The sequence below is a fragment of the Nesoenas mayeri genome, assembly GCF_963082525.1.
Source record: "Nesoenas mayeri genome assembly, chromosome: 13".
Classification (NCBI taxonomy): Eukaryota; Metazoa; Chordata; class Aves; order Columbiformes; family Columbidae; genus Nesoenas; species Nesoenas mayeri.
The window spans coordinates 4,510,562-4,654,740 of NC_137550.1; the positions used below are offsets into that span (position 1 = coordinate 4,510,562).

Below are 144,179 nucleotides of genomic sequence, written 5' to 3' on the forward strand. Positions count from 1 at the left end.
AGTGTATCAAATTGAGAACTTGCCCAAGATATTGCAAATGGATCTCTGTGGGCAGATCTCCGAATGCACCAGGAGCCCAGATGGGACCTCCATACAAGAATCGGGCTGCAAGACTGAGCCACAAGGGAATCAGCAGCTCTTTTATGGATTTTATTTTTTTTTTAATGCAACTTTTCCATCTTTTCTCTTCATATGGGAGAACAGATGCCACATCTGATTTCTGCTTAGTCTGGTTGCAATGACACCCCTAGTTCATGTGTTAAGTTATGTCAAAAACATAAGTAGTTTATGCTGTAATACACAGTATTACTGAAACTAACAGTATTATTTGCATATTTATAACAAGGTATAATGAAATCACTATAATAAAACCAAAAGTTATGCTATAGATTTATTTACAAACAGTCCAGCAAAGAAGTATAAATACTTCTACATTTAAGGTTTAGGAAAACATAATTTACAAAATATTCAAATATATACAGTCATCTGAAAAACTGCCAATATTAAACTTTGATGCAGGCAAAGAATTGGCTGAGTCTCTTCATTCTGTATTGAAAGAAGCAGCGGCTTTTGTGGGTTGTCTGCTGCTTTTCGGAAGTCGCACGTATGTTTTTTACAATGAGACTGCTTCTCTCTGAGCTAAACATGCCCAGAGCTTTGAGCGTGCTGTCCCAAAATGTCATCTATCATTGTCAGATTGTTCAACCACTCCTCGTCGTTGCTGCTGCTGTTCTTCATGAGAGAGTCGAGGAAGTCGGTGTCGCTGCAGTTGGTGGGCATGACGGAGCCGCTGTGCTGGGACACAAAGTCATACTGCGGCAGCTCGGCCGCCGCGCTCATCCTGGGGAAGGCATCGGGCGGCTGGCCGGCGGCCGGGTAGCTGGGCGGGCCAAGGCCTGAGGCAGGATTGAGCTGGTTAAAACTGGACACTCCTTGTGGCATTGATTTCATAACATTCATAGCTGGCAACGGTCCTCTGGTTAAACTGTGTCTCAAGTTCTGATTACTCATTGAGCTCAAGCCCTGGCCAGACTGCCCCATGCTCAGTTTTTGCATCTGTCTGACCTGGACGCCGGGAGCGATCTGATTAGGCGGCACGACAGGCTGCTGGGAGAACTGCTGACCCGGTGCGCTTGGCCTCACGCTCTGCTTGGAGAAGAGAGCGTTACCGGAGAACTGCTGCATGCTGGCATCCATTTGGCTTTGATTTGGCATTCTTGGCACAGCGGTCGGCGTCCACATCTGGGCAGATGAGCTGGGGTAGACATTGGGGATTCTTGGCATACTCGGCTGCCTGAAGTGCTGCTGAGTTGCAGAGTGATTTGCTAAGGAACCAGAACTGAAGCCTGCCATCGGCATCCCCGGCCGTACAGCAGAGTGGCTGTGTACTGTTTGGCACCCTGAGTTCATGCCCAGTGAGTTCTGGCTTGGCCGCAGTGGGATGTTAAAGTCAGAATTAGGTGGAAAAATCTCCTGCTGCTTGCCAGGGTTGTGTGGAATCATCACCACGGTCCCGCTGCTCTGGCTGGCGGTGGCCGGGGCCATGCCAGAGCCCAAGGAGCTCTGGAGCATGGCTGGGTTCGACGGCAGCATGCGGTGGTTGGGCGGAGGAGCCGGCATCACCTGGCTGCAGTCAGCGGCAAGGGGCTGCGGCACAGCTGCGTACAAAGAGACACGTTAACCCGTCAGCACACGTACAACCCTGGAAACACGGCAGAGCCTTAAAAGGCTGCTGCTCCATCTTTCTCTTTCATTACATGGGCCTCTCCTCTGTGTTCTTTGTAATAGTTATTACTGGAGCGAAAAGCAAATGGGTGAATCTCATGATATATGAGAAAGTGTTATATGCTTTTATTTCAGGGCAGAGAGCCATTAAGCAGCCTCTTTTAATCAGAACGCAGGCCCTGGCTCCTCGAGGCTTTTCATAGCATGCCACTTCCCTCCTTACCTTGGAACTGATTTAATTGCTGAGCTGCAAACAAACTCCTCTGCTCAGATGTTACTCCCAGCATGTTTTGTTTCTGCTTTTCCTGGAAAACAAGAGGCATAACAGTCAAGCTGCAGTCTCTTGCAGACACTTGAAGTGTAGCCACTGTCACCATTAACAATTTCTCCTGTAACACACACACCTCTGACAAGACTCAGCCCAGACAGTTCATTTCAGACCGGATCTTAATTGTTCCCATGCCCCTTCTTGCAGAGGTGTCCTGACAACAGCCCAGCACAAGAAAGTGCAGCCTTCAGCAGATGCTGTGCAGGCAGCCTAAGGCCCAAGGGAGCTGGATGAACATGGAGACCCTTGTGTTCACCAGCTTACAAGTGAAGTGCAGCACAGCCAGAAGCTGCAGGAATCCTGATGTCTCCACAGTGCTTCTCGTGCTGACTACTTGGACGTGTTCTCTGAAGTACCAGATCCGGGGACAAAAGGTGCCCAAAAGTGTATTAGTGAACAGAATCTGCGGCAGCATTGCAGGGACACATTGCCAAACAGGAGACTGCTGGTGACCATTACCCTGTCTGAAGGATGGCTCTGCTCATTTGTACCATCACCTTTTGTGCTGGTTGCCACGTCTAACCAGAACAAAGCAGTGAGCCAGAGCGAGTCAGGGATCCTCAGCAGATGCTCCCTGAGCAAGGCATTCCTGGCTTTCTCCAAGTGACATGATTTGCATCTCCCACCATTTAACCCCAGAACTCGCCACCACACTCTCATCCTTGCTGTGGACAGCAGCTGTGATCTGGGGAACTCTCCCCAAATGGTAGAAGCTGAGGCCTGGCTGAAGTCCTGCTGTATTAGAGCAGCACAGAGAAGCTTGAAGCCAATTTGTGACAAGGAGGCAGAGTTGATTTTGAAAGGGAATCTGATCAATGAGCAGGACAGTACTTGGTTGAAGGTTTTCCTGAGCTACTTCTCGTCTCATTTCCCATCCAAAGAAATGAGTCTCCTTGACCAGAATCCAGCAGCACACTCAGAAAGTCAGGGGCACATGTTCAATGCTGCGTCACCCAAGTCATCTGTGGGATTCCTCCATCCCTGCTCCTTTGTACAGCATGTTACAAACCTCATACATGGACTTCTGTTGCTAGAGAGACCAGCATATTCCAGGACAAACTGGAGTCTAACATGTGATCTGGTAAATCCCCAGGGAACCAGAGAGAAAGGCAAGCATGGAAACATCTCTCCTTAGAGCTGACTCAGTCTCCAAGCCTCCTTTCTCTGCATTTTCCCTCCCAGCACTGTAGCTGACCAAGGATGACAGCAGTGATATGGAGGTGACTGAATCCTTCCCTTGCATACAAGTGGGCAGATCTGCACTTGGACATGCTGAGCAGCACTTGACCACAGCCTGTCTTGGGTATGACATCCTGGACTCACCACCTCAGCCCCAGTCTGACTCAACCCAGCAACTCCAGGGTGACTCCTTAGTGTTTGCTGACTGGTGATTTCCCCATTCCAGTTAGTCCTGTCCTTCCCAGTGAGGCGGACAGCACAGGAACCCAGAGAGGCAGTCGGCATCCTACCTGCATCAGCTGTCGTTTCATTATTTGTTGCTTCAGTAAATGGTTCCTCATCGTGTATCCATTCACCGTGGCTGGTGCCGTCACAGAGCCTCCGCTTGGGATGGAGCCCGGCTCCTGAAGTCTGGCAACCATTCCAGTGTTTTGATCCTGCCAAGAAAGATGAAAAAAGAAAATTTATCTCATCAGGGAGATAACAACACAAGCCCTTATCCTCTTGATGTCCTCTCTCCAGTCTTTGGCTGTCCCCAAGGCCAAAACACCTTGTGCATTCACATGGACCCACACATCACAGTGAGGACAGCGAGGGGCAGGGGACTACTCTGATTTCTGAGGATCAGCACAAGAAGAAGTGAGAGAAGCAAAAGGTTAATTCAAAATTATTTGTGACTAGCCCAAGGCTACAGGACTGATTCACCACCATTACTGGAGTCACATGGCTGCCTGGGTGGCAGAAGGGATGTGAGTAAAGTGTCACATTTCCCACCAGTTCTCCAACTGCTACACTGAAAGACATAAGGAAAGAAAAGTTGCGCCAGAGTAGGATTTGGCAATTTGATATAAAGGAGAAACCTACAGTAAAAGAAAACAGCTATCTAAAGGCAGAAGTTGGAAAAGGTGCCATCGGACTAGGGACCTGGAAAGACGGGGAAGATGTGGGCCTGGGATTGAAGTGGCTCTTGTGGTTTCCATGATTGGACAAATGAGAAGAGCTAATTGTGAAAGGAGAGGAGAACATATAAAAATGCCGGTCAGGTCACGGCTGGGCACAAGTCAGCAATGCCGTGGGGCTGATTCCTGGCTGGTGCAAACTGGCCTTGCTGTAAGTCCTCAGTGCAAGATCTGAGTTGACTTTCACCAGCTGAAGATTTGACTTCAAAAAAAGAGCATTGTGGGGAGAAGAGAAAAAAAAAAAATCACAAGAACATGATGAAGACACAACGCAAAAGGGAAAAAGAATTTTAAAAATACTGAAGGCTAAACATCTTAGGAGCTGGCAGGTAGTCAGGGAAATACAAGAGAAAAACGAAGTGGAAGTCAGGGCCTCACTGAGGACAAGTGCGTGCCGCACCCAGGACCAGCAGTACCAGTGTATTCCCCTTTCTCCATTTTCACATCCAGCTTCTACATTATTTATGATGCTTTGTTATTATTGGCAGGGAGAAGTATGTATATTATATCCAGCATCCTTAGCTGGGCCATGCTTCCTTTGTTTTCAGAATGGAAGCCCACATCCTTTGTTTGAGAATCAATGTTATCAGGAGATAAGCAAGAAGAAAATGGTTGTTGCCTTTTGACATCTGACAATTAGAAGCATGCTCAGAAGGAGAAAACAGGATACGAGCCATGTTTCAGAGTTGCCAGAAGAAAGCCTTGGAAGGCATTTGTCACCAGGCAAGCTTCTCGGGCCTGGGGCACCTTTCCACAGCCGTTTCACCATGAGGAATCACCCAACTCCTTCCAAGATATTCTTTGTAAGAGCGATTACCAAGAAGGTCACTGAAATGACTAATTTTTATGGTGCCTCCTTTTGTTGTAGCACTTTGGTCTATTATGCAGAAGCACAATTGATGAAATGTAAATGCCTGCTAGATAATTTACTAAAAGACACAAACCTGCAGCTCATCACTGCTCTCATTATCATTCCTATTCATGGGCAGTCTCATATGACTAGACTTTATTACTGGTGCTTTGCTTACAATTCTGCTGGACATGTCTCCTCCTCCTCCTTCCCTCCTACCCATTTTACTCCTTGTCTGCCACAGAAAAAGAGGGAGGGTAGGAAAAAAGTAAATATGATTTACTGCAGATGTAAATATGAAAGTTCATGTAAAGCTAGCACTCTGCTTTCATGTCAGACATGATTCTGCAGCTACAGTTAAGCTTTGAATAATGCAGATTGCCTCTAGGGGAATATTTGAAAGTGCAGAGATTCAGTTTGTGTACTCTGCACATGAAAGACACTGAAATGTTCATACCACCAAAATCCCTGCCATCTATCCAATTTCCTCCAAACTTGTCTTGTTGCGTGCAGAGGGTCTGTGCTTACTGAAGCAAATGAGTTTAGTGCAAGGACAATCATTCTGATGTCTTGCTCAGGGCTATTGCATTAACAAGTCATAACATTAAAGTCTCTTTTCCTAATCATGTCCACCTCATTCTAATTTCTCCTAAGCATCATCAAGAAGATAATGTTGATTTTTCCATATTATTAATGTTACAGAAGTGTAAATCACATTATTAATTGCAGTTCTTGTGCTGTGGCAGTACAACAGCTTAATTATATGGGACTTTCTGCAGGCACCCTATAGCAATAATGACAATCAGCGAAATTCATTTGCAAATACACAGAATAGGTTGCTGAGTTTTTCAGAGCAAAGTTGTATAACACTTAATTAGCCAGTAAAGAAACAATCTACAGATATAAATTTTGCTTTTGGGGAAATTAGGACAAAGTAGTGTAGATGGGAAGACAAGAAATGAATTAAAAAATTTGCGTTCTACAGTTCACATTTAGGTTAAGCAAAAAAAAAAAGAAAAAAAAAGAAAAAGGAAAAAGTTCTCTCTTTTCACCACTAGTGGGAACTACTGTATTTCCTTACAATAAAAAATAACCACCTAAACGTCAGGACTAAGAATAGCTCTGGTGTAGTCGAAAGGACACTGCTATCTGTACCAAAGGTTAATGAACTTTAAACATTTTTCCTTTTCATCACTCCCCAAGAAAAATCACTTTCCTTCCCATAGTAAGGGCATGCCAAACAAGCCATAATCTTAACTTGTCTATAGTTCAGACTATCGCATTTTAAAATCCAGGAAGACAGCAAAGGGAGAAGGATTCTCGTCTCAAAGTCGGGAACGATGGAAGTGGATATTCACAGCCAAAGTGCCGTGCAGCTGAGCCAGCTGCCAGCTACACTGAAGGATACAGATGGCTACAGGGGATTCTTATTCTTCATGTTTTTTAAGAGAAAAAAAGTGTACGTAGGTATGAGGGTTTTTTTGCCATTCACCCAGCAAATTCAGATTGCAGTATCAAATGGGCTGAATTTCTAGCCAAATGGCATGCTGTGCGGACCTAGAACTGGAGAGCATGTATTTCTGTTGCTAGGCAAACTGTGGCACAGCAGATCTGGAGCTCCTGCAGCTCTCCCTGGGCTTTCCAGTATGGCAATTTCTGTTCAAAAGGCACTGGGGCAAGCTTCACTGCTCTGACTTGGAGAGAAGAATCAGGTTCCAGGTTTGCAGGAATGTATCCTGTTTGTGTCAGTATTCTACCACTGGCTGTAATTGTAAAAGCCACTGGACAGCCCAGTGAAACCAGTCCCTCCCAGCCACCCAGCCTGTGCACAGGCTGCCCAGGGTGGGCAAACGCATCTGCAGATCCCTGCGTCCAGCTGCAGTGAGTCTGGGTCTGGGCCAACACAACATTCGAGCACACGCTTAATGCAAAGAGTGCAAACAGTGCCATTAAGATCTACCACGTATATTTATGAATCTACATCCTTCTAAAAACCCGCTGATAAGCTCGACCTGTCCAGCTCCATCATGTGATTATGTACAAGATGCACAACGGCAGTAAATAAGCACAAAGATACACGGTTCTGTGTGAACGCGGCTGATAAACTCCAGTCCTCGGCACTTATTTATATATCCAGTAATCACTTTGTGGCTTCACTTAAGCGAGAATGAAGAAATTTATGGCCCCTAATTCCTCTGAATCCTCATTAACAAACAGTCCAAAAAGAATTTAAAAGCAAGACTTTCTAAGGATCTGAGTTAGAGCTTTAATCACTCTTTCGCAAATATGTTAAAATCCCTCTAATCTTTAATAAAGAACATTCATTGTTTTTTCAGGACTATGTGAAAACACTAAACTCATTTATCATTATTAAACTTTCCCATCTGCTCTTACAGTGTAACTCCAAAGAATATAACAAAGAAATGTACATGTTAAATTGTATTGACTTAAGCCCAGAGCTATTGGAGATGTACAATTTATTTCAGTGAGGGCATGAAGGGGACTGCAGGCTGCTAGACAGAGTCATTTGTCCAATGCTGAAAAGACAGTTATCTGCACCAAAATGGCTCTTGGAAAGGCACATTTGCTTTACAAGAAATAAGCTGCCAGGTGAGACCATTCAGCATTATGTTACAGACCCAGACAATAAAACTAAGCCATGAATTTCAATAGTTAACAGATGGACTAATTAGGGACAGAATTCTTTGCGGTTCTAACAGATAACCAGGTCACAGCAAGGTTACTGAGAGAGAGACAGGCAGCTCTGCGAATTTCGCTAGATATTTGCAGAATCAGGGAAGAACTGCACTTCCTGACTGAAAGCATTAGCAGCTAGTGGAAGAATAGAAACACGCCTAATTAAAAATGCCTGTAGTACCTGCATTTAAAAAGTTTCTTCCATTTCAAAAGACATTGCTGATTTGAAAAATATTCCCTCTGCTTTCAATGGGGCATCCAGCTGAATCCAGTAATTATAGAGCTTAAAACCAAATAGTTGTTGACACGAGCCACAGCACCTCAGCATAAAAGACCAAACTGGGTTGCTCGGGGTAGATTTAGCTGTAAATATGAGAAAGGGACAAACTGCCTTTTCCATCAGTTAGTTTTGTTTGTTTGCTTGTTTGTTTCATTTTTAACCAAAGATAACTCAGCTTGAAGTATTTACTGAGACATCACACAGAAAAAAACAGACCAAACAAACAAAAAAAAGCCAAACAAACAAACAAAAACAAAGGAAAACCATGGCTACAGGACTTGACAGGAGCCTGTGCTGATCCGCTCCGAGGCCTCGGCTGCTTGGCCAGGGACTTCAGGTGGATCCGTATTCACGGCAGGGACAGCTGTTCTCTAGGGGCGAGGTGAAGCTTCATTAATCAAGTTTTGTTCTGTACTTTAAGAACATCTGTTATGTATGGGGAGTTCTGTGCTCAGCTGAGGAAATGCAAATACTAGTTTCAAACTAATGCCCCTGCGCTTCCTTGTCTCCCGCCTGCCCGCCAGTGCCTCGTCCCTGACTAGTAGGTGTGCTGCATCGCCATGGTGGGACTTTCATGCCTGGGCAGCACTTCAATCTGACGTCCAGGACTAAGACTTGCAGTCACAAACACTCTATACATCCTACAGACTAAGCAATTAAAACACTAATACTATTAAAGTTGGCTCAACCATAGAACTGCATGTAAAATCTCTGGTGTTTAGATCTACAGAAAAGCCACATGTAGATTCTTGGTGTGTAATAACCTTGTGCAACCCCATAGAAAATCTTGACACCACCTTGACAAAGGAGGATCATTTCCTCCACATCTGTCAATCCAAGTAGAGACTAAGATGGTCAGCCTGCTTGGTCAATGCATGCAAATGAAGCAAACAAAATCCAGGGTCATGGTTAGGCAGAATGATCGTGTCAGCCCACTAAAGAGTGCGGTGGCTGTGAGATGCCATCTTCATTTGCTTCATGCTGAAGTCAGGGGTTACATGTGCTACTTGCCTTTAACAAAACTCTCCATTTGCTCTTTGGAAGGTTTCTGTCTTTTTTCTCTCCTCAATTCTGCTCACAATTCAGAGATGCTCTTCAAGATAAAACAGCCTTTCAGTTCAGAAACGCTCCAAAGCTTTTTGTTTGTTTGCTTGTTTGTTTTAACAGAATGTATGAACATTGATGAAACAAACTGTGCAGGTCAGTGGATCCTTTTTTACCTGTCTTTCACCCATTTACTTGACATACAAGCATATGAAATACTAACAGACTCAAGTTTCTAAGCTTATCTTGGTGGCTGTCAGTCAGGAAAAGGCTTTGTTTGAACACTGTAAGTGATCCACGAACACATGGTTTTGTTTTTAAAAACCACTCTCTTTCTTTTCCTACGGTACAAGCATGCACAGCTTCCTTCAAAGGTAGTCCCCCTTCTTTGCTAGGAGCAATGACAAGATCAGCACACCTGGCTAGCAATTTTGTCAGAGTCTCCTCCCTTCAAGCAAACCAGATGAAACACTCATTTCCCTATAGCTGCTTTTATATTACCTGCCATTCTAAACAAAACAAAATCCTATCAAAGTATCGAAAGTGCTTTTAAAAATCCACCCATGATTTTAATAAGATGGAAACTGAGCCTATTTCCGCTCTTAAAAAAAAATCATATTAGTTAAAGCTTTTGTGCAAAAACACTACCAATATTTTCAGAGCTGGTTTCATCCATGAAAACATGCTGTTGAAGAGCAGGAATAATCAGAGAAACAGAAAGACAGAAAATCCAGAGTGAATTATTTCAACAGTGACTTTTTCTCTCTTAGATGAAAATGCATCCCTTAGCAGGCAAGTTGAAATCAAGCTGTGATGCTGTTACCGGCACCATGTTGTTAGAGCATGGGAAACTGCTTTGGGAGCAGCCAAGACCCCGAGGCAGAACATGGACAGAAGAGCTGGTGTATCACAGACACACACACCTGCCCAGGGACTGCCGTGCTTGTAAGGGAGGCACGATCAAGACTCCAGCAACAGCAGGTCCCATGCAAATAGATCCTTTGGCCCCAATGAACTGCCAGGCCATAGGTGCAGGCAGCCCACGCAACAGCTTTGCTCCACCATCCTGAGTGAAAGACAAACCTTTCAGCAGGACTGGAAACCCACAGAGGGTCTGACAGACCCTGAAGGCAATGGGACCATGGTACCCACAGCATTAACACACTTCTCTTCCACCTGAGAGCAATGCTATGGGGCTGGACTCATCCCCAGAAGTCTTTGTACCACTGCACTGCATAAACTGGGTCTGGTATTGTTTCTATGTGTATACACCCAAAGATACAGAGGTGGGTGTTTTGTACCTGTCTATATAACATATTGTCAAGACCCAAAATTGAATTCTCTGCAAAGAACAAAATATTTATATTTGGCTTGTACAGCTATCATGATTCTCCAACCCTTGACACCATGCTCTTGTTCCCATGGAGGGCAGCTTGCCTATAAATTCAATGAGATAATCTAAAACTGTATTTATCTCACCCAATTTTGGCCGGTAGTCCTTCTGCTCGTCTCTACAAGGTTGCGTTAGCTGTGATGACAAACTACAACATCTCATATCTATAAAGTGGTTTGACTCAAGTAATCCTTGTGTTATGTCAAGGCGTGCTCTCAGAGGTGTCAATGAGATTCAAAAGGAGCTGGGTTAGCTCAGCACACAGCAAAAGCTTCTACAGAGAAATGCAATAACTGCCTAGTGGATTTATGTATTAGGGAGAACAGAAAAGATCTGATCAAAAAAAGGTGAAGATTTCACTTTAATAAAGTGGAAGTCAGGAAAACTTGAGCTAATGGGAGAAATCAGTTCTCTACCTGCCCATTTCCAAAAAGCTCTGTGAACAGCAGTGAGGTGGTCTGGATCACAGAGGCTTGCAAATCCCTTGATTTCTCTAAGTTAATATTTCCATGAATTTCTTTTTCCTTTCCATGCAAAGGTTCAATCTGCAGAGGCAGATGCCCAAGTCTTGTTGACTTCCAATAGCAGTTGGCTGCCGAACCGCTTCTGAGAAGCCCTTTGCATGAAAACCTGCCCACATGCAAAACCCACCAGTATATACTCCTGTAAGCGCACAAACAAAGCGTGCTCTGGCACAAAGTATCACATCACTTTTTCAGTATTAAACCTCTCACAATCTTACTCTTTCCTAACAGATGAAACTATTCAAACACCTAAAATGGTTGTAGCAGGTCAACTACCCAGATGCCAAAAATTACCACCATGACATACAAAACAAAATGCAGTGATAAATAATATGCTAAAATAATGAATACAAAGTAGGCTGTGACTAGGTAGCCCTCATGATCAAATTTTTAAAACCAAGATATTGACATGTTAAAAAAGCAAAACGTATTAAGGTGACCTTGAGCATGTGGAACAAGGAGCAATTCCATTATTTTTTTAAATGGAAATTATTATTAAAACACCCGGAGCTGAACTGCTGTAACCAAGTCAACTCAATCTCCCCTTAAAAATTCCTTTTCCCCCCTTCCATTCAGATTGTATTTACAAACTGTAGATGTCTCATTTTTTTTCCTGTGTCATTTCATTATTACAGAGTGGAGATCACTAGCCATCTGCAGCTTCATTTCATCAAGCTCTGATTTGTCCTTGGAGCAAGGTCATCCGGGACAAGAACATAAAATGCTGCTTTCCTCAACTGACAGTTCTTTATGCCTTCCTGTAAATATTACCCACTAATTTTAAATAATTTAACCACTTCATACTCCCCCTCACACACACTGAAAAGGCTGATATATATGCATATTAATAAGGATCTTGTCATTTAACCACTACATGACATATTAGAAGCAATTAATGGTGTTTATTTGCTGATAACATAGGCATTTCGAACTCCAGCTCAAGAATCCTTGGTAGCTTCATGTGACTTGCAGGATATTAGCTATGGGTCAGAAGTTGGGACCCCCCCATTCAGCATTAGCATATGCTTGCAGCGACTCTGTCTTCCATCAAGCAGAAAAAAAAATTCAGTCAATGCACAAAAATTACCAGCTGCTACATACCCTATGGTGGGTGAGTGATAATAAAACATCACTAGGTATATGTGGGTTCATTCATCGAAATCAATAGACTGGCAAGGAAATATTTTCAGGCGCATCACACAACATTCCAAGCTAAAAACTAAGAAAATGGAACATGGAAATTCTACTCAGATCACATGTGACTTGCCATAAATTTCAGAGCATCTTCTCTGAAGCAGAGACTGCTGCTCTGGATTATGGCAAAGCCAAACTAACCAACCAACAACAACGACAAAAAAGCACAGGGTAAATTAATATGACAGTCTTCATTAGCACACCGATAAAACAACAGGGAATAAGTGAGTGATAAAGAATAATCAGCACTAGCTCTGGGAGTCACTTTTTCTCCCAGTATCTGGCTGCAGATGCTGGCAACAGCAGACTGAGGGTCCAAGCTCTCATCTCCAGCTCAAGGTGTGTATCTTTTGGCACCTGGAAAACTCACTCCTGGGCTGATATGGTGCATTCTGGGACATGCTCTGCTGTACACAGCCGTCTGCCTCACAAATAATCATGTGAGAGTTCTTACCTGTGTGCCTTTAATAGGCCAAATAGTCCTAGACACGAAGATGGGCACATCATAGAGATGTGCTTGCAAGCACACCTGGACACACACCGTGCAGACTGGCACACGAGCCTCTGATAAGTTTACTTGCACAAGCGAGTGTCCCGTTGCACACACAGTGGAACATCAGCTCATAAGACTGTGAGCACACAATTTGTCAGAAGGAGATGTAGCAAATGGGATTGTTAAAGGTGAACTCCCAAGCTACCTCTAAAGGAGACGATCCTGAATGTTAAGTTTGCTTCATGACTGAGTCACAGGATAAAAGCTGGCCATATGGACTGGGGCTTGAATGACCAGGTTCAGTTTCCAGTTCCATCATACATAGTTTCTTCAGGTGACTATGGACAGGTCGCTTAATTTCTCCCTCGTCTCAGTTTCACCATAAAAAGAATTAAAGTTACTCCCTGAACAGGAGGCTGAGGTTCAGTTCCCAGGCAGCATGGGGTTATTTCTTCAGCCTCCTAAAACGGTGCATCTCCCATGTCCTTGGGTGATGACCCCACAGACCTGCAGCAGAACTGCGCTCCATGCTGCCCACCGGCAAGAGGTGGAAGGGCTTTTTCTGCTTCATTCCACGTATGAGATTTTGTCGTGTCCTCTCTGCATCTCTCCTCCGGGTCCGGCCACAGCTGGTTGCATCTCAGAGGAGCACTAAACTACACCAAGTTGTAATGGTCCCCTGGGGCCTCTAACCTGGCTGCACGGACCAGCGGAGCGCAGCATGTCACAGCCACACGCCCCGTGATCCCATGACTTGCTCCTTCTGTGCTAGCGAAAGAAGCTGCTGCAACAACTACGGACATCGCTGCACCAGGGAAATCCCTCGGTGCCCAGCTGGGAGCTGTGTGAAGAGGGCTGTGTGCTGGTACAAAAAGAAGAGATTGTCTGAGGTATTTATGGGTGAGAATCCTACAATCTTCCTGCAAGTCCTGCTTGATATTTTATTGTGAGACCTTTTACTGCAGTGAGAACAGCCCTGCTTCCCTCGACAACTTTTCCCACATCCCTGGCTTCTGCCTCCATCCATCCCCATTATATGTCCTTCTCTGTCATTGGCATGGCAGGAGATACTTTTCATTCAAAATTTATCCACGCTGAAAAAAACGCCCAAGTGCCTCCAGATACCATCTTCTCAAATCAGCCAACAATCCCCTGAAGTTCTATGGGATTTTGGGGCCTCTGCCACTTAAGATAATGGAAGTTGAAGAAACGTGTGCCTTTGAACATTTGCCCAGCCACACTTCTGCTGTAAGGAGAGAGGGAATCATGTAAAAGAAGCGAGGAGGCTGGAGCTAGTCCATGTTCCCAGTGAGGCAGAGATGTTGCAGAGCACTTTTAAGTGTTTCTTCTACAGAGACATTGCATGTCAACAGTTAACTTCCCTTTGTTCCCATCCAAATGATTAAGGTTAGAAGCCTGGCTGGTGACATCACCAGAGTTTAAACATGCTGGATACGGTCCAGGGAGCCAAAGTTATTGCTGACCCCATGGTTACTGATCCGCTCCGCAAGTAGCTGATGTCTGCTCTCACTTTATGAATTATTTAATGGGTTAAAGATTGGTCAGATCTTCTTTATGCAACATACAGCTATACAGTGGGCAGGAGGACATAAACATGCATTAACAAGGTTAAAGTCATATACTGTAACTACACTGTCTGTTTTCAGCTTGCAGCTTTATTGACTTAATCACGCCGGCACCGCAGCCAACAAATCATTAAATCCATTCCATTCTTTTGCTGGTTACCAACCACAAAAACAGAGGCAGGCAAACACGGAGCAAATCTCGGAGGGGGTGGGGAGCGGTGGCGGGGTGTGGAGCAGAGGGAGAACAGTGGGATCACTATGGAGCGCTGCACTGCCCTGTCACTGCCAGCACAAAGACGCCAAATCTGTCTTTACGGACTAAGTGGTTTCATGGTTTAAAGTGACACACTCATTTGTGCCTGTTTTGCAATAATTATACAAAAGAAGAAGAGGGGAGGGGGGAGTAAAAAGCAAACTGAGCTTCTTCATACCGTAACTGTGTGTGTGTGTGTGTGTGTGTGTGTGCATCCTCCCAGCGCCGCAGACCCGTCTGTGAGCACAGCCCAGGGCCAGGGCAGAGATCTGGGCACTCGCTCTGCCCCGGGGGTCTCGGGCTCTGCGCTGCACTCCCTGCTAATCTGCAGTAAAATGCAGGCAGAATTAAGAGTTCAGTGTAAAAGAAAAGGAGCACAAAAAAGACAAGGAGCGTAAAAGAAAAAAGACAAGGCAGACCAGGAGCCCTCTGTTGCCCTTCAGGAGCAACTCTGACCATAGCGAGCAATAGAAGTCCCGATTTTCAGACTGAAGTAACAACTTCACTTTCAGAGGAAGGCTTTAATTTTTGAGCTGGCACTTTTTTGTAACTTTTCATATCCACGTCCAGACAACTTCCTAGAAGCGCCCTGATTGTCAGCAGTGCTGAGAACACAAGTGCCCACCACAGTCAGCAGATTGACCTAAGTACTGTTTCTAGGTGGTTAGTTCAAGACATCCAAGCTTGAAAAGAAAGCAGTCAGCTTATCAGTTTTGAACCCGTAAGATCTTTATTTGTCACTGCTGTCGTCCCCATTCATTTCTTGACGGAAAACATCTTCTCTATCACCATAAAATATAAGTGGCTCGTTCTGCGCTATGGGAGCACCATGTTGGGACGCAGCTCCTCTGTGTTATGATCAGGTTACAGAGGAAGAATTCAGTATGAACTCTTAGAAACCTTCAGATACCAAGGTGTTTTGATTCTTTTAGAGATGCTAGACACAGCCTATTTGCAAGCTTTCCTCCGCTGAGAGAACACAAAATAAGCTCTGCCTTTCTGGGGAAGACTCAGCTATACCAAGAAAGCTTCTTGGCCCATTTCTCTCTATTGTGAAAAGGAGGAGTGGCCAACAAGCTCCTTTTTCTTCACCTTCTGGGTACAGGCTGCTTAGAGATCCCTTTAAGAATAACCCAGATTTTGGCATCCTACCCGTGTAGGGGCTTGGCAGAAACATTTGCACCTTGTCCTGAGATAGACTGCTGCAGACCTTTCTGAACACCATAATTATTTGGTTTTTATAGTTGTTTTCTTTAGACCCAAACAAGCCTTCTTAGTTGGAGTTCCAACATTGCCTTCTTTTGTTTACTAGTCTCCAGATCCCTATCACCCAAAGACGTCTCCTGGCTCCATATAATGCAAATAAATGTATCATTACTTGGTGCAGGAGTCAGCCAGAATTCTTCTTGGAAACAGCCACCAGAGAACAGTTTGTCCCACAGCCCCTTGCCCATGGTAGTGAGGTGACAGAACACCAGCAAAGGTACTTCTTTCCAGCCACTGCACTGGAAAACCAGACAGAAACAAAAAATGCTTTCTGAGGCAGAAGTCAGCTATTTGAGGTACCTAAATGATTTTCAACTTCACAGACTTTTGTATATCGGATCACCAGAGCTGCTGCTCCTTCTAAAGACGGAGAATAAAGGTACCCCCAGCAGACAAGTGTCAAGCCTAAGCGTGTTGTCCAGGCTTCCCTCACTGCAGACCATCCATCACATCTCAGAGGTGCAATTTAGGGTGAGGTGAAATTATCCTCCAAAGACCTTTTCTTCATGGGCCACAGGAGGAGCCTAAATGATGGGAGCAGGAGGATGAATCCCAAGTGGTTGCAGAGGAAGGCTGACAATGGAGAGCACTAAACTCACATCTCACAAGTTCCAAGCCAGTGCTTAATTAAGGAACTATTTTGCCTTTTGTCCAGGGTTCAGCAGCCCTGGCTCCACGGCTTGTGCTCAGCAGAGCGAGCTCCGCGTCACCCTGCTGACACTACTTCCCACCACCCAGCCCCAGCGTTCCCTGCCAGCGTGCACGCACCTTTCCATTCACGTGTGCTCACTGGCCCGAGTCGGCAAAGCAAGGGCTTGTGTGATGGCCACATCAGCCTGGAAAGCATCTTATCATTGACCTGTGCTTATTGAGAGAACGTGGAAATGCAGGGGAGGCTCCGCTGCCACGGCCATTAGCCAACAAACTGCTTCAAAGGGAAGTGACAGTTGTGGTGATGTTTTAGGACCGACACACCCAGCTAGGAGTAACACACCACTTGGGCTATTTATAATCACTGATTCTACAGTCTTAAAATAGCACTGCTTTTATTTTTACATTTTTAGGCATGCTTGTATATTTAAGCAACTCCATTAGCAGGCTCCGCATCAAACACGTCACAGCCAGTCTTGGAAATGAGAAGCTGCGCACTGTGCCTCCCGACTGAAAGCAGCGACGAATTCCTCTCTCCCCACAGCCCCTGTCTCCTTGGACAGTGTGACTAGAGTCCCCAGGCCTATTTCCACCTGTTTTTACATACAGACTGGCTCTTCCAAATTCCCAAAGCAAGGGACATGCAGCATCCGCCTGCAAACATCCGAATGCAGCAGAGCGCAGAAGTGTTTCACAGGCTGCGGTACATGGCCACACGTGTGTGGCTCTTATCAACAGACACCACAAAGACCCTGAAGGAGTTAATGGATTCTACAATAAAGCAATTCTGATTGTTTGTGTTTTTCTTAAAAAACAAAGGTCAATACACAAAAGTAGTCAAACAAACCATCACTGCGCCTTTGAAAGGAGAGCTCTCTATGGCCTCAGCACAGGCATAGCTATATGTTCTCTGCTCTCTGGTGCCACAATATACCTTGCTTGGCATTTCTTAATGACTGGAGCATCCATGTACTCTTCAAACAATTATAAAATATTCAGGGCAGGAAAAAAAATACCTTGTGCAGGCAAGACTCCGGCAGACTGCATAGGTGTCAAATGGTAAATCGTTAGGTGTCTTGTTTTAATTGCAGAGTTATTTATACCCTGGAACTTGTTATTAACATAGGAAAAAAAAACCCAGAACCTACTGTTACCCATAATTATAGAGACTATTATGGGACTGCAAAAGCTCGGATGGCCCCAGCCAGACCACCCCTCCTTTGGCAGCAGTGGTTGGCGTGGGGAGGAACATTAAACAGAGGCCTTGTCTTAAGATACTTCAGCCAAGAGTTTCAAAGGTCCCAACATGTGAACCCCAATTTCTGCACTGAGCCTCACCCCCCTGCACCCCTCCCTCCTGCATCTGGCCACTGACCTGGCATAAATCAGGGGTGCTTTTGGGAGATGGTACTGCAGGGGTGCAATCTCACCTTCCCTGTCAGCAAATCCTTTCTGACCAAGTGGCACCCAGATAGGACACAACCTGGATTTGGCCTGGAGTTGCATAACCATCTTTGTTAAAATTCAGGATTAACAGGTTATATTTTCATTTGTGAGATTGCTATCTGCGCCGAGAAAGGTTTCCGATTTCACCAGCACTAATCAGGACGCCACAATGGATTTCCGGTTCCAGCAATGAGGCTCGAGAGTCTTTGTACCTTGTGGAGCTGGTTTTAATTCAAATCTAACTGGCACAGCTATTGTAGACTGCATGTTGAACAGATTAGATAAAAAAAAATATTCACTTAGATGCTACTGTACCTCATTTCTAAATCCATTCCTTACAGACACAAATCCCTCTGACCACCAAAGCATCTGGTAGCTGTGCTACCTTTCCAGGAATGACACCCTCCATCTCTCCAGTGGCCCTGAGCAAAGATCCTCATTACAGCTCTGTGCCTTAAAAGAAACCTGTCAAAAACCTGTATTGGTGCCCACCTCAAGCTCTGGTTTATGCTGTTATAAGGATATCATAAAAAATAAGGAGCAAATATGTCCTATATAAAGAGATTAGCGTGCCATGACAGCCCATGCTCCCGAACAACACGGGGATACATGCCCTGCCTTGTATGTCGGCTCATTGGGCATTTCACATTTTAATGCTACCACCCAGACACGACACCCTGGCAGAGGACCTAGGAGGACAGTCAAGTACAAAACTACAGATGCCATAATTATAACTGGGAGGCCAAATAGGCTCTCGAGAGGGACTATCTCTGTGGACAGAGAGGGGCAAGGCTCACTGATGACTGGCTTTACCAGATGAGTAAATTAGACCTGGGTTATAGCCTTCTTGTTCTCCCTCTGCCTCCTCCCCCAAGTACTGTGTGAGTCAGTAGAACTGGAGGGAAAATATATACTAAATTCTACAAGTGCAGGAATTAAAGAGACATCTACAGAGCTTGCCTCTGGCACTTGATACCAGCTGCAAAATTGGGTTAGCTTGACATTGCTGCTGGAGGTGAACAGAGCCAGGCAGGCTGGCCGAGCAGCAGACGAGCAAAGCTCCTCTCTGCAAAGCAGGTGAGCTGAAAGCCGACTGCAGGCTCATTGCTACAGCACGGAAACACGTTTTTAAATTTTTAAATCCGGGAGTGGAGTGAGAACAATTAAGAAAACAAGCTCTGTTTCCTGAACAAACATGAGGTTCAGACAGTTTGGGATGATGAGACACATGCAAATCGGCAAGTCTGGCCTGAGCCAGTTTTTGAGGGCTGCAGACCCTTGCAAGTTCTCCAAGGTTCAAAAAAGCTTTTCCTTTAATAGTCAGATCAATAACATCTCAGTGCTGAGGCTCTTATGCAGGTGAGAGCACCACCAAATCAACCCCAGTGACATTCACACTGTCTGGCAGCAGCCTGGGAGATCTCTGTAACGAGCACTGCAGCTCCGGAGAGGAAATCTCAAATGTCTGGTACATCCTGCTGCGGGGAGTGCCACATCGCAGGGGGCTGGCTCAAAGCTCTCCGGGTTTGTCCACCGGGACAGGATGCCAGGACCCGCCACCGATGACACCCAGCTGCCCCTCCCAAAAGGATGCCACCCGAAGCGTCTGCCTGTCGCTGCCCTGTCCCCTGTCCCAGCCTACCCCTGGCCACCAGCAGCCTTCAGAATCCGGTGTACAAACTAACCCAGAAAAAAAGCAACAAATTACTAGGTTACAGCTGAAGAGGCTTTTTTTCCTTAACACTTTCCTTTCTCTGCCCATTTGCTGCTGGATTTGAGATAAAGGCTGATAAAGTCCAGAAGCCTTTGATACCTCTCCCCAAGTTAGGGAGGTTTCCTTGGGGCTGCGGCTGCTGCTGGGGTCAGCTGGGAGGAGGGCGAGGAGGGCAGGGGAGGGAGAAGGGGAAAAAATGAACAGCTGCAAAGCAATTAAGCCTGCCTCTCTGCCTTACTGTCCAAAGCAGGAGGCAATCTAATTCAGCCTGGTGCCTCTCTTCCTTCAGCCGTCTGGTGCCTGCCTGGGATTCAGGAAAGGGGCTGTCTGACTGCCCACTTTGTCTGCTGAGCCAAAGGGGCCCTTCCCAGCCACAATTTCCAAAGGAAAGAGATCTTGGCTGGCGCTGTCTCTTCTTTTCTGAGAAAAACATGCACTGAATGTAGTGGCAGCAGCTTTATAACCCTCTCCTGCCCTTCCTCAGCAAACAACCAAAGTGGAGTGGGAGCATGAAAATGACCCCACTGGCTCCTCGGCTCAGCACTTGTCTCCCAGCACAATGAATCAATTAGCGTCCGATCATTATTGTGGTAACTGTATCTTTCACAAGCAAGATTTTATATAGAGATAGAATAGGATGTTTTCTGCTCATTTCCTTCCTGTCATTCCAATCACGAACTACTGTTAAAAATACAATGCATTTAAACTCTGTAATATTTGCAAGCATGTGTTCCAGTTTCCCAGCTGAATGGCTGGTCTTTTGTTTTCTGCACAGTAAAGGTATGGAGAAACAGCTATACAGGAGAGCCTATAGTGCAACTGGGCTAGAAACTCACATAGGGCACATACAGAAGGTCATCTCATTTTCATGTTCCTAATATCAGGGATTATTTTAATTCCTTATTCTGGCCAACTGTTTCAGTTTATAATCCATGGCACAGGACTCCTTCCAGCACGTCTAAGGTGGTACTTGTTCTGCTTTTTATTTGGAAAACGTTAGTGCAGCAGTAAAAGCCTTTTAGTGCCCAGTTGGAAGGAGAAAACAGGCTCTGTTAAAGGAATAGAGTACAATTCAATGGTACTTTTGGTTAAGATTGACAGTAATCGAGTCAGCCGGTAGAGCCCCTCCCTGTATCTTAATCAAGACAGAAATAGGTAAACATGTGTATTTTAAATGCAGAGAGACAGCATTTCATCTTATTAAAAGCCTCGACACTATTATCATAAGCAGCAAAAATAAGAAATCACAGAGAGAGCAAGGTTTTAGCTCACCATACTGGGAAATGCTTTATAAACTATGAAATTTGAGGAAACCTCTGTAAACAGTTGGTTTTGCATATTGTGTCAATCTAGAATGGAGCAGCACACCCAAGGCAGAAGTTCCTTTCTGACCTTATTCCAGATAGGGTCCCTGATACAAGGTCAAAGTTATTTTTAAAATTAAAATTTAAAGACATAGACATATGCCACCTATATAGCAAAAAGCTCATACTCTGAACTGGCCACAAAATGGATTTGTCCATTACCACCCCCACTGCCAATATTTTTTCATAATAAAAAAAAAGTTCTTATTAAATGGTCACTTAAAAAAAAAAAAGTAAAATACAACATAAATGAATGTTGGGGATTTTAGACAATGTCTTAAACTACGGGAAAATACTAATATGTCTAACAAAACTTTTTTTCAGTTTAAGATTTACTCACATTTCAGGACCATCACACAGTCTATGGTGATGTTATCAGCATTTCTCTGTTCCTGCTGACCTTAAGCACTCTCAAGCCACTAAATACATAATATTTTCTGATAATAAAATGCCGTTTCCATTTCAGTAACAATAATTCACTTTGATGAGATAGGAACTTACACATCAAATGAGTTTACCTCTGTTTGAGAAATATTAGCGCACTTCGGGGAATTGTAGAATCACAAATAATGACATCAAGAGTCCAACATATTCCTGGAGAACTTGTAACTCCCAGTTACATCAACAGGAATTTGAGATGTGTAAGGATTGCAAAATCAGATGTTAATCTGCAGCCAACAACACAGGTATGGGCAGTCTGCATTTGTGCCTTAAGCAAACCAGGACTAACAAAACTATTAATGAGGGAAAACAGCAACAGTTTCTAACTGCATGTATAAATAGACATTAAAAACAACTGTATTCCTTAAGTGAGTCATTACACGGTAAAGAAAACTTTTACAAAAAACTGCATGTTGTTTGCAAATTTCTCCTTTTTTTTGCAATTCTTCCCTTCCCACTCGTAACACACACACACACACACCAACCTCGGCAAAGAGAGCCGCAAGAGACGGAAACCTGATGCTTAAATTAAAAAACACAGAATCATCAAGATTTACTCCAGCACCTTCAGTTAGCAGGTTCTCCACTTTTTCTGCAGTCGAATAACCAATGCAATCTAACCATAGCCCTTCTTATCAAACTAAGACAAGATTACTCAGCTTTCTCCTGGCACGGGGAGGTGCAGCTCTTTAGCTCCCGGCGGCTGCTCTTGGTGCAGGGTCTGGGCTGCGCAACTGCCTCAGCGCTCCCCATCGCTGAGCCAAGGACAAAAGATACAGCAGGAATAGCTTAATTCCAGCTCTAAATGAGCTCAGCGGGGAATCTAAACAGTCAAGTCAATTGCCAGAATCTGCACTTTTCAACCTCGTTCTGCTCCTTCGATCAGGCTGAATTTTGAGTTATGGCGATTAATGGACTAATAGAGGAAGACACAGGGTATCTCTTGGGAGAAGAGGGAAAGGAGAAAAAAGTATCTCATCCTCATTATGCGTCTATTCTGCTAAACGCCACATTTCCACGTAGAAAAATATAATGCCGCTGCAGAAAGTGTGCTGACTGAGCTGGAAAGGAGGAGAAAAAGGGGGCTGTACGAAAGCAAAAAAATAAATGCCCATACGATCGTTCATTCATTGCTTAAACACGCCCTTCAGAGCAACGGTAAAAGAAAACAGACTATCCAAATACAAGTGCCCTGTAAACTACCCTTCAATCCAGTACAGTAATAGTTGGTACTTAATAATGCCAGAGAGCAAAGGAAATATTAAACGCTTTAATTATGCAAAGAGAAGCTTTCAAAAGCCCTAAGTATTTAAGCACTGAGAGAAACGGATTTGTTTGTGACAGGGGTACATACTACTGATATCCCAGGACAGTACGTCCTCATCCTTCTGGAAAGGGAAGAAACACATTAACAATAGCAGCCTGCAATGACCAAGAAAAAAAAAAAAGAGGGAGAAAGTTGTGGTTTTTTTTCCTCATTGGCTTTTGTTATTGCTGTGCGCAAGAAGAGGGGGCAGCTTTTCTTCCTGCAAGGGGCGAATTTTGCTTCTGCAGTTCATGACTGGAAAAAAACAAACACCAGAGGACTGCAAATAATCACTGGACTGATTAAAACAGAAACTTATTCAAAGTTTGGCACGTTTACAAAATGCTGGTGCTAACCTCCATGAAAACAAACAAACAAACACAAAACAGCAACAGAAAAGCCAAAATAATTCAAACATAAGCTTGAGCTAAGGTAGGAACAAGTGCATCAAAGCTTCCACTTCTCTCTTTTTTTGTCATAGCACTAATATGCCATTGCCAATGATTACTGTGCCCTTTGCTGGATCCTCCTCCTCCACCTTTGCTCTTTCTTGAGCATACAAAGACTATATACATACATGATTCACTCTGCATCAGAAATAATCCTCTAGTTGTCCTGGAATGACCTCCCACTGTATAAATTTAGGTGTGTGTGCATCTTTACAAAATCAAGCTGTTAATGCAATGTCTTGAACAGGGATATGATACTATTTTGTCTACATTACAAGGTTTACCCGGCTTGTGGGTCTCTTATCAATTCTGTAATGGGGAAAAATAGCTTGGCACAGCTTGTCCACATCTGCATCTGTCTGGCACTGATCTGAGGTATCATGTTTTCACTGCTTAAATGAGAAATATTAAATAATTTTTCTGGTTATATAGAGAATATAACTTAAGCTAAAGTAATGTATTTCTTATCTTCTTATTTTAACATTCTCATATGCAAAGGGTTAAATTGTAATATAGGATTACATTTTGTTAGCAGTAGTGATTTAAGAATTACATACCGATAATTATAATATTTGCCTTTAAATATGCTATAAAATTTTAACTTTAAAGCGTGCATGTAGTAGAGTGATGAGCCTTCAAAGTCCTAAGAAGAGCTGCTACATTCTGATTGTGGATTTTTATCAATTATTAATGCTGGCTGTTTGAAATAGTCCAAAGTGCTCGAGACAGGAATATTACAGAGCCAACACAGCAGACTGATACGCTTCCTAAATGTACAGTTTTTGAAGACAGCTCGTAATAGCGTTTGGCTTTCAAAGCTTAATGTTAACAGCTTTGATGGGACTGCTTCTAATTTGTATTTAAGACCCATTACCTCTCCCTCTAAGCAATCTTCGTGAAACATCATTTGTTCCAGGGGGATATTTGCCATCCAGTGCAGCGCTGTAATGGCCGTTAATTCACACCATTTTGCTTGCTCCTGTATTAATCAGCAAACTGTGAATCATCCCAGTGTTTCCAGACTTGCAGATGTACGAGAGAACCACTGAGGCCAGTTCAGTTTCTCTCCCCATTCAGGCGCAGAGACAATATCAGTTCCTGTTTACAGCCACGGCTTTGTTTTCCCCCACCCACACACTGAAATTTCTCCAAAATGCCCAGAGAAAAAGAAAAAAAAAGACACTGAGTTCATTTTACCAGGAAAGTTATTTCTAGGTATTGCATCTGAAACAAAACATGTTTGTACTTTTATTTTGTGTGCAGCATTTACTGCAGTGAGGCAGAAATGACAGGGGAGCAGAAGGACAAAGTCGGCTGCTCCGGCACCCCACCCTGCTGAACCACCGGCCGGCGCCAGGCACAGCGTTTAACAGCATCTGAGGGGCTCTCTTATTTATTTGGTTGCTTTTTTATTCTAATTGTTAAATTAAACTTTGGTTCTGTAAGTATTTCTGCCTTGTGGAATACAGATGTCATTTTAGACTACTGCAAGGTAGAAACCGCCCCAAAAATCAAGGGTACAAACCATGCTCTCACAGTATCACTGCAAAAAGTACTAAAATTAATTATTAATCTAGGCATCAAATTTGAGGTAGTAAGAAGGGTAAGGTTTTAGGGAAATGAGCACATTTTCTGAAAGCCAGGCTGCTTTTAGTTCAAAATAAGCGCCTCAAACTGCTATTTACTAAGAAAGATACAGAAAATACAGGCAACAAACAAACCTATCTTCCACACATGTGGGAAGAAATGGAATTGAGAAGTTCTGATATTCATGGGAATTTACAACAACTGAAACAAGTTGGCTGTACAACAGGGCCATGGAAACCATTTCCTCATTGCTGTTCATCAGCATGAACACACCTTCTCAGTATAAGAATTATAGGTGCAATGACTGGTAAGTGAGGATGCAAGTAGCGTGTCTTACCCATCGCTAACCACTATTCACATTGTTATTTGCAAGAATGATACATAGAAGGAAGTTGTGGCATTTGTTATGAAGCCAAATCGTGAGAAGGTCCCTGAGTCTTTCCCTGGATTCCTAGGATGTTTATATCTCCTTATCATCTAAGTGCACAGTTGAGAAAAAAAATATGTTCCAAATCTTTTGCTCAACTGCTCATAATTTTAAATTTCAGTATATGGATTTTAGGGCCTGATTGAGCTGATGTTTAGCCTAGGAAAGCTTGTGAATACTGCTACCAAGCTGCCTAGAAAAACCAAGAGAAACTGCCCGCTCAGTCTGGCCAGATCAGAGTGGTTTTGGTACAAATGGGTGTCAGAATATGGTTTGACATCCAACAAATCAGGCACTGTTTAGCGTTACACCACCACTCTCCTTACGCCTGTGACAGAAGAGGTTCTCTACCACCCCTGACTGCAAAGCAGAAGGAAACAACTGTCTGTTGCTTAAAGCTCAAAACCACAAAAGCGAGGGGGTTTTTGGAGCTGATGCAGACGCTTGGTGCGATGGCAGATTCTGCTTCGCTCGCCCTGGGGGACACAGCCCGTGTCCTGGGCACCAGGAGCCTCGCAACAGCAGCCTGTCGGGCTGAAATCCAGCACCTTGTCCTGAATTTCTCTGCGACAAGTCACATTTCCATCTAGGTGTTCACAGCACATGAATACTGCTTCCTCTTGTCTTTCTCCACCAAAATCCTGGACAGCACCACATCAACCCACACACACACTTCGCTTCACTCTCCAGCAGGTAATGGAGCCAAAGCCTTTCTTGAACCCTCCCAGCAGCCCTTGCTGGTGTTTGTATTCTAGTACCTCCCGTGTCTCTTTTTTCTTTCCAAGTGGATTTTAATTGTCCAGCGTGAGGTTCCCATAGAGTTGTCTATATCCTAAGGGCTAAATTGCTGGTAGAACACCTTCCACTTTATCAAACAGGTCATAACTAAAGGAAAGACCCAGCTGGGCCCAGGAAAGTGGTGCAGCTTTGGTGTAGTGTCCATATTAATTTCAGATTCAAAAGGATGGTGATGGTGAGGGTGGGGAAGGATGCTTCCTACATGCTTTTCAGAAGGATTTGGTCTATTTACAATCATCTCCTCTGCAGATGGCTTCCCCTAATGGTGTGCTCTGTGGTGTCCAAAAGTGCTTGCAGCACAACAGAAAGCTAAACTGGAAGGAATGATGCATTAGGCAGAGCTGCTAGAAATATCGATGCCTGTAAACATCTTAAAATACATGCCAAAGAACTGGGAAGGTTAAGACATGGTTACCAGGGCTCCACTACAACAGGGAAATGCTTTGAAATACCTGTAATCTAACAGAAGAAGACAATACGTGCAGTTTAAAAAACACTTTGAAAGAGCAATGGGCTAAGAAGATCAGATGTGAACCAAGTTTTTTATCTCGATCACTGCATTTCTGAAAATGTTGTATTGCTTCTGGCATGTTGAGGGCAAACATCTCGTTTCTTTTCACAAACTTACTCCTTACTTTCCAAAACTTATATTATTTATTTCCAGGGGAGGGAGAGGAAGGGAAAAGATGGCAATCCGGAAAGTTCAGTGCTAGAAGTCAAGTTCCTTTCAGACTCTCTTGAAAGAAGAGAGGGGAGAATATCCGAGTTTGGGGAAAAAAAGAATCAACTCAGTTGCAAGTGCACGGGTAAATATAAATTCAGAAATGACCACTCAGGAAGATGTTTTTATATCTGTGGAGAGGTCAAACTCCAAGCTCAGCCTTATTGTCCTCTGTAATCCAGATGCATCACCAGCTTCCTTCTTTAACCTATTCAAAGGCACTTAATTACTGGAAGGGTTTGTAGCTTTGCCTTCAAAAGCTCTCTACTCCTTCAAAAGCTTTGCTTTGGTATAGTGCTGCCATTGCCCTGTGAAATCAAATCTTGTTTCGCTTCTCCACAGCATCAGTACAAGAAAAAAAGAAAAAAAAGAGTAGTATTTTTAAAACTTTTTCCAGAGAAAAGGAAAGAAAGGAAAATAAGGAGGGGAAAGAAAAATAAAGGAAAAAGGAAAGGAAAGGAGAAAGAAGAAAGAAAAGAGAAAGAGAAAGAAAAGGAGAAAGAGAGAGAAAGAGAAACAAAAGGAGAAAGAGAAAAAGTGAAAGAAAAGAGAAAGAAAAGAGAAAGAAAAGAGAAAGAAAAGAGAAAGAAAAGAGAAAGAAATAAGAGAGGAAAGGAAAGGGAAAAGGAAAAAAAGAAGAAAATGAGGGGGGAAATACCACTGGAACTTCATTGAAAATGGCTTTAAAGGTAAGTTTGACACTTAATAAAAAGAAAAGGGGTGTGGGGGTGTGAAACTGCAGATGAAATCTGGCGAGTACCTTTGGTCTTATATATTATACATGATACTGTAGTTTTTTAATGTCTTAGGAAGACTCCTTGTGACATCCTGGAGATCCCAGATAAAACATGTTTTTTCCCTGTACGTACAAGAGGACTGTATGTACTCAGGTGCTGCATTCTCTGCTTTTCCAAACTCTTCATCAACCTGCATCAGAGCTTATAAACATCAAGTGCTGCTCAGTCAGAACAGCCTCACCTAACAGTCCGGGTGCGCTGACTTGTCACAGGCAGAAGTAACTTCACATAACGTAGAACACCGAGGAATCGATCCATGGTATTAACATTTCTGTTTATATTAATAAAAGCTGTATTTTGTATCCCATTATATTTATTTAACCTTTGGCATCTAAGCTCTGGGTCAGTTTGCTCTTTATAACTATATATATAGTGCATTTTATATATATATATAACTATAACTATATATATAGTGCATTTCCTCTTCAGTTTTCTTTCTAAATTTAGAGAACTCATGCTCAGAAACAAGATTTTTTGTTTAATTTCACCCCCCTAGTGTATTTAATCTAGCTCAGGGGTTTTGGTGTTTCTCTGCAACCTATAATTTACGCTGCCAACTCAGATACTGTATTGCTGCTTTTACCACAGTTAAAGAAAAACTGCTAAGTCTTTTTCAAAGGTTTTTTTAGTCTTCAGCATGTTCTTCACTATCTCATATGCAGGCCATACTTAGTAAAATATGGCTGTCTTTACTGCAAATAAAATTATTTTTCTCTCTGTCTCTTCTCCTATCATTTTTCCTCTACCATCATTTTTGGCAATGGAGCTGAAACAAATATATCCTTCACTGACAATCCAGTACACAACTATCTGGATGTCAGCAGGAATGCAGGGAGCTCTAAGAATAGCACATTTGGTTCCTACAGCGCAAGCGGAGCTCAGAAATGCACAGTGTGTCCCACCCAAACAATGGCTATTTATTAGCTGCACCCCCCCAACAAAACAACCTTTTAAGTTGTGTTTTGGTTTTCAACACTTTACACCCAGAGCAGGGGGCAATACTGCCCTCTGCCCCGAGACTCAGGCACACTTGGGCTTGGAAAAGCAATGGCCACCCAAGGGGTTTCTTTTATTCCAGCCTGACTTAACCTGCAAAGATCACCGTCTCCTTTTCCTGCCTTTTGGGGAACCCTCCTTTCTGTTCACAAAGACTTGTGTTTGTTCTTGTATTGGCGAGAGTACAAGCAGAGCTCTTCTGGAGGCGGTGATGTTGTAGCAGTATTGCTGAAGGCAGAATTTGGCCCAATATATCTGATGTGCCAGAATAGGAGATCTGCAAGTATGAACTGTATTTAGACAGGAAAATCAGGGAGATGCCCAACTATTCAACCTGCCTGGGCAAATGCAGCTTTTCATGCACCCAAGAACAGCCGGTAAAGTCAAGTGGCTAAACTTCAGCCCAGAAAATAACAAGTGATAGTTTTGGAGACTATCTTTGACTCTCTGGCATTTACTACCAATTTTATATCGTGGATTTATGAGCTCAGACCTTTGAGTATAATATCACTCAGCAAGTATCAGTCCTACATGAGTAAAATGAAAATCTGCACATATCCACAAGAGCGATGTTAGCACCACCAGGCTTTGCAATAGCGCACAATGCAAACTGTCAGTGCCTCAATCAATATCCCTCAATGCTCAACAATAAAGACATAGTGCTTCAGATGGGAAAAGATTAGCCCTTATCAGATTTACCAGTTGTCCAGGCAATACAGGATCTGGGATGCAGACTGATTACACTTAAGAGATATTATCATTAAGTACAAAACCAGTAGAGCTGTGAGGCACCACCAGTAACCCAGCTTTTGGAATGCGGAGTCTTTGCTTTAATACGCATTTAAACAACAGCAAAAAGCTCACTCTGGGTCCATGTCCCAGCCACTGCTGTCTTGCCCATGTTGCTCTGCCTGCTACAAGGATCAAATTTCATGGTTTATTGTTCTCTCTCCAACTGGCCACCATCCACATTCTTTTTCTGTACAAAGCTGCACCTCTTGCTCAAAAGAAGAGAGTACTATGCCTTCTTTTTATAAATTTTAGTCACATTTAAAAACACACACACAGAGTAAGGGGATGACTTTTAGACACTAAACAACATTCCAGGGAATGCTGGGTTTGTTTAGGTTGTTTTTTTTGAGCAAATTTCTGTGGGCGATGCTAAAACATGCAATTTTCCACTAGAAGGTTACTAATTTTTGAAGATGCAGAAGTCATCTCCCCTGTCTTCTGAATCTTTAACATTTTGTCTTTTAATGAAACAACTGCTCTATGCTTGAAAAGTCCTATTCATCACTTGCCTCAGGAGGGAATTGGCACTGAGATTCTGCAAAGCTCAAATTCAGCTCCAAGTACACTGCTGGAAATCAAAACTAACAGTCACTGGAGCTACTTCACTATAATGGAGTAAAATTGATACACAACAGGTTGGGTCCAAAATTTCAGTATCAATGTCTCAATGTAAATAAGAAATCTATTGCAGAATACCTAAAATATTTTTTCCATGTGATTTTTCTTCCAATTCAGCACTCAGGATCCATTTTCTTCTATGGGATTTGCAGTTAAGTTATCAAAACCTAACAAAACATTCCGCTCCTGAACATCCACCATCTTTGGCAGCTCAACAGACTGTAAAACTGAAGCACTGTCATCTGGTGTGTAATTATTGTAATAAGTCTTACTTGTAAAATGAGGGAGGCACCATAAGCTTACCTAACTAGTCTGAAAATGTAAAATGCTCATCACCTGTAATCATTGTTTTAACTGTCCTTGATCTTTACTGATAGCTGCCAAATTATAATAACTCTCTCTCTGATGGTGAGAATCAGCTAAAAATGCAGCACAGGGCACTAGGAAAGCTGCTGGAGGGGGGGTTATTTTGGCCAGTTAAAGAGACTCACTGCAGGATTTTTTCTAACCCCTGCACCCCCCACCCCCCCCCCCCCCTTTTTTTTTGGCTAATCAATGAAGTAGGGGGTTCAAGGGAGTGAGACAAACATGCAAAGCAGGGAAAACTAGGGCACAGGAAACCTCAGGAATCCAATAGGGATGAGGCAACTCCACACACCCTGCAAGGGAGCCAGAAAAAAAAATATGCTCAAAGGTTATGGACATACGATCAAAAGTAATTATGTTACTGCAGTTAACTTACCAGCCATCATCCGAGATGCAGTAAAACACCATGAATGTATTCTTCACCCACACTGCCTCCAGAGTAAAACAGCTGATGGGCACTAATTCATGAAGCTGCAGCAACCTACTCACTTTCAATCATATGTCCATCCATACCCCTAGCTCCCAAGCCAGCAGGACCCTCTACTTTGTGTTTTAATTTGGGTCTGACTGAACACAAACAGGGTCCTCATGTGCTTATAGCAACATAATTGCTTCAGGTCTTTGTTGAATTAGGGGTCTTATACTGATAACCCTTTAAGATGAACTATATATGCCATATCATTACGTCACATGTTTGGATAAGCGAATTAAGCAAGGCACCGGTCCTTCCCAGCTGTCTGCTTTAAGCTGCTGTGTTGAAGCAAGGGAGTACTGAATATGCACAAGTTGGAAAAGAATTGATCCTGAAGTGGCACAGTGGAAACACACCTCATTGATTTACCGCAAGAAGCTGACATTTAGTAACTATCCCTTATTTCTCGTTGCTATCATAGGACAAGGTTACACCAAGTCATCTACATGGAGGAAATCCACCTCTAGGAGAACCAGTCACTTAGCAGGGAAGAAGAGCAAAGAAACGCAGGTTGTGGAGCGTGTTCCCCAGCTGAGCACCATGCTCCCGAGCAGATCCTAGCGGAGCTCCAGAGATCAGCTGGGTGAGAAGTGCTCAGTCCCTTCACGGGAGCTGATGGAGTGCCTGTGTGCACAGCTCCGCAGCTGGAAGGATTCTCCTAAAGTGTTGGTTCAGCCTAATGAGGTACTTGGCTTTGGTGGTGGAGCTCAGTGTTTGCCACTATTTTTCTTAATAAGAAATAGTTATTCCTCACACCCAGGCTGCTCTCAGACCGAGTCCACAAGCCCTTCCTTGCTCTGAAGTCCCCGTTCACAGTAAATCTCTCCTCTCTGGGGTGGTAGCAAATAGTGCTTCACACCTCTCCTTCAGTCTCAAGGAGGGTTGCTGGAGAGAAATCAGGGTTGTGTCTCACTCCTGCCAGCTGCATTTTTGCATTTACCAGCTCGGCTGGTATCACAGATCAGCAAAGGGTGGGGAATGGCTCTCATCCAAAGCAGGGCATTGCTCCTGGCAAATACTGGTAACAGGTATTTCAAGTCTGCCTCTTTGCTATTCGGCAGCTGTACTGTTTGACCTGCTGTCCATGAAGGAGTCATACTTTAACTTCACTTCTCCCCCGCCCCCACCCTGATCTTTCCTACCCTCAGAAGTGTAACACACACACGAATTTTTAAGAAAAAAAGTATTTTCCCACTAAAAAGATGATGGGAACATCTCTACAGATTACAATAGAAGCTAAATAAGAATACCACCTATACACATAAAAAGAATTTCTTTTAGTGGTATGAGACATGCTTTGTGTAATAGCATAAAGTTCTCCACAGGGCTAGAAGAGACAATGGATGATGGAATTAAAGTACATTTCAGGTGAAGAAATAAATAAAGTTACTTCTGCTAACACCAGGATGTTGTTACTGCCTTGTCCGTGTACACACTGTGCACACCCCAGAACTTCAGCAACGTTGCAATTGAAACACAAAGAAAGTCAAAATAAGAAAATAAACGACTCAATATTTTCACATAAGCCTTATAAGACAGAAGAGACGTTCTCACCTGTCTGCTTTGAGACGGCAAGGCGGCAGGCTGCACGTGTCTCTGCATCCGATGGGGCTGCATCAGCTGCCGAAACTGCTGCTGGAGAAACTGGCTGTTGCTGGGCTGCTGGGCCGGCTGCGGGGCTGGGGACTGCTGCTGCTGGAGATAGTGCATGAGGGACTGCTGCCCCTGGCCTGCTGACAGGGGTGACATCTTTTGAGTAGCTGACTCTGAGGCAAAGTGAGACAGTGGTTTGGTGTTATTGAAAGAAAACTGGTCTTGGCTAACAGGGCTCTCATTCACCAGACCTGGCTGTAAGCTACTGGATGGCTGTTGCATAATTATGTTCATATTTTTGGACTGGTTTGTAGTCATTGATTTAAAAAGCGAGCTCTGCATACTTGTGGGGTTGCTGTTTGGAGTGATGTTGGAGATTAATGTACCTTGAGGACTGAAGGGCTGCTGATGCAGAGCTGGGCTAGACAGCTTTTCTGGTCTGTATGGTGGAGAAGGTCCAGTATTTGTGGAGGCCATGCTGCCAACCAAGTTGTTTTGTGGACTTTTAATGTTGTTGGCTGGTAAGCTGGCTGCTGTCAGGGTGGGCAGCATGGAGCTCTGTGGGCTGAAGGGCTGCTGGTTCAGAGCTGGACTGGAAAGCTTCTCAGACCCATAAGGAGGAGAGGGGCCATTGGATGGGGTGCTGCTGGAAGTCATGCTTGAAAGCAGAGTGTTTTGAGGACTTTGAATGTTGTTTCCTGGTAAATTATTAGCAGGCATGCCAGACACCATAACATTTTGAGGACTGAAAGGTTGATGGTGTGGGGATGATCCTGTCCTGTAAGGCGGAGAGAGACCAGGAGGAGACATAGCTGGCCAGCTGGAAGCCTGCACTGGTTGCTTAGTAGTAGACACCTGCTTGCTAGCTGCCAGCTGCTTTAGCTGCTGAGCATGCCAGTTGGAGCCGGGTATGTTGGGTAAGGGGACTGGAAGCATAGGTGGTGGCTGGTTCTTGCCCTGAGCGGCTGTAGAGATGGGTGATGCAGCAGGTTTGTTTGAGGGAGGAACTTGGAAGTTAGCTCCAGCAGATGATGGCCTCATCTGAGGAGATCCTCCACTGGCTGGATTGCAGCCTGGAGAAAAATCCTTGTTAGCAACATGGTTCTCCAAGTGGGAAGTCTGTGGAGAGGACTTTGGAGGAGTGCTTATGCTTGGTTGAGAATGACTCAGCCCAAGTGGCTCTTCAGCCTTGCTGCACAAAATCTTCTCCAGATCCAGGTCACTGGGTGAAGGATCAGGCATTTTTGTCAGCTCTTCCAACAGATCTTGCAGCTCCTGGTCCACAGACTGTAAGCTGTTTCCTTTCTCATCATAGTGGATGATGTTATTGTTTTGCCCTCCTATTGATGCCTTCTGATTTATTTCCGTGTTGGGTGGCACTGAAAATGGGGAAGCAATGCCACCACCATTCATGTGATTATTTTCAAGGAGCACTGAATGACCTGTGACACCCAGAGAAGAAGAGCTGTGACTGGTGGAGAATGGAGAACTTTGTATTTCTGGACATGCCACATTGGGATTGGCACCTTGGCCCATGGCAAGGTTCACATCATCAAGACAAAGTCTTTTACTGTCATTCGGGAAAATGACATCAGGCACGCCACCGGAGGCAGGAGAGCTATCATCTTCCAGTTTTCTTTTAATGGATCCCTGTAACTGGGAAAATAAAAAAGAAGAAAAGATCCATTATCGACCTTATTCTAACACGCTCTGAAGCTCCATAGTGTAACACTGGATTGCAGATAAAGAGAATTAAATCGTACAATTAAAAAACAAATCATGTGAGACAAATTCAATCAGGATTTAAGTGTGTGCAACTTCACTGAAATCAAAAGAGTTACAGTCAAAGGCTAAATCTCACATGCTGGCCTTAAAACAGATGTAAAATACGGTCTGTCATGTGAACTGTAATAGAAGTTTTTTAAATAGTTTCTGGTACCATTTCAATTAAGACATTATACTCCCTGAATGACACACATGCCAACATTTTTATGGTAACATTTTTTAGGTCTAAAAAATGCCAGATCTGAATGAAACCCTGGACTGAATTTAGTGACTTTCTACCAGTGACTCAGATTAAATTCAGACCTGAGACAAATAAATTGTTTTACATTCTTTATAGGCAGAACATCTGAAATAACTGGCATACTTTCTAAACAAACCAGAACAAAACAAATTCTCAACTATCTATCTAAACAGACTTCCAAGCTTCCTAATCACAGATGTTTTAGATTTCAGAAACCAGCAAATAACAGCTAAACCTCTTAATTCTTGTTTATTCTTCCAAGTCTAGGGCAGTATGGGGTTTATTCTTTTGAAGGATTGCAAATCATTCATAAAAACATAAATGTTTTCAAAATCCAATTATATAAATATCTTGATCTACAAGAAATGGTAAAGTTGTAAATCCACAAATCTTAGGGGAAAAGACCTGCCTTATACATATAAAGAAAGTGAAATCGAAAACAACACTTCTAACACTAATTGAGCATGATATGGCAATCTCTTCAAAATATAATCATCTGTGGCTTTCAGTTTTAACAAGCATGACCTGTATGTCATAGGATTAATCAGACATTAACATTACTGCTTCAAGTTAAGGAAAATAAGCAGTATGTCCTTGTTTATCAATAGAGGGAGGCAGCATTTAGAGAAGTATCTAGGCAGCAATGGCAAAACCATAAGAAGTCACTGTTCCTCTAGGGTGACTCACAGTAAAGCCTCTCCCAGCCCTGGCCTACACTTGCAAATGCTGCCAGTCATCTAGTACCATGAAAAAAATAACATCTAATAACTGCTAATATCAACAGAAAAGCCCCACCACCCAACCCCCGTGTAACTAGATCCACTCTAGGGCTCTGCTAGGTATGACTAACTTCTAAACTTTACACTAATTATTAAGCACATCACAGTTTTGCCTGAGAGTCACTATGCAACAGCCAGCAACTTTGGTGCTCTCAGACAGCAGTGTCAGAGGACGATTGCTGTAGGGTGTGCAGAAGGTGCAGAGCTCAAGATGGAAACACCTCCTGCAGCTTCTTCTGCAATGGGCATGTGAAGGCCACTGTGCTAACGGCCCATGTCCACCCCTAAATTCAGCCTGTCTTCAGGCAATCGACCCCAAACGTGCATTGTTCTGACCCAGGAACACAGGAGAGCTGCCCAGTGGCTCACTCAGCTGGCTCACTGAGTGCTTACTCATCACTTATTTCTAAATTGGTGGGCAGAGGGAAGATTGCAGATTTGTGCCTACAGTTGCTTAGGCTAGAGATGCAGTTTAGGATTAGTATCAGGCATTGCCATGCGAGTATCCAGCTTGCACAGACATTTGGAAAAGTGAGAGGATACAAGTTAATTGTACATGATCAGCATGATGGATGGAAAATCAGGTGTGCGTACTACAGAGACCTGCTGATCAGGTTTTAGGAGGAGTTCACCTACCCTCTGTCAACAGGCACAGCAGTTTTCAGTGGCATTATGGCAGAGAGACCTTTTTACATGGGTGCCTTCCCCTTTCCCTCTAAGAGTTACCCCTTCCTAGAGCAATCAGTGCTTCTCTCCCGTGACCCCCAGTTGCATTGCTTTAACACGGGTTGCACTCAAAAACCACTGGCAAGTGAGAACTGGTGCCAAACAGGGACAGTCGCTCTGAGTCGCACCATGCACGGGTTACTCGGCAGTCCCCGGGTCAGCGGTGCGATGTGTGGTTTGAAGCATTGCTCTGTGAGAGAACGACTCCACATCACAGCTAAGGCAGCTGAAGCACCAGGGATTTGATTATTCCTCTGGACTGATAAGGCCAACATTTGCATAGCTTTAAGGAACGGAACAAGGCCTAAAGCTTCTCCCAAGTATTGGTCTAATGATGGACGAAATTGTTTTCCTTCATTTTCTTTGCTAAAACGAAGCCAGAGTTGCGTGTTCCAACAGATGTTGCCCTGTGTAGGCTGAAACATGTTGGTAGAGCATAACTACGTATATTTAAACTCAGGCATGTATAGAGAAGCTTTACAGGGGCTTCACACATCCAAAATAAACACAGTGTGTTCCCAACTGTACCCTGGGAACCTTCAGGCAGGAAGTGGTGGGGGATCTCCCACACTTGGCCAGCTGACATGCTGGCACGCGTGTCCTTGCCAGGGCTTCTTTTGCCATAGGACATTCCTATGCTCTGAGTTACTGGGGAAAAATTTGGGCTTTTGAATACTTTGAAAAATAGTTTTTTTAACTGTTGTGCTGGGGAGTAAATGTGATGGGAAAACAAAACTCCATTTCCCCAAGACTGTTACCAGATATAAACAGATAAAATAAGGCCATAACTTTCAGATGGCATAGGCATTCCAAAACTGGGACAGGATTTTTAAATAGGATGCTGTTGCTTAGCCCTTGTGAGAAGCCTGGCTGTAAGAGAGGCAATGAAATTAGCTGGGTGTCACGTTCTCTTGAAAAGCAAGACTCCTGTTTCCCAGGTGAATATTTGCACAAGAACCATAAAATCCAGAAGACCAATTTCCCCCAGTGCAGGCAGGTATAACTCCACACAATTTAGTAGCATTGCTTTTGCTTAAGACAGATTTGACTACAGCCCCAGATTTGAAAGATACTGTCCTTAAAGCAGCTAAACAAATCATAGAATAATTTCGGTTAGAAGGGATGCCTGGGTATCATCAGACCTCTGCTTCAAGCACATCACAAATGAAAACATACGCTACAGTATTTCACCAGGCTCTTAAGTATGAACTACATGCAGAAATCCCTTTTCGGGTTGGATGGGCTAGCTGAGAAGTTTGCTTCAGTGTTCCCCACTGATGCACACGTGGTTGTTACTCCCACGCAGGACACTCTGTGCTGGTCTGTCTGTGAGGAGCCAGTGTTTTTTCCTCCGGCTCCCAGCGACTGCTCTCCATGAATGTGCCACTGGGGCAAACCTGACCAGTGCAGGGGACAGTAAGGCAGTGTCATATCATCGGGACACTGGCTGGCTCAGATGTGCTAACAACAATGGTGGCAGGAGATCATCACCAAGGCACTATAACTTTTAGGACCAGGAGCTTCTGACCTTCCTAATTCAAGAAGCTGCTTGTTGCAGATCATTCATCCGGTACTCTCAGATGTCTCAAGACTAACTCTTTAAAGCCTATCTATCCTTTTCTAGACCCTACCCTTACTAAAAACATTTTTACTGCCCACTTCCTTCATCTGGCCCTGGATTCCCCAGGAAGGACCCGATTTATTCCAACTCTTTCTCCTCTTTGAGAGGGCTTATGCTATTTGACAAAATCAACAAAATATGTTCTTCCTCTGCTGATTACTATATTGGGTAGCCCTGTTTCAAATGGATAACTGAGAAGCAAATCGAAAGATTTTAGTAAGTAATAAACACACACACACACTTAAACTGGCTGGAACTGTCTATGGCTAAGGATGGGAAAGCTTCATTCATATGTGCAAGCAAGGACAAAGCAGACAAGCAACAATCTTGCGACCTTGTCAAAATTCATTAAAATGCATTAGCATGCACAGGCTAACTTCTGTTTGGGAATACCTGGGAAACAAAGGCAGGCACTCTGAATATCTGATTATGAGTTCTCCATTACCTCAGGTTTGCTTTTAGAAGTGAGAGTGCCATGACCCCAGCACTACTACCCTCTCAAAACCAACAAGCTGTCTTCCTGGGAAAGACCCAGGTTACAAATGAGTAGTGCTGCTAGCTCGCAATGGCAGCATAACAAGAATAAATAATAACTGTTTACCCAGCTCTGTCCAAGGAAGCTATACAGTTGTGGTCACAAACATCTAATTTGTCACACGCTACCTCTTTGCACAGAACTTATTCCCTATGTGTGGGCAGAGCGCTCTGCAGGCTTCTCTTGTGCAAGAAAGAAAAGGCAGATTCGGTGAGTGAAACTAGTCCTCAGTTGCACCTTCTCCTAGACGGAGCTCTCAGAAAGCGCCCGCTTGGGTGACTTTTGGCGTCAGGCACTTTCCAAACTCAGGAGGTGGTGCTGACCTTGAGTGACTTACTGTTTCTCAACAAAGGGAAGGCTAGAAGTGGTAAAAGCTGGAGTGATCAAATTGTTAATAAATATACACTGTGGCGGTTCCATTGGATTTTAATAATTAACCAAACAGGCACCTCTGGACTGGCTCCCTGCCTCGCTGACACTCAGCCTCCCTCCTGTCTTTAGGACATCAGCTGTCCTCAGTCGCCACTCCATCCCTCCACGTGAGCCGGGCTGCCCCACAGCCCTGCTGCCAGTCCCTGTTAACTCTCCACCCGTCACTTGCTCCTTCGCCCGCGTGGTCTCTGGAAGGAAAGAGCCAGCGCACTCGCCTCATTTTTCCAGCCTTACAATGATCCCCCTTCTGCCAGAAATAAGCCAGCTCTAACCATAGATTCCTATTTAGGTCAACGCAATGCAGAAATGAGAGAGAGAGAGAAAAACGTTACACGAGGTATTTCTGTGCCTCTTCCTGGCTTCTGCAGCCTGTCAGAGATTCAAGCCTTGATTTACAGCAACCGCAGGGAGCTGATCATTGATCTGCAACCACCCCACCCCGCTCACTGCCATTGAGAGATCCAACCTACAGCAGCGATTCCCACACCTACGCAGCTTCTTCAAGCAAGAACTGAGCCCGATGGGCCGATGCCATTTTGAACCAATGTCTGTAGCGTCTGTGCCGCATTTTCTTTTGCCAGCAGGCACCACCATTGCTGGAGTCCCTCTTGATTTAACAGCCTGAAATCTACAGATTCATGACTGGGATATCCAGAATAGGAGTCAGATAACCTTCTTTCACCGGGAACCTCAAGAGCCTTGTAACTTTTGGGATATCCCAACTGTTGGCTTGCTTGATTGAAGAGAGAAATTATGGTAAAAAGGAGATGGGGTGGGTGGGAAAAATTTCAGTCCCACCACGGATACCAGGATTTGCTAGTGTTGTGGCAGCTTTGCATAAAGCATTTCAGAGGAAGACACGGGTGCCTCAAAAACCTGGGATCCAGGTCACTAACAGGCTGCTAAGATCTGATATATGTGAATTATTTTGTCAGAGACAGCATGTTTAATTTTTGGTGGAGGGGTGAGCAACACAGCAGCCTGAGATAAGTAGACATCTTTTTTTCCAGTATATTTTCAAGGTATATTGCAAACCATTTTTTTTCCCTCTGCAACATATAAAACCTGAGTCTTAAGATTTGCTCAACTGAGCTGACCAGAGAAACTCTCACTCCCTGTCTCTTCCAAACACTAGACACTGCCAAAACTGGAAGTATGTATTTGCCAGAGGCAAACTGTTCACAGCATTCAATGATCAAGACTTCAGTCTCTGTGGCTTCAACAAGCTTCAGTGAGAGCTATCTGCCCATCAGCCCAAAATGTTTCTATCTGTTCTGACAAAAACAGTCATGTACTGAGAAAATGAAACTGGCAATTTTCCATATAAAACAAGAAAACTTCACGATTTTTTTTTTCCTATGCCTTAAATACACAATGTGGAAAGGTTTCTGCTCCACACTCCAGATAGATTTTAATGACCTACTAATCTTTGAGGATAGGTAATGAAAAAAAGTTCAGAATTCAACTATGTGTTTGAAGGCTGGAAAGTGTATGTGATATAAAATTACCTTTTAAATGGCAGCATTTACTTGCAGCCCTGCTTAAGCTATCAGACGTGCTGCTTTCAGTAGCAGACTGGCTTGCACATGAGCAACAAAACCCAAATGCTCATGGGCAAAGATCCCATTTAGCTACAGCAGGACCTGGCACTGCATGAAGTGCATTTAGCACATCTGCAAGTTTCCATTTGTGCAGGCTGGCTGCAGTTTGGTAACAGAAACTTACATGATATATCTGAATCCAAGAAAAAATGCCTCCTGCTGACCAGTACCAGTGAGTAGCCAAAGCACTCCATGACTACAAGGAACATAAACTATGCTTTATCGTTGTCACATCTCAGGCTACAAGGAGAACTCGAGGAGACTGAAGCAATTAAAACTACCATTCACTTTCTCCATACTAAGATTAAACATAAGCTAAAATCACATTCTTCCTACTGCTTTAGGCTGTTTGACCCTTCTGATTTCAAGCAATATTAGCATGGGCGGACATAAAGTTGTCATGTCACATTGTCAGGAAAGAGATCCCATGTTTCACTATGCTTAAAAATAGCAATACTCAAACTCCTCCGCCAAGGAGCACCAGAGTAAAGTCTGCTTTGGGGTCTGTTGGGTATTTGCAGGCTGGAAAGCTGACAGATCTGTTCGTCATGAGGTGTGGTAGTGGAGAAAGGATTATGACCAGGGAAAATTCACGGGGTGGATTTCCTTCTATTCATCACGCTCATGGAAACAGGCAACTGGAAGGGAGGATGTAGGAAGAGAAATCGGGGATGTCAGCAGTCATTTTGGCCACGAAAGGACAGTGGTTATTAGCTAGCTTGCATGCATTATGTGGATTATTTTTACGTGGAACTACAGCTTCTCCCAATTTATAAACTACAGTGGCAATACGAAATCTGCCACCCTTAAAACAAGCATATTAACATAGACTGGAAGTTGCTAATTAGGCTACGCACATGTAAAACGCCTCCTAAACACCGCTGCTACGTGTGTAGGATCTGATCTCCCATCAGTACAGCACACACCAGTTCACTTGATGGGAGTGTGCTCTGATACTTTGCCCCATGACTGTCACCACTCATTGTGATCTCCAGTTATTCCCTCAGTAAACCAGGAACCTCAAGCTGCCTTACAAGTGAAAGAAGAAAGCAAGGTGTGTGCTTTCCCTTAAAATGGTGGCAATGCTCCCTGTTGTGAGGAACTAACAGGGCAGGTGTGCCCATGCCTGTATGTGTCACCTGGACCTGGGCTGACCTGCTTTGATGGCTGAATATATGTGAACTTTTTAAATGCTGATGGCCAACCTGGCACTTTCTTTTTTCTACGTGGCCTTCTTCCCCGAGTCACCGTGCAGCACAGGAAGCAATCCTGGCTGCAGATACTCAGAACTGCATCGTCCTGCTGGCAAGCACAAAAATCCAAACCATCATGACTAAACCAAACCAGAAAGATGCGATGTTACAATAAGCTTAAACCACAGAAACTAACAGGAAGTTCAACCTAGAATACCAAGAGCCTAAGGTATTAGTTTTTTTTCTGAAATCTTAACCAAAAATTAAAGGGAAGGAAATACTACAGTTATTATTTCCTTATACCGATTTGTGTGAATGCAGTTACATTTATAATGACAGAAATATATCTGATGTGCATCCTGCTTTAAACTGGAACCCATTCAGGCTACAGAGCAGCAAGTGTGCGAACAAGGCTTTTCTGATTCCCTTTGTGTAAAATTACAAGCAACATCACTAATGTCCGTGTGAAGATATCAATGTAGGATCACTTCCAAGGAGAAAAAAAAAAAACATAGCCAAGAATATACCTATTTTGCCATCTTGCACAAGCCAGCCATATGCAAGAGACCAAGTAACATTCATTGTAGAGAAAAGAAAATAATAAAATAATTGAACCAGTAGCTTTGCTCCTTTTCAGGTCACACAGAATTACCAATCTCATTTAAAAGGCACCTACAGAGATCTGTCCTATCAAAACAAATGCTCAGAGCCTTCCCATCTTGTCTTTCCTTAGTAATTCATCTGCCTTCAGTATTAACAGCACTGTTAAAATGGAAATCTTTCCAGGGCAAAAATTGCTGTTGACAAACGGCTCTGGAGGAACAGGACTACTGCTTGCTCCTGTGTTGTACTGCTAGCAGGAGATCTCTGTACAGATGCCTCTTAATTAGTCATCTGAAGACTTACAGCAATCACGTCAGGCATATTGTTTGGCTGTAACTTCCACATTCCATTTAATGACAAGTGATATTAACTAGACAGCTGAAAACAGAACAAGTTCTCTGCCTCTTGGTTTTTAAGCTGTAGTACAAGAGCTGTTCTTTCATATCTGGCTTTAAATCAAGATCAATCTTAGACTCAACACCTTTCCATCAGTATTACCTCATCTTACCTCGGTTTTAATACCAGCAGTATTGTTTTATATCGTTTTTTATAGTCCATTAATTTCAAAGTCCTATGGAACACTTCACAGTAATTTTGTAGACTACATTAATTTCTCACGGCAATAGCTAGGCTGGAGAACCGCAGATCCTCTCCACTGAGCAAAAAGTGATGTTTTTGCTACTTGGGTCTACCGGGATTTGAAAGATACTTTTCTCTCTTCTTTTTCAGCCCCTAACACCAGCACAGTTATGCAATGACCAAAAGTTAAAAGGAACTAAGAATAAGAAACAGGCTGTATATGTTCCTAAATTATGAGGTAGATTTACCATTTGCTAGATAACCAGATAAAACCCTGTCTGACACGTTTTTGCTGCTACATATTGCATTATTTTTTAAAACCCCAGAAGACTTATTCCTGCGGTTTTATCAAAATACAGGTTCCATTTTGTCAAAAGGTACGGTTGGGGAATTAACAGCCCGGAAGCAAAGCCTTCAATTAGGTCAAACCCGAGGCCAGAAAGCTCTCAGATTCTCAGAGCAGTAAGAAACAATGGGATTTCAGTATGAAAAAAAGGCATTTATCTTTCAACAGCTGAATTACTTACGCTTACTCCCCTAAAGAACAACAGCTCCAACCTCAGTGGTGTGGTCGCCCCAAACACAAATGCCATGGGACTTTATATCTGACTGTGGAGCGGCCTTCTGCTCACCTTCAGCATGGAAAGCAACGCTTTAGTGCACCCAGAGCTCTTCAATAGGCTTAGTGGGGGACAAAACATTTAAAAGAGCAGTCTGAAATTTGTCCTAAGCGGCAGCAGAAACTGGAGCACAGCTCTAAGGTATGAAGCAAATGGGCAAGGGGAGGAAATGTCCCGAACGGCTCCTCGCCTGCACATTCAGCCTTTGTTAGCCTCCCGGATGTTCCTCTGCCTTTCAAAAAATGAAACAATAAAAGGGATATTGATTAATACAGAACCATAAAAACAACCTGTACTTAGAGTAAAAAGATCACGAATCCAGTGGGTCTCTCACTGAACCTGGGTGTAGAGAGAAGTCTTTATACAGCCAGAGCAGATATGTAAAGCAGAAGAGTCTGGCAGTGAATATTTAATTTGTTTCTGACTACTTCATTTTATCCTGCCACTTTCATCTTTACCCTCACAGCAACTCCGCTATTCTCAGCATGCATTAACTGGAAGAGGAACACGGTTCATTGGCAACACATTATTTGTAGGCTTCCTTCCTCCTGGACCAGCAAGATGAGTGGACCAGCGTGCAGCTCTGGTTCCTATGACACAGTCCCTTTGAACAGTATCTGTTACTGTCCCAGGGACCTTTAAAGGCATTCTGCAAAACAATGGTACTAAAAACCCCAAACCAAACACAGACTATCGCCCCACCCCTGAAGCCCTCATCCCATATAAAGCTGTTGAAATCCTGGCCTCAATGAAATAAATATTTTGGGACACTGACTTCAGCAGGGATGAGATTTCACTCTTTGCTCTTTCTTTATTATTAACTAAAGGAGTGAATTAAAAATACATAGGACTTGCAGAAATTATCTCCAGCAGAAAATGCAATGCTTAAGTTACTCAGTTTTTAACTGGAGAACCTCTCAACTTGCTACAGATACCCGTTCCCCTCTGTCCCAGAAGCAATGTTAATCACACATTCATCACTGCAAACTGACATCATAAATGCTGACTTGGGCAAACAATGTTGTAGAAAATGGTGTTCTTGCTGCAGGAGTGAGTTACACAGCCTTTCAAGCTTTCTACACTTCCCAGCTTTATGTAAACTCTAATTTCTAAGCCTTTGTTCTGCCTTTAAAGGTCACACAGTTGAAATCTATGAAGCATAGCATGTGTTCCCACTGATATTAAAATACTGTTTACTAAATCATGCATATAAATGTAAAGAAGAAACTGTTTGCAACCTACTGTGTTAATAAGAAGTGATTTATCAGTCAACACAGTTCCAAGTATCAACATGTGGAACGTAAAAAATCTGATCTTAATCACACAACATGATTTTTTTTTGTTCTTTTTTGAAGTAAAGTCTCCACATTGCCATGCAATCACACTAACTTCTGATGACACTGTATTTGACTGATTAAACTCTTAATCTTGCCAATGCCTAACTTCAGGAATACAAGTGGTCTTTTTAGATTTGAGCAGATGATTGCGCATTTGCAAGATCAGGATTTCATTTGCATATTCAAATTGCAAAACTGCATCTTCCCTTTGTCTGTGTAAGGCCAACTATAGCTCTCCAAATGCTAAACAACCACCGTAGAGTTGGACAGTATTTTTAGCATCTCTGTGGTGCGCTTCTATCTTTAGCTGCTGTGTTCACAAACAATCCCACAGGACACTGCATAGCTAACATAGCTCGGGCTCTTCACCACATTCAATTTTTCTCCCAAAAACATGGTAAAAGCAGATTGTACAACAGGCCAGTTCAGGACCCACTGAACTTTCCTTAGTGCAGTGTCTTGAGCAGAGCAGAACTACAGCAAAGTATTAAGACATTAGAACATTCTGCTCTGGAGTGGGGATGGAGGTTGTCGTGGCTTCCTCCGGGGAAAATACAGCTTTACACTCTGAGTTTGCACAGTGCAGATAAATCAAGGAGAACAGTGAAGGATTTCTGCATGTTGCTTCCAAGCAGGATGTGCCCATGAGTTCATGGCAAATTTCTGGTCAAAGCTTAACCCTGCAAGAGAAGTTAATAATTGAACTTGCCAAATCATCACAATTTCTAAATCCAACCGTGTCTTGTTTTTACAAAGGGGCATCTTAAACCAGTGAGCCATTTTATTAGACTCATGCTCATGTAACAAAAACATGTGTTAGCTCTTGAGTGCCAAGTATCATCCTGGAGGGTTACCAATCCCTGTTACAGATTTTGTAGCCAGACTGCAGTTATCTGTCATAACAGAGGAGGTAGTTTTGAGTACACAGAATGAAGCACGCTGCTCGCTTTGGGAATACTTTACGTGGTCAGGGTCTCTTTGTAAAACTCTAGGAAGGAGTTTTATGTACTATAGAGGGGAAAAAAAGAGCTTGAAACTTTCTGCTGACTGTAGTGAGACTATCTCACAGCAGCTCCCTGGACGGCTGGGACATGGCCCCAGGCTTGCTCCTTCATTCCCTAGAGGAACTTTTGAAAATGGCTGCAGTTCCAACACACCACCCTGGCAGCTGGGTCAAGTCTGAGTGCACAGGAAATGATTTTAGAGTCACCTGTGTAAGGTGTTTCACAACTACAGGTTTACCACAGAGAGAGAAAAAACTCATTGTGGGAATGGCAGTATTAATCAGGTGATTGACCTTTGAAGCTTCAAATCTGAAATGCTTTCCACACTGAGCTAGAGCTGCATTGGGAGACAAAAGCCTCTGATATCTTGATTTACAGAGGAAGTACTGATGGAATCCCATATATCCTGTTAATGGTGAGAGGAACAGAGCTATCTAAAGGAATATTTTTTTTCATTAAGCAACTTAGCTAAGGTTTGCAGATGAGCCTAGACACTTGGCTCCAACTTAATTTCAAGGGGACAAGACAACCTGAAAACCCTTAGAAAACCTTAGACCTTGTGGGCGCTTCACAAATGGGTGCCTCATTTCCCCATTTACACTAATCTTATCTTCCATTACTACATGCTATCAAACACTCTGTTATTAAAATTCTTTAAATGATAATGTGACTTTCCAAAGCTTACTTCCATTAGTTCATACCCCACCACAGGTATGGCCATACATCTGGGAGGTGTGAGAAGTGGGGACACAGCACCAGAGCCGGGAGGGTGTCCCTTGGCCCCATGGCAGCACCAGGGCAAGGCTGAGGTGCACAGGAGGCAGCAGCCAGGCAGCAGCCCATGGCGTGCTCTAGGTCTACAATGCACATCTGCGGGTTTTCTTAGTCAGAGTTATTTTTTCCTTTTAAGCATAGCACGTGTTCAATCGAGAATATCACAGTCATTCATTCAAAGTGTTCGCATTATGTAACATGAGCATTAGGTTAAGGAGAAAAGAAGGGAAAAAAAAAAGAAACACAGGTACTTTGTTTTTTTCTGAGCCCTTTCTCACAGGACTTAATTTTTAAACGAATATAGGCTTCCCCTTCACCCAGCATGAGAGGCTGACATCCTGGGGTATGATATTCATCCTACTAAGGGTTCCTCAACTGAAAACTGTGGGTTGTAAGACTTGGCCTTTACTAAGTAACAATGATATTACAGGAAAACTCACTGCATACTTGCAAACATCAACTGTAAATTACCCTTCCATTTTCTAATACAGACACGATGTCTGGAGTTGAGCAAACACATTCTTGAAAGGTCAGAACACTTAAACTGTATGTACCTAGTTTAGGGTGAAAAAAACCTGTTGTTGCCTTTTAGTTATGACATTTCAGTTTACCCACAAGAATTACACTACTTCCCCTAAAAGTTTTCAAGACCAAGAACATGCCTATCTCCCAGTCTTGGAAAGTGAAGGTTAAAGTTGTTTTCTGTATTAGCTTATGACAGCTGTCACTGAATCCAGTGATTTCCAAGAATATGGGCATTCCTCCTCAGAGAGCTGCAGCCGTCAGCAGGTGTGTGTGTAGGGAAGCCCTGTCCACCTGTGAGGAGAAGAAGCTGGAGGAACTCAACAGCAGCCGATGGTGAGTCACTGCCCAGGCGAGTCACACGCGACCATTCGCACCAAGCTTTGCAAACCTGAAAGAACTACGACATCTCCTAAAACAGAGCTGGAGGGTGGGTAACTCTTCATTTTTTTCTGAAAGAATGGGAGGAACTTCTGCTTTCAGTTATGGTTACATGGTCTAGTGAGGATATAACTGCTGTAACGATCAGGAAACGACTGTCATGTTGAATGGCACTACGGAGTGTTACTGGGGAGCTGCAAGGACCTTGCAAACTGGGGACGAAAGTTTGGATTTGGTGGAAGTGCTCTGATCTGTCACTAAACACAGTGTTGTGTCCACCTTCAAGTTTCAGGGTGTTGAGGGAACTGAAGGAGCACCAGTGTAAGCCTAGCCCAAAGAGGTGAGGTTCACTTCATTTCAACGGAGCTGCTGGAGGTCACTTCATCACTTAAGACTATATTCCTTCCCTGGGGCTCAGATATCCCAAAGCCAAGGCTGCCACTGAGTTAGCTCGGGGACTAATTAGCACAGCTGAGCACGGTGTTAATGCAACCCACCATGCTGGGCCATGCAAGGACCTCAGCAGGACATTGTGTGCATTATGCCCAATCTCAAGCTGAATTGCACCAAGAGAAACTCCCTTTAGTTTATTCAGTGCTGGTGAACAGGGACAGCTTGGACACAGGAGAGATGACTGTCCACTGTATTATGAACTGGCAGCCCCTCAGGTGGAAGTTGCTGAATGCCAGCTGAGAAGCACTGACTGACTGCAAATGCAATGGAGATTGAGACAGGTTAGCCACTAAAAAGTGGTTGAGGGTAACCATTTTATTTCATATTGGCACAGGGGCTGTCAGATGCTGCTCTGTAGAAGGGAATGCAACTTCTTCAAATGGACTAACTTGAGCACCACCAAGTGCTTGCCATGGCTGCAACCCCTCACCTCCATCCTTACCACAATGCAAAGCTGCTGCCAGCCCAGCTTGGCCCTTGACAGTGTCTCCAGCATGCATCACAAGCATCGATATGCATTTCATAAGCCTCCCATTCCCAAGTTCCTAATAGAGAGCCAAAATCTCTTCTGAACCAAATTTTCGGTACAGTCCTTCGTAGCACCCACCAGCACCATTGGTACCACACCATGGCATGACACATACCCAGACCAGTACACCTCATCCCACCACTGCGGTTGCTTTGGAAGAAGAGAGCTCCAGTTCTTCAGAACAAACCTATTTCCTATTCAAGTAGCTTGTGGGGACTGCAAAGAAACTCTACCTGGTTTCCTGTGCTACAGTCACTAGATTTGTCAGACATGACATAGGAAATGGGCAGGAAACGTCAACTTTGCGTATCACAGCAATTCTTCCCCTTCCCTCCTTGCCCACAACTGAGCAGCACATCAAGACCTGACCTTGCACTTTTTAATGCAGCTTTTCTTACACAAACATTTGAGTCAGATATGGAGCCAAAACCAAATAAAAAGCCAAACAAATTGCCTATTTTTTTAATTTTAATGAAAAAGGCTGACACCCTGTTTCATACCTATTTGTACTCAAATCTAAACCAAACCATGCATTTTTAACTGCATGAATTTTGTAAGATCAACAAACATTTAAAAACTCAACCTATTTTTTTACTCCTTGTACCAGTGTAAAAAACTATTAAAGAACTGTTATTCCTGGAGCTCTGTACAGACACGAGGTGATGAAGCCCAAAAAGGGTGTATTATGATTAAGCACTTGAGTTAGGAAATTTCAGCTGTTATATTTCTCCCTCTCTTTTCTACAGTCATCTTAATTTTGCTTCCATTAAAAAATCCAAGGCAGAAAACCGATGGAAACCTAGTCTTTCACCCTCCTTCTTTGTGTAATCATTTGGACAATGGATGTAAAATAGCACTTTTCTAACCTAACAGCATTTTATATTCACTTTATCCAGGAGTAAATGACAGCATAAGGAATAAGAAAGTAGAATCAAGTACAGCACGTATTTCTCTAATAAAACTACCCATTTTCCTCTTGAGTACCTTGAACTGAAATATAATTTTCTTGTTCTGTTTCCCCATTTATTATATATAAACAGGAAAATATAAATTTAAAGTGTATCTTTAAAGGAAAAATGCACTACAATTTATCAGTTCTCCAATTAAAAAAACCCTCCTTCTTCCTGGATTAGTCTCTTCCTTTTACAAGTTGTCTTACCTTTTTGTAGTTTTCATTTACTGCCAAGAAAACAAGCCTTAGCATATTATAGGAGAATCTACAGGTCTTAACTAATCATCTAGTATCTTCCAGATCATGCTTGTACTGCTGATCATTTTTGAAAAATGAAGTCTATATTATATTTGGTCATGATCAGTTAAGAATTAACTCACAATACTGAACCCAATTGGAAGTACTTTGTGTTAGTACACAACAAGACACCCAAAATACTAACGACACATGGGAGAAATGGGGTAACATTGGGGCAGACTTTAGATTTAAGGAAGTTTCTTCTCCAGCAGCACACTGTGTGTTCCTTTACACAGCGTTTCCTGATTTTTGCAAGACGAATTTGTTCTGTAACTAGAGAGACACTAAGTCAGAAGTGTCAATATGAGTAACTCCCTGAAAATAAACTTTGCTCGTTTACAATACAGCGTTTCTACTGTGGGACATGAAGCCCAACTGCAGGGAAGGAGCTTACGGTGCTGCCTGCAAGCGATCTGCACCGGTGGCAAAGTGCACCGTCTGATTCCTTAGCCCAGTGAAGAAAATGCATGAGCTGCAGCATGAGCCCATCAGCTGCTGTGTCACCATGTTCGTCCACCAAGGGGTTGCGCATGAGGAGATGTTGCCCATGGGTGGGTACCTCCTGCAGCTCCTTCTCAGCCCCTCTGAAAACTACCAGCTCATCAGGACTGCCCATCTGATGATGCCTAAAGGGGACTCCTAGACAGCTCTCACACTGCCATGGTCTGAATCCCTCATTGCCACATTCTAGTTTTGGGTTTCTGAAAGAGGCTGAAAATGTTGAAAATGTGTAGAAGCTCATGGATTGAATGGGAGAGAAGGAATATTAACCTCGAGCGCATTTCCTTTACTTGCTCATGGTGTGTGCTTAACTCTAAGGGTAACCCAAGAACAAGGAGGAATTTTCGTTACCCCTTAAAAATGTGTTTATGTTTATCTCCATATGAGAAAGCAGTCTTTACCAGCACATAATTTGTTCCTGGTTTCTGAAGCACATGGCTGTCAAACAACTAAAGACTTTTAATGGAAATCTGGTCCATTAACAAGCTGAGCCATGAAATAGTCACGTGAGAACAGCAAACAACCCCAGGAAGAACTGCTGTCTTCCCATGCTGAACAAAAAGCTCTTCACAGTAAGAGAAATCATGTAATCTCTCATGCTTCTTTGCCTCCCTAACACATTTGCACACAGCTTTTCCTTGGTTCCTGATACAAGTTTAAAGAAGCAAAACTTGCCTGTTTCTATGCTCACTTGTTTCTGGGTGCTCCTTTGTGCAGATGTTCTCCCAGGACCCATTTTGCCACATTCCAGTGCCAAGAGCAGATCTCACCAGGTCCACTGTCTCATGCATCAAACACATTTCTGTTTGGTTATCTCAGTAATGTTTTTTAAAATAAAAGTAAACTTGGTCTTTTCCTCTCTGAAATCTATCTTTGCAATATTCTATACGCAGAATAATATTTATTGTGTTTTATAACTGGACCTGGACTGCTGAAATGACTGGAAACTTTTCAGCTGATTTCAGTGGGCGTTTCTCTGTGTATCTACTCACAGCTGCTCTTTTGAGAATGAAATGATCACCACATCTTTTACAACAATTCTAGCACATATTTATTTTCACATTCTGTATACCTCTGCGTATAAAGAGATTTTATTATTTCTGCACTCACCACATTTGACTTGTTTCAAAACCCGTGTGCAATACAAAGAACTGCACTAGACAGAAGAGAAAGTGTGTCTAACACAAACATTTGTAATTCCAAAGCTTTATACAACAATCGAGATAGACCTCGCATCAACTGCAGTGCCAAGCTGTGCTGTGCGATTCAAAAGGAGCCCTGAAGGTGCAATTTGCATTTAATGTTTTTGCCATTAGCTCGAGCTTTAGGTGAAACAAACAAACAAAAAATCTCATTAGACAGGTGGAATTAACTGAAGGTGAAGTCTGTGGCAACCCTACTCAGTGGGGAAAGAACCACGCTCACTTGGCAGGTAAGGTGATGCTACATCTCGTGGTGAATATTTAATTTCTGTAATTTTTATTTCTGAAGAAGCATCAATCCCCCCCATTTTAAGTGTGTTCATCAAGGAACTCCTAACAACAGTAAATCTGCACACAGTGCTTTCCTCAAATCTCTTGCCTTCCACATCTAGGACAGCTGCTTTTCAGCCAAAGCACTGGGCTATAGAAATGGGCTGTTCTGATTTATAACTGAGGTGTTTAAAATCAGGCAATCTAATTATCGAGTTGATAGTCCACAACATCTTCAGTCAGCAAAATTTAAAAAAATGCAAAATATTGACAAGATCAGACAAATACATAATGAGGGAGTTATTAAAATGCAAATTGCCTGCCTTCTGGTACTGCTGTGGTGTACGGCACAGGAGCCCTGAGCCTGCATCTAGCCCAGCCTCCCTCTAACTCTGTGCTGGGTATGAGGGGGGGAGAGATGGAGATGGGGAAAAGGAATGGGCAGAGCTACCGCAGGCCAGCCGAGGGGTCCCCACATCACGGGGGCCCCCAAGGAGAGACAGCGACTGTATGGGAATGGGAGGCATTGCATTTTGTAAGGAAAAGGCAGGCTGGCACACACTGGACCCCAGACCCTCACGAGACCCTGGCCACAGAGGGAAGCCCAACAATAGCAGTTCGAGGCCACATCTTCGAGGGAGAAGAGCCAGAAGTGGAAACATTTTGCAAGTTGGTGAAATTTGACATCAAAATTCTTGAAAGGCGCTGCATTAAGATTTAGTAAAAAAAGCTTTAAGAAGAGAAAGCCCAGTGCCCTGATCTGGTTCAAGAAGTCCTAGCTGGAAGGTCAAAGAAGGTATCATTACAAGCCATGTAATTCCCTCCTTTCTCATGTCTGTCCTCAACTTTTTCTTCTCATTTAAATAGCCTTATAATCCTGTGGACTGTCTAGTATATGCTTATTATTTCACTTTGCAGACACATTCTTGTAAGTCTGAGGGCTGCGTATGTGTCTGGATGTCTATAATAGAACAAGTAAAATAATACCATTCTCAGCTGTGGGCTGGATGATTTAAGCCCCCAGCAGCAGGAGAAAACTTTGATAGATATGATAATTTTATACAATGTATTTCAATCATGTTAATATTGCTGTAACAATCTCTAAGAACTATGCCAATACAGACAGTGGCACCCAATTAACAGGCAAATACTAACAGGGAGGTTAAATGCTAATGTTACATTGGCATTTAGCCTAAGAACTTCATTATGCCATCTTCTATTTTAAACTGTAGCCATCCCACCTTGTGCTGTTGCTGCCGTCCATTCTTAGTCAGTATTACGTGAATCACAGTAATTCCTTGCCAGACATATGGGGTCACAACTGTTGGTGTGAGATACCTGCCCAAAAACAGAAGAAAAGATGCTCCCTGCCCCCAAGAGCTTAACAGTAACTCTGAAGCTAAGCTTTATCGACGCTTGGAAGGGAGATCTGGTGCAGGGTGTTAAAGTGGTGGTTCAGACAGACAGACGTAGCTACTTGTTGCTCCTGAAAACACGGTGAGAGGAAAAGGACAGTGCAGCGATACAATCTCCACTGAATACTGGCCCTTTTCAGTATCTGGAGGAGCGCAACATGGGCAGCGTGGAGTCAGGCAGCCAAAAGGCTGCTGAGTCTCCCTGGCCGTTATCAAGCAGCACTGATACAAAGCCAGCTCTTTATCTCATCTTTCAGATAAATAATATCCAAAATAGATGGAGCTTAACACACACAGATAGCAGCAAAGGTACAGAAACAAATTGAAAAATATTACAGCATATTTGAAGCTACAGGCAGGACTGTGTTAAAGCTGTATTGAATTTGCTGAGAAATTAGATGCCTCGTTAACTGTGGATAGATGCACAACTGCCCAAATTTAAACTTCCTCCTTTCCCCAGCTCACCACAGTCATTACAAATCATGCAGCTCAATGAAAGCTGAAAAAGCACTTGGAGTTCTGCAATTTTGCTGTGGAGAGTCCAATAATAGATGAGGGAAGAGGGGTGGCAGCACTGATAATCTTTATATCAAACACATTTTCTGCAAAGCAACCTACTATTGTTCATTTGTAAAATACATCATGCTGCTAGTAGGGAACAAACTGTCCTGCATTTTACAGATAGTCATTTCATTACAGATTCCCCCTTATTGTGACTCAGAAAATAAACGTTTCATGCACCCTTTCTTTTTAATAAATGCACAAGATACACAACATGGCTGGATTATGTTATACTGTTTTAGCCAGTGGTTTAAAATGAAGTGTTGGAGGGATATTTCTATGGTGCAGCATCACACGTAAATTATTTTTAAAAACTAAGGAATGAAAGCAGAGCAAAGCTTTATCTGTCCAACGAAAGTTGGCTCCTGAAACATACCGAGCATCCTCCCCCTGTTCCCAAGTCAAATTGGCTGGAGGCAGCACGGTACCCAGGAGCCCCGATCCCTACGGAATCTCTTCCTGATCTTCCCATCTTTCTCCCTAAAGCAATTAAAAAATCCTGAAGGCTTCCTGGCAAACAATTCTTTTTCTCTTCTCTCACCCTGAAGCAACAATAGGTGGGGTTTAGTTTTGTAAGTGCTAGGTCTTTCTCCTAAAGCTAAAAATGTTTAGATGGATGTGAGCAGCCTTGACCACATGCAGGAAAACCTAGTCCATTGCTTATCAGTTGATTTGGCTTCACACCAAGAGTAACACACTGCTATAAAGGGCCAACACAGTGTGAAAAAGGAGCTGTTCTACTAGAATACACTCCGTTAATTCTGGTTGAACTGACATTCTCCTAGGACAACAGCTCAAAATGCATTTAGATTATTGTACTAAGCGTGGCAGGGAACAGAGCAGCAGGCTGGTTTCTCTCTGATGTCACAAAACAAGATACAGACAAAAAAAAAAAGAAAAGAAAAAAGCAAACCTCTTGAAAAACAAATGTGGGACAAACTCTCACAGCATCAGCTTTCATCAAAATAACATGTCAGGTTTTAAAAAGAAATCCTCACCACTGTAGCAAGAAAAGAAATACTGAAAAGTCAAAAATTCCAGACTCGCTACACTTACTGTAATTGTCCTTTATAAGAAGAGCCCTCTAGTTATGTGAAATGACATTACCTCACGGCCCCAGGCTCCCCGCGCTCGGCACAGGAAGGAAGCAGACACACATCTCTTTAAGAGCCGTTTCCTCTCTGCTCTATTAATTTCGGAGATTAAGCAAGCCACTCCTTTGTGGCATAACAGAGCAAGATAGAGCCATTGTGTTTACGGAGAGTCCTGCTCACTGTTTTTCTACCTTTGAGCATGGGGGATGCCTTAGTGCTTTGTTTTGAGATGAAAAGCCAGAAAACTTCTAGCAGCCCTATAGCCTCCCTTCTTCTTCAAGTCCGATTCCAGCACATCAGAAGCCAGCAGCTTCATTCCTCTCCCCCACCGCTGATGAGGATTTCAGTGTCTCACTGATACAGTTCAGGATGGGGGAAAAACCCAGTCACATCAGATGAGGAATTCTCTTTTCAAGGGGCCTAAATCAACAAGACTCATTAAATCAGGATTTTTTTGTTGTTGTCTGGACACACACATCCCACCTTTCTGTCCCTTCCTGCAGCATTGAAGCTGAGGCACTACATTTACCATAATCTTTTCCTTTTTAAAAAATTTTATGCATTCCTTTTGCTTTCACAGCACAAAATGCCTGATGACCTTTAACAATACAGAGGCCACCATCTCACTGTTTCAAAGACTATCAACACAGCTCATGTTGGAGCCTGGGATTAGACAGGCTACCAAAATGACCACCAGCTGACCAGAGCTTCAGCTACTCCTAAAGCTTTTCTAAAGGAAGAAGAAAAGCAAGAGAAGATTGACCCAATGCCAGAGCAAGTTGGGATCACACTCCTGGGCTTTCAAATTTCCTTGTAAACCTCATGCAGATGATTTATCCTCAACTTTGCAGTTTTCTTTCCAGACTGTTAAGCAAACGAGGTTGGAAACACAGGACCTTTTTGGAGTCAGACGCCACAGGACATACCACTTTGCGGGGGCGCGCAAAGCTGCAGAATCCTTGAGACTAGTTCATATTTTTTACAGTGTGTAAACATGGCCATTACTAAATAGAGATGCCATCAGCGGAGAATGGATTTCTTAAGGGGGAGGAGGAAAAAGATAACACACGCTCAGAGCTTTTGAGCATCAGAAGCAGCAGGAGAAAGGGCGATCTCATGGCTGGGGCAGGAGCACATGAGCCAGAACACTGTTTCTACTGTACCTTCCCTGCAACACAGAGTCAGTAACACAAAACCCATCCAGATAAAACAATTTGCCTATTCAGCAGCTTTCTTTTCATGAGCTGCTTCATCTTTGCAGGCTGCACCCCTCCCACCCCCCGCCTTCCTAAGTCGCTAACTGAAAACTTCAGAAAGAAAAGGAGAAAGGAGTTGTTCAGACAAAGGCCTGATTCTCTGCAAGAGGAGGGCACACACACCAGAAAACACCGTCACGGTGCTTTGGGCATGGTGCTGCCAAGTTACTCCGCTGGTAGTTGTGGGAGTTTGCTCACTCCCCAGGCTCTGCTGCAGGTTTTGGGACCAGGCAGTAATGAAAATCGAGCGAGCTGCAGCTCCTGCACCTCCAGCGCCGGCCTCCTGCATGTGTCCCTGCCAGTGCCGCCAGCCGCGGATTTGCCATCTCCGTACCTTCTCCAAGCAGCTACATGGGGCAGGTTCCTCGCAAAGTTTTCCTTGCTTGTTGTCAATGGAAATCTTAACCCTTTCTAGAGATACTTCTTCTGGGGCAGTGTCTTTTTTGGTTAGCTGGTTGGTTTTGTTCTGTTTTAAATGTTGTTTTTTAAGTTATTGAATGAATAAACTTTTCTGATGCATGAATGTAAATCACCAGTTCATACTGCAAAGGTGACTCAACAGCATTTAGATGCCAACATGCAGTTACTTCTGGACAGAGCAGGATGTGATTCAGCAGCTACAGGCAAGTAGCAGTGTATCCCTTGCATCCTCTACACTTCTTTTCTCTTAATAAATTAAACTAAAATCCAGTTTAGTCATATTTACTTTGATTTTTTTCTTTATTACAGTTGCTATTGATCTAACATAATATATACCTCTTATCCTTCGCCTCCAGTATTCAGAAGACCTATGAGGAATCATAGTATTGGCACACATCAATAACACTAAATAAATCTTGCACTGAGCATCACATCAGTCTTACCATCTGAAGAGTTTTCCTCCCCACATTATCAAAATTCCACCCAAAATGCAGCCCCCAGCAGGGCTGTCTTACACCAACAGCTGGAGCAGCTTCTCTGCTGCTCTGTGCTGCTGTGACCGTGCCGGAGCAGCACACATCAGCTGCCGGTGGACACTGCTCCATGGGCAGAGCCTGGAAGAACACCATCATCGTCCACCCACACACACGGGCCGCTGGGGAAGAGCAGAGATAAGGTGATTGCAAAACGCAGGTGAAACGTTTATTTTTGACTGTGTTCCCTGTGAGGAACAGAAGGTAACTGACTGAACTTGACAATATCAACCTATAAAGTTGAGCAAGCAGAAGCCCTGGCAGGGAGTGCTGATGCAGACGCTGCACAAGGATGCTGGTGGGGACATGCCCGGTGCCTGGATGACCCCCTTAGCATCTTCTCTAGAGCAGTTCTGAGTGTCTACATGGAAGAAAGCGTTTATCTTTACACAGCACTTTTCATAAAGGCAGAGCTGGGGGGGAAGTAAACTACTTGAACTCTCTTGGAGGATCTAACAGGCAGGATTTATTAGTTTTAATATTAAAATATTAAAAAACTACCTTGATCATAAACTTAGGGGGTTTGAGTCACTAGAGAAAAAAACACAGATTTTTTGGAAAATGTAATTTTAGAGTTTAGAAGCCGGGAATAAATGGCGATATTAAAACCATCAGTCAAAGCCACCCTGTCTCCAACATACAAACCTATTCACATATCTTCTGTAAGGGCAAATGGTATTCTCATATTGCCTTTATGCCAAACCTGACAAAGGAAACAAGTATGTTCCTTGCCACCCACTTTACCAAGGGACTGCCTGAGGTGTCACTCCACAAGGTTATCCTCGTGTCTGGGTGTAGTTCCCGGTACTGAAGAGACTCTGCACCATTTCCAGGGATTAAGTGGAATTTGGTGACAGGGAAGGTCTAGACCAGGACTTTGTATTAGAGAAAATACCATGCTTATTGGAATGCATTTTAGCTCCCAGCTCCACAAAACAGCTACCCATCTATTTACACCTTCCCTGCACAACAAATCCGCATGTGTTTAAAGTGTGAATTTAGGCTGTTTATATAAGAACACTTTTTCTAAAGTATAATAATCGCCTATTATAGCTTTCATTTAAATTGGTTCCTAATGGAGGTAAATAAAATGAAAAGGAGTGGTTTTACCCAGGCTGTCTAAACCACCCACAGCATACACCAGCTGATAATCAGTCTAACTACCTTGTTCAGGCAAGATCCGAGTCCTGCTGATTTAAATTCTGTCCTGAACATAAACAGTTTACCTTTTGGATGGGTTACATCTCAGCTCTGCTGTGCAATATTTACCTTCAAATAGGGTAAAAGCAAAACACAATAGAAAGAAGCTGCATAAACAGTGCTCAGCACTCTATAGGCACTTTGAGGAAAAAAAAGTAAATTCAATTAATCAGAGCATAATTTCTTCAAAATTTGGTAGTTCAGAAAAACAACCAGCCTTTCTTTGCGCAGAGAAATAGCCACCTAATGTTTTGCAAGAAACAAAAGCATGCACAAGGAATTACAGTGATAAGCTAAAAATTGTTCTACTCTAAAAATAGATTGTAAAACGAAGGGGAAAAATCCTAGAAAAAGCTGAGAATAAGGTTTTAAATCTTACACTGAAGAGTTGTAAACATGCAAGCTCAATACCTCACAACTCTTTTTGAGTAAATAAAGGTTTAAAAATGTTCTTTCTTTAGCGTGACTGAATTCCTTTCCAATGTGACCTCAACATGCCATTCCTCTATCTTTATCTGCCGACGCAGCAGAGCTGTTGACCTTTCACCAATGACCTGCGCAATCAATAAACAGCCGACAAACTCTCTCCACAGAAATGCTCCACGGACGAGTTTCTCCCTCACTCTCCACACCATCAGGCTCTGCTGTTACTGAACTTTTCCTCGGGCCCTTGGTTGTGACTTAACAAACAACACGGGGCTCAGAAATACATTTTCTTGGGCATTCCCTATCCAAACATATTAAACCTCTAAGTGATTTTGCTGTTGTTTGCAGTCCCATGAACTGCTCTCCTGTTACGTGTAGGATCTACAAGATCTCTACCTCATGCTGAGCACTTCATGTTGACTGCCAAGGGCAGAATCCAAACTCGCATAACTCAAATATGCACAAACTGCTGGAGAGTAAGATAACAGCTTTAGAAAATAAAAGATCATATTAAAGACTTGCCCAAAAAACAATCGGCACAGTCTCACCTTAAAGAACTTCTCTAAAGAAAAAAATGACACAGTCAATTACAGATGTCTGGAATAGGAAATGAAATCAAGGCAGGTCAGAAAATACAAGCGGTATTATGGATGTCTTTCAGATGGCTTCCAATGATACAAGTTCTGTTGTACTGTTACACTACATAAAAAACATTTCTATCACCATGATTTAAGAAAGCACTGTAAGCGTTTTAACACAAACTGACCCGTATATTGAAGGTGTTGCAAAATGGGGAACCAGTAAAGTGCTGCAATGTGTTTTGCTGGGGTACAGAAAAGAGAACAATCATTCCCTGCGGTGGTTAGAGCGAACATACTGAAGCATTGGTCAAGATCTGTGAAGCCAAAAGAATGAACACTATTAGAGACCAGCCATAAGCAGAAATGAAACTAATTAGTCCACAGAGTCTTTTATCAAACAGTGAACACAAAGGTAAAACAGAGGTGGAAGTACTGAAAAGGAACTTAAGATTATTAAAACTGAAAGAATAACAGTTTAAAGAGTTTAGTCCCATGTCATCTAAAATGCTTAAGAGATGGAGTTTCTCTCTGTATATATATATATACATATACATATATATACACATATTAACTTTTCTTAGTGTATATATATATTTTTATATATATCTATAGTCTAAGGAACAATTGCAATGGGTCTTAAAATGTTAATAATATTTGCTGATGTCAGGAAGCTGTAATTTCAAAACCTAATAAGTCTGCTAAAATTTGTTCAAAATACTACTTTCTCATATGCTTCACATACTCCAAGAGACTGATATATTGCCTCTCTCCCTATCATTTGAAAAAAAATGGTAGCATGATTACAATGGTGTTTTGAATTGTTCTGTTAAATTAATAATGTAAATCAGTTCTAAGTAGAGCATAACATGACATTCCTTTACACACAATTTTTTTCCAGTCTAACTTGAAAGTATGTTCACTGCGCATTTTTAGGACCCACTAATGATAAAGATGAGCTCTTTAAAGGGCAGTGGCAGCAAAATTTAGTAAAAGTGATCGAGTGATTAACCTGCTCATTACAGAAACAAGAGTGTTTGCATTATTATTTGCACAGCAGAGAGCTGAAATGCCTGTATCAGCTCTGATTTATTTATTTATTCTTAACATAAGCAAGTAAGCATGGTTCAAATTGCAGTATTTAACAGATTACACTGATGGATCGATACAATATTCCAGCGAATTTAAACTTCAAGCAGACAAGAGCTATCAAAGCTTTTGATTAAAAAAAACCCTTTGTATTTCTCATTTGAGTCCTGATCTCACAGCCTGACCCTCCAAGCAGGGTTTCATAGGCAGGAGCCCTGCATGGCGCCGGCACTCAGGCAGCTTTCCTCTATGGTCAGGGTGCCCGCGGAGCCGCCGGGGCTCTGCAAGGACAACAGTCACCTGCACCAAGCCCCAGGTGTTTCTGAGGCATCTGTTAACAACTTGGTGAAGTGAAAGAACACACACTTCAGATTTCTACACGTTACAGGTATTTCTTAGTGTGAGAGCGGGACCGAAACCTCCTGTTTGGGATTGCTTAAATAAACTGGCGCAGATTTCCAACCATGGGCATCGGCAGCCCGAGACCAACAAACACAACTTCAGAAGAGCCGGGCATCCCTCTGGTCTGGTTTGTCAGGGCAGGACACAGGTGCCAAGCAGGATGCTGGCCAGGGAAGGCAGTGAGGGGCTCCGCCGGATGAGGTGGAGGTGCAGCCAGGAGCCCTTGGCCACCAGCCATGGTCCTCACCTGACTCACACTGTGACCAAAGCCCCGTCACCCCACACTGCGTGGGCACAGTGCTCTGATGAGGGGGATGAGCTGTAGCTAATATAGGTGGCAGAAAATTCAAGTCCGAGTTCCCTTCTTTTTAATCTACCAGAACCTGCAGAAAGCCCTTGAGATCCCAGCACTCTCCAGGTCAAAGCTACGTGGGAATATTTGGCCTGTGCTGGGTTTTGGGGTTTGGTGATTTTTGTTTGTTTGTCTTCTTTTTTTTTCTTTTAACCTAGATGAAATGAACTGAAAGTGCTGCTTAAGGAGAAAAAAAGAATGCAAAACTGAAGAAGCTCCATAAGTAGGTATATTAATAAACAGGCTCCTAATTTTTTATCTTTGATGGTATTCAGTACTATTTTAAATATTCTCAACAGAATCACAAATATACAGAAGGTCATACATAAAATCCCCAATGAAGCAATTTAACGCTAAATTAAAGCTGAAACTAGGTAAGCCCAACTCTTGGGATCTTGGGTATTTTCAAAGACTAGAATAGAATCAACACTACCCAAGAACACCGTGTGTTTTTCAGATTTTTAAATATTTATTTCTTAAATTAAATAGAATAGGTTTAGCTGGTTCTTACAGCTTAGCAGGAAACAATTTAATTTCCAAGCCAATTGTATATTGACAGTTGGCAACAATGGTTTTACTTTATAAAAAGAGAATGGGAAAAGAGTTGTGCATTTCTGAAACGCTTCCAGAAAATTTCCTTTGAGAACACATCCAGTGAAAAGTATACAAACAGGCATTAAACATGAATGTAATTTAATAAACATCCACTCAGCTATACGATGTGATAAATAGGTAATAAGAATGTAATACAGGCATTTAGCTTTCACCTTCCAAAGGAGCTGGAAGCTAAAACAATAATACTTTCATTAGACTCTCCTGTCTGGCATCGAGAGCCAATTTCCACCTATTAATATGGATTTCTATTACCTGCCTTGTGAATACTGTTAACCCATTTATCAAGCAAGAAGCCGTACTTTTGTCACTTATTACAAGCAGAAGGAGAGCAGAAGGATTGCTAAACCATGTAACATTAGAGCATCAGATTAAATCATTTGACCTAGAAGAAAAAACATTCCACTTACATTTAAAAAGGAAAAAAAAAAAAAAATCGACAACAAAACAAAACAAAACAAGACCCAAAAGGCAAACACCAGCTCTGCTCATATTACAGCTAATAAGAGCTCTTGCAGGATCAAATCTTTCCTTGCTGTGTCAGAAGGAAAAAAAAAATCTGTGCACAGACTAATTGTAAACTCTGTGCATGTGTAATTAAACATGCCTCATTGGTTCTCTTGATATGTCAATAGTGGGTAGGAGGAGGTTGATTTAAGTTAAACGACTCAAGTCTTACCGAACATTTGCCCCTTTCTGTGTCCTCTAAGCAAAGCATCATTTAACAGAACAACCTCAGCCAAACACGAGGAGCTCGGAATTAAGTGTTTATTATTCAGATTACAGCGGTGCCTAAAACACGCCAGGCACTTTTGGGAACGCACAGGGAGACGCCGGGACTGATCCCTGCTTTACACCCAGAGCACATGTGCCCTCCCAGCACGGAGCTGCTGTCCCGCTCCCCTCCCCCAGCAGCCGGGGAGATGAATGGAGGGACTGTGGTGCAATCGCAGAGATGACAGGCATGCATCTATTAATCACATGTTTGTTGCTAAACACACTAAATTCCCACTTACCCACAGCGCCAAAGTCTCCTCGTCCTCGCAGCCGGTCCCCAGCTGCAGCGAGCTGCACTCAGCAGCTAACGGGGGCAAATGAGCATCTGGCTTTAGCCTCCCCAATACCTCACTGCTCCCCCACTCACCTTCCTGCTAGGGTATTAAGACCATAACATTTTTCTTGTTATTCATGCTGAATCAGATTATAAAACATGTCAGCTTCCATGCCCATGATAAAAGCTCCACAATATCCACCTCACCCACTTTTTCTGAAGCCATGACCCAAGAGAAGCAGTTGTATTCCTCCCACCCTACACTTATCAGCTGCAGACGCCAAAAATACTGAAAACCTCAATCCACAAAGGAGAGACAGGATCCAGTAAAGCAGCAGAATGTGAGCCTAATTTCTGAAGTTATAATACTTCCATTTTTCTGGTCTCCATTCAGTGGAGTCATTGAAGATATGTGAATTCTTCAACTGGGATGTCTCAGCTTTCCTTGCCTCACTCCCCACTGCTGTAACTCAGCAAACCTAGTTCACTTGGCTTCAACAGCTTAGTGCTTGTTTACCCCACTCACCTGGCAATTCTTGTTTTGGTTCAATTTTGCCAAACCACTGAAGTCTCCCAATGTGTTTCTTTTGGTAAGACTTCCACACGATTTCCACCCCTGGCATTCCACAGGGCTTCCTGCCCCATGTACTCCAACACCTCCAACATTACTACTAATAAAGAATATTTCTCTTTTCTGTCTTTGAAATCTCACAGTGATCAGTAAGTTAGTGAGTTGCTTAGAAGTCATTGAGCAATCAGGCCACTCATTATTCTCCTCAATGAAATTATTACCTTGAGTAATTTTTAGTGCAGTACTACAGGTTGGCCAATTTTGTATCGTTTTCAAAGGACTAGAAGAAGTACTGCGGCCTCATGAAACAGATTTTGAATTCCTCTTATACTCTCAGGTAGTCATTTTATCTTGAATTTTACCTTTTGCACACTGCAAGTTCATCCATACCCTTTTCTTTCTCAGTGGTCCTTTAAGCCTTTTCTATTCATGCTGCAGCTCAGCACAAGGACAAGTATATTTCTATAAGCCATGTACTCAGAAGGCTCTGTCAATATGCATGCATGGTGCAAGGAAGAAACATATTTCTGTTGAAGAATCAGAAGCTGGGGTCAGATGTTTTATATTTTAGCCAGATTTTGATAAGACGTATTAGGAATTCATAGGGCTTTTATCATTTTCAACAGCAAGAGGATTAGACCCTATGCTGACAAGAGCAAGCACATCAATTGTTAAAAGAAATATGCACCACACTGAAATACAGTAAAGCACCTGAAAGACATAACATACTGTCTGATAAAAACACTATAAGCACTTTCAAATTCAACCCAGTGATGACTTGTAGTGTCAGTGCTTCATTTGTCTGGCAGATCCAAAATTACAACTTCTCTTCTAATGCTCAAAAATACAACAGAAGTGCAAAGGGAAGCCATGATTTAAACCATGGCCTCACACAATAGCAGAGATCCAAACTATGGATAATATACTGATGCTTAGGCCACAGGGCAGAAAGAAACAGTAAGAATCTTTATTGGGATTCAAAAATTTTATCCAGCAAGCTTGCAATACTGATGAAAAGACTCAAGTCTTAATTTTAAATAATATATATTTTTTTTTTCTCAAATTCAAGGAAAGGTAAAGATATTGACTCAATAAGTCCCTCCCCCCATCTGAAGAAAGACTCCAAAACCAAAGAGCATCTCAAATTCATCCTTCAATCCCCTAAAATATTCAGAGCACAGCAAATGTGTTACAAACTAAATGACTTTTTGTACTGAACTTCTAAACCCCTTGACTTCTAATAAGGTTGTGCATCATTTGATTTTAATTACAGATTTTTTTTTATCCCTTAAATTTGACTAAAAATGATGTGATTTACAAAGCAAACAAGCCAGTTAAACAAAGCTAATTAAATTCACTAGAGACAGCCTTGCTTTTCCCCTCAGTGAGTGTTTATTTCAGCTCCCAGTGCTCTGATAGCTCCTGACAGCTTGCTGGGACACAAGAAAGAAGTAGGTCAGGGTAAGCTGGAATCAGCAACAGAGGATCCCATTAGACAGGCTTGTAGGGTAATACAGAGATCGAGGAAGTGTGTGATGTAGTGACAGTGTTAGAGACACATAACAAACAGCCTGAGGACAGCCTCCAGCAGAACCGGTACATTTATCTTCTCTGTGTTATAATGACCTCTCATACAGCTTATCCAGTTGGTGATTTCGCGTACAAGAGGTGTTGTATAAACCTAACGACAAAAAAATGCGCTCGTGGTTTGCAAGATGAGGCCGTGCCGGAGGCAGGGCTGGCAGAGGCTCTTCCACAGGGACAGGGGCTCCAGGGGGTGCGGAGCCTGGAGCTTCCTGGGGCAGCTACTCACGGGAGCAGGATACGTCCCCCTTTGCTCCAGCTGGGAATGCAGCGAAGAACCTCACTGTGCACAGACATCAAAGGGGAATACGACTGGTTTCTCCTAACCAGCTTCTAAAACATTACACTGATGATTACGGTCAAGGTGCCTACCTGGATCTGAAAATATCAGGTATCCTGTAGCAAGAAAAGCCACGGTGGCAGCTAGAGAGCCCAGCAAACCGCATTATGGGGCACAAAGACACCCACTTCTGACTGCGCTGTTGGCTGGGGGCTCCCGATGTGCGGCTCCCCAGGTCCCTGTGTGCCACTTGAACTGATGGGAGGGCTGGGGTATGTCTGCCTGTGCCATAGCACCTCTGCCTTTGGGAACAGCGGCTGGCAGACAAAAGAGGCTGAAAAATCTGTGGTTTCTGCTGGCTTTCCCAGCTGGGATTGCTGTGTAATGAAGAAACATTAGCGGAAGCAGGCAGGAGAACCAAAACAAAAAGACCAAAGAGATTGATGTAAAATATAAAATGTTTTATGTTTCTACCACTGTACAAGTTTTTTAATGAAAAGTGTATTTTTTACTGGATATGTGGATATACCTGGACACTTGCTAAGGCAACTTTTCCCTCCCTAAGAAAAGGATAAGAATATATTTTTCTTTTCTTCTCTTTTCTTTTCTTTTCTTTATTATTATTTTTATTTATTTTTTTTAAGTGCCTTGGCAATGAGAGCAGAAAACACAGTGTCATAAACTCTGTAGTGTAATACTAAGTCAGAGGCAAGTGGAAAAGCAGAGCCCTAACCCTCCTTGTTCTCTTGACTACTGCTCACACCATGAAAAGTTCAAAGTGTCTCCCGCCATCTCTGGCAGTGCTGTACATACCCCAAACATTTCAGTTACAAGAACCAATTTCTCAGGCTTACACACACAGCAAGAAAGATTTTCCTCAACTCCAAACTGCGCAGCTTACATTAAAAAGCGAGCGTGAGAGTGCGCTATCTCAGAAAATAGGTAAGTTTGACAAGAACAATTTAAACCGCCATGGGCATAAACAAACACAAATGGAGAATGTTGTTTTATTTTGTTCCGAGCTCAATACATTCACTTTGTTTAGTGATGTCTCCAGCATCCACTTTACTTGAAGTGCCTGAGTGACATGTTTTTTAGAAATGATGGAGCCTGCACCGATTAAACAGCTTGCATTATTTCAGGAGTTTAATTTTTGCCACCCCAACTTCGTTTTCATGTTTATTCAATGAGTCTGTCATGTTCAGCACTTGTCCCTTTCTTTGTTTCTAGTTACAATCTTTCTGCAACACAATCTGTCTCCTGCGCTAGCAGCGCTTCCTGCTCTTCAGGGGGCCACACTACATGGCCACTCGCACCCACCCCTTTTATGACACAACACATCCCTTTCCTGCATTTTTTACTTTAAGCAGACAGTTCCACTGTGCTCTCAGAGGTTTTGTTCGAGTGACGCCTGTTTACTCCAACCCTGAGCATCCAGGTAAAATCCCCACCCGCTTAAATGTCCTGAAGAAAAGCATGCATGTCCTAACAAAAATATACATTAGGATAAAAGCATTAAAATAAAGGAAGACAATGAGAATGATCAGAGCAGCACTGCCTGTGAGGAAGGACGGAAGCTTTTAACAGCACTAAAATATAAAATTGATTTGTACACATATTTGATAAAAATCAATACAATTAGCAAGTAACTGAATACTAGAAAGGGAAATTGATTGCTCGAGGGCCCAGAGGACTCAGGGCAATCAGTCCATTCTTCTAGCTCCTCCACTCTTAATAAAAATTTACTTTTTCATAATCCTGCCTGAACTCTTTGCCCATTAATAATGCTGCTAAATAGCTCTTCTTTTAGCAGTATTATTGCAGACCTGCTTGAATTACATTTAGAGGCAGTTTCGAGTGGCATGTCCTGGCCATTTTGCTATCTGCAGCACAAACCTCCAAGAGATAGCATAAAAGAATACTGGCTAATGAACAGGAGCACGGGAACACTTGAGAAGAGCTTATAAAATTAAGTACCAAAGTTTAAATAAACGGATTACCATAGAATTGATTTGCTACATCAATTTGGTCAGCTTTTGCTGATACATCATTCCTTCCTCAAAGGAGAAGAGCCACCGTTTCGAAACAACTAATTAAACATTTTGAACTGTGGCCTTACAAGGAGAGCAGGGCTGCATTGCTCTGCTCTCCTGTCTCCCTTCTCTGGCTGAGTGATTCTTCACTGCAGCATAAAAATCGTTACTCCACATGAAACAGGAGTCTGAATTTACAGTCAAATCTAGACAAAATGAAGTGTCTTCTACAGCTGCCGTCTCTGAGCAGATTCCAGTTTCAGGCAAAAGCATCTCCTCCTCCTTCACTATGGTGGGACTGGAGGAACTAAAACACGATTGTTATGCCACCCTAGGTGAGGATTTCCATTACAGTCAACCAGCTGTACCATCTGATAGAGGGTGCACAAAACTCACACGCGCCCACAAAGGAGGTTTCTCTTTCAAAATGTCAGATGCGTTCTCAGATAAGAACTTTCTCAGATGTTAAGCTTTGTCCACTGACTCATCTTGATAGGAAGCTCTTTAAACCAAAACCTGCCTTTGGGCCCTCAACAACTTGTGTGCCAGTCTGCAGTTCAGGGCAACACAACCTTTGCTGTTCACTGGCGCCCCGACTCAGCAATGCACTTGAGCATAAGCTTAAATCAAGCTCTATGAGTTGCCCTATGCAAGCCAAAGGTAAACAAATAATTTTTCCATATTAATGAGACCACTTGCATGCTCAAAATTCAACAATATAATTTAAGCACTTTCTAGGGCATCTCCAAGGGAACATCTCAAGAATCGCTGAATTGAATAAGATCACGTATGCACCTCGTCACATTGATTCCAGCAGAAACTCCTTTAACTCCAGAAATCTCTACACATACTCATGTCTCCAGTGGTCCAGCAGACCATTGATTAAACTGAGCCATTATATCAGTCTAAGAAAAGACCCATGGATGCTTTGCAACTCAAGCAGCCATCTGTGGTGATGCCTCCATAAGGGTGGATGGGAGACTACAGTGCTGAGGGAGAACAGTACATCGCTCTGCAGGTCATCAGCATAAGTGCCACAGGTGTAGCTGCAACATCTGCTGTTGCCTCACTAAATTCTTATGATGTTCTTACTCAAAATTTTGTCCTACTGCTTCTTCTTACAAAGAAGAGACATTGGTCTGGACACAGAAACAGAAACCAGAAATTATACCATTTCAGTGCTGGCTTTCTTTGTAACCATAAGAAAATTACTTTAATCTCTTCGCTTCAGTTTCCCTGCCTTTATTAATAAAGCAGAGACAGTAAAACTTATTTGACCTAACTCATACATCTTTTGTGAAGATGAAATGCTTGTTCTGTGTAAAGTACTTGAAAGATGAGAGACATCAAGTAAGTATTAATCGTAGTCACCACACCTAACAATAGGATCTCCAGTATGCTGATTTGGATCTGTGTTTGAAGAGTCTTTCTTTGTGCAATTCAAGAATGATGCCTTTCTGGAGTAGTAGGGGTGAATTAAAGCTAATCAAAAATTCCTATGTTAATTGGCCTTCTAGACTTCAGAAGATCATAGGAAGGACGATGCTTCCATTTCAAAAGACAGCACAGTGCCACAGAATGAATTACATCAAACTGGCTGCAGCCATTTACAGCATGGTCATGGAGGGAGCTACAGGAGTTCACCCACCAACATCCATCTCAGGGCATACACACTTGTAAATCAGCTCCTATTCAATAACGAAATGCTGAGTGACTCATTCTTTGTATGCGTGAAGAAGCTCTCAGAGAGAACCAAAGAATCTTTTACTTTCTCATCTGCCTTTATAAACACTGAATTATATCTTCTTACTTTTGAGAAACTACAATGCTTCCCAGACGGCTGTAAAAGAGAACATTACCGTCTGAGGTTTACAGAATCCAAGGCCACCCTAAGATCCAAAATTTCTGTTAAAGGGGATTTGGGAAGATGGCTCTTTAGCAGCTTAGCTGATTTTCTGCACCAGCTTCCCGGGCATGGCGAGGCACACTGACCTCACGCAGATGTGCCCACAGGGCTGGCCCGGGGAAGGCGAGAGACAGCGCTCCGGGCACTGCTGCTGTTCCGTGTGGGTCAAGTGCCAGGTTATTTACTTAATGTCTAAAGTACCTCCTGCAGCTCAAACTTAGCTCATGCAACCACAGCTGTCCTGCTGGCAGTAACCAGCAGGCTAGCCAGGTGAAAGTAGTTTTCACTATTTCTGCCCGAACCAGGGCATTTACACAACAAGAACAGTGGTGCAGACATACCTTCACTTCTGTCCCAGTCTCAGCACCAGCTCAAAGCCAACCGGCAGGTCCTGCAGCCACACATCGAACAGCAGTTTTAAGCTTGGTCAGCTGTTCCGCAGCCGGACTGCCCAAGCACTGCGCTCACCCAAAGAAAAGTGCTTCAAACAAACAAAATAGACCAAACCAACATGTGCCTGTGATCACAGGACAACGAAAGGTGTGCAGCCCCAGCACTGTGCCTGCTCCCTGCCACAGCTCTGCATGCCTCCAGAGGTGACACCAGGTTGGGTCCCTGGAGCATCTCTTCACTGCTGCTAAGAGAGTCCAATTCCTCCAGCAGAGCCATCACAACAGAACTATGAAAGCAGGAGCACAAGGAAAAGAAACCCCAAGAGTTGCAAACTTAAAAAAGACAACGAGATAAAGAAAAGCACTGTCTGTGAGTCAGTGTTGAAGGAACACAGACTGAGTCTGCACAGAGGAAACACTTACTGCTTGAGTGGAAGCAATAGGAGATTCCGGACCTGGTGGACCAGGCACATGAGGGATCCCAGCCCTGCCGAGGTGGACCTGGACCTGCTGTGCCTCCACCCTCCTCCCAGATACCTGCCTGGCTTCCTCAGCTCTCCCTCTGTCTCCTTGGCTTTGCCCTCCCTTTGGTCCCAGCCCATCCCGCTCTCTCTCCCCTACCATCGCCTCCTCATACTTTGGACTGCTTCATCTCTACACCCGAGGTCTCTGTCTCTCCATCAGTGGCTCAGGCAGGACCAGCCGGCGCAGCCAGGGCAGCCAGTGCCACAGAGCAGCTCAGCTCACGCCGGCAGAGCTGGTCCACCTCCTCTCCAGGATTCAGCGGTATGCATAAACAAACAAATTACACTACAGAGACAGAGCTAGGCTCCAAAAGGAAATGACCACTGGATGTTATTGCTTAACCTTCTTAATAATGAACGTGTATTTCTTGAAAATATATGCTGCCTAATTCCCTCGGCATCGCAAACATGTACAACAGGAGGGTAATTTAAGTTAATCAAGCCCTAAGCTCCACACAAAGTGTAACAGTTTGCTTCACTACGTTTTGGGTAGCAGATGGCAAACCATTCGATGGTAAGTTTTCCACAGCCCTTTTACGAAGGCCTATTCTGCTCCCAGTGCAAATGCCAAAGAAGGGATGTTCGCTGGACTAGATGAAGGCTGCAAAGTGGGTCACCATTCTAACTCCTGAAATAAGACATGTAGATACCAATATAGATGCTCCAAAGGGAGAACTCATGGAGAGTGAGAATCAGTTATTTGTCTGGTAGTTCACCATTGCTGCTATTCTTAGATATGATAAAATTAAAGCTAGAGGCTGGCATAAGACTTCAAGTAATTAACTCACACCTTATCCGCATGAGCACAAACATCCAAAATCAGTTCCATGCAGGCAAGAAGAAGGGGTTTTCTTACACAACAGAATACCACACTGCTGCTCTATCTCGCACCACTTTTATGTGTGTTGTCCTTACAAATTACTCCAGACTATACGTAGCCTGGCACGTGGGCTTCAGAAAATAGTCCAAGTGTCTAATTTGGGTTTCAAACTGCCTCAGTGATCAGTCACTCAAATGCTCTATATCTGGCCAGATTTTTGGGGGCTTGGGTGCGGGGAGAGAAGAGCTGTCAAGAGGGAAAAAAAAAGAATTTGTAGAAGATGTGTAGAGCCAGATTGATTTTAAAGAAAGGACAATCATGTCTACCCAAGTCAAGCTTTTTCCAGATATGTTAGAGTGAGCAGGAAGCAAGGAGGTGAGCAACAAACAGTTCATCCCGCGACACTCAAGACTTCCATAATTTAGAACCAACAGAGACACACACTTCTTCAAAACACAGAGTGCACCCCCCAGCATCCAATTAGGGATGGTGTGTACAGTGAACATTCTTACACTAATTGACTGGTCCACTAATGCCCCCAAGCATTTCTGGAAGTAGCACTTCTGGAGCAGCACCATGCAGAAATGCTTCACATTTATTAACTTGTTTGGGTTTGATTGTTGCATTGGTTCCCCATTCCCAAGGCACTTAGATTTATTCTTTTAGCTTAACACTACAAAGCAATCAAATCACTCGATTACAGCTGACAGGCAGTAGGAGCCCTGAAGGGGAGGGAGGCATCAGAAGAAACATCTACATTTTATCTTACATCCTTCACACTTGCCCTAAACTTTAGATTTCATTCATCTATATTTCTGGAATTCAAGAATATTGAACTTTAACTGACACGGGAAGTTATTTGAAGATGCAGCACTTTCACTTGAAATTAAGGCTGATCTACCTTCTGGGATCAGGGACCAAGATTCACTTCTCATAAAGACTGAAAAGCCCGAACACACTTTCCTTCTGCTTCAAGTCAAATACAAGTGCTGCTGCGAACAAGAAAACATCCTTCCAACACTATGTAAAGTTCAAACCAACCAATCCATAAACAGGGAGAGGAGATGAGATGGAGGATTCAAACACACCTTTGTGCCCTTCCATCAAATGCGTAGAATAGGTAAGAACAAGAAAACAAAGGAGATGGCTCGAAGAGTCAAGATTAATATGGAAATTGAGAAAAGGGGCATGCCTTTGGTTGGATCTTGACTGTGTCTCTTCAGTACAATTTTCAGCTTTATGCAATGCCACATTAGAAAATGCTTACACACAACCCTTGATGTGGAAGACAAAGAGAATTTTTTTTATTTAGACAAATTCCAATCTCCTTGTCTAATGTTACCCAATGCACAATTATAAACAAATTAGTGCTTGCATGCTACTGTGTGCTTAAAAGTACATTGAATGATCCACTGCTTAAAGTATGGAAAGGTTATTAAAATCCAAACATGTTTCATTTTAGACTATACTCAAACAGGCAGGGTAAAGCTTGAAGAAAATCACCCAACTTTTTTGTTTGTTTGCTTTTATAGAGAAAAACAACAAAATAAAACCTCATGGAGCCTGTAATCAAATGATCTCACAGAGTTTGGACTTAATACACCGACAATGTCAGGCATTTCAATGCAGTAGCATCAAAACTAGATATTTACTGCATGGTAGTAAGTAACTCTTTGAAAAGGGAGGAACAAAATTTCTTTTTAATGAGTCACCATTTGGCAGTCAGAGATCAAAACCTTTTGCCTGTACTTCTGACTGCAGGATTGTATATACTTGGGGTTTTTTTCAGTTTGTGTGACTTTAAATCAACGCAGTTAATTAAGAAAAATAAGTTAAAGGAACAGGAAAAGTGAAGTCCTTAGAAGTACCTGCTCATCAGCATGATCTACTGGGTTACTGAGACACTGGATGAATTCAGAAATTATTTCTGTATATAGATTTAAAACGGTGAGAATCCTAGTAAGATTTAAAGTAACTAGTCAAAACAAAATGAAATTATACTCAGTATCCATTCCAATAACCACAAGAAATGAGTGTTGCCTAATTATCCTTAAACTAATGAAAATGTTTACACACTAAGTGTTACATACTAATGTATGGGGGGAAAAGCTTCTTGTGTGTGAGTGAAACTGTGTGCAACAAATGTCTTTATATAATATCCATTTGTTTGCCCTTGCCCAGAACTTAACCTGTGAAGATCTGTAGCTGAGAATGAAATGTTAAAATACATCCCTGAGAGTATATGCCATTTTTTTTTCTTTAAATATTTTCTTTTCCCCTATATCAAATTCTGAAGTCCCAGCAAAAGCAAGATACTATGATGTGATGTCAGGAGAGAAAATATCCACTTGCATTGGCATTACAGTCAGAGCAAAGAAAACAACTATTATTCACACTGAGATGCTGTTAGAGTAAGATGTACCTGACTTTATTTTTAATATAATTTCCAACTATGTGAATAGTCCCTAAAGACATCAGCTAGTAACAAGCACTTATGATTTCCGAAATATTTAACTAGCTAACTTTCACACTAAACATCCCTTAAGGTAAAGCACTACTATTCCCATTTTACAATGGACAAGTAAGAATCTGGGAACTATTTACTCCAAAAATTGCCTCCATGTCTGGAGGCCTGTGGGGTACAGGTATTCAAACCCCCTGAAAAAAAAAGTCTGACAGTTTTAAAATTAGAGCAGGCATTATGTGGGGTTGGATTCTACCTTAGGAAATCTCCAATTTGTTATGTGAAAACTCATATCCACAAAAAAAAGAGCAGGGGCTTCCAGCCCCCTCCACACAGACAGAGAACAACCACCCTGTGTAAAGACTGATCAGCAGAAGTGTCTCCATACCTTATTGTCAGCTCAGTGAACCATCCCATCCTTTACATCAGTTGATCTTAATTTATGTTCAATTTACTTGTAGATTGGAAGTTATTAGAGTAAATAATCACAATAACTGGTTGCAGTTTGGGAATTGAGAGAAATGAAGAAAGAATTCAGAGGAGTAACCTGATCCACTACTATAAAGAGAATCAATCATCCATCTCCTTCCATTAGTCATTTTGGCAATCCTGTGTCACTGTTGTCACAAGCCTGGATAACGATGCTACATTAATTCTCCTTTTGCGAAAGAGGCTACAAGATTTGACTCTGTAACTGTGTCCTATCTGACCTTGGGGAATCTTTGGGGAAAGTTTCCCATCAAATGCAGTTACAGTTTCTACTGGAGGAGAATTACTGAGCTTGGCCCATGCTTTATAACTTGAAGGCATGACACAAAAATATTCAATCAACCTTCTGTTTCCACTAGAAATAAATCGTCAGTATCATAACCAATAATTCTGCAGACCAAACTCTATGTGAGAAATTACATTTTCAAAGTCATTTCAACAAGCCTGCTCAGAGGTGACGGATGCAGGGCAGGACGCAGAGGCGGCTACTGCAAATTTATCATGTAACAACAGCAGTGCTTTTAACTGCATTTACCTAAACTGGAGATAGGCTGCATTTCCCAATCCAAAACTTCTCAGAAGAAAAAACAAAACAAAACACACCTTTGTTGTAAATATTACAGAGCACAGAAATGTAAAAGAAGAAAGCGACCCTATGTCTCATAACAGAAACAGACTCACTCCCTTCCTTCAAGACTACCCACTACTCTCAATGAACTGCTGCATCACTGATGTCAGTGTGAGCAGGCAGAAGAGGACATATGGCCTTTTGTACTGTTCCCAAGATGCTGCATGTTTGTTTTTTTTTAAAAAAAAAACAACCAAAAAACCAACCAACCAACCAACCAAATAAAAACATATTATCCAGGCTGGAAGAAACCCAAGACATTGAAAATGTTTGTTTATTGCAATTTGGAAGACCCTTTTAGAAAAAACAACAAACAACTCTTAGACATCTAATCCTAAAACCAAATGGTGGATGGGAATCAAGCAGAAACCATGCACTCTTTTGGGGAAACCATTAATTATTTTGGGGAAACCTTTGCCGCCATTCTTATTTGAATATTTCTAGGTATCATTCCTATTACTGTGGCAATGACTAACGAGTTAACAACACTATTTACACTAGTACTGTTGTATCATTAGAAACAACAAGATTATGTACTTTAATTCTAACGCCAGTACAATTATTTTAACACCAAGTGTGTCAGATCTGACTCTATACCCCCTAAATTAATTTCAGAGTAGTGGCTAAATAAAATGACATTCTTCTTTGTGCTTTTGTTATAACACGCTCATGTGCAGCAAACTGTGAAGAAAATGTAGTAATTAGAGGTTAAATTAATCCCTGACAGACAGGCAGCTTCGTAAAGCTGAGCCCTCTTCAGAAAACATAGCATAAAGCTTGCCAGTCTTTCAGAATCAGGCACAAAGAACAGGAAAGATTGGCAAGTCCCCCACCACTGCAATCCAACCAAAGGGTAACTCTGAAAAGTTGGAGTAAGTCTTCAAGCAGCCAGTACTACCGGGCAGATCTTGTGACAAATGTGATTTCGAGCTCCAAGCAATTGTTGCTGCAGCCGCTCTAACTGCCTGATCAGGATCAACCACTTGAAATTAAAGACAGGCTTTCGCACAGCAGAACAGGCTTCTTACCACCGTATAATCAACCTCGAGATGTTAATAAAAGCGAACAATGGCATTATATTTCACAACATAACTAGAAAGTTACCTTGCTGCTTCTGATTTTAATGCAGGTAATGGGTTTCAGTGCCCACAACAGAGTAAATGTGCTGTGTTATTCTGAAAACAATAAATAGGTATGTCTGAGGTAGATATAACTCCTGGACCTGCTCAGAGTACTGAGGTACTAAATTCTAGAGAAAAAGAAACTTCCACAGAAATGCAAAAGAAAAACAACGCAATACAAAAGAGGCAGCCAGATCATAGTGATGATATCAAGTAAGTGTTTCTTTTTTGTGTATGTCAACAGACGTAAATATTTTTTCCGATCGCTCTAGCTGTGGCACGACAAAAGTAGCCGGTAGCTGCAAATACAACCTGTTATGAGAAGGGAAAAAACGGAAGAGTGCTTGCTCTGTGCTGTGCAAAAAGCGCCCTGGCTTCTCTGTACTGACAAATCCTGGTGCAGGAATTGCAGAGGCACCACCGCATCCATCCCACGGGACTTACACTTTACCGCCAAAGGTGGAAGGTGCAAAAAACTGGCTTCCCCCTGGGCTCAAACTGATGCCACTCGGTAGATCGCCTGACACGGGGTGAAACAATAACGTAGTTAACACCCTCCCCTGCAGAGGTAATCTATATCATGTCTGCGCCAGGCTGAGCCCCCAGCTGTCCCTGCCTGAACAGGGAAGCACAACAGGCAGCTGTGGTTGAATCACCAGGTAAATTCAAAAGGAAAATAAAAGGAAGAATGCTTATGTTCCAATTAAATTCAAAGCAAAACATGGGGCTTGCAGAGATTGCAGGTTAGTGTGGGAGTGCATTAACACCACCGGTATTTCTGTGCTACCCAGATCACCAATTATTAACAAATTAGGACATGCCTGATGGGGTACTTATGTAACACTTCGTTATCAATAAAACTGCCAAGTACTTTGCAGGAGAAAGCAGAGCAGATTTCAACAAGTCACAATACGATGTCTCTCTTTGCACAATGATGAATTCTGCTTTTCCCTCTCCTCAGCCTGGTCACCAATTGCCAAAGAGCAATTTTGGTCAGTGCGGCATCCGCCCAAGAGCAGCAGTCCTTTCCTCGGGTCAGCACTTACCAAGGGTTCATTGCTGCCATGAGGCAGCACTTGGAGTAAAGGGCCATACAAAATCCTGCACCCGCTGCATCACCACATGTGGCCCCCCCGGCCCTTCACTGGCCCCATGGGCACAGCCTGCATCCCCCGGCCAGTCCAGCCAGCTGGGAGAGAGGGGAGGAAGGGAACCCATGGTTCTTTTCCCTGCTCTAGTCTTTGGACACAACTCTTCCTGCACAGCAGCAAAGGGGCTGCTAAAATCCAGCCAGCGGAGACAAAATCTTTTGCTCCGCTACATTTCCATTTTGTTTCCTCCAAGAGGTGAAAGGGAGCAGTTTGGAAGCACATAACCACCCCCTTTCCGTATCAAATCTGAGTCTCATCCCCTATAAAATGACAAAGGACTGCTAGATTTGGCCACTGAAAGGAGAAAGACTGGTGTACTGTCCTACAGCCTGGCCTACAAACACCCTTAAGCTCATCTGAGACACACACCAAAGTAAACAGCTCCAAAAAGAGCTACTATAACTTTGCAAGTAGGTGCTGTACAAAATAAGTATTTTTCTCTTGAAGGGAAGTAATGACTTACTAGTACACGTTCTTCCATTTAAAAAAAGAAAATTATTATTAGTGAGGCGGCTTCCTTAGAGGAATAAAGACTCTTCATAGCTCATTTGCATTTACTAGTTATCTGTCTCTGGCTGCATCACTTTCTGGTAGAGCAACTGGTGACTTCAAAAATGATGGAGTCATATCCCAAGAACCATGAACCCTGCTTACGCTGTCAACCTGAGATATACTTTCATTTTGCACAGAGCTAACAGGCTGGTTCATAGCAACTGCAATGAAAAATATCCAGCAGAAGAGAAGGACATAAAGTGAAACCTTTAACTGACAAAGACTTCAATTTTCTGCACAAAACACTAGCAGTAATAATAAAGAATACAGGAAGGAGATGGTGATGCAAGTACAGACTGCTTTGCAAAGTTTTCCTTCAGCTGCTGGAAGCCCTAAAATGGGTTACAGAAAGTCAAAACTGTGTTATTGATCAGTGCCTATTCTGCAGGGCTGTTTTTTTCTTTTAAATACAGCATTGTTATTTTGTTATTTTCACTTAAAACAATACTCTGGTATCTTCCAATATCTGGTCCCATCTGAAACAACACTAATGAGAGTAGCACTAAACGCCTACAGGTTTCTTCACATATTTGTTAAGCATTTGCTTTTTGAGTGCATCCCTTTTACAGGTTAAACAAAACAAAACAAAACAAAACTTACTATGAGCACACAACAGTATTGTGCACATTTGGCATTTCACAGCAATGCTCTGAAGTTCCCCTTCAAAATTACTGGCAAGGAAGGAAGTTCTGCATAATTTTAGCACTCAACATCTGAAAAAATTAGAACAGTCCCAACTGTTCTTTGAGATGTATAAAAGAACAGTTGAAAAACTTACAGTTGACTGGTGCTACCTAGGTTACCCGTCAATGGCATTGAAACTGGTATATTATTAAGAGAGGTGTATGATGGGAATTGGTTTATTGTGCTGATCCATAGTAACCAGCTCCTGTTCGTCCATCATTTATCTCTCTCACCAGCGACATATGGGTTTGTCTATTCACACTCTCAGCATTCTCTCTGCTCCAACAAACAGTCAGCCTTTTCTGCTGGGATAAGGAGATTTTTTAGTTACATCCATTATGTGCGTATCAACATTTATGGCAGAAAGATAATTGCCAAAGAGCTCAGGGGGATAAAAGCTCCCTCTTTATAACACAAACCCCCTTAAAAAATCAATATTGATATAAAACAGTTCAATGCAAAGCCTTGGTGTGTCTTCTGCTTCCTTCAGTTCAAAATTCTCTCTCTCAGTTTTTTGTTTGTTTGTTTTAAGACTGCAAGTCAAACTTGAGCATCAGGTAGAAAGCCTTCGTAATGAGTTACACTACTGCTCTTCCCATAGAGAAAAAAATAGCAGTGTAGAATATGAATTGTTCCTTGAAGAAGTGAGTGGCAAACGTGTTAGATATAGAGGGATCCTTGGAGAGGCGCCAGCATCATTTAAACTGATTTAGCTATCTTTATTTGGAGACCATACCAATTACTAATGAATTGTAACTTACAGTCACCTTCACCTAAATGTTGAAAAATGCTGACACTGAGAAAGAGCCAGAATGAGGGAACAATGAAAACCTGGGGATTTTGCCTTTTTCCCTATTTAAGGAGCTCAGACAACCTTCTATTACTCCATCCCCCAGTTTGGATAAATGCATGTGTCACAGCTTCTGCAAGATTTACTTCACTTTCCAATGGTTACATGCTCATAAAAGTTATTTTAAGGCGACTTTCATCAGAGTAGCAAGTAACATAGAACATTTATTGATTAAATGACTGGGAACCAGTGAGTTGCACTGTACTTAACCTACAGGACGACTCAGGGATTTTACTTACTGTTATCCTTGCCCTTGTGTTACCTTCTGCCTTCCTAACTTCTGTTTCTCCCAGGAAGCCAGTTCCTGTCCTACCATTGCATCCAGGCAGGTTGGTAACCATTTAAGCAATGGCAAGAGTGTCAGACTGACACCTTGGATCACAAACTCTGGCGGTAAATTTCCTGCATGTTCAGAAAGCATCTAGCACAATAACTCCCTAATCCCATTTTAAATCTCTGAATGTACCACATTGTAACATTTGTAACAAGATCAGTGAAAAAAAAACAAAAGCAAACACATTGTATTTATAGAACAATTCTACCTGTGTAACAGGAAGCCATACAAAAGAATTTTAAAAAATATAACTGCCTCTGGCAATAACTAGTGCCCCTCAAAACCCTTTAACAACTACTTTAGCTTTAAAAAGTCCAAGACTTTGCAAGTTTGAACTACTTAGTTACAAGGGACTAAAACTGAAGCCCTGTCAATATTTGCTTTTCTGACTCTGAAGTATTGGTTAAAAGGATTAAAAATAGAGATGAAAAACCTCAACTTAAAAAAAAAACCCACCAAACAAACAAAAAACAAACAAACAAACCCACCACACCAACCCTCTGAAAATAAAAAGCTAAATTAAATTTGAGTCGCTCAATTCCAAACATTAAACAGCTTTTGACTGCCTTGAAAGGAGCTGTTAACTGCATGTTACCTGCCTTACAATATATACTATTTGTTTTTTATCCCTGAGCAACAGACTATTTCCTGGTTGAGTTTAAAAACTCAGTGACGTTCCAATTTCAACCCACACATGTGTGTCACTGTCAACGTCAGTGGCAGGAAAACATTAGAAGTTACCCCTTGCTAATGCTTTCCTAACATGGAATTTCCTCCTATCTCGCTCCCTCAGCCCACCTCCTCCCTTTAGCTGAGAGCATCTTTCCCAAATTGCCTTTTTTTTCCCCTTCCAAACATATGGCAGGGAGAGAGAACTGAAAATGGTCAGTGCCAGAACTAGATCGCTGCTTTTTTAGGTGCCCGCCTGTTAACTCCTGCCGGAGCCCGGCGAGCGCGGCCGCAGGCGGGCAGAGCCCGAGCGCGGGGGCTGCTCCCCCCGGAGCGTGTGTCCCCTGAAACCCTGCCCCTCCTCCAGCCCCTCCGCACCATTAGTGTCTCCCACCCCCGGTGTTATTCTCCTGGCAGTCAGCTGCTCGCACGGTAACACATACAAACACGTCCCGGTGGGTAGCCGGGTATGGGGGTGGCGGGCAAAAGCCGCCACCAACGCGGGGGGGTGGGGTGGGGGGCAGGGCCCCCGCTTATCCGGGGGATGCCCGTGCGCCCGCCAAGCCGGGGGGGCCGAGCCCGGGGCGGGGGCAGCAACCAGCTGCCGGGTCCGGCAGGTTCAAGGCCGTTCCGGCTCCTTCTCTCCTGGAGGCACCATATGGGCCATCTCGCGCATCAGCAGCTTTATTTCCCCATCAGCTCGGCCCAGAGGGGGAACTCCGGGAGGGGCAGCCCTCCTCTGCCCCCCCAACCCCCAGGGCACGGGCATTAGGCATTACCCGGGGATTACAGCGCTAAGCAGGGAAACACTCACGTTATATAACAGGGGGAGTATTTCACCTCTCCTGGCGCTTACACCCCCACCCCCCCCCCCCCCCGCTCCCAAGCCGGGGCGGCTGCACGGCAGCGGGAGGTGGCCGGAGTGGCGGCGGGGGGGGGGCAGCCCGGCGCCTCCGCCCCCGGCTCGGGAAGGGGCCAGATGCAGTTAATCTCCCCGCTGGCGGGTCGGGGGAGGGACTGCGGGGTCCCCCCCGGTGGCGGAGGAGCAGGCAGGCTCTTCGTGCGGCGCCCGCGGCAGGAGGCTCGTCCCCTTCCGACGGGAAGAGGCGAGGCCATCACGCGTCCGCACGCCGCACCGGGGACACTGCCCAGCCAGTCGCGTCGGACAGCGGCCACGGCTCCGCGGCGCCTCCCGGCCCCCGCTCCGGGCTCCGCCGCCTCCCCCCGCCGCCCTGCCGGGAGCACCGGGGAAAACAAAAGCAGGCTTTTAATTTATTGTTTCTAGGGTGGGAGGGGGGAGCGGTGTGAAAGGAAACCAAAGCCCGTTTTCTTCCAAGAAACGACCGTTCTCCCCAGGAACCCTGCGAGTCACCCTGGTGACAACCCCCCTCCAGCCAGACCCGAACAAAAGCCGCGGTGCCCTCGGTCCCGGCGCTCCCCCGGGCCCAGCAACAGGCCGGGGAAGGCGGCGGAGGAGGGACCGGGAGGAGGGATCGCCTATTGACTGGGGGAGAGGGGCAGCCCCTGCCTTAGAAGGAGAAGTGGGACCGAGTCAGCGAGCGCCTTGTTTACCCCGCAATTGCTCTAAACCCCGATCTTAATCACAGGATGAGAAACCAAAACAGTTTAAATCGTGAGTCAGCATGCATTTTATTTCAAATACATGTATAGTCTCGGAGAGAGTGGCAAACACGCCGCGTTTGCGCCATCTCCCTCACTTTTGGGCTATTCCCGTTTCGAGAAACGCGCACACACGCACACGCAACCTCGCCAAAAAGGAGGCTGCGTGTTGGGTTTCACACTCTTTTCAGGAATAACCGAGGGCTTTTTCTGGGCTCGGCGGAGCCTTTTGTTCAAAATCCTTCCTATATAACGTACGCTTTGGAGTCCCAAAATAACCAGGCACGCCGCTGCCAACACAAATGCCAGGAGTTATTAAAAGAATAATATAGACCAGCACTAGCCTATCTACGTGTGACACCTTCCCCGGAGGAGTTCCCCTGCGATGATGGGTTTATCCTTCCCTGCCTGTTTGATCTAAGTTTAAATGAAAATTCCCCAGCGCTGGGCTGGGCGAGCCGGCTGTGTTTACACACGGATCCTGCGAGCTTGCAGCTCTGGGCGCACCGGCACTTCCCCAAGCCCGCTCGCCCCTGGCCGCCGGCGTTTCACTCCGGCCGAGACCAGCAGCATCCCCACTCCTCTCCTGGCACCCCAGCGCGTCGGCACACACGCAATGACATGAAAGCCTACAGAGCGTCCCCTGCCGCGGCCGGGGCTCGCCGGTGTGGCTGCCCCCTCCCCGCCCGCCCGCGGCTATCCCGGGACGCGGCGCCCCGCTCAGCCCGCCCCTCCGCCGCCACGCACCGGCCGCCCCGCTGCCGCCCCGGGGATCACCTTGTTCGCTAGCGTTTTCAAGCCCGCGGACCCCCTTCCCTCCCTCCCGCCGCAAGCGACAGCCTCCCTCTTCTCCCTGGAGCCATCAGCTCTCACCAAAAAGGAGGGCGAAGTCTTTACGCCAAGTTTCTGGTTCCTTCTCTTTCACAGCCCCGGCGCAGCCCCCACGAACACAAACCAGCCGGGCAAAGCCAGCACAAGGTGGGCACTTTCTTGAACCGCGTCTGCAAACTTTGCAACCCCGGCTGAGAGCGGCTCCGGCTGCAGCCGCGCCGAGTCTGGGAGAGCGACTATTCCGAGGGTGTTTAAAGTCCTTTAAAATCAACTGCTACTTTCCCAGTTCATATCGATTTCAAATACTACTTACTGGAATATGTGGCTCCATGCGTGGTGCTTCTACCCGCTGGGAAACCAGCAGCATCTTGGCCTGGGGATCAGCCGGCTTTTAGATCCACTTTGGCTGTATTTAGCAAAACCCAGCACCGCCAAGGACTCTGAGGCTGTTTTCTCCTTTTAGGTTCCAGACAAGTTCATCCTGGCGTTGCAGTTTGCTAATGATTCACTGTCTGTCTCAATCTGCTCACTACATTTCCATCAACCCACAGCTTCCTCACTTAGAAGGTGGAGTTTGTGGGGTTTAAGTTACTGATAGGCATATCTAAGTGCTGTGTCACTCAAAGAGGAGGAGACACACACACACTCACACACACACTCACGGCTCCAGGCTTAAAGGCGAAGCAACGCTTTCTTCTCTTTAGAAACTGGAAACCTCACAGATCTAAGGATTTTTTAAATTTTCTTCCTCTTTTTTTTTTTCCCCTTGTGCATGAAGGTGAAAATCATGCAGCCTACGGACAGCCTACGCAAAAAGCTCTTTAGCATGTTTACCACCTTCTTCGTAGAGCTTCAAGTTCATTAAGTGTAGAAGTAGCATAGCTCAGAAACATACAAGCAATTAATGGATATTTTTACTTCCAAATCAAAGTGTACAAATCACTGAAAAGACAGCCCGAGGCATGAAGTGTAAAGGTTTGAGTTATTCTTAAAAGTGTAGTCTCCTCTCTCTTTATGATATTATGATATTCAGCACTGATAAAAAACACTTATGAAAGGGTTAAATTCCTCTCACACAGGTGAACCCAGGTTACCAAGAAGGAAACAGTGGTGGTGTTTCGTTTTCCCCCTTTGTGCTATGCACATGCATTTTTGCCGACAGATACAATTCTGAATAGAGAGCTCTCATAAAACCACACACTTCTCATATTAATATAAACGTGCTTGTTACAAGCTGCAATCTCCAAATATTAATTTTGACAGACCATCAGCTGAAAGCTAAGAACCTGTTCAGACTTTGTCCTGAATTGTGCAGAAAGGACTGGGAAGAACAAGTTGCAGGCAGCCAGGAGAGCACATTTGGTCCAAAATAATTGCCGGTATAATTTCATTTCATTGCTAAATCGGTATGATTGTCACTCCTGTCTTGATAGGCTGGAGATGCTAGAAACTCTGTCCCGGTACACTGACTCAATGGATGAGATGTGGAAGATTTAGTACCATTTCTAATAAAATGTCTAACTTTAAAAAGTAATAGTAATATTAGTAAATTATGCTCTATAAAATTAGGAAGAAAGTTATTTGAATAAAACTCAATTACTGTAGCCAAATACATACAAGTGGACCCAGAATCTGGCCTCACTTTCCTGGAAGTTTTCCATACAGCAATCATCTTCAACTCACAACTTATAGACCAAACCCATCTTTGTACCCCAAGTTAATAAATATCAGAAATATCAGTTCATCAACAAAGAAAAATTGGTTTTCACCTTTCCTGAAGCCTCTAGCTTTCCTGCGACTGCTGTAACTACAGGCCCACTCCTCTGAGCAGTATCTGTATAGCTTCTTTTTGGATTGTATGGAAGTTTATTGATTTGCTTTTCTGGTGATTTTGCCTTCTATATTATTTCAAATTACATCAATGTTTTTTGTCTACTGAAATAAAGAAGCACGAAGATAATAAACTTGTCTGGGTGTAAGCACCCTGAATTCTACAGACTCCAAGGGCTGGATCTCAGAAAGTTTCTGCATCTAAAGGGAGGTGTATCAACACCTGATGTTTGCATTTGCTAAGCTGCCCAGATCAAATCTACAACCCTGCCTGAGGTGCCAGGGCTCAAACACGGCATCAGGGCACCAGCATGACATTTAAAAAAGCCAACATGCTGAGGAGGAGTCACCTAAAATGAGCAAGCTCAGTGGAGACACACGTTCATCATGCATGAATTAAGCTCCACCTGCAAGGAGGTGCTGCTGTCTGCTCAGTATGCAATGTCTGGAACCTTCCCCTGAAGGTATACGCGGGTGTGTAAGGGCTCCCATATATCTGCCTGGAGTTTTTTTTTACTAAAATATGCATGTATGAAATGTGAGGGACACACAGGGATTCCTGCATTCTGTATATATACTGAACCTAAGGACACCACCACGATCAGAAGATGGGTGCATGACAGGTCCATTAGGGTTTTTCTATGCAGCCCCTACAGTGCACACTAGTCATTTGTCCAGAAGTTTTGGACAAATCCTGTCATTCATGACTCTTCCAGACATCTGAAGTTCCAGACAAGTGGCAAAAGTTGTAAGGACTGTAATTTGCTATGTGTACTTCATAAAACTACACCAAAGTGCTTCCCCAAAAGGAAAATTATGTGAGTAGGGTGCACACTAGTCCTGCCTGCACCTGCGGCAGGAATGATGCTGTTGTCTTGAGTTGTTAAGCAGATCTACTTTCCAGATGGTGGTTTGCGTTCTCTTGTGTAAGGTGGGATACACTCAGATGGAAAGCAAATTGAGACAACTGAGACACTGCAGAAGGTGTGGAGGTCTGGTTTCTACCCTAGCAGCCCAGTGCCAAGTGTGGTGCTCTGGACTGGTCAGGCAGTGCTGCAAGGTAAGTGCTGGCATGTTCAACAGTGTCACAACAAGGAGAGGTTTGGGTGTACACAGAAGCCTAATTTGAAGCAGTGTGAGCATTTAACAAAAACTTAACAGCCTTATAGTAATCACTCATTTTTGGCAATAGGCAATGGCTAAGCAGGGGATTTCAGGATGCAGTTTTGGTCTTTGGTGATTAAATTATGAGCCCTTTGTTTAGGCATATTTACTAAAGCTGACCTGGGGGGATCTGTGGCTGCCAAAATCAATGACAAAACTTTCACTGGCTTCTTCAGGGCAGCATTTTGTCTTCCCAGGTTAAGCCTACCCTAAACAAATTGCAGACTGTCTTATTATTGTCTTCCTGTCTAATTTTGAAAAGGTGAGCTGTGAGATTCTTCAGAAAATAGGCAATTTGATGGCCATCAAGGCTTTTGTTATGGACACAGGTGAAAACTTACCAGAATGTATCCTAGTACCTCAAATAGAGACATCTTATTCAAAATCCAGAGCCTGAGAGCTGATAAATTATATCTAAAAAATTACAAACTAATAAAAGGAGTGCACTGAACTGTATCTTTTCTGAAAGAAAACAAATAAACAAGCCACCAAACCAAACAACAGCAAGAAGAAAAAACAACAAAGGGGACCAATGCTTGTCCTGTTCTCCCCAGTTTTTGAAAAAGCAGTATATTTTTACCTAAGAAGAGCTGTTAATTGGAAAGCTGCAATGTGCTAAATAGCCGATCAATGTTATGTTCACCAGGTGAAAGGATCACGCACCTGGAGCTGATCTTGAGGAGCTATGTGAGCAACAGGCACTGCCAATATGAGATGGCCAAGAGCTAGAGAAAAGATTTGCATCTTTCCAGTTGGTGTGAACTAAACATGCTAAAACCTGAGCATTCAGGTAACTTTAATGCCAGAGAACTCTGTTCTCCCAGGAGAACCGTGCCTGATTCCCATCTGGCCTCTAGGTGTTCCTGACATCAGTAAGGATAAGAAAAGTCCAAGCAGACAAGGGCTGGTCCACAGCACATCTTGTACACTGAAACGAAGGAGCAACTGAGCAGTGCAAGGATTCACCACAAATTCACTGAAAGATGCATAAATTCATCAGTGACCCAGAATCAGATGGATGGAAATCAGGTGATGCTTGCTACTTGCATGTTTTTGACCTGAAATCAGGTAAAATCAATGGTTTTGGCTGAAATACACTTTGAGTGTATGTTTATTGGAAACTAAAATGCAAAGTAAAGCTCCTGGGGAGTAAAACCACACAAACTGCAACAGATATACACAAGTCTTCATAAGCTAAAAGAAGAGTTTGTTCCAATTCTACCCCAAACACAAACCCTCAGCATGTGAGAATGAGGTGCAATATTCAGAGGAACGATGTGTAAACTGGGATGTGGGTAACTCCACCCCACAGCGAAGATAATTATTAGGCTGAACATAAGCAGGGTGATAAGGAAGGATATAAAAAAAAGATCAAATTATTCCTCTGATAGAAAACTACAGAAAACCCACGCAAATCCAACTGTGTTTGCTTTCAAGGAATGAAAACAACTGTGGCATAATCACAAGTCAGTGTAATATGAATAAGAACACAAGAATTCCCATCAGATCAAAGGTGCACCTAACCAGTGTTTTTCTTCTGGATATCAGTGATATCCATTTTCAAGGAGTACTTAATTAACTGTAGAGATCGTTACCATGGATGGACATTTTAGAATAAATGGGTTCAAAAGGGATTGGAAGTACTTATGGAGGGAAAATTCATCAGCGGCTATTTAACACAAAGGTCTGGATGTGACCTCTGGTTCTGGCAGGTGAGGTGAGTGGAGGAGGGACTCTCTGGCCATGCCTTGAGTACAAAGCGGATTCTTTCCTAAGAGTCTAGTAGCAGCCACTTCAAGGCACAGATATTTGGCCTGATGAACCTTAGGTTTGACTGCTCCGTATTGCATTTCTTGTACTAGATTAGATCAGTGATCTAGCTAATCTGGTGTTTTGTCTCTGACCATGGGCAATAGCTGATGCTTCAGAAGACAGAAAAGAAGCGTTTACTGAAGAATTGCAGGACAAATCACATGTGGCAGTGCAAGTTTCTCAGCAAGTTTCTTCCTCAGGACAGATCATTTGTAACCGGCTCAGAACTGGGAGGGCTCGTGTCCTTTGTGTACTTGCCCCATAGTGCACTACAATACATTGAGGCTGAGATTTCTAATGCATGAAAAATTTCAATTCATTTCTGAAACCCATTGTACCAGTAACATCATACGTTGATTTAAACAGCATCTCAGGTAATTTCTGAATGTATTTAATTAATGTACTTTTTTTTTCCTAGTAAAAAGTATATGGGAAATACCTGAAAATAGACAAATTACATCAATTTTAATTTCCTCAGCAATACTTGCTACATTAAGAAATTTTATTAGTCATGTAGAAAAATATGTATGATTCTTAATATATCAATTCTAATATTTTAAAGAAACATTATTTTCAGAAAAATAGGAAGCTTCAAGGAAAAAAACTTCTGTTTGTGAGCAGTTAACTAAAGGGTTTCAGCCTGGCCTTTGTTGATTTGGATGGGAAAGAAGAACACAACTGACCAACTTTCCCTTCAGTAGGTCATTAGTTACATGAGTGTCCATGGAAGAGTGTATAGATAAAGTTATCAAAGGATAGACTGACATGCTAACTGAAAGTGAGTACGTTAACTAGTTTAGAATATCATATAAATCAAAGTGAATGCTGGTTTTGTCTTTTGTACAGAAAAATAGATGCAGCTCTAACCAGAATGTCTGTGTTTAGGAGCTAAGAGATGACAGCACTGCTAGTAATTTCTTCAGATTTTCATAGAAAGGTACATAGCATAAAGTATGTATCTTCTACTAAAGTATAGGTTAAAATAATGTGATTAATGTCTGCTTGGTTGCCAAATGCTCATTCCAAATTGATCTACTTTGAACTTCTATTTTAAATACAGAAATCAATTATTTGCATAGGTCAGAAATACACTTAAGCACATACTTAACATTATATATGACTCTCAGAAACTGAAGGGATTACTCGAGTGCTTAGGTCAGCACATACACACCTGCCCCATCGGCACTGGTGTGGCCAGGTCTGGCTTGCGTGAGGCAAAATCCCAGCCCTAATGACATTCCAAACTCAAAACCACCGCTTGAAATCTTTTCATGTGAACAAAAGTCTGTTGATTTCATCCAGGCATTTCATTTTTATTTGAGCGAAATCTAGCCTGCAGGATTTAGCCTTGTAATATTTTACCTCTATTTATTTTTACTGGCAATCAGGCCATGCACAGTTGCAAAGTGCTCTGAGGGCAGATATCCACCATGACTGAGGCAAGAAAGCAGTGCTAGAAGAATATCAAATACCTGATGCACCTTCATCAAGGCCAAAACATTTTATAGAAAGGCTGAATTATGACCAACATGTTTAACTGCCTTTGTACAGGACCTACAGTTACATCAATTCTGATTGTCTTGCAGCTAATAAGATTTTTCTATTAAAAATATAAAAGAGGATACAAGTGAATATAATATCACATTTAATAGCTGTATTGTTAGCAAAAATACATTGAAAAAGTTTGCTAATCAATGGCATTTCTCCAGTTCTGACTTGTGCATAATGTGTCTTCCCTCTTGATTGACTCCGCCGCTGGCCTTTCCCACCGAGGTGTGGGGTGGCAGGGCTGGCGCTGCTGCACTGTCACCTGCACCTTTGGTTACATCCAAGAGCAAAAGCATCATACGCTCAGCCCAAAGTGCACTTGCAAACACACAGGCAACACTTAAGTGTGCCTGTATTTGCGATGCCTGTCACTACCCAGGAGATGTCTTTTCTCCAAGTGTTACATTCTCACATTTGTCAGTCGCTGCAGAGCTCCAGCAGCCAAGTGGACAGAAAAGCAGCTTCCAGCCCATGGAAAGGGTATCAGATCAGGAGCAAAGACTGACAGGTATCACTTGCCCAATTTCCAGTTTAACAATAGGCCTGGGCAATACCACGCTCTTATTTGGCTCCTGTACCTGACTGCAAGTAAGTCACCACTCAGAATACATAATAATGCAAAAAAAGGCTTACTAGTAATTGTAGCTTTGCTGTTTTCTTGCTGCTGGATCATACAGTTCATACATACATGCAATGATCCGGAACATATGGACCTACCCCAACTGCTCTAGAAGTCAACAGAAAGGCAGATTCTGGCCCATACCTGATACAGAAGATTCCAAATTGCTTTACATATCTAACCCTGCAAAAATGGTTCTATATTCGTTGTTTTTAAGACAGGATCACATAATTTTACTTCCCTCAGGAAACACACACCTTTCTTCCTTTATTTTCCACTTCGCTTTTAGAGTTGTCCTCTCTTTGCTAGTACTGACACAATTTTTCAAAGCATTCTCTATTTCATGACTGTCAAACTACTCTTTCCATGCCAGATACATGGCAAAGTTACATATTCTTCAAATCAAAACAATTTACATGAATATTCATAAACTACCTGATGGCAGAATTGGCCCTGAGATTTAAAACCATAAAGCCCACAGAAACAAATGTTACCCTCTTCTCTTTGTCGGAAATCCCTTAGATCAAGCATAGAAATTATACTCTTATGTAGTTGTCAAGAAAATGCAAAACCAATGCATGAAACATCGTATGTTCTGTTTATTAAAGAAGAGTGTCTGTGATGATACAGATATTCAGCCAGACTAGGATGTTGCCAATGTCAGTTTGTGATTTACTAGAAATTATTGATTTCAGATCTTGGTTTCCCAGGGCTACTGAGCATATCCTGTCATATAAAAATGCATCCATTTGCTAGCAGCTGCAGTCTTGTATAAAAATGTGTGCTGTCTCAAGTAGTGTCAGATTTCTTGAGCCAAAAAATAAAGCTCTGCTTCCCTTCAGTGCAGGAACAAATAATAGCGACTAAGATACATTTCTATGTTCAATACAATATCAGCATGACTTGCACAAGTATGACATCCGTTCAAAATCTTACATTTTGTTACTAAAACTAATAAGCCGCCACTATCCTAGGAAACTGCATTACCCTCTCTCCCCCCCGAAAGGAAACTACTCAAAAGATTTCACAGAACATCTTTAAATTACAAGACAGGTACAGCCTCAGACCTCATACAGCTCAAGAAACAGTTCAAATTTCACTGCTTTTAGGTACAGATCTGTCACAGGCAAGTTACACAACATGCAAGTGCAAAAGGATGGTGGGGATAGTAACTCTCTGTTCATTAGGGCCAAGGGAGTTGAATTGCCAGAACTTGTAAAGACTAGAAAGGAAGGAGAATAACCCTGTGAGCTCTTGGGAATTCAGGCATGTGTGTCCTCTCAGCCTGTCCCCCTAGGTCCTGCTGTTCTCCTGCCCATCTTCTGCTCCTGGTCACCCGATACATTCCTGCACAACGTTCTTTTCATTTGGTCCTACCACTCCTCAAGACATTCTCTTGGTCCTTCTGCTGTGCTCACACCTCTAATCCCAGCTACTCACTCTGCTGCCTTCCCTTCCCCAAGGGACACTCTCCTGAGTGGGGACAGGTCTGCCCTGACCTTCTGCTTGCTGAACACTGCTGCTGCTGGGACATGCTGCACCGTACCACAGGCTCAGCAGCAGGCTACTGCCCACTGACAGTGGACTTTACAGACCAACAGAAGAGTCCATGAGGTTTGGGACCTTTATGGTTCAGCCATTAGCTGCTTATGAAAGTTCAACAACATTTGTGGGATTTGGTGAGAGATGCTGACAATTCTGCAGCATGCTCACTTCGGTGCGTACCCACCTCAGTGTTCAGAGCATGTTTTTGTTTCCATATTTTTCTGCAAAAAATAAATCTCTGTTTTACCATCACTTTTCTCAAGTCACTTGCACGTCATTATGAGTTCTCTGTTTACTAAAATACAAAACCTTCAGGGCTGACAGCAGTGGCAGAAATGACAGAATCAACCGGATTGCATTTTCTTTTGTCTTGTCACTTCACCCTCACTTGTTTTGTACAGTGCAGAATAGCCTATTTCAGGAACGGTAGAAAAGGGCGCAGCCCTCACATGACCAGCAAGTCTAACTTTTGCAGTTAAAGACTGTGAGAGGTACGTGAACCCGCTTCCCTGCCTGTCTCCTGCAGTGGCTGCCATGGCTGGGACAAGGGAGGCCTTTCCCCTGCCAGAAAGGTGACGGGGATCACCCCGTGCTGCTCCACAGCTCCTGGGTACTCGCTGCTGTTTGGAGCAGCATCAGCTGCAGGTTACCTGTTAAATGGGGGGAAGGCGCATGTTAGCACGGGAGGATGGAAACAGTGACCAGATGTCTTCCAGTGTAGGGGATGTCACCTGGCTGATGTCTACCTCACATAGACAACATAGCCCCACGGAAGCATGTGATTTACATCAGTGAAGAATCAGGCCTGCTCAGTCAAAGACAATTTTCAGCCGGCTTGCAAATTAACCTCCAAATTCCTTTTGAGCACTCCAGCTCTTCCTAAAGTATTTGAAAGCAATTTATCCCCAGATTACGGTGAGATCATCTTGCTCTTGCAGGGGAAAAAAAGAAAGTAGAGAGAAAGAGGGAGTAAAGGAAGTGCTGCAACTTCCCAAGCCACTTCAGCACTCACAGCAGCGGGATCCTGAATCAATGCAGAGTGGCTGACAGCAACAATGCGCGTTAACTGCTGCACTGAAGGGGGCTATTTAACCTGGCTACCAAAAGTTATTTCTGCCACAGCTATTTGAACAAAACATTTGGCAATTAAATTAATTCAAGCATATCCTCTCTTTTCATGAGAGAAATGTGGGAAAAATGCACGCAGAGAATGAATGGCATCTAGATTAATGAGAAATTGCACAAAAAGAAAAAACTAATGGTTTTCTAAAATATATTAGTATTACATTCTGCAGTAGCACCATATGCTAGTTTCCTGGATGCTGGTAATACTGATGTATTTTTATCTTGGCTAGTACCAAGGAGGGAGCTATACAAGGCCAAGTTCTTCCCACATATCTATGTTGAATGCAGTTTACCTTCGCTCCATGTTGTGAATCTGAACCAGCAGACAGCTGTGCAACTGCTTAAGATCATACCTTTATTTTCTGGCTGTATCTGACTTTGCCATTTAAATATCATAATACTTTATGTCTTGAGTCTTTGATGAAGACTTTTTATCAATGATAGAGACTGGAAATGTTGGACTTAAAAATCACAAGCCTCTACTGCTTCAATTTAAGGATCAGATCCATTAATTAGATGCAGCAGCAGAATATAAATTGCTCACGTTCCAGACAGAAGAGAACAACAAAAAGCTATTCTGTTTTAGCGAGGATGTATTAATATATATGTAGGACTTAATTCTTCTCCAAGTTGAACAAATATTCCTTAATCAGTCCGTAAAAAAATCACATTTGAAGCTTGTGGTCATTCTTCCATTATTAGACAGGGAAGAACGGCTATGATTACTCTAGAAAAAAAGAACCACTGCTAATTAATATTGTTTAATTGGATGGATCTGAAATACCTATAGCACAGGTGACCCTAACTCTAGCCTGCTAGCCATATTATTGTACTCCCTTTCCTGTCTGCAGCAGTCATACCCCTCTGCTCTAGTTGCCTTGCCCTCTGAACACTTATCTTGATACAATTTCTTGTGCAATGATTCTGAGGCTTTTGGAGAGTCAACAGTCCTAGAACGAATGTGATCACACACTCAAAATGCACCAGGGTTCACTCTATTTTGAAGGCTTTTAGTAAGATGTTAGTATGAATATGTATCATAGTTTCTGTAGGGGCTATAAGAAAGCATTTTCAAGACAGCAGAATTGAAGTCGATGACAAAGAAATGGAGCAGCATGGAGCTAAGAGCAGTCTTCTCAGTTGGGGTCACCTCTGCTACAGAGATGATGCCAGCTAAACTGTGACAAATACAGTGGGTACAATTTTCAGTTACCTCATTGCTCTCCAGAAAGTTTTTCTGTCTTTGAATATGATAGTTCACATCTTCAGTGTTGATGATCCCTGTTTGACAGCTCTTTTGAACCTGACCATCCAGCTTGGTCAACTGATCCTCTGGGTACCTCCGCCCCAAGCCGGGACTGCCCATGCAGTCTGACGAGTGGGGCAAACAGGTAAGCACAACTTTGGGTGTAATGCATATGAGGGAAGCAAGGCGTGCCATGCAAGGAGGGCCAGACAGCAATTCACTCACATAGTTTTAGTATACAGAAAGAAAAGAGAGATTTCCTTTGAGTTCTGTGTTGAGAATTTGAGTGTCCCTGACCATCTAGTTAGCAATGCATGTTACGCTCATCACCATGGTATGTGATTCCCTGTGACCACCTTGCCTCTTGGTAACTTTAAGTCACTCTAAAGATAGGTGTGGTAGCACCTCAGAGTCACTCTGGAAACCAGGAATACACGTTTGGGAGGCATCTTTTATAATTGGCATGGCTGAGCTGCAGCTCTGCCTCAGGCAGAAGGTAAACTCTGTCTCACTGGGGGTGGTGAAAGGAAATTTCTTAGCACAGAAAGAACACGGAGCTGCTTGGAAGCCTGCAGGAAGGGGCTGGCACCTGGGGTTGCACAGAACCTCCTTGCAAAGCAACCAGAGGGAATTTTTTTCCCCAACTGAGGAGCCTGTGGAAAGAATGTTGTTGCCCAAATCACCAGTGAAGTTGTAGAGAAATTGAAATTATGGGCTACAGGAATCTTATTGCATTTTGGCAAGATCTGAATCCACAGCTGTTTATAAAAACATAATTAGTGGCCTGCCAAGCACTTTGAAGGTGTTCTGAGTGCTAGAAAATTGTGATAAACTTATCTTTCTGTGCATCTGTATCTTGTGAGCGATTAGTCAATCAGAAGGTTGTTGACTGGAAGACTCAGCCAAACAATGATTTGGCTTCTAACCTATTCAATTACCTCTAATGAAGAAGGATCAGGGAAACAACCCTTAAACACCTTAAACAGAGCAGCAGTATAAACTGACAAAATGAGTCTCAAGAGAAACCCCCAGACACTTGCCAAGGTTGGCTTCAGAGCAAACTGTGATACAAATGCATAAAATATTAGTTGCTTAATGGTTGTGAAGTGTTGCTCTTTAAAGATTACTGTCTTCCTGTCCAGACAAGGCTGCAGCTGTATGATGAATGAAGTGACCCATACATCTGAGAGGTTTTCAAGCACCTGCAACTCCCTTTGGTGTCAACAGGAATTTTGGGCAACTGGGAAAATTTGGGGCCAGTAAAACCTGACTCTGCATGATATTAAAATTCCTGAGGGCTATTGGCCTCCTTGGCCTCAGCATTTAGTTGAAGGAGTACTTGGAGTGAGGTGTCTAAAAATGCTGGTTATTTGGATGCGTGTTTGTGATGGGAGACCTGATCTCTAAATCACAGGGACCGTGTCTGTGCCGAAAAGTCTGCCTAGAAGTGGAATTGAGAAGAAGTCTATCTGCGGCTGAGCAAGAAATGTCGCGATCGCTGCAAAAAGTGCAACAAGACAGGGTTTTGCACGTGAGCAAATTTTTCTCTCTTCTCCATTACAAGTCTCTACCATATACAAATAGCTGACTTGTTATTGCAGCTCAAAGGAATGAATGAGCTCAAAAGAATGTGAAGAGGAGAGAATGCTACAATTCCACTGGGAAGAGCTGCTTCTTTTTATTTAACTTTTCAGTTCAGTTAATATTTTACTGTGGCCTTCAAGAGCAGTCTCCTCAGAATGCCTCCGTCCTGCGCTTTAAAACTGGACCGTCATCTGAAGTGTAAACCCTGCACCTGCCTGTAGCTGTCTAGAAGTGTTTTGTGTGTCTGCATTTTTGAAAGTATCTCACGGTTTTGTTTCCTGTGAATGTGCATTCAGCCCTGCACACTCACGAAATGCTTAGCTGAGTTTGGGAGCACGCACATAGTGGGCCACGGCTGGGGGATGGGGACAGGGGAAAGAAAGAAGGGGCTGTAAGACAGCCTGAGAACTGATAGGACGTTAATGTGAAACTTCTTTGTGAAGGGAACAACATTGTCAGGTTTGGGCTTAACGAGCCTCAAACAGCCTAGCAGCTTTAGAAACATGACCACGTACCAGCCTCAGCTGCGCAAAGATAAAACACCAAAGACGAGCCTCAGTTTAAACCGGTGCCGAGTGCTCGGACGGCTTCTGAAATTCCAGGATCAGGCCCTAAAAATAACAACACATTTGACCCAACATAGCTAGCAGAGCCAGATAAGATCATAGACTGCACAGCATAGTTTTAAGCCTGCTTTCCTAAACTGTAAAACCATTAAATATTTAGGTGGCCATATGCAAATCATTTAAATTCTGTTTCTCAGAAGCACACCATGTTGTACAGACACGCTTTGTGCTGAGCTCCTCTTCCTAAGCTTTCATCAACTATTTATTTTAAACCTATAAAGGACTTAATTAATGGTTAATTGTGAGCTACCTTTTTTTCAAGGGTATTTATACATGAGGGAGGATGGGGAGAAACAGAAACGCAAAGACCTCGGGTTTTGTCAGAGAACACTAGCATAGAAGAAAACACATTTTTGTGAATGTATCAAAGAAAACCCTGGGACCGCTCAGATATTTTCAGCCCCCTCCATGGGTAACAATTTGATAATTCAACAAATAAACAGCCCTTTATGTAGGAGCTGACTCGTGGACACTGTGAACACTTTAGAGACCAGGGCCTCAGATCTTCTTTTCTTAATGTCACTGTGAATTTGCTTGTGGAAGTGTATGACACCATGCATGGAGCCTGAACAGCTGAGCTCATGCTTCAGGCATTCTCCCAGGACCGGAGGGGGAGGGGGCTCTCCGCCAGCTTTCGGCTGCCTCTCCCCTTGCATTTACACACACACAAATCATGTTATCATAGTGAAAATATGTAAGAATTCCAGGAAGCAGAGGAAGTTTGTGTGTTGACCTTATTTTTTTCCAGAGGAAGATCACTCCAAACGTTAAAAGGATGGTGGATGCTAGCTAAATTCATTTGCAGATATTTTAATTCTCGCTGAAATTCTTTCTTCTCCTGGACTTTGTCTTTTAGGATTAATGCTGTTTTTATTTTACCCCACATGGGTACTTTGAGAGAAGCAAAATCACTTGCTGAGAAGCTCTGTGGAACCTATTTGGATATGAAAAAAATCGGTAAAGGAGGCCCAAGTGTGTTCTGGTTCCTATTTTCCACTACAGTACTGTAAATTGGGTGAGACTGTTTCTGGAGGGAAGGGAAGGAAAGGGCAGATGAAAGAGTGGCCTAACATGTTAGGATCTTGCACATGGAGGCCTGGGTTTAGTCTGCGCTACAGTTCTGGGCTTGAACTCTTAAAATACTGACCAATTTGGCCCCAAACCCAATTGCACTTCTAAAAATGCACCTTCAAACCTGCAAGTGTCTTTGTGAAGACTGAGGGACCTTAAAAGTGAACCGTGAACCTGAAAGCTTAGTCACCTGGCACTGGCTGGCGTTCAGCATCTTGCAGCATCAGAGAGCAGCTCCAGCAGCAGCTCAGCCGTGATACCCGGCCTCTCGCTGCCCCAACCCACCAGCCTCGACCTTTCCTCAGGGCTCACACTTGTCAGGGTTTGCACGCACTCCACCACAGCCGTTCCACCACACCCAGCGCACACCTCTGCATGCGTATGCACAGAGCCAGGGAAATAGTACTCAAGTCCTGAAATACTCGTCTCTCCCTTAATCCCCTACATGGTGAACAACATGGTCACACATAAGACTTATACTTGTAAAATGGCAAGTAAAAACACCCCATGCTTCTTCACCGGCCAACAAGAAATCCAATCAGTGAAAATACTTCTGTCTAATTGCACGGGTCAGGCCTCCCTCAGCTTTGTAAGCTCTGTTAGGAGCACAGTCTGTGCCTTGTTCCTGCCAGCACACCTGAGCCTGATGGTTATTCCAGCAGAACTACACCCTGTTGTGTGCCAGGGCTCGCAGAACAAACCATAGGCACTTGTGGGTTTTATAAAATACGCTATGGCCAGCACGCATTTAACTTGCAAGAAGACTGGACATTAATCCTGGACAAATCTTGAAGAGTTTGGTTTGAGAACCTATCAGATTACTAAAGATTTTTTTTTGCAGACTATTTCATTTCTTATGTTTCTCTGTTGCAAACACAAGCTCAAAGCCTGATTCAATTTTAAATGAGCAAGCCTGTTCTTCTAGCTAGCAGGCAGCCTATGATGTACATTAGGGCCAGGCATCCCCACCCAAAAGCTATGCTGAAACAAGTAAGGTCACCAAGCCAAAATAGCCTGAGCAGCTCACAGTGTCAGAGGCCTCATAGAAATCAGGGGATCTGTGACAGTAGCTGTCAGAGTTTACTTCTCTATTCATGTTTTTCTCTATTCTTTTCTACAGGTGTTCTGAATTCACTTGTTTCCCCCTCCCTCTGCTTGCCCCCCATTTTATTCTTTTGTCACACATTTCAAATACATACCTGCCTTCCCTGCCTCGTCTCTGCTGGGCTCAGGCAGAAGGTGGCAGAAAAAGTAGTATTTTAATTGTATTTTCATTTTCAGACCATTTAGACTTAGAAATAGGCAACACAAGCTTGCTACTTTTAATGTTTTGGTGCTGAGACTTTTTTTAAAAGCATACAACCCCCTACCAGCTGCAGTCTAGATTTATACCACAGGGGAGAACACAGTAAAACCAGATTGGAGATTAATCAAAGCAAATTCTGGCCCGCTGTTCCACGTGTCTCAAAGATTTAAAAAGTAAAAAATGAGGGGGCTTTGCTTTGGTAATAAACATCTCAACAAAAGGCATAACTTTCCCAGATATGCTGTGAAGAGAAGACAGATGCCTTCTAAAGCTTCTCAGTGTCTCCAGCTGTTGCTCCTGGGTCTGTCCCAGCGCTGCCCATTGGGGCTGCCCCAGCAGGGTCCATCGGTCCTGGCTCCTGCACTTGCTAGAAACATGCAGCAGGTTCTGTGGTATCTCCAAGGCTGGTTGCAGAACCCAGTTTGCCTACCTCCCTGGCCATTAAGCAAATTAATTAGCCAGAGGTTTTGATGAAATATAACCACACTGCCCAGGAGAGAGCCAGAAAAACATCTGGGATATTTTCTACACAGAAATCCTTTCTATCCACACATTTCTTAGTCTACCTTATGTAGTTTGTGAACAGAAAAAAGTGTCGCATACAATGATGAATTATAAGTTATTCTGAAATGTGATATATTCTTCAGATTTTGTGTGGATTATTATTCTACAGGACTTAGAATAAAGTGAAAGTTTGTAGTTAGCAATCAGTAGAATAACATAGCTTGTTTTCATTAGGAGTCTAGTTAAACTTTTGGGGTGCAATGCTCAGTTGACATGAATTGACATAGCTCCATTTAAGTTAATGTGGTTATGCTCAGCAGCTGGGGAGGCCGCCTTTGCTTTCTTGTGGAGAGAAAAAACAAAAGGATTAGTGGGGTCAATATTTTTTGGAAAAAATATATACACAGGTAAAGAATTGTATTTAGATGTAAGAACTGAGAAGATGCCAGGACTAGTGAAAAACCATCTGTATCTAGCAGAAGGGTATGTTGCCATCTTTAGTGGCCTGTATGAGATCTTTGAAAGACATCACTAATTCTTTTAAACATCCTTCTCAGTAGAGACATGGCTGAATTGAACAATGTGTGTATCAGGGCCACGGTTATACTGCAAGGCCCAAACTCAGCAAAGTGCTGATGCACACCTCCAGCTTTTAGTGCATGAGGAGCCTCAGCGAAGTCCTTAGTAATTATGTGTTTCGCTGAATCAGGACCTGACTTTATTTGGGGCAGGAAGACCTTAATATCTTCCAAGGAATTATACTTATTAAAGGGGACAGTCTATAAATTAGTGTTTAAGTTAAAATCAATTTCTAGATAATACATATCCCTAAAAGACAGATTGTTAGTTTGTATGAGATTTGTAACAAAACTTTAATTAAACCCTTTTTAAATAAAACCTGTTGTACATTATACTGCTAATTGACTTGACCTGGTACAAAGAGGACTCTGCCAGCTAGAGGAGACTAAAGGAGATTATTCTGTCTGGTGCTGCAGTGATTGTGTGTTAATAAAATTTATTTCTGCAGTCTTGCCCAACTCCCTATTGTGTATTCAAGAAATGTGTGGGCTCGAAGCCAGTCATCACAAAGCAAAAAGTAATAAAACCTCAAAAGCTGACTTCTTCTACCTCATGTTCTGCTGCTTTGCTGCAGCACAGACTACATGGTACAGTCTGCTTGCATGCATACCTCAGCTAGAGGTCTATTAAAAAAAATGTCCCAATTATGTAAAACCCTGCGCCTTATTAATGCGAGCACAGTAACAAGAGAGGAACAATTATAGCATCCAAAAAGCTTGGTGATGAAAGAGTCTGGGTGTGGCAATCGTATTTTATTGCCACTACACTGATTACATACAGTATAACACATCTAGCAATTAGAGAAACATGCTTAATCCTCTTGGCCTGGGCCTATTCAACACAGAATTCATTTCAATGGGCCAAATTCTTCCTTCACTATAATGTAAGTAAATCTGAAATAACTTTGTCAACCATTAGAATAATTTGTATTGGAATTCATGTAAATAACAGCGAAACATAACCTGCCGACTTCACAGTTATTCCTGATATTTGCTGGGTGCAATCACCAAAAGTAATCACAAGAACTTATACAAGAAATACAGGGAATAAACAGGAGGACTTGGAAGTTTTAATACGTGCTCAAAATTATGAATTAATTGGCACAAGAAACTTGTTGGGATAATTCACATGACTAGAATTTTAATACAGACAGTACAGTTTGTTCAGGGAGAAGAGGGATGAAGTGCCATCCATAGATACACTCACTCCACACTGTAAAATCTAGAAAGAGATAAACTGTTTGAAAATCCCTAGGTCATAACAGGGCGAATGAACGCAGATACTGTCACGATGGGGTTGTGTGTGGTGTCTAGAGTAAAGCCACGAAAAATAGACAGATGCAGCTACTTCTTTTGGAGGACAAGGTGAATCACACATCCAGTGCACTGGGCTTGAGGATGATGGAGGCTGATAGCAGAGAGCTAACAGATGCCTTCTGGGAGATAGGGTCTCACAGGACATGCTGCCCGTGTCTTGCTACCAAGGTTGGAGAAGGCTCCCTACTCTTGATTCTAAGAGTCAGGAGAAACAGGTTTAGAAATATGAAACTAGAAGGCAATTTGGGCAGTAGTTATCATGGAATGAGAAAACCCACTGCTCCTGGAAAGGAACGGCAAATTACAAAAAACAGACTTGAAGAAAGCCAGCTTAAATAAACTCAGAAAACTGGTAAGTAATGTCTCACGGGGAACAAGCTCAGAGTAGTTGAGAGTTCCTTAAAATAATTCCATTAAGGGCACAACTGCAAATTATCCCAAAGCAGCAAAACCATTAGAGGTGTTGTAAGAAGCCATCTTAACTAAATAATGAAGTCCTTGCTGACTTGAAACACCAGAAGTTGAACCTAGGTCAGATTACTGAAGACCAGGATGAAAGAGAGGGAACGCAGGGCCTGAATCAGGAAGGTAAAGTGGTAACAGGGAACACATTGGTGCAGAAAGGATAACAAGAAAATATGCTACAAACATATTTCATATTAAGAGAAAGATGGAAAAAAGAAGTGTTGGCCTGCTGTTGAACAAGACAGGGGAGTTATTGACAGGTGATGCTGAAAAGGCTGAGTGCTTAAAGCTTTTTTGCTGCAATCTTCACTAAAAAGGTCAAATGAGATCAGGCAAGAAGCAGCACGAGTGACAAAGGGGTAGAAACACAAGTGAAAACAAGGAAAGAACAGACTGAACATTACATAGATAAATTAGATCTTTCAAATTGGCTGGGTCAGATATAATTCATCCTAAGGTATCCTACTGGACTGTCCGAAGCAATTTCAGAGCCATTAGTGATTAATCTGTGAGAGTTTATGTAAAACGGGTGAATATCCAGAAGACAGAAGAAATGGCACATAGTGCGTTTCCTTACAGGGAGGGAAAAGATTGTAACGGGGAGTTAAAGAGCAGTGAGTGAAGGTCAGTTTTTGGAAAAATACGGAAACAATCAAATTATTTGTAACCACTCAGGAAATAACAAGGAGATGAGTAACAGCTAGCATGGCTTTGTGAAAAACACAGATTTGTTAAACCAATTTAATTTCCTTCAGTGGGAACAGGGGAGAAGCAGTAGATAAATCTCAACTTTATTAAAGCTCTCCAGTATCAGCCTCCTCAAGCTCTTAAGTGAGCTAGGAAAAATATGGTCTCCCTCCACCTACAAAATTCTCTGTCAAACTGGAAGGATGTTGTTAAGTACATTTCTACAGGCATCTGCCCTGGATTTGCTTATGTGAAATACTTGTACTGCAGTCTTGTTTGTTAGAACAGAGTGACTTACTTTCTGCACGTGGTAAAACTGAGAAGGGCCGCACGGGAGATTGCAGGCTAGTCTGAGGATGTTTGCTTAGAATACAACATGATTTTGACAGCTGGAGCAGTGTATCCAGTTTGGGGCAACACATTTCAGCTTCAAAACAATAAAAGATACAAAACAGAGAAGATCTAGCAGAGAGCACTGAGTGCAGCCAGAGGTCTAGGAAACAAGCAGAACTGGAAAGAATGTGCTCATAGTCTGCAGAAAAGGCTGAGAAGGACTACTATGAAATATATATGCACATGAAGAGGAAAGGAGTAAGTAGTCTTCCTTATGCGCCGTCGAAAGGAGTATTGGGTTAAACAGGAGGACAGGAAATTTACATCAAACATTAGGAAACACTTGGTAATAATATGGCTAGTTAAGCACTGGAAAAGATCTCCTGGGGAGGCTCCAGAGCCCACCTACTTGGGAGTTTGCAAGACTTACGCTTATCAGAAATGGTGCTTTTGAAGTTGCAGATGGACTTGGATGACCTCTCAAAATCCACTTCACTTTACTAAGTCTATTTTTTTCCCCCGGATTTGAAGGGATAATTGACTCTGGTGAAATGGAAGCCTTGCCTGGGTGCTGGTATGGCACAATGCCACAGCAATCCCATCCCAGCCCTCTCGCAGTGTCACAGCCTCAGCTGAGTATGTCCCTCACCCCAAGCAGAGAGGCGATCCCTCCTGCAGGCATTTCTGTACTTTAACAGACATCTCGATCCTTTATTGATCTGGGGGCTACATTGGCAGCCTTTTCCCTGCTCAGTTGCAGCACAGCTTGTGCAAGCTTTTAGTTCCTGCTGCTTGGGCCCATGGAAGCAAGCTCAGCCTGGACATGCTTCTAAAAGCCAGAGGGCCTTTACTCAGTGCACAGTTTTGCTCCACATTTCCAGAGATCATCTAGCTGCTGGGAGAAAATGTAACGTGCATGCCGTGCTCTAGCTAAGAATTAATTTTAGAGAGAAACAGAAGGTATCACTGTTGTTAGAACCCAGAAATGCTGAAGCCCAAGTTACAGTCTCACCAGATCATGTTGTACCCACGACACCTCCTGCCCTGCTCGGGAACATCTGCATGATCTGTAGGTAACTCTCAGGCAAAGTGGAGACATTGCATCATTGGCCACTAGCCAACAATGATACATGCAATTAAACCTCAACCTAGCCACGTGTAGAACATAATGAACAATACAGTCATTGAATCTCTTTCCATTAAAATTGTCTCTAGAACCTTGAACATCTTTTCAGTCACAAAAATCTTTACATTTCTACCACCCACAGAGGTCTCAGATAAGCCTTACTCTATCTCTGCCCATTGAAGCCACAGCACAAAAAATAATGAGAAAGTTAATGTATCACTTACACAGCATGAGCTGATATTGCTGTAATAATAATAAAAAAATTGGGGGGGATTGGAAGAAGGCAGAGCTTGTCTGCTGACAAATGAAAAGTGTACAAGTATTCTTACATTCCCCTCCTGTACAAGCACTGATATATTTCTTAGGGTGGCAGTTGTGAAGGAGGTGTGTTTGCTTACACAATGCTTTTCATTCAATTCATAACACTTAGTTACATGCTAATAAAAAATGTTATGTTAAACTAATTATTTAATCACAAATTCTTCCCTGATTCTGCTCTAGCCTGAACTGGATTTAAGGCATAAAGAGGATGCATTAAATATTTTGTTGTTTTAGTAGATGATTTCTTTAGCATATCAGGCCAAGTTTCACAAACTTGTAACAGGAAAGAGAAAAGACGCAACTTGTGCACGCACACACATATCCACAGCAGGGAACCAGGAGCCCATGCAGCCACTGGTGGGATGTGTCTGCTCTTGCTTTCACAGTGCCACCCAGCCCTTTGGTGGGTTACAGAGTTGGGGTTTTTTGCATCTTATTTTGTGTCTGAATGCCAGCATTGATTGTGGTGATTGATTGACTTAGCTAGTGCTGCAGAATTCAAAACAACAACAACACTGGCAGCAGCAGCTCAGGGAAATGGAGAGAGAGCTGGCTGGGTTAATCCAAGGAGAGAAGAAACAACACTGGTGATCTGCCAGCTCTGAGAATCCTACAATAGATTAGGAATAACTATATTCATTGTTTTGAAATGAAGGATGCAAGCAGAGCCTGGCAGAAGCATTTTAACCCCTCTGCACTGTACGTCAGCCTGGGGGCTCAAAGCAAAAGCCCTTTTTCCTTCATGCTGAGCTGTTCCTCACACAACTCATCTCACCAGCTTCAGCACATGGGCTCACAAAAACCATTCCCTGCCTTTGGGGGAAAGGGGCTCTCTATCTGCCTGTTCCCACCATGAAACTTTACTATTATTCCCCTACACTGAAATCTAAGAAGTGCCCCTCACACAAAGCCTCTCCCCTCCTCCAACAGCCGTGTCCCTTTCCCCTGGGTCCCCCTATCTCACCAAGGATCAATGAAACCCTCTCACTTTGCTCCTGCAGCTCTCACCTCCTACCAGAACAACTGCCAAAGTATTGCACAGATTCTTGTCCAGAAGTAATGTTTCTCCTTGCCAAAAAAACCCAGAGAATTAGAAGACAACACTTGACCTTTGTGACTTTGTTACTTTCCCCCACAATTCCATTATCTCTTGTGATCTTCTGTCCCCCTTTCTCCTGCCCCTGCTCACTCCAGTGCTGCTGCCTCTTCATTAAACTTCCTCATTTTGACACTGACCCTATTTTCATTTTATCTAACTCCCCTCTTGCTCCCTATAGAAGAGCAGAGTCCCAGTGACCTGCTCCCCATTCTCTTTTACTTCCCACTCAGCTTATAGCAGCAGCTACTCCCCTGCTCTCCTGATAGTGATTCAGACTTCCCTTGGCTGCATTATGAAGATCAGCTGCTCGTTCTACGGACAAAGGAATTGGTAATGGACATGCCCACTTTCCCATCCTGGGGACCACGGCTGCTTCTGTCAGTAACTTTTTCCCTAGCACAAGTAGTTTTCCAGCATGCCCCACAAAATAGACCACATTTATGACTGTTGGCATACTAACAGTGTTACTGGGCAGCTTTTTCCAGGACAGACTTACACAACTTGCATATAGATGGACCCAGACATGGCTCTGGTTAGAGACAATGGGAGATTTACTATTGCATGTATTTGCACCAAGATTTGGTGGCTTTGTATGAACAAAATAGAAACAGAAAATAATTGTTTGCCAGCCTACTGAATGTAGGGGAGAAGCACAAAGTTTTATTCATCTGCAAGCTCAGCAGATGTCAGTGTATGAATGGCCTGATTTCAGTCTCATTTCTGGACTAATGAAGACATAATATAGCTAACAGAACCATGAGGTAATTCTGGTTTTGGACAAAAAGTGATTCCATATCATCCCATAAGTTGTTGCAATTAAACATTAACTAACTCCAGGAATTTTGCTGGTGGTGTTTTGTTAGAACAGCTTCTGAGGGAAGTGATAGTTCAGTCATTATTTGAATGTCTGCTATAGTGGAGTCTATCACCACTGAAAGCCTAGAATAATGGCCTGTGTTATTCTTTTGCATCTTTTTGTATACAGCTTTTGAGGGAGCTGTAATTGAAGAGAAATGAAAGGGCAGCCAACCAAGAGACAGTACTGCAAGGATCAGTACTGGAATGTGAGACAATGTACTTTAAAAGCTGAAAGTTTACAACTCCTGCTCTGTTTGGAAAAGGTAACATCAATAGCAAAAATAAGAAACCCCAGCTATTTTTCCCCCTGATTAAGAAACAACTAAATGATTTTTTTTTTTTCCAACTTCATGTTTATAGTCTGATGGCCTCCTATTTAGGCATGAAGAAAAGGATTAGTGCCTTCACTGGAAATCTATTTTTAACTGCTGTTTTCTTTAGAAAATGTGGTTAAATAAAAAGATGAAAAAGAGACCAGTGGAATCGAGACATGAGGACACCAAAGCAGGGTGTTAAAAAACAGGGACCCTACAGCAATTTACATAAAGGCTGCAAAATACGAACTGCTATTTAGCATCATGTCCTGTGTCAGTTATGCCAGTGTTGTACCTCCTCATTTCTAGTGTTTATGGAGAGCTGAAATACCACAGACAACATTTTCCATACTTAAGTTTCAAACTCCGGTACTGACAAGATCGCCAGAGGCTTACAGTTGTGCACTGACTGATGCACCAAGCTTAACATTTCTTACTTTTTCTACAAATATTAATAAGGAGAAGCTCTCTGAGGGCCTGATGTAAAGCAACTGAAGCCATTAAATTCAGTGGGAATCTTTACATCTGTCCCTTGCTCTCTAGGATTCTCCAGGTACTCATGTGCATACTTCACACTCACATGAATAACATCATTGAAGAAGCTGTTTGTCTGAATCATAAAAAAATGGCAGAGTTTAAGATGGCTTTAACTAAACCTGGCCAGGCTAAGCCCACACTCTAGCTTTTCCCTATCCAAGACAAGTCAACAAGACTACCCACTTCCAGAATTATCTGTGCCTGTGAAGATATCTGGGATATGTTTGCAATCAAGACTTAAAATTATCTAGTCAAGGACTGAGCTTATTCAAAATAAGCTGGACCCCAAACATAGGAGTCATTAGATCACAAACATCAGAATACTGTGTCTATTTTAGGCTGCAATAAGTAGTGCTTCCTCCAGTATATACACCCCCAAAAGATTAAGTAAGCTTATGTTGCTTTTAATGATGGAGAATTGAACAAAGCATAATTTGGAACCAGTTTTCAGTACTCCTGCCAAACTCTGAGTAAAACATAATTTACCTCCTAAGTGAACATTTTTCTGGCAGTTTTGTATGAATTAAACATTTTGGTCATTTAAAGGAAAAATGTTAAAAATCTGGAGTGTTCTTAAAATAGCAGATCAGTATACCTGAAATATCTCTTCTGATTTTGGGAAACTCCCCCTATGCATATAACTTGCTGTTAAAACCACAGATATTTTGCACTAATTTCAGAGCGAGCTTATAAAAATAATATAATGAGGCAAAGTATTCAGCAATGCCAGAGAATGGGGACCACAATGCTGTAATAGATGATATAAGGATGATGGCAAAATAATGTCACTGCAGTCACTGGAGACTACATTACTATGTCAAGATGATGGCAAAATGATTTTGACGCAAGTCTATTGAAACTCTGTTAACATATCCAGATGATTGCAACATATCAGGCAAATTCCCCAGATGCAGTGACTGATAAATTTGTGTTAAAGTATTTCAGAAACACCACTCTAACCTATGTCAGATGGGAAAGATCCTGGCTTGCTAATGCATTAGCCTGACCCCACCAATATCAGCTGAGGCTCCAAAGGGAAGTGTTGCCTTTGGTGTGGAAACTTCGGGTGACTCCGGGCATTTCAGGATACACAGCTGATTTTGTCTTCTGTGCATGCACAGCTATAGTTTGAGATTACCATGGCAAGATGACACAGCTGAGAAAACAAGGTCACTGGTAAATGTGTCCTCATCTGAGGCTGAGCAGTTCTAGGAACTTAAGCCTTGGAGAGGCAAACCGTACCCTGGTGCTCCAGAAGTGGAAATATCAGGTGGTAACTGAGCCTCACAGCCAAAATAAGGCTTTGCATCCTGGAGAATGGCAAACATATCAAAAGTAACGGAGAGTTAAGGTAGCTTTAGTATCTTCTCTCCATATGAAGTAGTGGGTTAATCAGCAAAGGGATGTCATCTTAGATGTTGTCATTTACCCAATGGGGCTTATTTTTTTTTGCAGTAGAGAAAGATTGCTTCTGAAAGTCACAGCTGAAAATTGATAGAATTTAGCTGTGAAGATCCTGATGGAAGCAAACATGTTTATCTGAGCAGATTGCAGCAAAGACGTGTATCAGTAACAAGCGATAATGTCATTTCTACCTCTTATGCAAGAAAAACTTGCAGAACACCAGCCAGCACTGCTCCCTGTTCTTGCCAGGGCTGACAGTCCCTTAGTTTTAAGAGCAGCGTGCTCAGCAGGAACTGTATGTACTAACTGCAGGATTGAGCCCTCATAAGATTGTTAGAGCAATTAGTGCAGAAGCAGCAACATTCCTGTTATCAAAATGAACAAGAAGCTGCAAGAGCTGTTTCAACAGAAATAGTCAAGGCTGCTCTAATTATATGTTCTCTGCATTGGCTGGCGAGTACGATGATTTTAGAAACTGGGTTATTCAAGCTTCTGAGGTTACAAATGCTGCTGTGCCAGCTCCACCCACTAAGTAAAAGGTTGTACGCTGCAGTCGGCTGATTTGTTCAGTGCAGCCACAACCGTAGGCAACTTAGAAGGTAAAATAAGGCTGCTCAAAGGACAGTCGTATTTAGAAGGTGGCCTTGCTAGACTTTTGGTTCTACTACAGGTATATTTCAACAGTGGTGAAAAGTGTTTTCTGCCATTTTCTAGAGAAAGAAGGTTTTGCCGTCTGTTTTCTGATCTTGCTGCTCTGACCCACTTGTTCTTCACCTCCAGCTGACAGTGCTGGGCTGGCCCTGGCATTCAGCTGTGCCCTGGATCTTGGGCTCATCAAGTCGATAGTGAACAGATGGAGCTTGGGGTTCCTACAAATCCCATCTGCTCTTGCAGCAGCCAATACTAGTACTCCTTTAGGAAGAAGCCTAGGTCCCCCCAGAAATCCCAGTCATCTTTGTTGGTTTGCATTGTCACTTACTGGGGCAGATGAGCTGGTGGAAAATGGCAGGACATGCCAGCCAGGGAAAAAGGGCTATTTGGGATGCTCTGCTCTAGTGATTCTCCATTTCATGTAAACTCCATTCCAGTAGTGTAGACTGGAGTGATCTCATGATCATTTTTTGTCCTCCAGGGTCAGTTGGTACAGACTAATCAGCATAAAGAAGGTTGTAGTTATGTCTTTGACATCTTCCTTATTCTGCAGTGCTGAGTAGAACTGTGCTACTAGAGAGAATCTGGTAGAAATACATATTTGTTTGTTTTGTTTCCTATTTAGACAAAATTCTGATTCCAGTAGCACTAGCTGAATACAAAGTAATGCCATTAAGCTCAGTGTTGATAGCTATTAAAATTAAATTATTTGGCCCTCAAAGCTCAAAGATGCAAATCAGTGGTTGAAACACAGGCATCTCTCCTCGACTGTCAGTCATTCTGACACCCAGTAGCAGCAAGCAACTGGAACATGAAAACTGTTTTCAGCATGAAACTAGCTGTAGTAGCTCAATTATTTCCTTTATTTTACTACAGTCACTAGTATAAATCAATACTTTTCCATCTGCTGCCATTTCTAGACTTGAACTGTGAATTTGAACCGTGTATCGCCTTTTTAACCATTATGCAACCTCTTGACAGAAACCCATTATAAACCTTTCAATTTATTCTGCAGCACAGCTCTGCTAGTGATATTTACATCTATAACATACACATCTCATGCTCTTTTCTTTCTTGAAGGCTCTTTTATTGCACCACATTTGTACACTGTACTCACTTCAGCCTCTAGCCAAGGAAAATACAGACAAAAGTGTACTTCTTAAACATATTTCCGGTTTAACTGCAGACTTCAGTGTTTCCAGTGAGAAGATCATAAAGATCTGTCAACAGAAAAGGGAGTTGATTTCAGCTTTTCATGCCTTCATGGTACAGGAGACTTGTTACAGGTCATGTCACTGCTGTGGATGTTGAGTTGTTTCAATCAGCACAGGAAGCTGCTCCTTGGCTGTGCAAGATGTGAGCACCCACCCCAGCTGCTGATCCTCTCCCACTTGCTTATAGCAGACAACCCTACATTTTCTTACAAATGTGTCCATACATTAGTTTCATGGCACAGAAGCAGCAGCCTGACAGGACCGCTCTCTTTTGTGGCAGGAGACAGCAGGTTTCATTGCTGATCCAGAGGACCATTTGTTCAAACATCGCACCTGCTTTCCTGCCAATACCACCTGCAGCTTCTGCTGGGCTTGAAGTAAGGCAGGTAATGATTACAGAAGCAAGACTCTGCCCTAAGTAGATCATACCAAGTAATTTCCCCAATACAACCAAGTTATTTTTCTCTTTTCAGGTTAACTGAGGACTTATATTCTGCATAATAGCAACACATATGTTTGCAAACACTCCTTGTTCACACCAGGCACTGGGTAATTGGGTGTAACATCAGATCAACAATCGATCCACATGGTAAATCTGGAAGTTTTTCAACTATGTTACCTGGACAGGAGTTTAAAATGTGGAAAAAGAAATAAGTGGAAAACCCCATGTTGCCTGATGAAACCCAGAAATGGACTCTACATCAGCACTAGGCATGTCTGAGAGAACAGGGATTGTTGGTCACAGACCTCTCCTCGCAGGAAGGTGGAAACTGCAGTCCTGGATCACACTCGCTGTCCGTGTCATCTGCTATTGTGGACCAGAGAAAGCGTGTCTGTAATGGCTGATTATAGAAAAATAATCTGGTTTTGCCCTGAAGGGAAATATTTCCTTCAGTCTCATCAGTCAGTACTTGCATACACTGTGAATCATAAGCATTTAAATCTCTTAAGATTTTTATCCTAGTTAATATCACCATAGATAAGCTCATGACCTGTTTCTGAGCATTTAATTGTCTTTTCTTGAGTACTAGTAAGGTCTCAATATCTTGTTCTACCCATTGCACATGGGTTGAAAAAAAAATACGTTATGTTTGTGAGTATGAAGTCTGAACAACTTTAGTCATCAGTAAAGTCTTGTGCAAGCAATACCCAGCATTGCAGGTAGATGAAGGAGAGGCTCCCATTCTTCTGACTGGGAACAACATGCCAGAAAAAGGAAGGGAAAGATCCATAGCTTGAAAGAAAAACATCTTTCAATACTTTACATGGATTTTGGCTTTGTTATGATGAAAAGTGTATTGAGAATTCCCTTATTCACCTTTTGTCTTACATTCATTGTTTTACATATCACTGTTCTGTCAGATCTAATTTGCGCATTTCCTAAAGTATTCTAAAAATCAGGTTTTCCTCACGTATTTCCATGTGTTCAGCTATAGCTACATCTTTAGCCAACTTGTCTATGTTAGTTAGGACATGGCTAAGAATAGCCTCCCCTCGTGTGCTCTGCAGCCGGTTATTTCAATTGTGATTACTGAAGGGCTTAAGAACTTGTTTTGTTCTGTCCCATTTGACCAGTTTATAAGAGGGAAGCTGGACTCACCAATTATTACTGTTTTATTTAAAGCTTTTTGCGTCTTTGATCTCCCTCAATGTTTTAGTCACAATATTTTCATAGGACAAAGAAATAAATATTACTTTATTTATGTAACAGTATTCTCATTGACTGGGGATTTTTTTCTCTCTTGTTTATAGCATAGTTCAGTCCACACAAAAATGTAATCTGTACACAGACTCTTGGCTGTAGTACTAGTTGCTGTGCTGATGAGCTAGTCTGCTGTTCATATGCACTTTATACCCTGGCACTAACGTTTAGTACCTGGTCATATTTCAGTACCCTGTCCAGAAAGGAAATAGGACTGCACATAAAAAGATATTGGAGCTACTCAAGGAATATTAGCGATGAGATCTCTAATTGCAAGCAGGAACATGACAAAGAAATCAAATGATGTAATTTTGGTGTGTGGATGTGACTATGCTGACAATCATACTGACCTGCTGAGAGTGTTCCCTGTCTAGCAAAAAGATAAAATCCTGGTTCTACTGAAGTAAAACTTCGTAAGTTTCTAAATACTAGAGTAAAATCACATAGAGCTGACTGCTCATGTGCTTAATAACAGGTAGTGTGCCTTCTCTCCTGAAAAACCTGCCTCTTGAGTATTTATAAAACATAACATGCTGTCAGAAGTTATCTTGAGCCAAAGATGGAACAATTACTTCCTCCAAATCTAGTGGATTTATGTGGGAAGCTTGCAGAAAAAATGGTGCCAGTCTATCAACATTTTGAAATATTTTTCTCTGCCACAGGGGCTGCAGAGGAATCACCTGAAGGACAAGCTGCCACACTTCTTGGGGTGGGCGTGCTCAACAGCCTCCCAAGGGTAAAGTGTATTTGGAAGGAAGAAGGTAAAAAGAATTTCACACAGTGATAGGAGCTAAATAAAAGCCTTACAGCAATTAGGAAGAGTGGCCAGATAAACTTGCATAGAAATCTCAGAGCAGAAGGAAGTTGACTTCAGATTCAATGGGAGATGCTGGAGCGTGCCACCCATACATAGCGTCAGAGAAGCACAAACAACAACAGTGATCACACATGTACATTAATTTCAACAATTTCCATCCTTATGACCACTGAAATACAGGACTGGAGCAACAAACGTACAAGATCTGTTTTCCAGTCACAATCTGGTTTCTTTGTACCTTCACACTAGAAAAAAGGGGCCATAGCAGCTGGTGTAACCCAATAAACAGCAGTTTCACCTAGCTCTGCTTAGGATAGAGCTTACAGGTTTGGCACTGCCTCCTTATTTAAGTTTTACTCGTCATATTTCCCTGGTCAAACGAGCCCCACTAGCTACTGCTGACAGTAACCCCGCACAGACTCCCAGCTTGGCTGGAGCCACAGTGAACTTTCTGCTTCTCCTCGCTGGGTGTGCCCTGTCCTGCTGGGGATAAACCAGAGCATTCAGCTGGTGCTCACCACAAGGAATAAATAAAACCAGGAAGGAACTAAGGGCTAGTAGAGGAGCAGTCAGTAACAGTGACGTCCGCAGCATGCATTTGACCCTGCTCCGAGCTGGCCCCGTGCCCGGCCTCACTCACTGAGCACATTGTTAAAGTGTCAGCCCAAGCTGCCCGCTGCAGCCAGAGCCTGATTGCACAAGCAAGTGCTGCTCGTCACCTCTGCCGTGGGGACACGCCAGCGGTGGCCCCCGCCAGTGGACATGGGGCTTGGTGGTGGAGCCTCGTGGGAGGAGGGCTCTGAGCTCCAGCCCTGCCTGTGAAGAGCAGCCATGTCACCACAGTGCCACATTGCTGCTGTGCCACTAATTCAGACCCATTGTAGGAGAGCCTAAAGTATATTTATTTTATTTTATTTTTTTTTAGAGAGGAAAAAACTCAAGAGAGTTTCACAGGCGCAGGCTAGCATGCCAGCACTGTACTCCTGAATTAGCACCACTTAAGCTGGGCAATTCCCAGTATCAGCTGGGAAAGGGCAGGAGCAAGTGAGCGAATGCAGGCAGAGGGGAAGATACAATACAGAGCCAGTCCGGACGAGAACCCTATACTACTGCCAGGAGCCCCAGCTGTCAGCACCCCCTTCACCCGAGACCACTGCCTGCTGAGCCAGCTGGAGGAAAAATAGAATTATTCCAGTTGGAAGAGACCCTCAAGATCATAGAGTCCAGCCATAACCTAACTCTAGCACTAAACCATGTCCCTAAGAAACTCATCTATGTACCTTTTAATGACCTCCAGGGATGGTGACTCCACCACTGCCCTGGGCAACCTGTTTCTGTTCTTCACAACCCTTTCTGTGAATTATTGTGCAGAATTCCATGAAGATGTGCGCAGGCAGTTTCCAATCACATTCAGGAAGCAGAGGACCCTCAGCTGCTGCCTTCCACAATGTGCTCAGTGGCCAGGAGCCATCAGCTCCACTGCTGAGGGAGAAAAGAGCAACAGAGAGAGGGAAGGGGCCGAGAGGGAAAGGTCCTGGTGACAGAGACCCACGTTGGCTTACTGAGTGGTACCCCACATACACGCTGCTTCACCTCTGCGTACAGCTGAGCCTCTCAAGGTGTCACCTGAGGGAAGGGACAGTGAATGCCAAGCTCAGCTTGCTGGCCACGGCTGCTTTTGGCAGTTCCCAGCCATGCCTGGGTGTGAGCACAGCCCACGGGTTGCTGGGTCAAAGCCCAGGAGCAAAGGCACGGAGCAGACACAGCCTGTGAAACCACCCCAGTGAGGCAGGTCTCTCCTGTTTCTTTGAAGTCAGACAGATTTCAAAATGACTCAACAAAAGCTAGGTTTCACTGTATTGAAAAAGATGGCTTAAGGAAGGCACTTTCAGGCAATTCAACCTGGGAACATACTGGTCTTCCCTGGGGAAAAAGGAAAAAAGGAAAAAAAAAGAAAACAACAAACAAACAAAACAAACAATCAAAACACTGCGGAGGAAAATGGATACATTAAAAACAACAAAAAACATCACAGAAGTGTTTTGCCAGCCAGATTGAGGAAGGAATGGATTTCTAATGCTTGGATTCAAGACCTGATTTCCTATTTGCTAGATTCTAGATTTCATTATGTCATTAAAGAAGTGCCTAACTCTGATTCAGTATTCTAGTGTGTATTCCAAAAACCTCACAAAACCAGATATGATGTGAACAAACTTATGTTTGTATGTACTTCCAGGCCTTAAAAAAATTTGGCACAGAGTTTTCTATGACATAGTTCAAACCAGCGTTTTAATATAATCGCTGTATTTCAAAGGAACATGAAAATGAAAACATAAGAAAACAAGAAATGGAGTGTTCAGCTTCAAAGAGAAATGAAACTTCACTTCCTACGTCTGTCCCACTGTTCTATGTTGCAATTAAGTGACTAGTTTCAAACACAATACTGTGATTTATCGTTAGTCAGAATGTAAAAGTTAGCTTGTACTTTAGTAGAAAAGACTGCCTAGTTTGTAGAACTGTGATACCCAGCTCTAAAGGTATTTGACTAAAATTAAATCCACTCAAGAAAAAGACACGAAGGGAACTTCAAGATGAAAATACAGACCAGGCATTAAGAAATAGCTGGCTAAAATGGCTCAAGACTCAATACATTAACTGAAGACCTACAATGAACTTCAGTTTTTTGGTTAATTTTTTAAATAATGCTAGACTAAAGAGAAAAAACTCCAAGGCTAGAGCAAGGGTACCAGTAGGAAAAAAAAAAACAATCAGTACTCAGCTATATAGGAACTACTCTACTGGGCTGAATTGTTCTTTTCAGGAGTTAACATCCCTGTACTTCCCCCCGTTTCAAGTCACTAAAAAACAAACCAAAACAACAAACACCACCACTACCACCACAGAAAAACTCCACACTAGAACAATGACCTTTTTTGCCACTGCTACCCCCAGCCCCACCAAGGACCAGCAATGGGCCTCCCCTGCTCAGAACATCCAGCAGAGCTCAGCTAAGCCTGACGGCCACAGCAGGTTTGGTACCCGGCCAGTGGGAATTACACCGAGGAGCGAGGGGGAGCAGGAACCCAGCTGTGATCTGGATTCCTCGGCTTCTTCAGTGCACGCTGCCTTTTTATCCAGGGCTTGTGGCAACTCCGCAATTAAGAGCTTAGCGCAAGTAAGATATACTTTGCAAGCGAAACATTATTCATTAACAAATCTGATTAAACTGCTAATGCAGTGAGCACTAGCACAAGTTCAGAAAGACAAATAGTCTCAGTGGTGCAGTGTTTGTGAGGAACTCTACCCATAAATGGATTTTAACTATTTAAATTGGCTTCTGTTCAGAAACTATGAAAAGACACAATGGGGCACAGAACACTTAATTTAGCTTACTGTGCTTAATGTGAGGGGGGAAAAAACACTACAAATTAAGACTTCAGAACAGTAACACGCATAATCCTGCAAAGATACCGGGACTGTAATCCCAGATTAAAAAAGAAAAAAAAAAACAACCAACTTCCCCCTCCAGCAGCACTTTACTGATTATTAAAGATTTATAGTTAATTGCTATTCCTTACTATGTGTAGATCATGTAAAACTCATTCCATATAGACTATGTCGTGTTCAGGTCCTGAATTCCACAGATGTACACCATAGCTTTGCTATTGTAACAGTAAGATTGTTAAACTTCATCCCTTTATAGTATTGTGATATTTCAGATTGTGGGGGCAAGTTACTACAGGAGAATTTTAGCTTTTATGTTTCTATTGAAAGTATATTTTCACTGTTTGGCAGGAGTAAAAAAAAGTTCCCACTGGCTGTGACAGACATCTGATGGCTCTTCCTCCTTGCATGTCTACTTTTCACATTTTTTCAGAAGCCTGGTGTCAGATCCTGTAAGCCTCTGAGGCTAACGCATGCAAATAAACCAGTCTTCTCCAAACTAATACCTACTCCTGCTAAACCCAGGTTCATTTTGAGCCTTTGGAGAGGAACCTATTTCTTTGCCTTCAGACCACGAGCCCTTATCTCCAGCTCTGCAGGGCCCAGCCAGGCAGGGTGCGGCAGCCCGTGGCGTGGGCTGTCTCGGGAGGATTCTTGGTGCTGTGTTTATTGCCGTTCTTTGATCCTTGTTTGTGCAGCAGTAGGTGCAGAGCATTGACCTACTGAGCTATGCTAACATGGCCAGAACATTTCAGTAATTATTTCATTGTATGGCCGAGAGGTTCTTTTATGATCGAGAGCTCTGATTGCTTCTGTACAATGTCAGCCCGCTGAAATGCATATTCTTGTATAACCTGAAAGATGAACAGATGAAAACCTGCCAAGTGGGGTTTTTTGCTCTTTCCATTGATCTCTTATTTCATTCTCTAAAACTCAAGATGAGCCCCAAACCAAAAGTCCTGAAATCAATAGGAGTTTTGACTAAATCAGAGCAATAAGATTTGGCCCATGATTTCTAGAACTATTCTTACAACCTGAGAAATATTGACAGTCACATCTCTCAGTGATAATGAGCTGTGTAAGCACACTGTTTACAGTAGCCTGATAAAAACCTTCCAATATAAATTCAGTATCTTTTCCTCTCATAGAAGCCTATTTCATACATCCAAATCTTGTTTGATGGCAGTCATGGAACCAAGCAGTTTAGAATTTCTGAAACATCCAGGGAGATATAAATCAAATGGTGCTCAAGCTAGTTAATTAAAACATTTCAGAATCCTTCACCCGCGGTGTCAAGCTGTTTTGTTAAGTGAAGACTTGAGAGACTAACAGAGCAGGTGCTGTTGCAAGCACAGATTGCCATAGAAAATCACTTTATAGAAGCCTATCAGAAGTAGCTTGACTACAGGATCTAATAGAGAGGGCAGCGTATGCTCATTGCTTCTCATTACCTGATTGTGAAATCTTTAGTTAAGGAGAGCTCTCATTGAAGTCAACAGGGATTTTCTCAGAGTAAGACTGCAGGATTGGGACCACACTGTGCCATTATGGTAGATGTCACAAAGACCAGGCTGCCTATATGATGGTTTTCAGTGGCAGCATCTGATCTGAAGCCAAATGATCTTAATAGAAAACTTCCCATTGATTTAATTGCAAATCAGATCAGGAGAAGAGTCACCACATGACTGGTTCAGGATGAAATAGTAGAATGAAGCATCCTTGAAGCTGTTTAACATGTTATATATTTATGTTCCCCCCCTCAAAAAAAAATTATTTAAGGAATATCAAATTATAGCACAGAATGGAAAAATCTAAGCTGCAGTCAGCTAGACTAATGGGAATGGACTCTTGTTTGGTGTTTCAGGGCATCATTTATTTATTTTTAATGGAAAAGAAAGTTAGCTCAGAAGCAAAGAGCTGCACACCACTGCACATCTGAGCAGTATCAATTAAGTCAATGATGCTCAATCCATTTATGCAGAAAAAATAAGACCATCGTTTACAATACTAATTGTCCAAGACCTGTTCTTCTGGAAGGTCTCTTGAGCCTTGGCTCTGGAGGACCCCCTTGAAATCATTGCCAACGTATGTAAGAGTATTTGCCTCAGTCAGCAATTTCCAGGACAGAAACCTTAGTCTGTGTGATTCTTGCAGCAGAGGACGTAACTTATCTGTATTATATGATGTATATATACAATGATGTCCCAGTCCTACCTAGGAGTATAAGTAACAGCATAAAAAAAAGAAATACATATAAATTATCTCAAGGCTAATGAGCGGATTATTTAAATAGTCACACATCACTCTTTTCCAGATTAACTAAGAAAGAAACTGAAACACATTTTAAAGGACCTTTCTGAAAACATTCACTTTAGGAAGACACCTTTCCAAATGTTTACTTTCTCATTGTGCTCTTAAAGTGCAATTCCTCTTTCCTACTCACCCTAATAAACGTGATAATGAAGATAAAGCATTTTACTATGTTGAACCTTGTTTTTCCCGGTGAACTAATCTCCTTCTCGAAGTTCATCTTTACTAGGACAGCTGTGCTACCTCTTTCCCATTGGTGCAGCTTTGTGTTAGTAGTTATTTTTCGTGTTGGCCCAGAAGACTCTACTTCTACATGAGCAGAAGAGAGATACTAAGAAGGAGGAGCGGGAAAAAGCTGGATATGTAACTATCAAACTTCCTTTTCCAATTTACCTGTGTATTACCATAAATGAATCAAAACCACATCTAGTAAAGTGTGCAACTAGTCTCAACTGCACTGCTTGATATACATGAGTGAATCAAATGGAGATATAGTTTCAATTTGCAAGAGTTGCCTTGTAATGTACTACAACGCTGAACCAGCTTCCAGGCTCAGTTCATTAAGCTCTGTTTCTTATATGGAAATACTTTTATGAAAAGTGGTAGAGGCACAGCTATTATTCTGATATCTCTATCATTTTAAGACAACTCTTAATGCAAGTTTTTTTTGTCCTCTCCTGAAGTGGGAATGAAAAAAATATAACTATCCTTCTAGATAGATTTTCCTTAGGCAGTAAACCTAGGCTTTCTGCACCAAAGTGTCTAAGCACCACTGTCTCATAGAAAAGGACCAACACTATTAGACAGATGAGAAGCAACAGCAGACTCAAGCCTCTGTGTACACCTGATTGGGACAAAGAGCCACACGAGTAAGGATTACACATGCATGCATAATAATATGTTCACCCAGCAATTATTGTGGAGAAAGCACTGCCCATCTAGATCTGTAACAGCTACTGTACATGCACACAAAGCATTTACACTCTGTCTTATTGATGAACAGGAATGGAGCAACCTTTTTTTTTCCCAAAAGGAAAATCGTTGAAGAGGACATAAAAAAGCATATGCTGAGGTATGATTGACAGCCGCCATAATGGACTGTCATGTCAAAAGAACTGCCTTGCTAATTCTTACATAATGAGTTAGATGCTAGGCTCTCCTTGCAAGTTTGATTGTGCACCCTTCCATCAATCTTACCGACATCTTGGCATCTAAAATACAGCAAAACCACTTAACAAGGGCTCTTTAAACAGGCAAGAGGAGGGATGTCTTTGTTTATTAAATGTGATGTGGAGGTTGCTATGGTAAATTTGAGCACGTGAACATTGCAGTGCAAAATTCCACACTGGTGGCTAGAGCTGAGGCTGGCCATGCCTCCAGGTTCTTTGAGTGTACTTGGACTGCATTACTTAAAGAATGGAAAGAATATGGTTCTGGTGCTACTTTCATGATAAAGGAAAAAAAAATCGCAAACAAAACAAACACAAACAAAAACCAGCACACCACAACAAACCATGTGCCTTTGTCTAATCCTCTTTTTCTGTATGTGCAGATCCCTGGGTGTTGATGGGCAGTATATGAAATGTATTGTAGCATGCTCTCTCTATAGCTTTCAGATATGGGGCTCCATACCACAGACTCCTTCAGTAACTGAGACTGGAAATATATTTGCATTTCTCTTTCTCTCCTCCTTTTTTTTTTTTTTTTTTTCCTGCTTCTTCTGGTTGTCACAGTTACATAATGCTGCCAGTTGTAATCACAGCTCAATGGCGTTGTTAGGCAACTCAGTTAGCTTTATTTGTTGAATTGAAAATTGCCATATAGGTGTCGATTATCTGCCCTAGAGTTCTCATGATTATAGCTTTAACTAGTGGCACTTCTTTTATTACCAGGGCTCTGACTTCCCATTTTGCTTGCTAAATTTATAATGCACAGAGCCCCTTCAGCTGTGAACTGCTCCCTCCCAAGCAATTGTAGATTAATTGCCCGCTCCACCCCAGGGCCCTGTAGTGGAAGGGGGTTGAACTGCACATCAGAGAATGAAGTTTAGTGTGTAAATATTTACTAGGATTTACTGTTTTCTGGGTTATTTCACATTTTCCTTTTAGAAGAAGTTCCACGGGAAACCTACTGGTTCCTCAGCTCCATAGTGACACTTTTTAGATCTATTTTGTTCCTGATTTGTTGTTACTACTCATTTATGATCTCCGAGGAACTAAAATGAATAATGTACTACAAGCTAACATCTCCACCATGGTCCAGCACCTTATCAACACACAGAAGCCACCACCATTATGCCTGCTATATTATCCAGTGACTTTGGGGCTGTTTATTCAGGGATATTATTGTTTTTATTTGTTCCATTTATCTATTTCTTCTTGCTTACATATATCAATTTTAAGCATCAGTTTAGTCCATGCTCCCCACATCAGATTTTTCCTTTTAGTCAAGAGACAACAATATTCCCGTCCACAAAGAACCATTTTTCACATGCGTGACTCCATTGTTCTCACTTCACGAAATCAAACCCTCTGGCAGACACATCCTGGTCTGACCGAGCACAAATGCTGATCTGACTATTCAGTATGATCCTCATAGTCACAGATATTTTCAATCTCCCACAAACCTCCCTCTTTCTAGTATTTGGTTGGCTTCAGCTTTCAGAGTTTTTGTGCAGTTGCCACCCAACACTAGAGGCTTCTCTATGTCTTTGTTTAAACAGGTTTAACAGGACCCTTCCTGCAACTTGGAGGCATTTTCTCAAGGCCCCCATGTCTCCAAAGATCAAACACTTCTGTGTAGAGCAGCTCCAGAAACACCAGCACCAACTCTGTCTCCTCCAGTCAGCCTCTCTGGTATTCACAACTAAATGCCAGCCCATAGAAACACAATTTGACACCTGAAGCATCATTTCCCATCTCAAACAACTTTCAATACAATACTTATTTTTCTAAGGCTTGCTTACTCACCTCACACTTCTCATCTCCCCCCTTCAGGGCTCCAGACTCTCCCAGGGCTCTGGGTTTCTTCCCTCTTACTCAGGCTTTCCCCCACCACTACAGACCTACAACCTCTCTACCAAACAACAGCCAGCAAGCCTTAAAAACTTTGCCTTCCTACAGGACCCTCCCTTATTTGCCACAGCTGTTGCTAAATTAATGCCTTGAATGTTCAATTAGTAGAATTGCACCAGGGTGTTAAAAAAGCTTGTGGCTGCATCTTGTATGTCTGTGAAGGTAGGGATGACTTTCTGAAAGCAGAAAGAAAAGTGGGAAAGCTATCAAGTAAATTTTTTTTTTTTTTAATATAAAACTTTGTTAGCTGTCTATTGTGTCCCTGACACCTCTGATAAACTCTTTCCCAGTATTTCTGTATGGATTTTTCAAAGCTGTATGTCTGTTTTGATCACACACCTGTTCAGTTCACTTACGATCACAATCACTTTATCAGCAAATTATCATCTTCTCTGATAAACAAATTCACCCTTTGGGATCCTGAATCCTGCCCCAGACAGTCTAATACACAGCAGAAGTCTTGCCCATCCTGCACATATCCATTCAATATGGGTGAGATATTTGCATAGGCACTGGGAGTACAATTTGGTGTGGGGAGAATATTTATGTGATGAAAGAATGTGTCAAGGACTCTGTTCAGCTCCTGATTCTATCTGTCACAGGCTTTCTGAGTGACCTTGGCCACTTTGCTTTATTGCTATATGACTCAACTTCCTAGCTGTAAAATAATGAGGATAATAATCTGTTTGAAATGACCAGTGCTCGTGGGGTTGTGAGGAAAGATCTGTAGACAGGTAAGTAAGTAGAAAGACAAAAAGATTTTTGCTCTCATATGTTGGTGTGTTTTTTTTCCTACCTACCCCTCTTCAGAGTACTTGAAAGTGAGGAAAGGATTATGTTTCTCAGTGGGCCAGATAGTCTCAGGGAGAGCATGTCTTCATTTTTTAAAACTATCTCTCATTTCAATTGTCCTTCAGGAATTCTTCCCCCCCCGTCACTTGTGTATCTGTTCTGCTTCTAGCTTTGTTATCCTGAGTTCAAAAACGTTTCCACTCCCACTATTCAGGGGGTTTTGTGTTTCAGAAATCCAGACATCAGCAGTATCTGACTTGTAGCATGACATTTAATATATTTTTACATGTAAGTTTGCTCTGTGGGGCTTTTAAAATTGCTTCTAATAAGGGCAATCTCTTAAGAGAAAAAAAAATGCTTTCATGGCTATCTTGCTTTGCATTAGCATGTAAAACCACCTCTCTACTTTCTTGCAATTCTGTGGTTTCTTCTATGACAGTACAGATAAATGGATGTATTTTCTGTTTCTCAGAAAGATCTAATCATATCATGGGAAGAGAAGGGAAGCCAGTGAGAATCCTATGATCATCCAGCTCTCCCTAGATCAAATGCTTTCTGTTTGGGAACACCTGCCTTAAAATATATCACCTGTTCATAAGATAATACCAAAAATAAACTGCTCATATATCAAATATTTCAAGGAATGTTTAAAAGTCCATAACCATCGTTCCTTATAAAGAACTAGGTAGTAAGTTTAAGCTGAAAATAACATTCCAAAGCCAAAGCTAGTGCATCTGCTTCTGTGGTTGGTACTACAGGATGGTACATGTACAGCCATGAGCAAATTACAACATTTGATATTTTTAATCAAATCCCATTTGAAGGTGAGATGTGTTTTACTCTGCTAAAGGTCATTTTAGTTACAGTAGTACTAAGGGTTTTCAATAAAACATTTTAAATGCCAGTTATATAACTGCTTTTAAAACATTTAACAGCCACATTGGTTACATGACCTGAGACAAAGGATATTTTCTCAGCTCTTTGATATATTGTGGCTAGATTATCCTTATGGGAACGTTCAGTTCCATAATGGCCTCAGGTCATCCCATAATACGTGGTGTAGGATTTTTTTCCACCAAAACAATAATTGCTAATGAAGCCAATGGTGATGGAAGTTCAATGACATGGCAGAGGATAGAGACTGCAGTCAATAACAGCAGCAGACACTGGCCGGTACAAGAAGTTCATCAGCACTATTCAAGGACAAGAAGATGCAGCAATAAGGAATGGACACACACTGCTCTGTGTCGGTGCTGCACTGTATGGTACAGTAAAATAGCTCAGGTAAAGAGAAGTTCTTTCCTCCTCTGCATATCCAAGAGCATTGCACCATTACAAGATGATGATTCTATGATCTATAATGGGATGTTGTATATCCACATTATAGGATATATATGATATAGTTTCAGGGCCTCATACCCAGGTGTACCTGGGCACATACAGAGTTACACTGCACCCTACCTCTCCTTTCCTCTTGGGAAAAGGGAATGCTGTGAGACAAACAAGTTCCATTTAACGTACAAGAGACTCACGCCAGATCTTATTATTGAGGGTAGACAGCGATTTCCTGTTAGGTTCTCTGGAGAAAAATATCCCTGGAGCAGCATTTTCAGCAGTGGCATCTCCCTGCCAGCACTCTCAGATTCTGGATCTCATTCCCAGACCCTGCAACCTTTTTGACTCAGAGGCGAGACTCAACATGGTAGATCCTCATGAGCCGGTCAACAGGACACGTTTCTCTCTGTTTCTCTCATATTTTTTCTTACTTATCTCCTTAGATTTTGGGTTCTTGTGGTTAAATCCACCTACTCATGTGTGATCATGGACTGTGTAGCACAGCTGGGGTTGGCAGGTGGTTCTGGCCATACTTATAGACTTCTGCCTCCTCAAACCAAAACAAGCGGCTCTTGTCTGGCAAACCATTACCAGAAGGAAAAAAAAAATAAATCAGAAAGCAAGTTTTCTTAAGCCTGCTTTTTAAAAAAATAAAAATAAAATCTTTGTTCTAAAAATGAAATAAAAATGATGCACCGTGTATTTTCTCATTCTTTGAGCAGGAGGCAGTAGACAACCTTCCAAGGACCTGTCCAGCCTGAATTATTCTACGAAGAAACATGTATACTTCTTGATTAGCAAGATAAGCAAAAGGCACAGTGACAATCCTTTTTCACAGCTCCTAGGCATCATGTCTTTCTCAGTGACTTCAGGTCGTAATGAAATTAAGAAGTCACTGTGTTTCAGAATAATATATTCCACAGCCAATTTTATCATGAGCCAATGAAATAAATGTTTCCAAAGTGAACAGCTGGCATCTCTTTTCATAAAAGATTCCTTTTTAGAACACTATTTCCAAACAATATTACAGTGGTTCCATTCACACAGTTATAGTTAAGACTGTGTCAATACTTCTCTTATAAACCTTATTTTTCAAGGGTTTATAACTTTACAGCTGAGCCATAATTAGCTGGGATTTGAGTTACTGCACAAGAGTTCAGTCTGTCTGTGATGACATTTTTGCTAATATTAATAAAATCAGTTTTAAATCATAGAAAAGTAAAACATAGTACTTTATATGTATAAAAAGGATTATTGAACATTAACCAGCTTTGATTTTAAAAAAGGAATTTTGGCAAGTTATTATAATATGATCTCCATCTTTTTCGTCCTTTTAAAAGAAAAAGAGAAAAAAAATCATTTTAGAAACTCAGTTTGACAAACATATGGACATTCAAAATAGAAGTTGACAGTCTCTCCTTAATTTATATTGTTATGAAGAGCAAGCACAATGGTCTCACTAAAAGGCAGAGAATCAACCAAAGCTCATATTCCGTGGATTTTCTCAGTTCTTTCTTTAGCCTTGCTGCCATACGAGCACAGCTTTTAGTACCTGATTTCATTTTGTTTATTTTATGACAATAACAATTTGCACCCTGCCTGTGATGTTAAGGTCCCTTCAGTCTCAGCTGTTTAGCCCATCTTTTTGCATTCCTTGTTTCCAATGCCATTCCTGATTCCAATGCAAAATGAATGCCTCCTGTTTTCCATTCCAGTCATGCTAAGCCGCACTCCACTGTGAGCCCAACTCTCCCTTTCAGGATGACTCAGCTCTCATTTCTGTTCACAGAACTCTCCTCACTGCATCAGGATTTTGTGTCAAAGAGAGCCATATGTGGCTCACTCACTGTATAAGTTAATGGCAACATCTTCTGGATATCCCAAAAGAGCTAATGAAGTCCCATGAAAAGAGGCCAAGTAATTGATGTCTTCATGCAGAAAATAATTTGTACATAAAAACTTGCCCTTTGTATCATAAATTATTCTTAAAAAAATACATGAAATGAGAAAATGGAAAAGATATGTCAAAGCTGGTTAATCAAAACATCTTTTTTCTTGTAGGTATAAACTGTTAAAAAAGAAATAAATATGACAATGTGGAAAGCCAGCAGCTTAATAAAGCCTTAGGGTGGCTCCTTTCCAGGAACTTTATTCCTTCACTATACCCCTTTCCAGATCTTCTCCTCTGTGGTTTTGCTTTGGACTTCAGTCTCCTCTTTCTTGTGACAATTTCAATGTCAGAGTCCCATGACCAGCCTAAAACCTTACTCTTTCTAACCATTACTTTTCTAGTTTACCCCTCAAATGATGATCGTATTTGTATCATTCAGACTTTGGGCTCCTGTGCAAAATTGCTGGGTGTTCATTTCTAAACCAAACCAAAGAATCATCCAGAAGGGCAGGCACTGCACGTGGCAGACTCGCCCTACACCTGCTCAGATTCAGAGAACCATATACAGATGTCAAAATCTTCATCCTCACCAGCAAAATAATGGTTCAAGAAAACCTATGACCTGATTCTCCACAGTGCAACTGGTTCTGTTTCTAACTGGTTCTGCTGCCGTTGCCACCCCTCTGAGACTTACCGTAAGAAAGCCCGAATGGTTCACTAGATCTCAAGCTCAAAAGGAGGTCTAGCTCATATTTTTAATCATTTGTGCCTTTCTTCTCTTTTCCCTGCCACTCATCTAAGCTTGTGTGCTCCCGAAGACTTTATGGTCCTAAAAGACCAAGAAAGATACAGTGAGAGAACAAATGGTGAGAAAATACTTCCAGTCACATACAAGATGGCTATAACCAAGGAACTCATTCACAGACATTCAAAACTGACCCTCTGCATTAGCAAAACCACATCACACTCCCCCTTTCTCCCTCTGCTATGAAAGCACTGTTAGTGTTTTCCTCCTTTTTCCAAGTTAGCTCTTCATGCACCCTGAGCTTGGTAAGATAATCAGTGTTAAGCTGGGAGACTTTTCCTAAATAGAAGGATATTCAGGGTGATTTGGAAAGACACCTTCTTTAGCTTAGTATGTTATCTCCAATGATGCTGAACAGAGCAAAAAAGATTGAATTTCACCTCGGTGTTCCAACATTGTGGAAACAAATATGAATCTTGTTAGAGTGCAAACAGCAAACACAGAGCTCTCCTTGTTATCCTCGCTGACTGACTGGGATGATGATTGCAGGCTCGGATGACGATCTCCCTCTCAGGCCAGAGTTAACCATATTATACAGTCAGCAGCCTCACTGAATTCTGTGGCCATCACCCTGCACAAAAACATGAAGTTAAAATTGTTTCTTCGAATTCAAATGCGATCAATACCTCTCGGGAGACAGATGGGGTTTTCTTTTCCACACTGAAAAAAAGAATCAGTGTCTGGAGTTCTGGCTCGAAGTATTCATTCAGCTACAGAACACCACCAAGAAAAATCAGCAGAGAGCAGGCACCTGCTCTTTTCCTTGATCAGCCCTGGATCTTAGAATTCAATGTTTTTTTATAAAGGGAGCTTGCTGTTGCTCTTGCATGCTGCTTTTGAAACTACACAGTCTGGCTCAGGCAAGCAGGCATGTTTATTCTTTTTTGGAGCATTTCATTTTTACTTGTAGCTGAATCCTCTAGGTCAATTGTATCTGCAGGGGTGGGAAAGGAATTTAATTGCTTTTACTTCCTACCTTCATCTCAGGTTGACCAGTCCATTAATAATGCACAGGAAGCAACTAAGAAATGCATGGTAAATTAGGGATTAATTGATATTTGGACAGATTTCAATCCACATTTGAAGGAAAAGGTTACGTACTGTATTCCGGCTCTCATTACTATTTGCATTTGATTATTTTATTTTTTCTTACAGTTTTAGATCTGTTTTCCCTTTCCTTGGCCAACCAGGCTTTTACAAAAATTTCCTTTTTTGTTTCTTGCTAGAGATATTTGTTACATTTCTGATACATGCCACCCTATATCAAATAAACACATTTCTCTGTATTTTCCAATACGTATGGCTTTTTTTTTTTCCTGCACTGACACTACCCCACAGTTCCTTTATGAACAATTTGACTTTCAAAAATGTTATTGATTTCTGTGCTTGGAAGTTGCAAGATTAATAGCTTTAGAAGCAAAAGTCCTTCAATTCTTTCACCAAATAGGTGGTGCAAGCTTGCTTCACTGCCTGCTGATGTGCTTCTGCACTTCACTCTTACTAAGAAACATGAGCAAGGCACTCCTCTAATAACAAGACACTAAAATACAGGAAACAGATGGGTAATTCCACTGATGTCAGGGCAGGAAGGTTTGATTTAGTTGGTTTGAAAATGACAAGCCTGACACCTCAACTTGTTTTGCCTGTGTTGCCCCACAGAAACGACAATGGCTTCAGTAATTTCCTCAGCAGTTTTAAAGGCTGCAGAGCAGCTACTTTTGACACCTATAAAACCAGTAGCTACTGGCAGCAGAACTTGACTTGAGCTGCTAGGAACAAGAGACAATGTGAAAAGAAGACTCAATGGAAAAGATATATTAGATTCTTTTAAGACCTTGAGATATTTGCCATATTTTCCTGATGCCACTTACATTAAAAATAGACGACAGTTAGGAATATAAGATAAATGTCCAGTTACAAGTACTTTGATAATGTTAGGTGAATTGGACAAAGACCTTTTGAGGACCCCATGTCTTATAGCAGCTTTTATGATGGTGTTTGAATTTGAGAGTAATGGAATAATCTAAGGAGCTAAAGCCAGACAACTTGGAAGAGTTTCAGGGCTGCTAAATGCACACCACAGAGGGACATTGACGATGGTAAAATCTGAGTGGTCATCTCAATTTAGTATTAAAATGTCAAAGGAGAGGTAGACCTGCATTTCATGTGTTATACCGTGAAGTATTTGGAATACTAACCATGGAAACAAGTTCTTTTGTAACAACCTGCCACTCTGGAAGCAGAGCTAGACTAGTTTCAAAAATGTGTTTAGATACAGTATATGAGTAAAAAACCAGTGATGATGACCCTCCTTTGCAGTAATCAATTTGGAATTGGAGAATTTCACTTCCCCATCACTCAGAGGTAGTAAAGCTCATGTCCTAAATGACTTTCATAGTCCTAACAGGGAGCGTTTTGTTCCCCAAATGCAGTTCTGCTTTTTTTCCCCTACTTGACAGACCAAGAGAAAGTCATTGAAATATAAGGTGTAGCTCAAGAAGATGCCCTGGAGGAATCTTTGCTCACCATACCACATCATGGTGATATCAGCTGCTGAACATTGCACCTTTTATACACTGTAGGATACCTCAGTCCAGGCCTGAATTTTATTCAGGTATCCACTGTCTAATGAGTAAGAACAGTTAGCAGCATCTCTTGTATTACACTATTAAATTTAAAATATATACAATTTACAACTGTTGTTAGGAGCTGTTTTCAAATCCCTTTAGTATTTTTCATCCATAGAGGCATTTGGGGAATTTTGCCAATTCTGCTTTTATTAACGTATTTGGTGAAGGTTATCTGAGTTTCGTCTCTTAATCTAGGAGACTCTGCAAGTGCTATTTGCTGATTTATCTGCTTTCACTGATCAAATAAACAAAGAAAGAATAATAAACTGTAGTGGTGTCACAATGGGGTAGTTATGCTTTATTTTAATTAAAATCAGGGTCTAAAAAAAATATTTTATTCAGTGGTTATCTACCTGGGCATGCTTGGCCTAGTTTCTTCATGTACCTAGAGATTCTGCTGAAGTCTTCATTTGTTCATTCTGCCAAATCCACAGACCTGCATTCTGTGTGCAGCTCAGGCTGCAGGCATGTTTTCAGCCAAAAAAAATCTGAATTCACTGGTCACGAGCATTTGTGTAAGGCTTGCATTGCTTTTATACAAATCTGCTCTTTCTACCTCTGCTCTACTTCCCACACCTTCCAAGCTCTGCAACTCACCGTGGTTGTAACCTCCCCCTGCAACTTTTGAGGAAAGAAGGCTGCATGAAACTTCTATTTCTATTTTACTTTCTGCCTAATCTCTTTGGGAGCCTGAAGACAGTCATGTACAAATTTGGCCTCAGTGAGTTTTCCGTCAAACAGGAATGACCAAGAATCACAAAAAAAAAAAAATAGTGAAACTTGTGAAATCATCACAGCAAAAAGCAACACAAGTTCTTTTGAACGGGAGAATCAAAACTTAAATATCATTAACTTACCTTTGGTGAAATTCCCAGCTACATGGTTTATGGCTGTGCCCATGTTCTTGGCCGTGCCCCACACATCCTGGGTTCTGCTGGAGGAAGTGAGGCTTCTTGTAATTACCAATCAAATAAATAGGAGTTTCCATCGTAGCTTATTTTCCATTTTAGTTGGCAACAATCTCATCACTCTCAAAACAGTTACATATTGCCTTGGAGACCAACAGGTTACCTGGATGTTGCTAGGATGCAACATTTGCCTGATCGTCTCTCCTTTTTCTCAGCTGCATTGCCCACTCCCTGTGCTGTTAAACCATTTGGACATTGCCCTGGATACCCTTATGCTGGGAAGCCCTTAAGTAGCCATCTGGAAAGTCAGTTTATCTCAGTGGGACAAGGACAGTAATGGAGGTCAATCTCTGTTTCTAGTTATCAATATAGAATTTGGAAGAGATTTTTAACATATTATTCTGATATATGTTAATTTACCATGGGCAGGGGTACCTTAGCACCATACTATCCACCTTAGAAGCATTCCTTCTCATAATGTATTGTGCTTATCTTGAAGTGCTGAACAGTTAATATATGCCTATGTGGTTATTTTCCCTAGATGGCCTGTGGTGGCCTTTTGTGGGAAATGTTGCAAACAGACCACAAATGAAGTTGATGTGAAGCTGAGAAAAGCAGGCATATAGGGTTATGCATAGATAAATTGAGAGGGGATGTGAAAGACAGGCAATACCCAGTATCTAAACTTGTATACATTCAACACAGCTCACGTGTTGGAACTGTATGGACATCGGTGGTGAACAGCTGCAGTTGGGAAGCCCGTGTTGGTCCTGAGCAGCAGAGGGAAATGGAGTGAAGAAAGCTTTCCTTCCTAATCATAATGTTTTAATACAACAGAATAAAGTGGCATAATGTGCATTTTACTCAAGGACTTGTTGAAAACTAGAATACAGTATCTTTGTAATTTACTGGTAATATGTACACAATGTAAAAGAGCAGGAGCAGAGAGTACTATCACTATATTTAGAGGTAATGGTGCTTTTCTTTAAGAGGCTTGATATAAACTTTGATTACATGGCATTTCTTTAATTTGCTGCTATTCAAGAAAACCCTTAGAGCACTGCAGCGAGCAATGCCTCTCTTTTACATTTGCATTTTTTAATTTGCATTTTTTAATTTCCCAGTCTACAGCTCCACACCTACACAGGCTTCCCCTGTGGGAGGGAGAGAATATTTTTCAGTATGAATGATACTGTTTCTCTTCTCAAATAGCTGTAGTTATTAATTCCAGAGATTTACAAAAATCACTTTGCTACTGTATCACTTAAGTGTGGAGGTTTTTACTAACATCAGATGCCAAACTATTGCTCCACTGGTACCCATTTTAAATAGGGCAGCCAAGCAAAAAGTTCAAACTGCGGAAATGACTCGCTGCCATTCTCAGCAGCCCGTTCCTGCATTCCTTGCATACCCCAAAATGCCATTGAGTTTGGGAGGAGTTTGGTGCTTTTAAAGGAAGGGCCATTATGTCCATAATGAATCAAGCCCCCCATGGCACACTAATGACAAGAATCTAGACCAGGTTACCCAGCAGAGCTGAGGATCTCCTATTTACTAACCATCAGGGAGCAGTTTAGTAGATACCTTTAAAATATGTACTAAAAAACACATTCTAGGAGCTAGGGTATTTGCCTGTGATCTGGGTGATCAGTATTTTAAACACTATTCTGTCTCACTTGGATGGGGACCTCAACCCAGATCTCTTCCATCTCTTAAGAGTGTCAGGCTCTTCTCAAGACAGTAAGGTTATGAGAGGAAGATTCTGTAAGCCAATGGTTACTTCGCTTACACAGCAGATGACAAAGTTAGGACATCTCATCAAGTAATTCTTTCAGCTGCCGGTATTTCACTGGGGATGCAAACTGGAGAAGTGTCACTGGAAGAGACTGAAAGAGCCCACAGCACTTGAAAAGTCTGGTGGCCAGAGCCCTTTCTGAGGTATGAGAGAGACCTAAATTTAATTCTATACACTAGATTAGGCAAATACACATGTAGCTTGCCATTTCCTAGAAGAAGAAGAAATGGTCTCTCCCTCACTCTGTTGTGGAAGGAAAGGGTGGGTCCTGCCTTCAAGGGTACCTGCCTTCAAGGGAAATGTCAGAATCCCAGGTGACACCTATGCACTCAGAGGCCAGACCAAAAGGCTGTCCTTACCTGGGACATCTCCTCCTGACTTGCTCCCTCACCCCATCAGCATGCTGGCTCTCAGGACTGTCATTTTCATGTGCCTAGCCCACCTCCTGCTTTGCAAGCAGAGTCAGTCCCTGAGCTGGATTTATGTATCTAATGCAGACTCTTTGCTCTTAAAAGCCTGGGATGCTAAATTTCAAGCATGACACAAAAAGGGAAGGCAACACACAAAATCAGACCTGGAAAAGAGATGACAACAGCAGAGCAGTGGCTTTGTTCAGGAATTTTGGCCTTTCTGGTGTGGAGTGACTGTCTCCAGAACAACTCCATCCAGAGGCAAAGGCGGCAAAACAAATGGTTTATTTGACTTTCTCTATGCAGGACATTGCAAAATAAAATCTAAAAACACCACATGTCTTTCCAAGACTGAATGTTTGCTCACATAATAAGGTAGGAAAAAAAGAAAGGAACTTGGAAGATATTATATAAGAGCACCAGCTCATGACACCTGCCATAACAATATTTTATTTGTCAGCCTTTTCTCATCCTGTGTCTCTTGAAGCTTGACTAGGTTACTGCATCAAAGGGAAGGAGTAATAGTATCATTTCAGATAAAAGAAAAAGAGAGAAGTATGCTGTACACAATCTGCCCATCATGTCACCTCACAGTTACATTAACCAAACAGGCAACACATCTATGAAAAATACGCAGCAGTATAGTATGGCAATCCATGTAAACTACAGCTTCTTCTCAGGGATGGTAACTGTGCTCCATTCTTATATGGTACCTATAATTCAAAATGCTGTACGCAGATTAATTAATGTAATGTACTTTATGCACATCAATACTTGAGCCAGAGGAAGATTAATTAAACGACAAAGCACAAAGTTTAATAGACATGGGAAGTAGCAGAGCCATAAACAACACAGACCTCCTGGATTCCAGAATTAAGGAAAAAAAGACCTATTCTATCTAATGTAACTATTTCCTTTCCCTTTCTTTCAATATGTGTTTCAGACACCAAGTTCTGCTGTGCACAGCATTGAGCACATCATCAAGCACATCATCAGCTCTTTACAAGTACTGAACTGAATAAATAATATTAACTATAATCCCACTACTGTATCCTAAACTGCTAAATCTATTGACATTTTAAACCTTCATATTTAACAGACTTCGGTAAAGATAATTCTGAAAGCTGCACTATCTTGGTACTACTAATTCATATATAATAATAATCATGACTAATAATGCTGCTCTAATAAGGATTTAATCCTACAGATCATTTTTATGAAAACACTTTGATAATAATGATTATTTATTCTTACAGTGCATTTTTCACGCTAGCAACTCCAACTACCATAATGATTAATAAAGCTAAAGAATTTGAGAGATACATAAAATAACAAGCTTATGAGACTGCCAATGTGCCTATCTTATTAAATAAACATTAAAGAAAAATAAAGCTGTAAAGGAGAGGGGAAAAATAAAAAGGGGGAAAATAAAAAAAATAAACAGAAAACCCCTTGAGGCTATGTCAGCAGGACTGAATTGACCTGTGTATCAATGTCGCTTCTATTGTCATTCTAGCAAACAAAATAAAATAATAAATAGCACTTAGTGAACTGTGGACTAGGTTGTCAGCTGGTATAAATAGGTGCATTGGCATTAATCTAAAGCAGCTGTGCATCTCACCCTCCAATTTCAACGGGCTGCATAAACATAGGAAAATGTGTCTTGTCCATGATGATTTCAATGCACAGCAGAAGAAAAGTGTGCACTGTCAGTGTTCAAGTGCTCTGGTGATAGTCGAGACATATATATGTATCTATATATGTGTGCTACTTAGCTGAATTGGGCATACTGAGATCTGGTAGGGTCATTTTTGTCTGCAATGCCTAGAATTTAAGTTCAGTAGAGGTGCCTCTTGCCTTCCTCCTCCCATCTTCCCACTCCTGCAGGTTAAACCAAAGGCTTTGGTATGACTTAAGTTAGATTTCCATTGATGTTCACAGCAGGTCAATAGAAAGAACTCACCTGGTTCAAAAAAATTCCCCACAAGGGATCAGCTTAGCTTACAAAGCATTGCATAGGCAGCATTTTGCCAAGATAGCTTAGGAAGGAAATCACCTGGGCTAGCACATTTTATAACAGCAGAAGAAATCTTTCACAGGGTGGCTTACATAATTAGAGAAGCCTGGTTAGCAGTATGGACAGTTTTTATACACACAACTTGACCCTTCTCAAGAAGCTTTTACTGGTTTTACTTCCCTGTCAAAATCTTGGTAGTATAGACCAACCTTAAGACATACGGTCAACAGCAAAGACATTTCCTGGAAGCAGAAATTAGCAGTGGCTGAGTAACTTTCTACTCAAAAGAGTCCCCTGACTTTGTTCCTCTCTGGCACAGGTCACTCCAGTAGCAACATGAAACCAGAAATAAACAGATTATGGGACAGAGAAGAGTCTCCAGGTGGATTTTTACTGAGACTTCAGATATAAATTGAAATCATCCACAGTGACTTGCTCATGGGCTCTGCAGCAATATCCACATGCTGGTATCAGGGAAGTGGAAAAGAGAGTGCTGGGTTTTAAGAGAAGCTACACGAGGGTAACCAAACCTGAGGTGTGAGAAAGGGGGAGTGGAGCAAGTCTTTGGCAGAAAACCTGAAGGAACTTTTTGCAGGGGAATTCTGCAGTTCTTCCTCTTTATAATCATATTTACTTAGGCAGTTTATTAAATGATGACACATTGAAAAATATAAAATAACAACGACAAAAAAATGCCAGGTAAACAGAAGCTCTCTGTTAAAAGAGAAACCCAGCCCATGGTCAGAGAAACTACATGATGGCAAGAAATAGCTGGCGTGTTTTGAATACATGCTATATAAACACTGTCTGAGGTTCATGGAAGTACTGAATGGAACCAACTGTCTCTTTGTGAAGGGGATGAACAATATTTCATTCCAAATAAATATCAAGAGTAGCCTCCAGCAACAGAAATCAAATCTGAATAGGAAGAGATCTTAGCGGATCTAATGCAGGCTTTCTACACTACCGGTCGATCCTTCTCCAAACTGATTTGTGAACAAAGAGAACAAAGGGCTGGATGTTTCTCTGGGGACACTTATATTTTCTAACTCAAGAGTAAATGATTTTCAATGAGAATACAAAGTCATGAAATATAATCAGGCTATTAGATAGGTAAAAATTGTGAGGAAGATACAGTGCTCCACAATGAATTTCTAGTGTTACATATGATATGTAGTAGAGACAATATAAATCAGTGGGAAAATTTGGCATGCAGTGTTTTCCTTCCCTGGGCCTCCTGCAATTTGCAGAACTCTGCAGAATTTCTTGGGCTGCTTGGTCAGCTTTCTCTTTTGCAGAATTATACTTGGATTTCAATGCTAACTACCACTGCTACAAAAGGAGGGTAGTTATAAAAGGTTGATTTGCAAAAATATTTATAAATTCTGTAGCTTTCTATTTTTAGTTGCTCAATTTAAGGCTTCTGGTGGCTGCAGTCTTGTCAGAGATTTCTCCGTGGTGCTAACAGAAGTGAAGCTGAACTGAAGACTTAGATTCGTCATGAACCGGGAACTGAGACGTTGATGCTAGAGAAAATCTAACCCAGAGGAGAATCAGAAACACACACATTTTCTTTGCATATAGATGTTTCTGTTATTCCTAGGATTATCAAATAACTCTTGAAATAATCACACAAGCCAATTTGTGCAGCAACAGAAATAAATAGGAGTTTTGTTAGGGACTTCCAATGGGACCAAGACAGCGCCTGGCTGTAGTTGGTAAGAACTCTCAGACACCAGCTAGCTTGTCTGTGTGGTGGACTCAGTCCCTGCTGTTCAGCCTGATGTGAGGCTTGTGTTGCCTTTCACTTTGCCTGTGTTTCAACAATATGTAGCCTAGTATCCATGCTTAACCATATGGTCTTGGTTAACGGTCCCCTGTCTGGTGTGTCAATGCGCGCTCTCTCCTCGTTCTTTTTCATTTTGATATACATCGAACATCATTGGAGTAAGATTAACGTTATTAGAAGCCCATTTGCTCAATGTTAGTGCTAGGAGACAAAAGTTCCAGGAACTTTTTCCTTGAAGGTTTATCCCAAATAACATTTTCACAAAGGCTAGAGAGTATATCAAGCACAAAGCAGAGATCATGCAAGACCTCCTGGATTTTCACCAACACCATATTTGAACAACAGACTGAAATCCAAAAGAGGGAGGAAAAACCTGGGTGCGTGTCAGTGAGATGATCAGCATGCAACATGTGATGGAAGGGAACCAGGTGTGAAAGAATCAGAGTTTTAACACAAGTCTTGTTCAGTCACCTCAGAAAAAACAAAGCAATTGTCCAAATTATAGTTAGTGCAGGCTGGCACCACCCAAAAGATCAGGGAATGAATTTTCAGCAACAACTGGTATACTCTTTCTGAAAATACTAGTGCAGAGCTAATTAACGGATTAAAATTTTGAATCCTTAATGGGGTGAAGCAAAGGCTGTGAGGGACTAAACGCAGGCCTGTTTCACATGGCAAGCACTGTGTTTCTGCCATCAGCAAGGTGCAGGGCAGCCCAGGATTCCATAGAAGACAAAATTGAGCTCAAGAAGGAGCTGGTCAAAACTGGGAAAACAGCCTCTCACACTGGATCGAACCACATGGTGGATTTTGATCAATGCGATTTGCGTGCTGCAGCTTCTGTTAAACAGAAAATAATTCACATGATATAAAATATCATTTTGTTTGTTCTTAATGTTTCCGTTTTTCCTTTTCTGTAAGGTTCAAAGGAATCTTTTGCTCATGCTATTTTGTTCATACCATACTTGAAAGCACTAAAAAGTGAACTGTTTGTTTATCCTCAGGGCAGGTGCTCTGTAGATTATCACAGTCAAGCTTTGCTGTTCTGCATTAAAAAGTCTTCAGCCTTGACCTAACAGTACAATTCTTTCCCGTTTCCCCACCCCCCTAAAAAAATGAAAAAATAAAGGAAAGACAAAGAAATCCTTCTTTATTCTAAGCTGGTGCTTTGTCTTGCTTTAGCAAAGCCTTCGCTGTATAGACGCATATACCAGTTTTCTAGTTTCCTGTACTTGACTGTTACTCAATACTAAAGCTTGTCTGGGGTTGAAATCACTGCCTTAGTACAGGTAGAAAATCAGAAGCATAGACTGTCTTGGAGAATACAGCAGCGTTAATTGCATGACTTGGCAATACTCAGGGGAAACCTTCCAGGTGACATGTAAGGAAATAACACACATATATCTCATTTTAACATGAAGTGAACCAGAGTGCTCATCTCCCTGCACGATCTGTTGACAACTTTATGCTTACATTGAATGATGACACACAGGTGGAATAATCTTGTTCTATTAAGGATCTTTACAAAAACATATATAACAGCAAAAGCCTGAAAAGGTGATGTTCTCCCAGACAGATATTGTACAAATCTTAAATTCCAGAGTTATTTCGAATGAGAAAAATATCTAAAAGATACAAAATATTTTCTGCTTTTTGGTGTATAGGGAAAAGTAATACAGTAAATTACTGCTCTAGTCACCTGCCCTGGTATGATCTGGGATAGAAGATGAAAATGTACATTGCAGCTCAAAACAGGAGGTGCAAGGATGACTTTTGAAATCCCCTGATCCCAAGCTAATTGCCAGACAGTCCCCAAACATAAGTTAGAGCAGCCTTCAGCATCAGCATCTAAACATGCCTTTTGTTGCAGTCCAAAGCCCATTAGGAACCCTGCCTAATACCACAGGAGCATTCTCTGGGAAAAGAATTAATAGGTTCCAGAACCACTTGCTTCATGAGCCTGGAGAAAGCCTTATTTAACTCTTTGCATAACTTCAGTACTGATAGTTTTGACCACCTCCTGTGAGAATATACCATACTGTTGTTATTAATAATTTAACAACCTTTCTATAATATATAGTTAAAATATCCTCCTGAAATCAACGAGTGGCTCTTGTGATATCTGAGACTGTGGAAGTTTCTGCTTTTTTCTTCCTCTGCAGAAATGTAAAAGCTACAAACATCCATTAATCTTAGGAGGTGGTCTGTAGGCCTCAAACTGTATCCAGTAATCTTGGAAAAATGTTCTCAGGCCCAGATGGACATTGCCTTGAATCTTCTGACAAGGTTGGTTAAATGGCTAATGCATAGATATATCCCAGATGTTACCATGTGTATTTGTCTTGACTAGTCATTAAGCTTTGATATGCATAGATACTTAGCATCACTTTACATTTTCTTAAAATTGTTACCAGTGGAAAACTGACATTTATGAAAAACCTTTTTCCTATAAATGCTGAAGTGTAGCAGTTATCAGTATATAGGGCCACCTGATCTACACAGGAGATCCGCATGAACAAGGGAGATCTTTATTTAGCGTGAAAGACAAAAATGTCTCTCTGTGTTTCCAGCAGCATCAGAATGGCAGACAGGAGCAATGGGTTTGATTCTGATCACATGAGGTCACAGCTTGCAGGAATGAGTACACGGATGTAAAAACCACATATGGATCAAGCAATCTGCAATAGTTCTTTCTCTAAAACAAGACTTTTGTTGCTCCTTGGATTTTTCAAAGGAGTCAAAGATAGTTGGAAACTCCATTCCTACAAAATGCAGAAGTTAAATGTTCCATGCTTGTAGGTTCCTTTGATAAAACCTGTGTTTTGTCCTAGTTGCAGTAAAAAACAATCCCAACCCTCTCTCTGTTCATACTTTGGCTATTCCATGTCCTTCTCCCAGAGGAACAATATTGCAGCACCACATAACCAGGGGCTGGCAGGTGAGCACCACTTTGCTCAACATTCAAATCCAGATATTATAAATGAAAAGAGAGAAACTGTGTCAAGGTAATCTCTGTCATCTGTACCCTGTAACTTAAAATCAGAGGCACCAACTGTGTTACTTCTGAATTCTTGAAGAGTTACAGACCTCCAAAATAAATCACCTCTTCCAATTGTGAAACACCCTAGAGCATATATTACAAACATTCACTATCTTTTAAAGTGACAGATTCAAATCTGTAGTAACATAGTTTTGTTCCTTTCCTTAAGCAATCCATCAGCAATTCCACTCATACTTGCAGGAAAGGATTTGGGTATTCCTCTGAAAATCTTCCAGCAAGCCACACCAGCTTTCCTCAGACTGATTCTGATCTTATATCAGCAAAAAAAGAAATGCAAGTGTATTGTTTCAGAGATACTTTAGTGTGTGTCCAAAATTAGGCTCCAGCTTCAGACCTATATATTTTTATGTTAAGAACTCCCAAGTTTGGTATGCAGAAGAGCTCCTCTGGAGGGCACCAGGGAAGACTGCTTTTTGGGTGCAGTAACTCAGCCACACAACCCACTTTCTACTGATGCATCCAATGTTTTGTCTCAAACGTTATCGGCATGCAAAGGCAGTACTGGGGACACAGAATCAGGAGTACACGAAGGCAGTTGCAATGTCTCACTAAGCCATTTATGGAACAATAGTAGATACCTGCCTCCAAAAAATGTGAAATCTCTTTAGATAGAGCTGCCTTTTTGCATTGCCAAGTGGAGTCCTCTGTGTTGGAGTGAGTGAAAGGTCCTTCCTGACCACAGACAGTCCATGAGACCATTCCCAGATGCTGCTTGAGAGAAAAGTTCTGATTACTTCTAGAGGTTTCTGCAGAAAACACCTAAGAAAAGTCCCCAGTAGCTGCAGTGGCCACAGGCTCCGCGCTCACCTCGGAGCAGTGCCCGGCACAGCCAAGCGTGGCCTGACCTCCCCCGGGACAGCAAACGGGGCTCATGTCTGGGGCACTGGCCCAGCACCAACCTGCTAATAGAGTGAAAGAACCGTGGAAAGAATGAATCTGGGGGGAACTGCTGTTCAGTAATATTTCAGTTAAAATATTGGTCAAAGTGAGCAAACGCTAACTTCAAATCAGGAGTTGAAGACACCATGATTAATTCTGTCCTGAGTTTGCAAACAATTGCTCCAGGAAGTACAAAAGACTATCTTAATTGTGCTGGACTGACTCGGAAATCTAATCACGGCAGTTAAAAAAAAAAAAACACACAAACCAAAAACAAAAAAAACACCATGACAAATGAACAAAACAACCAACCAACCAACCTTAAACAAAAACGTTTAGTGTTACATTACCTGATGGCACTAGCAAAAATATTTTGCTAATATGTCTACCCATAAATTCCATACAGTCTCCCTCCGCATGTGCCATAGACCTCAACTGTGTTCCTTAACTGAGTTTGTACCTGACATTTTGTATGACTCAGTTATGCATTTTTTACCCAAAAAGCAGTTGGATTTGCAGTACAACACTGCAGATTGAAAATGGGGAGGCCAGACACTACAAGATATCATATCAAAAGAAAAAAACACATGGTGGCCCCTGCTCTGACTACATTGTTTGTTTTCATATTTAAAGCATAAAAACCAATGATTAATTTCCTCAAGGTCCAGCCTCTTGCAAGATACAGCCCCGGAATCTTAAAACATCCTCCTGCAAAACTCTGGTTAATCCAAGTACTTAAAAATCATAAGACCAATTTTAAAGACAAAACCCAAAGCTGTGATTACATACTATCTCTAATGTTTAAGGCTATTGTAAACAATTTTGGACAACAGTTTTGAAAAACGAAGACCCTGGTTTTTCTTCAAACATCTTTTGAAAAGGGCCAGATTCTGAGCAATATGTAACACTAATGTAAATCAGAAACAATCTCCTTGAAGTTAATAGAGATCAGATTCCAGGCTCATAAGCTTTTGCACACTGAATTTAACTATCTGTCATGCCTGCAAGGTTACAGCACAGACCTAAAAGAAGGTATCGTGTAAGATCAATGTTAAGGAAAGAGTTTCATTTAAAAGACCATCTTTTCCCATCAGACATGATAGGAGATTTATTATTCCAATATTATTGTTGAAACTAGAAGAGAGAGAAAAAAATGAACAGGGACATATATTTTCATTTTATGACTGTGAACAACATTTCATACTGTAAACATATCTTGGTCTATAACATTTACCCAGTAAAAAAAAAATAATTTCAATACAGTCCTTATTGCTAGCTCGGCAGAGCCTCCCCAGAACATTGTGTTAATGATTAATATGAAGTCAGTGGAATTCCACAGTTGCAGAGAGTCTTGTGCCCAAGAATGAACTGCATTGCTAAATCAGCAAAGACAGTTGTCAAGGTAACCTCTATGTAATCTATTTAACTGGCTCCCAAAACACCAATCAAGGTCAGATAACGCACTCAAGCACCATATGAACACACTCATACGGCATAAAGCTTTGTATCAAGACAGCAGGGAGGAAAAAACCTCATTAGGAAGTAGGGGGAAAAAAAATAAATTCAGTTTTGAGAAGTGTTAATTGGGATTGCAGTTAGCTTCGCGGGGAAAGCATGCCGCTCGTCTGAATATGTTTTTATCTGTGGTAGAAGTAATTTCAGTCTGGTTCAGTTTGAATGGAAATATCCTTCTACTAGCGTTCAAAAAAAGAAGAAACAGCCACCCCAAAAAAATAGAACCAGCCATGGATAAATTATTAATTTCATTTTTTGTTTTATTAATGCAAGACTGGCATCTACACTCTGATACAGAGTCCTCATTTTGTTTTGCTCTGCAATAGATTTTTGTGTTACTTAACAGCAAATGAAATGCCAGCAGCATCTCGAGGCTGGTGGTACAGGTCCCCACACAAGCATAGTTCCACAGGTCCTGCTCCCCTGCTGTCTCTCCCTTCCCGTGGAAACTCTCCAGTCATTTCTGCAGAAGAGAATGATCTATTTAGAGTTACAATCTGATAGGTAGCTTGAATTCTAAGTTGTACTGCAAGTATTATTTACTTTCTGTGCATTCACATCTCTACAGCCATAACAAGGGCTGGCAAGAGTCACTGGGGTCTGAACTGATTTTTATTCCAACAATTGCTGTGCATACAAATCAACATCGTTTGCTGGATATTTACTGCTTTGCTCACCCTGGAAGCAAAGACGACAAAGCATTATGAGAACTGAAAAGGTTGCTTGCTTCCCTTGGAATCTCCAGACCCTTGTCCTCTACTGGAAAGCTAGAGCACTGCACAACTTGTTACACCGTTTGCTCCTCCATGAATCTCAACAACTATCCCTACGCCACTTATAGCAAAAGTACATACCAAGGGAGCTATTTCCTTCCTTCAGTTATACAATGTCAGTATCATGGAACTGTGCTAAATCAGGACACTGCTCCTGTTCCACAAAGATGCCAAAAAGGTCTTGCTGTAAAAATGAAGAGCTAAAAATAACAGCTCCAAAATTGCAGAAGGCAATCACAGTAAAGACTGTATAAACATCTGTGTGTTTAGACAGTATTTTTGGCCACTGCCATCCTTACAAAAAACAAAATTCTTCTTTAAATGCAAAATGGCTGCATACATCATACTTAATGAAAGAATAGATGCAATTCTGACAGCCAAGATTCACTAGCAACTCTGTTTAAGTTGTAAACATCTAGCATTTCTCAGGGTTTCCTCCTTTGTAAGTGTGTGAGATCCATATGCCTGTCTAGGACCAGCACAGGATCCAAGGGCTATAAAATCATATACTAGTTTAGGAAACAAGGAAGACAACTGCACATTCTAGTCATCCCCAGTGTGGGAGGGTGTGATGGTGCCACAAGCTGCTGCTTATCATGTTGCTGCTGAAGGCAACCATGGAGGCAGAACAGCTTTCACAGAATTACCCCAAGGACTGCTCTGGATGCACCAAGGCCTGGAATAACAGAGCTGCTAGAGTGCCACCAACCTGCTTGAGAAAGTCAAGCTTCGTGACAAGACTGTGCTGCATATCTTAGAGATCCAGCACAGCATCTCACCTCACAGCTGTAGGACAGATGTGCTCCACGGTACATCTACGCACACCGCACATCATACTTCTGTTGTAATACATGCTCTTGAGTTTCCTTCTCAGGCAAGCAAGACTAAGCTGGGTAAGACCTAAATCTTATCCAGATGTGGAGTCAGGACAGATGAACTGGAACAACTCCATATGAACAGTTTAAAGATCTAAATACAATTCATGACATTATTCTGTAAAATAACTATCACCATAAAAACCAAACACATTACCGATGTTCAAGAATTAATCTTCACTAAAGACCTGTTAGGTACAAAAAGTTATGGGCTCCATTTTGAGATCAAGAAGCCAAGGAGGAGGTAGGGTGACTTGTTCAAACAGGGTGCACAAGGCAGAGCCACAGATGGAGGCCAAGAACCCCCAAACCCAAGCCCAGCTGAAGCACCACCATCTCTATCTCTGAAAGAGCCACTTGAGAGATCTGAGCACCCACAAAACCTATTGATTTCAGATTTCACCAAGAGCACTTGGCACTTGTCAGCTGTGTTAGCATAAAAGGAAGGAGATTGTGTATCTTTTCAAGCTCTAGAGACTGTGGCTGCTTTCAAGAAGAAATTAGCAGCTTGTGTCTGGGTTTCAATATGTCAGACACAGAGGGGAGGACTGACAGCTAATGAACCTCTGAGACAATTACAGGAGCTCTCCCATGATGAACTGAAATCCACCCCTGCATCACTGGGCACCAGTATAATGAAAGTTGGTCTATCCATAGCATATCCCCTTTTGTGCCACTGCAAACACTGATCTGACAGGGCAGATAAAGAGGAAAGAGTAAGAAAATTGAAGGAACATTCATTTCTAAGAGAGACTATGTCAGAAGATGCTGCGTACAGTCAATCAATTTGAGAGTGTTTCTTGCCCTGGAAAATACATGATAAGCCAAGTTTCAAACCAAATAGGACTGCAAATATAAATATTCGTTGCAGTGCTTGAAGTAACCTGATATTTCAGACGGTTCTGGTGGTTCTGGATTCACAATGACTTGGGCTTTTACATGCCTTTGAACATGGACCTAGGTTACTTTTGAGATGGTTACATTAACAGAAGCATTTAATTTCAACCAACACTCTGCCACTGTAACTTTTCTTTTTGTGTGTACAGTCTGTTTCTTCATTAATTCCAACCAGAATTGTCAACTTGATCTCTACCCAAAACACTCCTCTTTGCACCCATAAAGTTGTTCCTGTATTTCCAGGAAGTTTAATGCAGGCACAGACAGCAGGTAACATCATCTGCTCTGTGAGGGGGTAGCACAGCCAGCACAGGCAACGCTGGCAGGAGACACCGTTCACTTCCTACTCACAGACAGGATAAGATAGCTCTTGTGGATGGCCAAATATAAATATACACATGGAAGATAAAGCAGGTTGCTCCTCCTATCTAGGCACAGAAGTAATTTTAAAAACCATGAGTATATGTATATGAAACCAAGAAACTTCCTGCACCATCTCTATTCTGCAAGTCACTACAGTAAAATCATTGTTACAATCATGTCAGTCAGCACTCCCTTTATGGAACTTATTTCTAGAGGTCACAACCTCAAAGGATATTCCTAATTAAGAGAAAACATTGTGCTTTCAGGTTCATGAGACTTTAAAAAAAACCCCACCCAACCAACACCAAATAAAAAACACAAACAAAAAAACCCCACCCACAACAACAGCAAAACCTATCTTGAACAGTACTATTTGTTTACTTTAATAATCAAAGTTTTTAAATGGGCTTCTGATCTTTTCTGTTAACTTTTTTAAATTAAAGGCTTAGTTTTCTTATTCCTAATGCCAACTGAATACAAGGGAAAATACTGAAGTAGTTCAAAACTGCAGGTGTGGGTTTTGTGTGTGTCTCTCAGTCACCCACATGTGCATACACTTCAATACGCTGTCAGAGCTGCATTCAAAAACCTCAAAATGTGGAGAGGAAGAGATCCCTTCAGACTTGGCCCTCGTCCATGGCGTCAGGATTGACGCTCTAAATGCTCGCATCTCCAAAGGAGCATGAACTAATCCACACGCTAAGACAGGATTTACAAGACGGACTCTAACAGCTCCTAAGATAGCTGTTAATGCCTCTGTGTTGTTAATGTGTTTGCGAGATTAGTATTAATTACCCAATGAGGGATATATATCTGTTTTGAGAGCCTGTAATAAGTCCTTACTTAATATTAGGTAAATAACATGCAAGTGAAAGAACATACTGTATAGGCAACAAAGTGTTTAATTATTTGTATGGATTTTAAGAGTCTATAATAAACACGGTTTTCCCAGATCTGTTACAGGTATATATTTATATATCTCTATGAATAGTGATTATATAAAGGATATACTTGATACAGACACTCAAGGTTAAATAAACAACACAAAGGTGATATGAACTAATGATTGCCGATACATTCAAACTTAGACACCTTTGATTGATGCTGTTTATCCTTAATATAAAGAATAGTGAGTGCCTGCCTGCCCACCCCTTCCTCCCTCCCAACTTTACAGTTTGTGCCTCTTCCTGGTCTAGTACCATATTCTGAACCTTCGTTAAACACCCTGCTTGATATATAATCATTTGAACATTTTTCTTAAGTGAAGAAGGGAGAAAAAAAAAAATAACTGAAAGAATAAATCCAGTGTAAAGTAGTGTCATTTCTCTGAAGCCCACTGAGCAATCCTGACTTTTACCAGCTGGGATCCCAACTAGATACCCTGTCCCCCCAGCCAGGCACCTAATAAACTGCCAATTCACCAACCTGCATAAAAAATCTGCTTTTCCTCCTGCCATTTGTCATGTTCCCCAAAT

The 144,179-nt window shown here is 42.3% G+C and overlaps 1 protein-coding gene across 1 annotated transcript; it reads right to left on the minus strand.

Annotated features, from left to right (window-relative positions):
- Positions 1 to 639: 639 nt before the first annotated feature.
- MAMLD1 (mastermind like domain containing 1) lies at positions 640 to 69,625 on the minus strand (the record flags this gene model as incomplete). Its single annotated transcript, XM_080352735.1, has 6 exons — positions 640 to 1,658; positions 1,949 to 2,030; positions 3,523 to 3,669; positions 32,541 to 33,965; positions 62,201 to 62,335; positions 69,425 to 69,625. 6 exons carry the CDS (start codon positions 69,623 to 69,625, stop codon positions 640 to 642), a joined length of 3,009 nt encoding a protein of 1,002 aa, XP_080208861.1.
- Positions 69,626 to 144,179: the final 74,554 nt, after the last annotated feature.